At 43.2% G+C, this 143,303-nt stretch overlaps 4 protein-coding genes and 1 non-coding gene across 13 annotated transcripts in view; 1 reads left to right on the top strand and 4 right to left on the bottom strand.

The window, feature by feature from the left end:
- Positions 1–5,533: 5,533 nt before the first annotated feature.
- Positions 5,534–28,397, bottom strand: mdm1 (Mdm1 nuclear protein). 5 transcript variants are annotated; one of them, XM_030720173.1, is made up of 16 exons: positions 28,214–28,397; positions 27,705–27,804; positions 22,774–22,959; positions 22,460–22,554; positions 22,246–22,383; positions 20,437–20,598; positions 19,202–19,332; positions 19,031–19,073; positions 11,506–11,583; positions 8,948–9,174; positions 8,720–8,872; positions 8,111–8,193; positions 7,382–7,443; positions 7,054–7,297; positions 5,858–5,920; positions 5,534–5,776 (listed from the first exon to the last, which is right to left on the bottom strand). In XM_030720173.1, exons 1-16 carry the CDS (start codon positions 28,229–28,231, stop codon positions 5,667–5,669), a joined length of 1,893 nt encoding a protein of 630 aa, XP_030576033.1. In that variant the 5' UTR covers positions 28,232–28,397; the 3' UTR covers positions 5,534–5,666. The 5 variants fall into 5 exon arrangements, with proteins under 5 accessions (XP_030576033.1, XP_030576032.1, XP_030576031.1 ...); XM_030720172.1 differs by having other exon boundaries at positions 19,031–19,118; XM_030720171.1 differs by lacking the exon at positions 11,506–11,583.
- A 5,115-nt stretch (positions 28,398–33,512) lies between these two features.
- Positions 33,513–44,193, bottom strand: LOC115773197 (ras-related protein Rap-1b). Of its 2 annotated transcripts, none has more exons than XM_030719730.1 (8): positions 44,104–44,193; positions 40,018–40,087; positions 38,746–38,814; positions 38,431–38,487; positions 38,210–38,350; positions 36,612–36,755; positions 34,807–34,899; positions 33,513–34,694 (listed from the first exon to the last, which is right to left on the bottom strand). In XM_030719730.1, the coding sequence occupies exons 2-7, from the start codon at positions 40,072–40,074 to the stop codon at positions 34,813–34,815; spliced, it is 555 nt and encodes a 184-aa protein (XP_030575590.1). In that variant the 5' UTR covers positions 40,075–40,087; positions 44,104–44,193; the 3' UTR covers positions 33,513–34,694; positions 34,807–34,812. The 2 variants fall into 2 exon arrangements, with proteins under 2 accessions (XP_030575590.1, XP_030575591.1); XM_030719731.1 differs by having other exon boundaries at positions 40,018–40,090; positions 44,104–44,170.
- A 6,302-nt stretch (positions 44,194–50,495) lies between these two features.
- On the bottom strand, positions 50,496–70,229 carry cand1 (cullin-associated and neddylation-dissociated 1). 2 transcript variants are annotated; one of them, XM_030720048.1, is made up of 26 exons: positions 69,909–70,229; positions 61,608–61,683; positions 61,466–61,533; positions 61,231–61,385; positions 60,953–61,076; positions 60,594–60,681; positions 60,340–60,508; positions 60,154–60,259; positions 59,933–60,078; positions 59,573–59,724; positions 59,302–59,442; positions 58,323–58,464; positions 57,911–58,119; positions 57,654–57,822; positions 57,474–57,563; positions 57,147–57,300; positions 56,832–57,069; positions 56,567–56,755; positions 56,269–56,412; positions 55,467–55,602; positions 55,194–55,370; positions 55,009–55,104; positions 53,315–53,484; positions 53,063–53,227; positions 52,645–52,752; positions 50,496–51,799 (listed from the first exon to the last, which is right to left on the bottom strand). In XM_030720048.1, exons 1-26 carry the CDS (start codon positions 69,974–69,976, stop codon positions 51,575–51,577), a joined length of 3,705 nt encoding a protein of 1,234 aa, XP_030575908.1. In that variant the 5' UTR covers positions 69,977–70,229; the 3' UTR covers positions 50,496–51,574. The 2 variants fall into 2 exon arrangements, with proteins under 2 accessions (XP_030575908.1, XP_030575909.1); XM_030720049.1 differs by lacking the exons at positions 56,567–56,755; positions 56,832–57,069 and having other exon boundaries at positions 56,269–56,376; positions 57,218–57,300.
- A 6,025-nt stretch (positions 70,230–76,254) lies between these two features.
- trnav-uac (transfer RNA valine (anticodon UAC)) lies at positions 76,255–76,327 on the bottom strand. Its single transcript has one exon. It is a non-coding gene; the product is annotated as a tRNA-Val (tRNA).
- A 23,921-nt stretch (positions 76,328–100,248) lies between these two features.
- grip1 (glutamate receptor interacting protein 1) overlaps positions 100,249–143,303 on the top strand; it is a 45,927-nt gene continuing 2,872 nt past the window's right edge. The window contains exons 1-26 of one of the 3 annotated variants that reach the window (XM_030719796.1): positions 100,249–100,532; positions 119,498–119,578; positions 120,815–120,950; positions 122,604–122,749; positions 122,839–122,922; positions 122,994–123,069; positions 123,165–123,310; positions 123,507–123,654; positions 124,158–124,327; positions 124,602–124,739; positions 124,823–124,972; positions 125,775–125,961; positions 126,348–126,493; positions 127,115–127,195; positions 127,685–127,754; positions 128,497–128,642; positions 130,812–130,956; positions 131,831–131,970; positions 133,195–133,386; positions 133,464–133,617; positions 135,108–135,146; positions 135,441–135,552; positions 139,581–139,691; positions 139,784–139,900; positions 139,988–140,134; positions 140,264–143,303. The exon at positions 140,264–143,303 is cut by the window's right edge and continues 2,872 nt beyond it. In XM_030719796.1, coding sequence (XP_030575656.1) covers positions 100,397–100,532; positions 119,498–119,578; positions 120,815–120,950; positions 122,604–122,749; positions 122,839–122,922; positions 122,994–123,069; positions 123,165–123,310; positions 123,507–123,654; positions 124,158–124,327; positions 124,602–124,739; positions 124,823–124,972; positions 125,775–125,961; positions 126,348–126,493; positions 127,115–127,195; positions 127,685–127,754; positions 128,497–128,642; positions 130,812–130,956; positions 131,831–131,970; positions 133,195–133,386; positions 133,464–133,617; positions 135,108–135,146; positions 135,441–135,552; positions 139,581–139,691; positions 139,784–139,900; positions 139,988–140,134; positions 140,264–140,572 — 3,507 coding nt within the window. In that variant the 5' untranslated portion in view covers positions 100,249–100,396 and the 3' untranslated portion in view covers positions 140,573–143,303. Of the gene's footprint in view, positions 100,533–113,637; positions 113,833–119,497; positions 119,579–120,814; positions 120,951–122,603; positions 122,750–122,838; positions 122,923–122,993; positions 123,070–123,164; positions 123,311–123,506; positions 123,655–124,157; positions 124,328–124,601; positions 124,740–124,822; positions 124,973–125,774; positions 125,962–126,347; positions 126,494–127,114; positions 127,196–127,684; positions 127,755–128,496; positions 128,643–130,811; positions 130,957–131,830; positions 131,971–133,194; positions 133,387–133,463; positions 133,618–135,107; positions 135,147–135,440; positions 135,553–139,580; positions 139,692–139,783; positions 139,901–139,987; positions 140,135–140,263 lie in introns of those variants that run through there. The other 2 variants (XM_030719797.1, XM_030719798.1) reach the window with 2 other exon arrangements.

Consider the following 143,303-nt stretch of genomic DNA (forward strand, 5'->3'; position numbering starts at 1 on the left):
GATGAGAAGCTTGTAGCTCAGTACATCAAAGCTCCCCTCCCTCCAAGTTTTGGTCAGTTTGCCTACAAGGCAAATGGATCCACAGAAGATGCCATCAATACAGCTCTCCACACTGCTCTGTACCACCTAGAGAACCATAGAGACCTATGTGAGAGTGTAGTTCATTGATTGTAGTTCAGCATTAAATACCATCAAAATGATTTCTCACAGCGTTACTGGAGGCCAAAGTAATGCCATCCAGAGTAAGTATCTGGTTCGACACCATGTTTCTAAGATTTGTGGAAGCAGGAAGTTAGAGGTCATCCAGGCCTTAATGTCTTTAAGACATTCCTCCAGTTTAATTAATTGATGTGCGTCATCTGGCTTCACTGATAGGTAAAGCTGAGTATCATCTGCATAACAATGAAAATGCATAACAATGAAAATGCTTTCTAATAATACTGCCTAAGGGAAGCATGTATAATGTAAACAGAATTGGTCCTAGCACAGAACCCTGTGGAACTCCATAATTAACCTTAGTGTGTGAAGAAGACTCCCCATTTACATGAACAAATTGGAGTCTATTAGATAAATATGATTCAAACCACTGCAGTGCAGTACCTTTAATACCTATAGCAAGCTCTAATCTCTGTAATAAAATGTTATGGTCAACAGTATCAAAGCTGCACTGAGGTCCAACAGGACAAGAACAGAGATGAGTCCACTGTCAGAGGCTCTAAGAAGATCATTGGTAACCTTCACTAATGCTGTTTCTGTACTGTGATGAATTCTGAAACCTGACTGAAACTCTTCAAATAAACCGTTCCTCTGGAAAGATCAGCCCCCGCAGCGCCTCAACCATCACATTCAGCTCTGGCTCCCCACAGAACCACAGCTGAGCCCCCTCCTCTATGCTCTGTACACAGATGACTGCACCCTCATCCACTCCTCCAATACAATCATCAGATTTGTAGATGACAGTGGTTGGGATGATGTCAGAACTGTCCAAGTGGTGTGAAAAACAATCTGGCCCTGAACCTCAGCCAAGCAAAGGAGACGGTGGTGGACTTCAGGAGAAAGGGCAGATCGTGCCCCACTGCTCATAAATGGAGAAGAAGTGGAGGGTCTCCATCTTTAAGTTCCAAATGCAAACCTACAGTAACAGTAAATTATCTCAGGTGACACAAATGTGCCATACTTTTATAATTATTTGCTAAAATATATATATATATATATATATATATATATATATATATATATATATATATATATATATATATATATATATATATATATATATATATACTCATCAATTTTATGTGCAATAACTTGTGCAATAATTCATGTGCAATAACTCAAGAGTGCAATATTTCACAATTTCATAATTTTATGTAATATATGTTAGTGTTGTATGATGTGAAGTGTTGCTCAGTTTTGTAACCTGCAGTGGATCTATTTTCCTTTTTTTAAATCCCACTGTCCATTACAGCATTTTTAATTTCATTGTATTGTCTGTACAATGACAATAAAGAATTTGAATGCTAATAAAAAAAAAAGATGTTGACTATGTTACTTTAGTATTAGCTCACATTTGTTAGCAACTGTAAAGTAAATTAGCATATTTTAGTTGTAGCAAAAATATTTATTTTGCAGTGGAATTAGAATAAATATAATAGTTTAACCATTTTAATTCTAACAAGAGCTTATTTTTATTATAAGCTGCTATCAAAATTAGCATGTTTTCCAAAATAGCTGTTTACTAAGCAATAAAATATCTAATTAAAATGTAAATTTATTCATCTACTTTTATAACAAAATCAGCATTTTGTAGCTATTGTTTTAACTGAGTAGCATTAGCTATATAGTAATAAGGCTAACATTTTTGTTATGACTGTTAGTATTTATTTGTCCTGCAATAGTATTTAGCCTATTATTATTATTATTATTCTCTTGCAACAGATTAAAAGCATCTGACTGTAAATTGTGGCACCATCTGAAGTAAGCAATAAATTATGTTTAATTTGCAGATTTCTTTTTAAAAGTAGGTCATCTTATGTGCTACATTTGGGTGGAAATTTGACTACTGGCAAGCCTTGTACCACTGTTATGCAACAGCATAACAACAGGCTTTCTCAGGGCATGCTGGAGAATATCAGCTGCACATCCGTGTTTGTAAATGATACCCCCCCCCCAAGGGAAACTGATAAACAAGCAATTAAATCAAGGAGAATAAAAAGGGGCCCAGTGCCAATCCCTGGGGGACTCCATAACACACTAACCATTAACACTGCCTGTGTCTCTATATCAGCGACACACTCTGCTCCATAATCTAGCTCCACATCAGGGCTATAGTAGTCAGGTCTGTTCAAGTGGGCGAATAATGACCTGGGGTAATCTGATTGATGCCAACACCCAGTTCTTGTCAGCTCTGCCTGGTTACGGGATTTTACTTTTTCCGGCACTGGAGTATGGGATCGAGTGGCCTGCTCTTTTATCTGTTTTCTTTTATTTTGTTGGCTGTGGGTGTGAGAATGCCTCCAAGACTGATAATGGGATTAAAGCTCACAGCTAACACAAAGGTGCAGAGTTTATCAGTCTAAGACTTTATGATCATTATTCTGTATTTACCTTAAGCTGTTTCTTCAGCTGAAACAGATCAGCTGCTCTGATTGCTGTAAAATAGAGCAGCCGTGCAACAGATGAGGTGTTGCATCAGCTTTACATCATGGTTATGGTCTATTGCAACATGCTGTGCATTTTGAAGAACCAATCAAATACCATTTTTGATCAATTGCATAATCCATTGCCCTCAAACAGTTTCCACCTGTACCTTTATGTGGGATGTTTCGAATATGACTCAACAGTATTTTTACGACATATTTACACTGAAAATATGAGTTTTATAATAGCAATACAGCCATAAAAATTATGTGTGTGTTATTATCATTTAGTACAAACAAATGGCGACACCTCCCTCCAGAGAGGGCATGCTCATACAGCAGTGATTTGACAATAACAAGGGATCCTGTAGTGTGCTCTTCTGCATCCAGTGTGGTCTTCCGCTGCTGCTTCAAGGTTTGATGTGCCAGCTCAAAACAGTGTGGCCATTCTCCTCTGACCTCTGACCTCAACAAGGCATTTTCTCCCAGAGAGCTGCCGCTCACTCAGACGTCCTCTGTAGACTGTAGAGATGCTGTGTGGGAAAATCCCAGCAGATCAGCAGTTTCTGAGACATTCAGACAGCCTGTTTGGCACCAACAACCACGCCGCCTTCAAAGTCTCTTAAATCACCTTTCTTTCGTTCTTCCTGTGGTGTAACTGAGAAACACGACAGATTCACAGGATCTTGTTTACCATTTAGCGTGAATACATCACAGTCATGAGGACTTTTAACCCTTGTCACGCCCTGCTCTAAACAAACTTCACATTTTTAGCTTTATTAATAAAAACTGAAACAGCTCACTCAGTTCATTTCAATGTTCAGCTTTGTCAGACGCCAGGGTGGCTCAGCGGTTGAGCAGGCGACCACATACATGCCGCGAAGTAAAAGCTGGCAGCACAGGCTCGAGTCCCGGCCATAATCTATACTGTCAATAAAGCTGCTGTGGCCAAAAAATAACGTCTTTGTTCTTCTTCCAGGGTGACAGCATGCATTAGATGCACAAGTTTGCATTTATTTTGGATTTTCTCTAAATCACACTGGATGTTAGCTACTTTAAAACTGGAGAAAATCAGATGTGTAATGAGAGGCTCGGAAAAGAAATTTTATCAGACTTGGAAATTTTTCCTGCTTTTCTTTAATCAACCCTGAACGCAGGTTCAGGAATAGATGGTTTTTATTTATACAGATCAATCTAGTATTATACATCAGTATATATTGTTTTACACTCTTTGCATAGTACTTCATGACAGTGACGACTGGGTTTGTTCATTATTAGGGGGTGGGCTTTTTTATTATTACTATTATTATTACCTTTTTTTTTCCTCATGGGTATTTCTTGTACATTTGTATTTTTGTGAAGTGTTTTTGTAATGTAAATTTTTCTATAAATATATCAAACACTAAAGCACACAGGGTCAAAGTAGGTATACAGATTTAAATATATACATAAACTCACTTAAATATTTGAATAAGTGGTGCTGAAGGTTCTATAATGACTTCAGCTGGTAGTTTCTATCTGCCAGCAAAAACAGGACCAATGAAGTCCAAGGAACTCCTGGAAGCTCTGAGGAGAGCTGTGGATTTACACAAGCTGGGAAGATCTCTTGGAGCATTTCTAAACAACTGCAGATTCCAGGATCATCAGTTTAAACAACTGTACGTATTATATCTTTATAGATTTGAAATATTTCAGTACAGGTTTGGGGAGATGAGCCATTTTAAATAAAACATGCAGATCAATTATGAGCAGAACCGGGCAGGATGAGCTGTTCCGCTACAGAGCCTACGATCCCTCCGGGTGGATCCGGTTCTCGGTCTGCCCACTGAGACTGACTTACACGATTTTCAGTGGAAAATATGTCGAGATTCATATTCTGAATTTCAGACACCGGAAATTTAAAAATGTTGACAGTTAAGTCAATTTTCAGTTTTCAGATCATTTCAGCCTCACATCAACATTCATATCAGCTCATAGATCCAGTTTTCCATCAGTGAGCTTTTCCAACACGACCAATGATCGATCATTGATCATTGATCAGTGTGTTCTGTGTCTAAAGCTTCAGCCAGATCAGTGTGATGTAACAGTGATGCTACAGTGACTACAGTAAATGACTGAGCTCGGGGACGATCTGCGCTCAGGTCAGTTTCTGCTGCAGTTAATAATTCAGTAAGAAATCTTATCTATTCAAGGAATATAGCAACATATTTCTTAAAGTGGAGAATTTCATTATTTCTGCTGTTACTGGATAAAAATAAGTAACGAGATGCAGAGAAAAACTGTTTCAATGTTTCCAGTTTAAGAGTTTCTAATCTGATCTAAGATCAGCTTCACTGATAGGTGACGGCTCTCTGACAGCCACAGCAGAGATGTTTCACTGAGTCGCTGTTAAAGGTCAGAGGTCAGTCACAGTTTCATATTTAGCTGAAGACATGCAAAAACTATGACCCTGAACTCCTCCATGTTGTTTACGCTCCACCTCAGACACAAACAGCCAAAGTGTACAAAGGTACTAAACATCCAGGAATCTGAATATGATGCTGCACATCTTTGAAGAGTAAAGAACACACACGCCAACTTTCACTGCTCGGCTCTTTGTGGTTTTAAACCTCACAGACGGACGGACGGTAGGACAACGAGATCCTCCGGCTTGATCTCACGCAGGAGGATAAAAACTCCAGAGGAGGCAGAGACGGAGGCGTTAGAGGAAAACTGTCACTGTCACGACTTTCAGGAAACATTCATACGTCTGAGCGGCCTGACCTCCTTCCCTCAAAACCCGAGGAAGAGTTCAGAGGTCAAACCAACATGTCCACATTTTTCCAGAGATTTAAAGATCTGGGAACTCAAATCATCTGTCAGCAAACAAACAAAAATCAAAATGAGTCTGCATGTTTTCATTTTCATCTGTATTTCTCTCAAAGATCACATTTACAGGAATCTATAAAAATACACAATTCTCTATTTAAATTAATCTATAAAAACACATCATCCTAACTACACACAAAACACACTGCTGCCACAAAGTCATCTCTTCCCCCAGAAATCCTCCCGCCTCTTCTGAGCGCGCTCCAGGACATCGGACGCCATGGAGCAGGAGGCCGCTGAGCGCCACGACATCACGGAGAGCCGGTCGTCTGGGCAACAAACGCAGAAGAAAAAAGAAGTCAAACAATTGCAGATTTAATTAGAATGAGTTTAAAAAGCGTACGCTTCACCTTCGTCTGAGCCGCAGCCTCCGCCCGAACACGGCAGCTCCCTGAACCTCAAACCCAGCTCGCCTGCGGAGACCAATCAGTTCATTGATCAGTCACTGGCACGCACACACACACACACACACACACACACACACACACACACACACACACACACACGTGCGCGCCGCTCTGCCTCCTGTGATAGGCTATCTTTCCCTCTGCTCAGGTCTCAGTGTGAAATCTGACCTGTTGAGAAAAATGAAATCTGAAAAGAAACTGAGAAGGAAGTGCAGCGCTGAGGGGAAGCCCCGTCTGTGAGTGTCTGCAGTCTGCAGCAGGAGGAGCTGCTCAGCTTTCAATAATCAGCACTGAGCTTTATTTCTACTTCAGGTTCACACGGCTGCAGCCTGCAGTGACCACGTTATCCAGCGGTATCTCTCTGCAGCGCTCGCAGAGTTAAATTCAACGCTGAAGACTGAAGAATATATTTGAACACGTATCATGATTATACTCAAAATGCAATTATCTGACCAATAATACGGCCGCTGTGCAGTTAAGCATACCAACAGAAAAGTCTGAGTCCCTGTACAGTCTGTGGATGCAACTCGCTAAACAAGCTAGCATTAGCTGATAGCTTAGCGCTCCACCCTGTCGTCCACATACGGTCACTTCTGGCTCCGGAGCAGAAGGTGGTGGCCAAAATGCTAAATTTGAATCTACAAAATGGGAAGTTCAGTATCCAATGGATCAAAGCCTGTTGGCTATGACCAACTTTTATTTACAGTCTATAATCTCATATAGATTTTATGAATCAGACACATGAAAGTCTGAGCTCTCATCGACCTTTGAGGAGACAAGAACTGTCTGAAATGTCTGAAGAAGACAATCTTCCACTAACAATCACAACGGGACTTTGGTCCTGATTGGCTGGAGAAATACTGATACATGGACTGACCAATTAAAACTTAGAACTAGTCTTAGGTACCTCCTGGACATCTTAAACCCGGAGCTCTGTACTTTAAATCTGTACTGTGTAAAAGACCTGCTGGAAAATCTGCAGAACTTCTTCCAGATGTTTCCACATCACAAAGCCAACTTCTCCAGTTTTTCAAACACACTTCTTAGTCTGGGTCTTGACGACCAAAACTAACCACACGACTGCACAGACCAATCAATGAGGTGCTCATCTTGTCGTTATTCGCAGTTCTGAAGCTCACCGTTGTGCTGGAAGTCCGGGTGTCTCAGGGTACCCTGGAAACCGTGCTGCGGGGGCGGGACAAGAGGCGGCGGGGCAGCAGGAGGTGGAGACGTTGGCTTTGTTCTGGATGGTTTAGGACTGGTGGATGGTTTGTGGTTGAGGGCGGGGCTAAAGGAGACAGGGATATTGTCTGACCACACCTCCTTACGCTTGACTGGTGTTTCTGGTGACAGTGCTGCCATGGAAACGGCTGACCCAGCTCTCTGAACGCAGGAAAACCCCATCATCATCATCATCGTCATAAACTAATGTAATTTAAATTAAATTCTTTTTTTTGGTATTGTTACCTGCTGTTTGAACGGAGAACATTCATCAGCACGCCTCAATTTTCCAACCAGTATAGCGCCTCCTGGAGGACAAACAAATAAGAGGCATTAATGTGTTCATGTGCTGGCACTAACCTGAAGCCTTTGTTAGAGTAAACTTCAATCGGACCTGTTTTGCAGCACTTTATTTTTATTCTTGGACTCTCCGGAGCAGCTCTGGATGATTCACAGGTCATAATAATCCTTCTTTATCTTTTACCGGCCCTCAGTTCTTCCTCTGTCTGAAAAATGCTGTTTTAGCTCCTCCCCTTTTAAGACAACATTCATGTGATTGGCTGCCCCTCATAAACATCTATGACATCACACAGCCCAAAAAGTAGAAGAAATTGTGATAAACTGAGCTTTTGGCTCACAGTAACCACTCAAACAGACTCTGAGCTCGTTATCTGAAACTTTGGTCATATTTAACACCAGCAGGCCATCTGCCTTCACACACACATGAACACAAGTAACATCCATTAATCATATGGTTTAATATGATGTGGGACCACCCTTTGTAGCTATAACAGCTTCAACTAAACTCTTCTGGGGATACCCGTGTAGTTTGTTATCCAGCTGTAAACCTGTATTTGGATATTTTGTTACCACCTCTATGTCCACCCCACAAACTTTCACAGGCTGCAGACCTTAATCTAACATCATTTCCCTTCATAGATAGATAGATAGATAGATAGATAGATAGATAGATACCCATGGCAGGTGTGGTGAGGTCATGATGAGTCCTCTGAACTGGCCTCATTTTCATCTCAGGAGTTGGCAGCCTTCCTTCCTCTCTGCATGGCACGCACACACATACACACACACACACACACACACACACACACACACACACACACACACACACACACACACACACACAATCGAAGCCCTTCAGCCACATTCATGTGTATCTGCAGTCAGACGTAATGTTATGTGTTTCAAAGAGAAATGACTTCACGTGAGCAAACTGGCTAACGTTAGCAGTGGACGGACTCTGATGTAACAGACGAGTGTGGTGTTGTGCATCGGGAGGATGATGCTTTGGCTGCAGTGCATCCTCCATCCACACACAGGTGACACATTAAAGGGGAGAACCTGACAGGGATCAGGATCTCTGAGGCTTTATTTGAGTTTTTCCATTCGTTTGTCACCTTTCTGAGCTCTCACTCATCACCATCATCATGATTTTCTCTTATTTCTCATATTTTTTCTACTTTTTTGATAACTTGAGAACATCAGTCTGACTTTTATCATTTATCTTCTTCTGTTTTTATGTGATCCATTAAAGTCCTGATATTATGTGTGAATGTGAAAACATACTCATCTGTGGTTTCTTCTTCTTGGTCTCCTTCTTCTGCCCAGGCTGTACGGTGCTCAGCAGGAGGACCTGGAGCTGCGTCTTCTTTTGTCTGCGTGTTCTTATTCACGTGGCGAGTTTCTGAGCCCGCGATCGAGGACCTCTTACTGGAATGACTGAACAGACAGAAATCAGCTCAGAGGAGCTTTCGGCTGTTGTGTCTTTTACCTCCAACTGTTTGGGTCTCTCACCTGGCCAGGTCCAGGGGCTCCACGCAGGAAGTGCTGTGGCTGTCGGGGTCAGGTGAGGGGTCAGCGGTCAGGGTAGGGGAGGCGGGGTCAGTAGCTGAGACCGTGGTGTCCGTCGGCTCCCACAGAGCGTTGTGTTCGGAGACCAGCTGGCTCAGGTGGTCTCTGGAGAAGTTGGCCCCCCAGGCGCGATGGCGGTACAACAAAGCCTTCTGCCTCAGCTCCTTCACCTGGATGGGAACAAACAGTCCATCACTGCCAGGTGTTAAAGGCAGAACCAGCCTGGCTGTAATGCACAGCGCACAGAGGTTAGAGTCTAATTTAATTCCTCTGAGAACTGACTCGGGCAGCTATTATGAACTATTATCTAAATTAACTTTAATTTACATGGTCAAAAGAACATAAAAAACTAATGTACTGAATCATCGGTCAAACCTGATGAAAAGTTTGCTGACTTTGCCACAAAATAAGGCACATAAAGAATGGATCTGAGCTCCGATGGGAGACAGTGGCGCTAAAAGTGGGTATGCACTATATGCAGTGCATAGGGGCGCCGCACAAGAGGGCGGCGCCAAAACGATGCCACGAAATAATTTCTCTAGTCGGCATTTTCTGTATTTAACAGCTGTGCAAATGAAATGATCAGTAACAGAGGAACGGCGCTGATTAGGCACCCCTGTGCTCCGTCACACAGTGTGGGTTGCCAGTTGGGCTTCTTTTGGGCTTGTTTTCATAGAGCTGGTTGCTTGTTTCTGTCGCGAGATCTGGCAACACTGATTTCAATGCTGGACTTTTTGTGAGGAAAGTGAAATCAAGCAGGATAACTCCTTATACATGAACATCCAGACAGCTTCCAGCACGGCTGCTATCTTTAGATATCTTTGACCACTTGGACTGGACACTGACTGCAAACATCCACTCGTGTGTCACGTGAAGGATCATCGCTGGGGATGAGAACTGGAGCTCAGACTGAAACCGTCTGTGTAACCGGGTGCTGAGCTTCCTGCCGGACAGACCTCAGTCATTCAGGAACCGCACACCAAGCAGCTGTGAGGGTGAGAATCCCTCAGGGATGTGTGGTGCGTCCACTGCTGACGTTCACAGATGATACCACAGTCAGTGGGCTGACACCGAGGACACAGCATACAAAAGAGAAGTGGCAGAACTGGAGGCCTGGTGGAAAATAATCTCTCCCTCGATGCGATAAGACCAAATATGCATCTGTGAGGATCTCACCGGGCTTCACCCAGCAGCTCCTGAAGAAACTACAGCAAGGACTTTACTTCACTGAGGAGATCTGTACAGTCGAGAGCGTCATCACTACATCAGTCACAGTGTGGAAGCAACGCTGCTCAGGACAGGAGGTCTCTCCATCTCAGGAGCAGCCTTCACATCACTCCAGGACATTTACACCACCAGGGTCGTCAGGAGGGCCCGCAACATCATTAAGGGCAATACACACACCCACAACACCACCTGTTCACACATCTGCCCTCAGGCAGACACTACAGGAGTCTGAAATCAAGGACTAAAACACTCAAAGACTTAAATGAGGGGAGATTTTTGCCTTTTATGAACCCATTCCCAGAACTTCTGCAGGAACAAGTGAATCAACACAATCTGCTCAGGAGTTTCTCATTATTTTCATTTTCATTTTCTGGACTTTGAGATTAACAATTTCTTTTGAAGAGATTCAACTGTGGGAGAAACTACAGAGAAAAACATGCAAACTCCAACTCAGGACCCTCAGTGAGGCAGCAGGAACTCAACTTCAAACCTCACAATAGAAGTAAAGTTTCTGAGATCCTGATAAAAGCTTCCTTCTAAACATCCTGTCACTTTATTTTTTATCTGAGGTCGAGTAACTACAGCCAATAAAAGCAGGCTCTGTCACGATACACCACACCAGCACGAGCTTTAGAACAAAGACCCACAAGCTTGCAGCTTTGGAGAGAAAACACCTACAGAAGTTTCTGGGCCATCGGAAAGTAAAAACCACCAGCGCAGGGACTTTTTAACTGAACCTCCATCAGGTCACCCTGAGGGCTGGGGTTCAGCTAATATCCAGCCATTTCTATAAAACCTTTGCACGCATATTGAAAAGCTTTTAGCAGAAAACTGTACAACTGTAATGAGTGTATGAAATTTCAGTGTTTAAAAATGAGGCTATTTAACATGCGGCTAAAACAAACCCGATCCTCTGACAGGTTCCTGGTGACCTCGAGGATTTTAAGCGTAAAGGAGAAAAACATAATTAAGACCACGGTGCTGCGGATGGAAAGCAAAGACCTCAACTTCAAATCTTCAGGATAAAACAGTCAAAATAATTTTCAGTGACAATGACTGTGATCAAACTTAAAGCTTTTCTCTGTTTTACCATCATGGGTTCAATATTTTGTCTGACTTTTTATGAACCAACAGATTAAATGATAAACTTGTATTATTGTTTCCATTTTAAGGGTCTTTTTTTACTGTGTCTGAAGTTTACAGAGACGTGGTAAAAAACCCCTCATGGTCACAGAGGGGGATTTTTTTTTTTTCTGGATAACTTCTGTGTTTACCTGAAGTAAGGTTTCCAGGCTCGGGGTTAGGGTTAGGCGTGCTTCTGACACACCACATCTGTCGAATGAGCAGCACACCTTCAGACAGACACACGGACAGATACTCAACCACAAATGCACTTGAAGTCTGAGCAGTAACTGTAACCAGCCACAGCAGCTTTATCCTGCCTTCTAAAAAAGGTAATAAGCAATAAATGCAGCATGTGACATCATCAGTCCTTTCTGTAGCATCTGCAAAATGTTCCCTACACGGGCAAAGCAAAAGGTTTTGAAGGTGGATGCAAAAGATTTTTCTCTATCTTCACTCTAGAGAAAAGCAGCAGCTACAAGAAGACATCTTATTACACCCTTCTTTATGCACTCTTATTAAAACCGGTGGATGATGAATACTTTCAGTCCAACAGTTATCACTGTGTGCAAATTAGCTTTAGTGTCACGGTCCTCTGAGGCCGCGTCTCTCACTCATTTCCCTCACTGTTCCCGGGTGTAGCCTCTACACCCGGGAACAGTGTGTCTGTGGCCCCTTCCGCTCAGTGTGGACACACAGATGCTGCCCCCCATCTTAACCAATCATGTGTGACTTCCACCAAATTTTATTTTTTTTTTAAATAAGGAAAAGAAAAGAAACGTCTCACAGTCAGGAGCCGGCCCCCGTCGTTCACCTCTTAGAGTCGGATCGTTCACGGCCGACCATCACTAGAAACAACACAGATGTTCAGATTCTCTCTGTAATCGTTTGGAGATATCAAACAACTTTAGGCCTTGAAGACGTTTTTCAAAATCAAAATTGCAATTTTAGTATGAAGGGTCTCAAACCACAGAGGGTCTCAGAGTCGAGGGACGCTCAGGGGCACATCCACCTGCTGTGACATGTTTTCAGTGGCTCATAGTGCGTCCACTGAGCCTGAGACCGTCCACATCTAGTAGCGAACTTTGCCTCAAAGGTTCAAAACCTTAAATGATCAAGTCTGCAGTTCAGCTGCATCTTAATTGTTTCATACAGAATCTGTTCTGAGCGGTATGATCAACCAGAATCAGGAAAACTGTCAGTAGTCCGAATATTTCCTGATCTGTATGTTTTGAACCCTGAAACACGACACCTGATCTGACACACTCAACAGCGAACATTGCGCTCCAATCATGTGCAAGCAGCAACACAATAAGATGGTGGAAAGATGAGGACAATTTGTAGAAAGTATGCTGGTTAGTGCCTGTCTGCTAATTTAGTGTAACAAACAGGTAACGGGATGGAAACGCTGACGAGTTTCCTGCAGGTTTATGAGAAATGATTTCACGCTTTGTGCATCCAAATCTGCGTTTGCTCAAAGTCTCTTGTTCTTCTATCAGGTCAAAACAGGTTAAAAATGAAGCCGCTAATAAAGAGGCTGATCAGCTTTCACTGTGTAAATTTGTCACAGTAGATTCTGGTAAATCTAAAAGTCACCCGACCCTGACCCCAGTCCAACCCTGACCCTGTTTCCAAAGCAAACCTCAGTGTGTCTCCAGTCTAAACCTCAACCCTCATCACGAGCAGTAAGCCTGACGCTGCACCTCTCTCCTGATCAATGGCAGGCTTCCTGTGAATTCACAGCTTGTGACGCCAGCTAACTTCCCTGCACACACTCTGAAACGTTTCAGAGGCCACCGCAGGGTTGGAAAGTTTAATCAGACGGTTACAAACCGCTCACAGATTCATTGATCGTACTTTCATTAAGGTGGGTGTTTCTGCAGCGGGTCGCTTTCATCTCCTGCCGACTTCACCAGCTGTGACAAAAACCTAAAAAAACACACTCCGAAATCTCACAGAGGCTTCAGCTTCAGCTTTGAAGTTTCTCCTGTTTGGTATCAGAGAGGCATGAGCGGAGGTCTGATTTCAGGAGGGCAGAAACTCACATTCAAACCACATTAAAAGACTTGTGAACACTGTTTACACACATCTATGCTATAAATACAATATTAAAGAAAAGAAATATGGGCCGAATGCTGTACTATCATCATCGTCGTGTGAGAAGTGAATCATCGTATGTGCATTATTTCCATTCATAAATGGAACTAAACTGCAGCCCACAGCGCTCACACTGCACTGTTCAGCTATACGCTTTATTTCCCAGTATGTCAGTCTAACATTTAAAGAAAAAATTAATGACGATGTGTCTGACCTGCTGTCATCCTCATCAAACTGGAGCAGGTTTTAATATCGGGAGATTTTAACCTTCATATTGATGATGCGTCTGTAACTCGGCTGCTGATCTCATCGCCATCACTGAGATGTTTAACTTTAGGCAACGTGTTTCTGGTCCCACACATATGAAGGGCCACATTAGACCTTGTTTTTCTCCTGGGTTTAAATATAAATGATGTATGCGTGGAGGACGTACATGTGAGCGACCACAGCGCCATATATTTTAATCTGTTATTATATTTGGATCCTTTTCCTCCTAAACTGAAAAGTCAAAGTTGGATTATCAACCAGGAAACTGCTCAAAGGTTCTCAGTGATGTGGACTCGTTTGTTTTGTCCTTTAACAATCAGTGTAATTCTAATTTAGACACAGTGGCACCTCTAAAACAAAGCATGGCCCAATGTTCAAATTGTTGTCCTTGGATGAATGAAAATATTCATAATTTTAGAAGATACAGTCGCAAGTTAGAACGTTTATGGAAGGCTTCCAAGCTTGAGGTTCACAGGTTACATCTTAAAGACTATTTTCTTCCTAAATGACATGTTGAAAAATGCCAGAACAGTATTTTGCAAAGCTTATAGCGTCAAAAAAAGTCTTGTTTGATACAATTAAGAAAATTGTCTCTCCTGATATTCTTCATGCACAAAGTCTGAGTGCAATGAGTTTTTGAATTATTTTGTGAATAAGGTCGCTGCCATCGGGTCAAGTATTTCTCCATCATGTTCTCAGTATTATTCCTGCAATTTGCTCACTTCTGACACCTGGTCCTCTTTAGCTCCTGTTACCTTACAGGACATCAGTGCTTTGTTTGGTCGTATGAAACCGACTTCAAGCCCCCTCGATATCCTTCCCACTTCATTGATTATTAGTGTGTTTGACTCTATTGGCCCCTGCATAGCAGAAATGATTAATACTTCTCTTCATGCTGGTTCAGTCCACAGCTTCTTTAAAAAAAGCTGTTGTTGAGCCAATTTTAAAGAAGCCTCATTTGGACCCATCTCTTCCCAACAGTTACAGGCCAATATCCAAATTTCAAAATTGCCTTTTGTGTCAAAGATTTTAAAAAAAAAAAAACAGTAGCAGAACAACTTAACCATTTTTTTTGAAGAAAACAATATTATGGACACTTTCCAGTCTGGTTTCTGCAAATTGCACCAAAACTGTGTTACTTAAAGTATCTAGTGACATTCTGATGGCAGCAGACTCTGGAGAGTTCACAGTTTTGGTTTTATTAGATCTCACCTCTGCTTTTGAGGGTTAGGGTTTTTATCATTTAAGGAATATTTCAAATCTCAGATTACTGGTGTCAAATGCTGAGCTTGAGAGGATTATTCATGCTTTTATCGCTTCTCGTTTGGATTATCTTAATAGTCTTTTTACTTGTTTCAACAAATCAGCTTTGGATCGTCTTCAAACTGTGCAGAACGCTGCAGCAAGACTTTTAACTGGCACCAACAGAAGATCTCATATCACTCCAGTTTTGGCTCCTCTTCGTCGTTGCCAGTAAATTTTAGATTTCATTTTAAAATGTTAGTTTTAACTTTTAGGGCCTTACAGGACCAAGCTCCTTAGTATCTCTCTGACCTGCTGAAACCATATTCTTCATCCTGAGCTCTTAGATCATCAGGTCAAAGGTTACTGTTGGTCCCTCGCACTCGGTTCAAAACTCGTAGGGATCGGGCTTTTCAGGTTGTGGCACCAAGGTCGTGGATTTCTCTTCCACTGTCTTTACGCTGCACAGACTCCACTGACTCTTAAAAAGCAGCTGAAGACATTTTTATACAGACAAGCTTTTAATTAACTTGTTATGCTGTATTCTATTGTTTTATATTGTTATACTTCGATTTGTCTTTTATTGTGAAGCAGTTTGTGATTTTTATCTGTGATAAGTGCTATTTAAATAAATTTTACTTACTTAAAGTGATGACACATTATGAAAAATCCAATATTGGGTGCCCCACGGGGCTGAGTGAGGTCTCCTCTCCTTTTCACCTTGTACTCTAATGAGTGTGGAGGCAGTGTTAATTTTGTTGATGAAATATTTTCGTCATAGTTTTCATCAACGACCCTTTTTTTCATGGTGAAAACGAAACGATAACTAAATAAAAACTACCTAAAAGGATAAAAACGATGACGAAATTAATTGACACTTTCATCAACGAATGAAAATGAGACAAAAATGATGGGCAGGGACGACATCCAATCACAACTTAATTAATTTTGTGACAGGGCGGGACAAGTTAGGAAAACATCCAATCAAATGCACAGCTGCACAAATTTGCTCTAAACCCGGGAAGACCAAACTAGCCTGTGATTTGTCTTTCCGATAGAACTAAGGCTACGTTCACACTGCAGCCTGAAGTGACCCAAATCTGATTTTTTCGCCCTCATGCGACCTGTATCCGACCTTTTCATGCCAGTCTGAACAACACAGATCCAGAATGCGAATGCGACCCAGGCCAGTTTGATATGTGGTCCTTAATCCGATATGTATCCGATCTTTTCAAATGCGACCTGTGCGTGTACAGTCAGGTCGCATTTATCCGACCTGCACGTCATTGATACTCGACAAACGTCACTATTCTGTGTCCCGTTACGTGGACGCAGGAAGGAAAACACATGTGACATTGAGCACACTCGCTACATGTGACGTTATCGCGTCCTCTACTGCGCATGCGGGACACTTTCAGGTTTGTCTGCTGTTCACACACAGATCACATCCAAGTCGCATATATTTGGAAATGTGAACGACCACGCAAAAAAAAAAAAAAAAAATTGGATTTCACAAAAAAATCGTAATTGGGTCACTTCAGGCTACAGTGTGAACGTAGCCTAAGTTATGTAAACAATGTCAGCAGGGAGAAAGACAAGAGCCGATGTATGGACACATACACATGTTTTCTTTGCAGGCTCAGATTATGGGTACTTTTTATAAAGCCGTGCTGGAAAGTTTGATCCAGTATGGGATGGTAGCCTGGTTCTGCTTAAATACAGTCAAAAAGTCAAAATCAAGGATCAAAACACTGGTAAAAACTGCCATGAAAATCATGGAAAACAGAGAGCACCAGTCTCTCCCATCACAATACGAGACAACTGCTGTGCATCAGGCTCATAAAATAGCTAAGGATACATCCCATATCCTTTTTCCAGAGTACAAATTAGTACCTGCAGGTAGACGTTATAGCTGGCTAGCTATACAAGCCAGCAGGCAGGACTGCTATCCAAGGTTCTTACTGGCTAACAGCCAGCCAATGAGCGCGCACCAAGATGGTGACGGCTCATCTCTAGGCTTCATCACAGGACTCCACTGCATCCATCCTTCAGTCTACACTTATTTTATGCTACTGCTGTCGTGTTTGTGCAGATATTTGTCTGCAGAAAGCCTACAGAGAAGAGTTTTTAACCGATATCCTCCAAAAACCCACCTGCACGTAGCAGGTCGAATACTGATTGGATGAAGAGTGATCTGGAATAGGGAAGGGAACAACGGCAGGGTCCAACGGGAATGGGAGAAGCACCAATAAAACATCAGAGTACAAAAACTGCAGCAGGAGAGGCTCAGACTGTTTTCATTGTGTTCAACACTCGGCTTCACTTCAGAAGCTTCGCTCTCCTCTGCAGCTGAAGGAGCGACCTATGTACCACAGGCACTGCCTCCATCGGGCAGCCGACCCTCTCTGCAGGTACACGGGCCGACGCCGCCAGCCGAGAACCAGAAGTGCTCTCAGTATAAAAGTCGTGTAGTGTAGAAAGAGCAGTAAAATAACAGCAGCAGGAACAGGTTCAGGAAACCTCTGCAGGTTCAGCTGAACCGATGTCAGCTAAAACCTGAGAGTGTAAATAAAGTGTTTCAGGCTGCCCTGATGATTTCCACACAACTCTGTGTGTGTGTGTGTGTGTGTGTGTGTGTGTGTGTGTGTGTGTGTGTGTGTGTGTGTGTGTGTGTGTGTGTGTGACTAAGGCTGACATGTTTCCCTGAAATGAAGCTCTGTGGTTTTACTGCTGACACTCATCACTCTGATTTTCGATCAGCAACACACACAAACAGAGGCACACACTCTGCTCAGAGACTGACACATCAGTGAGAGTGATCAGGGCCACAGACCCCTGGTTAAATATGCTTAAATGTTCTAGTTTACAGCAGAAATATTGAAAAGTTGAATTAGGTTTTTATTTTTTCTGAAGGCTTTTCCAAAACTGTTAAAAATGTCATTTTAAAAAGGTTCTGTCAGACTGCGGTCTGTCACCGGCTGCTGGAAGGCTGGAGTTATGAAGAAGATGTCTAACACTGTTAACGTTGTGCAAATTAAGTGTGGGCTCTGAACCTGAGGCAGGAAGTCTGTTTAACAGATTGTGTGAAAGATAAGCTGACAGAGGTGAATGGGAACAGTTTTGAAGGTGGTGGCCACAAACCATCACAACTGCATCTCCAGACTCTTTGAAGTCTGTCACGTGTGCTCTGATCTGTGAAGAGAACGGGCACCGATGGAGGACCTACCAGGGAGCAGAGGTCCCACTAAAGGACATCAGGCCGTCACAGCACCCTCACGGAGTCCGACTCTGACAGTCTGCTCAGAGACGTGCACACGAGTAGCTGCTGGAGGTCATCTCGTAGGCCTGTGGTAGTGCTCCTCCTGTTCCTCCTCACACAAAGGAGCAGCTGCTGTCCAGCTCTCCTCGTGCCTCCTGGTCTCTCCTCCACATTCTTGAGACTGAGCTCACACACAGCCGACCTTCAGCCATCCCGGAGGAGCCGGTTCAACCGGAACGGGTTGCCGGTCCCGTCTCACGCTGCCAGCGGTCACGAGGACACCGGCAAAAAGCAAAACTGGAGAGAAATCAGTGAGGAGGGAGGAGAGCACGATGGTCTGTGATCACCGCCTGCTGAACCCCTTCAGTCCACCTGTGCAGGTGAAATGCACCTGCACAGGTGGATCCACAGTGTTTCCTTAATCTTTTTGGCCAATGTATTTCCTATTTAAATTCACTGTTTATTTATTTGGTCCTTTTGCATTTCCACCCCAAACCTTTTTATTTGTACATTTTTTCCTGCACTTCTTTCCTGCTGTAATAATCCCGCCGTGATCAGAGAGTGTCACGCTCTGAACCTTTAGGATTAAATAACAAGCAGCACCACAGCTGTATCTGTTAGCCTAAAGAGGCTAAAATAATGCATGAATAAATGGTAAAAATAATCCATACATTAATGGCCACAATATTTTGATGATATTTTTGTGTTTGAGTCTGATCGCGTCTCCATAACTCGATGCTGCAGAAAATGAATAAATGTGCGTGACGGCGGCTGAGAACTGACGCGAACACTGTGGGTCACCGGGTCCTGACCTGATGGGCGACACTGTCCGTGGCTCCGCCCCCCTCCGGGATCCTGTAGAGGGGAGAACGAAAGCTGGACTGATACTCTGTCAGCATCCTGCCAGACACACACAGACGATTTCATAAATGAATTCATGAACGCATAAAACACAGTAACACACACACATACAAGAAACACACCTGTATCCTCTCTGCACCTGAGGAGGACGAGGAGGAGAGGGCGTGGCCTTCGGTGGTGCATCATATCTCTGAGGGGCATCCTGTTGGGGGCGGGGCTTCTTCTGGGACTCCTCCCTCCTCCTCCTGTTGACCTGCAGGTGGAAACGGAGCCGTCAGATTTTCATTCTGAGAATAAAGAACTTCAAATAAAATCCAACTGAAAAGGAAGCGCGGCGTTCCCACTTTTTCCTAACGTGTTTTAAACCAGTGAGTAAAGCCTGGATGCTTTCTGACTCTCAGAACCATAATCTACTAAATTCACTTCACGTTGAGTCAGGATTACCTGAAACTCACACCTGAGCCATTAAAGTCATTCTGTTTCTTTTTTCCTTTAAGCTTATACTGAAATTTATTTACAGCTTTTCTGAATCAGCTGCAGAAATCATCAAACTCTTAAACAAGCTGCTCAGACTGAAGGAATTCAGGTCACCTGGAGTCTCTTGGGTTGTTTTTGTAGTTTGAGCTTTAATTCGTGTAAACCTATATTATCTACTTTGCTGTGACGATCCGGGTGTGTATTACTAGTCTACGTAATCCAGACCGGGGCACGGCTGCCAGCTGTTTGATCTCAGGACTCAACTCAAAAACAAAAAAAAGAAACTAAAAGTTACTCAATGAAGGAGCGATGCCAAACACAGGTCTCCTTTCTCCTGCTGCCGTTATGAAACCACAGCTCCTTTTACAGCTCTGTGGTAATGCTGTCTTATCTGTCCATCTGACACTCTTCTTCACCTCCCCGGCAGCTCTGCCTGCGTCTGTCGTGCTCCCCGCTCCCTCCTCATCTCCTCTCCCACTCATAAAAAGGATGCAATCATCAGCACGTCACCAAAATCTAACCACCCCAGCCCATGAGAGTCATCTCAGCTGTAAAATGGGGCGTCGCACCAAATAAAGGTGGACCAAAGTCTTCATGCTGCAGAGATACACACAAACTCTGTGCAAAGACATGAAGAGGCTCCTCCTCCAGCTGATTGTTAATGGTTTCCAAAAACACTCGAGCAGCTGTGTTTGCACGAGTAAAACAAGGAGAAACTAAGTCAGCATCAGGACCTCAGACAGCATGAAGGATGGATGCAGTCGCCATGACGTCAAGTCTCAAGTCTTTCGTGCCACCTTTGTCCAGGACAGGTCTGAGACATTTGGGTTGGTCTCCAAACCTTTTTAATGTGGGCCCTCACACATGTACACAGCTGTACCTTGTATGTGTGGAAGAGCGGGACTCGCTGATGTTCCAGGTGTTTCCGAAGGCGCGGGCCAGCAGGTGGCGCCAGACCCTGGAAGCTGCGCTGATACTCTGTCTCCATGGGGACGGGTTTTGCCTTGAAGGGTGGGACAGACATGCTGCTGGAGTGCAGCGCCTGGAGAGCAGAATCAATAATCAATCAATAAAAAGATCAACTGGAGCCAAAGCAGCCTGTCTGAGAAGTCGACCTCCCCCGCCCCCAGTGGGCACACAGAGGAACTGCGGCTCCTCTAACCGCGGCCTCCCAATGAAAACATCTGACAACAGGACTGCTAATAATTACTGTTATCAATTGATTCAATAATTAAAGGCCTAATTATAGCTACAGTTTTTTAAATACATTGATTATCTACAAAGAGCCACAAGAACAGAAAATGAAGCTTCAAAGGTTTGAAGGAATCATCTGCACTGCAGTTTCCTCCTGAAACACTTAATCTGATCAACCTTTTTAAGGAGAACCTTTCACCTTCAGCTCCGGGGCCTGCGCTTTAAAGCTCAGTGCTGCCCCCTGCTGCACACAGCAGGATACGGCACACCACGTATTAAAGCCTCAGAGCCAAAAGGTTTCAGTAAACACGGTTTATTTATCAAAGGGTCTAATCTGACAACCACACACAATTACTGCAACATAAAACTACACAAAACCTTTGATTTTCTCAGTATCAGCACTTTGTAAGGCCGACGGCGTGGAAACGAGTCTGACAGGGCGAGGTACGGAGGAGCAAAACTGACAAAATTATAAATAAAAAGGAAAAATAAATACACCAAAATAATATTAATATGGATCACAAATCTATTCATAAAATTTATTGAATTAATTTAATTTCCATTCCTGTTGTAACTAAAAAAAAAAAAAAAAACCCCAATATGGACATGTTTATTTTCCTTTTCATAAATGCCCACATTTATTTTCAAACCCAGTCATTTATTCATCCATCCATTTTTTTATTACAAGAGACTCAATTAAAAAAAATATACCCGTACCATTAAATGCACCACCACTTTTTTTTTTTACCTTTTCTAATATCTTCATTAATTTTCTACTTTATTTAATTTATCTATTATTGTTTTTATTTGTGCATTATTTTCCTTTTTTCCCCTGAAAATTTATTTCTGTATTTCTTTTGTTTACGTACACAGATGATGTGACTGGATCAACTTTTAACCAGATTTAAAATTAAAATACTTTCATAAATTTAAAATGACACAAAAATGCAGCATTTAAAAAACTTATTTACACAATTAATCTCACTGACTCTTATTCATCTCACTGACTCTTATTCATCTCACTGACTCTTATTCATCTCACTGACTCTTATTCATCTCACTGACTCTTATTCATCTCACTGACTCTTATTAATCTCACTGACTCTTATTCTTCTCACTGACTCTTATTCATCTCACTGACTCTTATTCATCTCACTGACTCTTATTCATCTCACTGACTCTTATTCATCTCACTGACTCTTATTCTTCTCACTGACTCTTATTCTTCTCACTGACTCTTATTCATCTCACTGATTCTTATTCATCTCACTGACTCTTATTCATCTCACTGACTCTTATTCATCTCGACCGACTTTGCTGCCAAAAACATGTTTTTATTTTTCAATTGGAGCGTTCTCACACAGCTCCTGCAGGTAGAGTCCAGAACACACCTGAGGAGCAGTGTGTTTGGTTTATCAGCTGTCGGTCCACCTGCTGCGCGGCGGCTCACCTGGATCAGTACGTGGTGCAGCACAGGTGTCAGTCAGTGTCTCACCTGCTCTGCGGTCAGTATGGGCGAAGCAGCAGATGTCGGTTTCTTCCACCCAAACTGTCTGCGATACTCTGACCGCTGCCCTCCTGACCTTTCCCCTCCCGATGTCAGCCTCACCTTCCGCATCGGTGCATGATCGACCTGCAGGACGAGGTGAGGAAATCCTGATATTTTCCATAAAAGCACTGTGGAAGCTGTCGGATTTTACGGCGCACACCTCGGCTCCTGACGTCGCTGGCTGCCCGGCAGATGCCGCTGTCACAGTTTGGCTGGGCTGCGGTTGGCTGTCAGGCTGGGAGGGGCGGGGCTTCACTGAGGAGACAAAGAGTGTGAAAGTGTATTTGACTCTTGGATTCTTCTGCACCATCAGAGAAGAGTCAGATCGGTCCAGACTCATCCAGCAGCAGGAACACAAACATCCAGAACGTTACAGAGCAACAAGAAGGACGAGGAGTCCTGCAGAGCCTGGACCGGGTTTAGTTTCTGTAACATGTAACAACTACTCCACTCTGCACAGCACTCTTTATTCACCAGATTTTCCATTAGCTGCAGGTTCTTCAGCAGGTTTGGGCCTCTCTGGAGCTCCAGTCTCTGCGGCAGGTCGCGGTCCTGTCGGAGGTTCCGGCTCTGCTGGGGACCCGGGATTTGCTCCAGGAGGCGTTGGTGCTTTGGGGTCCAGGAAGGTTTCCCTCCTGTGGGCTGAGCGGCTCCTGGAAGCTGGCAGATTAACAATCATTAGATAAGAACATTTCTTCCTTTCTTGTTGTCACACAGAGACAAACATGATCAAATCAAACATCTTACAGACCACGTCTGACCTTCAAGGGCCTGAAAACATTTCTCCATAACATTAAACTGGACCTGATCTGCTCATTCCCAGCTCCTGCTGTCACAGTGCAAAGTTATCCATTTTAATCTTCTTCAGGAACATTTGAATTTGCACGTCCTGCTTTTCTCTGAAGGAACCGAAAAGCTACAGATTTACAAACATGTCGATTTTCTTAGATTTACTTGGAGTCACGTCAGCACTTTGAAGCCCCTTTCACCTGGATTTTTATACTGTGGTTGTTACTGATAGGACACAAAGGTTTACAGTGCATGTGCTCTGTTGGTGGAGCTTTATTTACACACTAATATTTTCTGTTGCCGTATCTTTGGTATGTTTTTGTGTTTGAAAGCAGGTTTAAAGTTGTGTGAATCTTCTCAGACTGCAGAAATTAGCAGCTAAAATCCTTTACAGGGCATTTTGTCTACATACACGGGAATTCACTTTAAACAGTGACGTAGTTGCTGCAGGACGGTGATATAACTGCAAAAGGACACATGCTCGGAAACCTTGCTTTTAGGGATGTGTGCAACTAGTCGACTAGACAACTAATTGTTGCTATTGCCACTAGTCGGTTAGCCTAATTATTAAAGTGCCATAAATGTTTGTCCTAAATGTTATGCAGCCGTCTGCCACCAGATGGCGCTGCAGTCCTGACATTGTTATAGAAAAATTTGTCCATTTTTGAAGTTTCACCATGTAACCTGAAGTGTACCTCCTGAGAAACACCCTTCCTTCACTGCATTTCCAGCTACTTCCCCCAAGTTTGTACAAAGAAGTGAAAAAACTAGAGGGACAAATGTGTTTGCACCTTAAAAAAATGACCACAGCAAAGAGGAGGACCCAGGAGGGAAAACAGTCCCAGCATTTTATCTTTCTGTCACCCGATATTGTATGTAAAACACCAGGACACGACTGAAAGGTAATTAACACAGGTAACGCACCTGCACAGGTATAAACACCGGCAACGACATCGGACACTTACGTAGGTTACATCGTAGCTCCACAAAGACCCAGAGCTGAAGTCTGAATCAGGTCTGAGGTCTGGGCTCCCCTGCTCAGGATGCCGCACCGGATAAGAGGAAGAAAACGGACGGATGGATGTTTGTATTGTTTTGATGCGTGTCACGAATCGTAGAACAATGAGCATCGTTCAAAATGTGCAGCTGAAATGTTGCAAAATATTCATTTTTCAGAAGTTATTTTCTCAAAATCAGTGATGCATGATCATTTACAGTAATGTGCTTTTATATATTTAATATCAGTTGATTTTCAGTTTTTTATTCTTCGTTGTTTGGAGTGTAACGTGCGCAGTGCTGCACAGTTAAGCAGCATTTAAAGTGCGATTCATCATAGAAGAATGTGGTTATTGGTTTCAAACTCCTTTATTTAGACAGTTTTTGACTTTGTCCCTTAAACAGGCTGAAAATTTAATTTGATATCTGAGTGTTTCTTAGTTTTAGACTAGTTCGTTAGTCTAATTTTTTTCCTTGTTTAGTCGACTAATAAATTAGTCGCCAGGAACATCCCTACTTATTTTATATAGGAATAGTCCCCTGTTGTAAAGAGAAGCATTGCAGACTGACGCTGACTGATTGCGTGACTTATTAAAAACAACTTTTTAGTAAAGCATTAAACGCTCAAACTTTATTTAAATTAACTGCATTTCAGTTTTAAGCTGCATTCAAAGAACTGTGAGGGAGAAATTCTACTTTCCTCCTGCTTTTTAAATGTCCTCAATGTGGAGTCTGTTGGAAAGAGTACTGAAGGTAAACAGTGAAAATATCTACTGACTGAATACAATCACCTCCTGGTCACAGGAGGTTAGCGTCCTGTCTTTCCTCCAGTGTGACAGACAGGATCTGTGGCCTCTTCTAGTTCATGTACAGCTTAAGCATGCAGCACAGGGTTCATACCAGCAGAGGGAGCTGTTCTGTGAGCCACAGAGTGCTGCTGCACATCACCTGGAGGACGGAGTACAGAGGTGCAGGCCTGAGCCGGACCCAGGCGCCTCCTCCGGCGCTGGAGCCCCAGCTCTCAGCAGAGAGCTGGGGCTCCAGCACCGGAGAACTTGAGTGTTTATCAGCAGAGGTGGCAAAAGTACTGACATTCTGTACTTAAGTAGAAGTACAAGTATTTATGTTAAAAAATACTTTAGTAAAAGTCGAAGTACTGGTTCAACTTCTCTACTTAAGTAAAAGTAAAAAAGTACAGGCTCTGAAATGTACTCAAAGTAAGAAAGTAAAAGTAATTCTTTGGAGGATGTTTCTACCTGCTATTTTTGTGTAAAACAGACCGAACCTCATTACCGTATTTTTCGGACTATACATCGCTCCGGAGTATAGGTCGCACCAGCCAAAAAATGCATAATAAAGAAGAAAAAAACATATATAGGTCGCACTGGACTATAAGTCGCACTTTTTTTTGGGGGGGGGGGGGGGGGGGGTGATAGAATCTGAGACCCAGAGCTGAAATTCCATCTTGAACGGCAATTTAAAATAATAATGGATTAAAGAACAGGACGAACAGGGTTACACCTACGTTATGCTAACGTAGCACATTCAGCTACATGACGCACAACGAACACGTGTTCGGTATGTTAACGTAACATTAAGTTATTCAGATAACCATAGCATAAAGAACATACTAACAAGTTAACCAAACCATCAATCCATTGAATTCTTCATCCTCGGTGTCACTTCTAAACAACTCCGTACACTCCGTAGACGAAGCGCCGCTTCCTCTTCTGTGTCGCGTTAGTCAGACTCGTCGTCAGCTGCAGTTCCAATTATTCCAGCCTTTCTGAATCCCAACAGGATGGTTTGTCACTGAAGCCCATGTTTTCTTGATCCATCCAATGACTTCCAGGAAAGTTGGGTGGCGCATTCTCCCAGTTGCCATTAAGCTGTGCTCTCCATCCACTGCGCCCACAGGTTACGCAAGACTGCCTTAAAGCTGCAGTTCACGGAGATGTCAAGTGGCTGGAGTATTTTGGTTCATGTGTTATAAATGTCACATATACGTCGCTCCGGAGTATAGGTCGCACCCCCAGCCAAACTATGAAAAAAAGTGCGACTTATACTCCGGAAAATACGGTATATATTATTGTAATAACATAAAATAATATTACATGAGAATACAAATGTTATTCCAATCTAAATTTTAATCCTAATGAGTGCACTCAGCTTGAATCTGTTATGTAGGACACAAACTGTGAAAGGGAATTTAAACACAGCTCTGTTCTCTGTGTCCTCCATATTAGAGGGTGACTGTGCCTCCACCTAAACACCAACATGAGGATACTCAGGGGTTACAGTGGGATTCAGAAGGTGGAGGAACCCTAAGATCAGCTGTAGTGGCTCTGCATGGGGAGAAGAATCACAACTTTCTATTGTGAGCTGCAGTAAATGATGTTGGTGTGCAGGCTGTGATCAGCTGACCTGCTGCTGCTGCTCTGAGGTTTACTGCTCTGTGTGGATGAACTGAACTCACAAAGATGTAACCCAGTATTTCACAGCTCTCTGAGCTGATCTCCATCCCCTACACTGACAGCATACAGGCTGTAGAAATGTTGGATTCAGTGAATGAATCTCAGCATCAGCAGCTTTGATTCAGACTCATCTCTGCTGCACTGATGTAACCTGTAACTCTGACCATGAACACAAACACTGTGCTCCAGTCCAACACAGAGCTTTACTGTAAATACAGTACAACAAGCTAACCTATTTATTACACACAAAACTGCAGTATTTTCATAGAATCTTTGAATTACACAAAGTCAGCATACTTCCGTTTATTTTCCAGTCCTTACCTTTAATTCTAACCTCTCTTCTTCCTCTCCTGTCCTCTTTCTCCATCTCTGAGTGAACTTCTCTCTCTTTGCTCTCCCTGAAATACAGCAACTCTTCTTTTAGCTCGCAGTCACACTGTGTGACAAACTGCACACACTTTGTGTGTTTGCTGATATTTGTTGAGCATTTAGAAACGTTGCATTTACCTGCCACATGTTACTTCCTTTATGCTCGCTCCTCTTCAGTAGCGCTAATTAAGCTGTTTATGTGCCGCAGCGCAACTTACGGACTCGGTCCGGCCCGATTATAGCACTATAAATGATACATTAATTATATGGGTTTGCGTATTTAATCCCTTTGTACGAGATAAGCCGGTGATGAAGGATACACCAGTACGATTGTCTCTTATGTGTTATTATTCCTCCGTTTAGGCTCAGATCGTTTGATGTTTGACGGCGCACTGACCGGAAATGCAAACTTCTCTCTGACGTGTTAAAAAGTAACGAGTCTGTTTGAAAATGTAAGAAGTAGAAAGTACCGATACTTGTGTAAAAATGTAGGGAGTAAAAGTAAAAAGTAGTCAGAAAAATAAATACTTAAGTAAAGTACAGATACCTGAAAAATCTACTTAAGTACAGTAACGAAGTATTTGTACTTCGTTACTTCCCACCTCTGTTTATCAGTAAATGAGGAACTTCATGTCAGAGCTTGGGTTCAGTTCCCTTTTTTTTTTTTTAATTTATTGGTGCTGTTCCTGTGTTGATGAAACAAAATTAAATAGATAAATGTGAACACTTCCTCTCTGCCATACGTGGAGTAAAACCCCTCAGACTCAGGTTCCTTACCCATCTGGTTCGAGCGAAAGCCGGCCAGCGGCGCGCAGCGCTGAGGAGACGCACTCCTGGAGCGGGAAGCACCGAAGATCCTCCGATATTCAGTCTGATTCTGAAACAAAGACACGGATAGAGGAGGATGGAGGCTCCCAGGATGCAAACAGGGAAAGACACATGATTGGACAAACTGCTGATCAATTAATAATCAAAATAACTTGTAGCTGCGTAAATGGATTTAAGAATATCGCTTCAAAATAAAACTCTGCATCAGAGCATGTTCTGCATGTCTTAATGTGAAAACTTTCAAAATAAAAGCAGTAATGGTGCACTCTCGACGTATTTCCATGGTACCGTCGGGTGGTGCTGTGTTGAATGAGCTGGATTATGTGACTGCATCAGATTAAATCCAGATTAATCCCGACTCTGCTGTCTCGTGCAAACTGAAACGGGACAGGATAACTCCCTGTGTTCCGGTTTGTTAGCATCTGCTGCTAACGCTGACACCTGTTGTTGCTGCTTACCTTGAAGCGGACGGTCATGGCGCGCTCGCTGCTCTGCAAACACCGCGAGAAGTTACCCCTTCTGGCATCACGCGACTTGCCGAGTTCATTAACTAGTCGGTTAATGTCGTTTAACTAGCTAACTAACCTGAACAACATGCTGCTAACGAGCGGCTCGCTTCTCTTCTCGGACTGCCTCACGGAAACAAGCTTCCGCCGTTGCCATGGCAGCTCAGCGTCGCGCGCAGGCGCGTTCAGAGCGACGTGGATAGGACGGTGCGTCAATGCGCCGCCATGTTTCTCCGGAGTAGTTGATGACGGCAGAGGCACCAACACGATTAAAAACCATCATAACTCACTGGATTTACAACCGATTTTAAAGCTTTGCTTTGTTACAAAGGAAACAGCTCTATCTACGATACCGGATGTTTACTTAAATTAAACCAGCAGTAATTTTATAATACTATAATATTATAACTGACCTGTCCTCAAGTTCTGAGAGCTGCAGATCAATCATAAGGCTGAGAAACATCTAAACCAGGGCTCTTCAACTCCAGGCCTCGAGAGCCGTGTCCTGCAGGTTTTAGACGTGTCCCTGATCCAACACACCTAAATCAAATGGCTGAATTACCTCCTCAGTATGTAGTCAAGTTCTCCAGAGTCCTGCTAATGACTTCTATATTTGACTCAGGTGTGTTGAAGCAGAGACACATCTAAAACCTGCAGGACACCGGACCTCGAGGCCTGGAGTTGAAGACCCCTGATCTAAACACTAAACAGCTGCAGTTCAGATATGAAGGTCTAAGAACTGCAGAACATATTCAACTCACAAATATTACTTTCATAAATATTTTAATTATTTTTGCTCTTTCTTACATAAGCCAGCATTAAGTTAGTCAAGCAGATTAAAAGGAGGATTATTTACTGTTAAACACGGTCATAACAGTACAATATCACACAGGAGCCACTCATCTGAGTAAAATAATTTCCTGGTGCTTAGTTTTTTTCTCTCTGGAAAATCAAAATGCCACACAAACATCTGGTATTTTATATAGAAAATCATCAGACCCAACCATAGACCGCCAAATGAAGCTGCAGTTCCTCTGCAGTCCAGCAGAGGCGCCAGCAGCGAGTCTCCCATGTCCACCTTTGTAGCAGAAATAAACATGTTTACAAATACAAGATGAACAATTGTTGCCTCTGTGGATAGACTTACCTTTAACAGCTGTGCAGAAGCTGATGTTTTCCATGATTTATGCTCACTCCGGGTGAATAAACAAACTAACACTGAGGCATCAAAATGCAGGAACAGGTGTCATCGCTGTGGCTACCAATGGCTCACTAATGATCAAGATCAGAATCTATTAAAATATGTAAAGCAGAAGGCAGACTCTGCATGTTCTACTGAGTAAAATAACAAAAAGAGCAAACATGTTGCTGTCAGTGTCACGTTATTATATTGCACCACAATTATGATTATTATTACATTTTAATTTTATTAACTATCACAACTTTTAGGCTGCATTATAATAATGCAACAATGAACCATCAAACAGCGTTTTCCAACATTTCCGATTTTTCATCCCACCTGATGTTCCACACCTTTAGATCTTGATAAAGGGGCATCCTCTTGGCTGTTTGGAGTCAAAGGATCTGGTTGACCGGTCAGAGTCTTCAGTGGGTAACGGTGGTGTGGACTTTTCACAAACCACTTCTTCATAGGACCTGTTTGGTAGTGATGTGGTCATAATATTGGATCTTGAGAATTCAAAGACACCAAGCTTCTTGTTGTTAATTGGCACAGGGATCACGTTCGAGGTAAGAAGGGGGAGCTTGATCTTCAAGGAGATGGGGGACCAGATCTTACTCACCCTCCAGAAGACTGCCGTCACCTCCCCAATATGACATTTGATTTTGCGGCTCCATTGTTGGAGATCACACAACCCCACCCCCCCAACCCTTCGGTCCAGCTGTCACTCCCGTTGTTTGGGCTGTGACATATATGTTCATGATCTTCGACTTATCTGCACTGATCTTGAAGACAATCTTGGTGGTACGTCAGAGCTGGCCTGGACTTTGCAGGTAACGGTGCCTTACTCAGTGAGGATGAGATGAAGCTGATCTTGACTGAAAAGCCACCAAGAATTCTCAGATCTTGAGAATTCAACGTAAGCACCTCTGTTAAAAGATCTCAGTCCGGCGCCTTCCAGGTTTCACTGGCATAGTTAAGTGTAGGGATCACAATCGTTCCGATCCACGAGCCTCAAGCCGTGACATATATCTTCTTGATCTTCCAAGAGATGAAGGACCAGATCTATCTGCTGGCACATCTCCACCTGCTGCCACTGGGGCGGATGTGGCTAAAGTGCTAGCGCTGGTCATCTACCAATTAGAAGGTCGGTCAATCGATCCCCAGCTCTTCCAGTGTCCTTGGGCAGATACTGAACCCCGAGTTGCCCCTGATGAATCTGTCCCAGTGTGTGATTGGTTGGAAGTGCTTTGAATGAACTTGAGTATAATGGTGCTCTCATTTATTTTGGTTTGATCATCACTCGCCTCGTTTGGACCACCACGCCTACTTTCCTGATCTGACTTATTGGTGCTGATCCTGAGGCCAGTCTCGGTGGCTTCTTGGTCATCATTCTTGGCAGCTTTGTCTCATCCTCTACACTCAAAGCAAGATCGTCAACGAAGTCCAGGTCGCCGAGGCCTTCGTTATCAGTCCAGGGGATACCAGCTCTGATGCTCCGCCGCCACTTGTCAAATGACGTAGTCCAGAGCACAAGGAAGGGAAGCAGGGATGGGACAGCCTTGTCTGACTCGGCTGTGGTCTCGAAGAAGTCCGAGTGACCATTTTTAGTTTTGCCGCAGCAGCTGCAAATGTTTGGGGACGGTAACAAGAGCTTCGGTGAGCCACGCTGTTTTTTGTTTTCATGTGTGTCTCGAATTCAGAATGACTCCACATCACAGGTTGCTGTTACAAAATTGCACCACTTTTATTCATTTAAGGCTTTTTAGTTTTTAACTTTACATTTGGCTTCACCGCCCCCTCCCATCCCCTCCCCCTCCCTCCCGCCGCCGCTGTGGGTTTCCATTACTGGGAAGAAACCAGTTCAGACCATTTCAGCACCAGTGCTTAATCTCCCAGCAGCACACTGGGATTTTTTTCTTTTATTTTAGGCCTGATACCTTGCTGGCTGAACTGGTTTCTTTTACATTTCACTGGTCATCATGCCATACAGAGAAAAAGAAGCAGATTTAGATCAGTAACGGGAATACAAAAAAAAAAACCAATTTTTTTTCTTATTGTGAACTGCTCATTCCAGTTTGCATTTGGCTGCAGCTGCAATCGCCACTTCGATGTCAGCTTCAGATTTAGTCATTTAAATGTTTATATCTGCTTACAGCTGCTGTACGGCGTTACCCCTTCCATTAAATGTTTACATGCTGCTCTTCAACGCCAAATATGGGAACCAAAAGTTACATCTCGTTTGCTGTAGCTGTCAAGGCCTCAGTGTGCTTCAACTGAAGTGCTCGAAGACTTTGAAACTATTTCAGTCTGCCGTCTTCAAAGCAACAATCACACCCACTCGTAGATGTGTGAAATTAAGGCCGAGCTCTCTTTCTCAAGGTTTACACAACTGCTTCTGTCACTTCTCACATCATACTCGTGTGTTTGTCTTATTAAAGCACACCAACACCTTTAGAAGTCACACAAAATGGCGAATACTGCTGCAGCCGCTGGGCGGAGGCCAGAAATGTGGGAGTGCGACCCCGGCTGGGCGTCAAAACCCCGATTAAAACCTGGAAATCTTCAATTTTTCTAAGTATATGAACCCTTAAATTCACTTTGAAGCAGTTTTCAAACCGATACAAGGACATTTTTAAGCATTTATCACCTTATTTCTCCTCCTAATGAACTACTAATAACTGTAAACAGCTATAATCACATGAAATTAATACATAATATGAAGCATCTCTATTTATACATTAAGGAATACTTTCCAACAATGAGCATACACGGCAATGTTCAACATATATGTGAATAAACAGTCAAAATAATCATAAAAACACCATTATATGCAACTAAACATGCTTTATACCTATTTTCTGTACCGTATTAGTCATCATTCATTACCTGTTAATAAACCAGATACGGACACTGTGTAGGAGAAGTGATAAAATACCCTTAAAAATGTCCTCCTATCGCTTTAAACTGACATTATAGTAACATATTTTTTGTAAGACTGATAAAATGGTACGTCTTGTTAATCCAAGTTTGTTTTTGCCTGTAAAAGGTGCTCAGTGCTGCCCCTTGTGGCGTAGACAGAAACATCTATTACACCTGCAGCTTTCAAAAATAGCAGCGGGTGTTTTGCGCTTTACGACCACTGGAGGCAATAATGAGCCCCTCCTCTGGGGTTATTACAAGCATAAAGCAGGAATCATCCGGGGATATCATAACACGCAATCGCCCCGCCGAGGCCGCACACGACCCTCCGGCCCAGAAGCTTCTGCTCGGCATGCAAACGGTTGCAGCAGCAGCACCTCCTGGAGGTCAGACTGGGTACTGGCAGAAACATCAACATGCTACATGACTGAACGTACTGGAGGAGACCCCGAATACTGACAGCAGCACCCTGCTGCACCGCGGCACTCCTGATAGTACAACACCGTGCACAGCAGCACTCACAGAGGTCACGGGTCCGGCGAGCGGCTTCTGTAAGCTGACCAAGCCCACTTTCACAAACACATACTCAAAGGCTTTCTGCGGCTTTAACCCCCTCCATGCTACCATTAATCTGAAACACTGAGAAGTTTCTTCTTTAACTGATAAGAAAACAAAGAGTTAGCACGATGTACCAAGAATCCAAGCCACAAACTCACACTTTTCCCCAGCTTAAAGGGGCCCAATTATGCTTCATTTTATTTAATGTTTTTATGAAGCAATGTTAGAGTCACATTCAACTATTATCAAAGTTATTTCCCACCAGGTAGAAATACGGTTCTTCATAATTTTATTCTGAAAATCTTGACTTCATTCTTAAAATTCCAACTTCCTTCTCCAACTTTATTCTGAAAATCCTGCTAATATTTTTGTTCTCCTCCTTAAATTTAAAAGTTTTAAATTACGAGCTGAACACGTGTGAGCACAAAGCTCAGGCTTCAGTTTGTTCATGGGCAGAAAATGGTTTTGGTGTTGCCCCTCTGCAGGCTCCTATATGTGGACCAATTAGAAGACGGTGGGCTTTTAGGGAGGGGGGGCAGCCTTAAAGAGGCTTGCTTTAACCCAGGAGCTGCAAAAGGGAAAGGACAGTAAGGATGTTAATGTTTCTTTTAAATGGATCCCGCAGCAATATCAGAGCTTAACATGAGCATGACCCCCCCCCTTTGATGTCTTATCAGTTAAAGTCAGAAAAGGACAAAAACTCAGCGCTTCCACTCAGACGTGTTGCGTTAATAACATTTTAAAGCAGGAAATTTTACGGCTAACGCCACAGAGACAACATCTGTCGGCTGTTCAGCTCCATAATCATAACTCGACCCCCGCAGGTCAAAAATTAATCATTACAGAAACTGTAACACACACACACATGCACGCACGCACACGCACACACACACGCACGCACGCACACGCGCGCACACACACACAGAGTTAAGGTACTGGACCAGTGTGAGTCTGCTGTCAAAAGGCAACATGTCCGCCCTGAACAGCAGATCAGGAGTCAGCTCACTGTGCTGCTATGGTAACAAGCCACACCCACTGCCACTCCCTGGATTTCATTGGTTAGAGTCCCTTTGTAGCACACCTGCTATATCTGTATCATTTCTGACTTTGCTAGCTTCAAGCTAACTTTAACTAGCGCAATGCTACCAGCACGATAAGCTAACCTCATGACCTGCTGCAACCCCCCCACTCCCCCCCCCCAAAAAAAATCAAAACATAAAATTACTCTGAAATGTTTTCACACAGAATCATAACCACTGTAATAATAACCACAGTATGAATCCACAGGTTTCAGCAGAGCCACACACACAGCGTCAGCCGTGTCGGCGGCGCCATCATCACTGCGGCGGTGCCGACGGCTGCGCTGCGTGTAAATGGCTCAGGGCTGCAAGAAAACAAGGCGAAAGAAAAGGAAGGAAATGTTTAAAATTAAAAAAAAAAAAAAAAAAGCAAGAAGCCACTCCCCACTGCAAAGACAGCCTAACAGAGAGCATGATGGGAACCGTAGTTTATGGCCCCGCATTCCTGCAACAGCAGAATCATCATCATCATCATCGCCGCCACCGTTGCAGTCCTTTGATGTTTTGTTTCAATGTTTCCAAGGCAACAGTCTCCTTTAGATAGTGTGATGAGCCAATGGGAGATGCAGTCGTCATGGTAACAGAGGTCAGAGGTGGCTAATGTTGGTGATGATATGGTTGTGTTAAAGGGGCGTGGCCAGCTGGAAGATGTCATGTGATTGGTTGGTTGGTTGGTTGTCGGGTGAGCAGAAAACTGGAAACAGAGAACCAGTGTGCATAAATAAACATGTGTGTGATGTACCCAGAGTGTGTGTGTGTGTGTGTGTGTGTGTGTGTGTGTGTGTGTGAGAGATCATAAGAGCTACCTGTCATTAGAGAAGCTGACAGGTGGACCTTTTGCGAGTTTTCCCTGGTGCTGGACTCTTCCTGTTGATCTGTCGGACGAGGTCATAAAAGATCTGCACACATACACAAAAAAAATTAAGCCAACGCTGCCAAAACCCAACAAAAACTACACAAAAATACCAAAAACTACTAAAGAAACGCCAAAAACTGCCAGAAACTGCAGTTCATCTAATGTCCACCAGGGGCTCCAGCAGTGAGTCAGTCCCCATGGACTCCCGTGTTAAAATGTCCAAATTTACAGCAGAAATAAACATGTAAAAATAAACATCAGGGAGGTGAATTCTATTTTCACTGATCTCTGGATTTTATTAAGGGTTAAAGTTAAAGATAGGGAGCGTGGCTGCTTTGATAGAGTGAAATTCTAGCACAGCTGCTAACCAAACTTGCGAGCATCCGCCCTCTTTTCCAGGGTTGTGTCAAGAAGGGGGGCATGGGATGGCACCAGCCCCCCGGAAATCTGACTGACCCACCACGTGCTCCCCACCAAAGCCACTGGACTAGAGTACTCAGTCTTACACCATTAGGTATGCTGAATGTAACAGAGTACATTACATTACTCAAGTACTTTACTGAGGCTGTATACATTTTTTTCATGTTATGCTGCTTTCCACTTTTATTCCACTACATTTTGGATGCAAGTATTGTACTTTCTACTCCATACTACTTATTTTGAAGTTTTAGTTACTTATTATTTTGTAGTATTATAAATCAAGCTACCCATCAATATTTAAGCAATTACAATCATAAACATCAATCATTTCAGTCTGCACCAAATCAGACAAAGAATAAAACTAAAGACAACTCCTATATATTGTTATTTCCTGAACTGAATTGAATTGCTGACACAAACAGCTTTCTAACATGAAAAATTCCAAGGACAATGTCAGATTTTTTTCACATGAAAAAATTCTGAGAGCAAAGCCAGAATTGTAATGAGACAGTTAACACCATAAGAGGAAAAATTTGGAGAATAAGTAAAAATTCTGAAAGCAATCTAAGAATTCAGGGGTTAAAATTGGAATTCTGATCTAAAATATTATTTTAGACCTTTTAGTTATTATTATTATTTTTTTTTTGGCCACAGCGGCTTTTGTTAGTAGTGGAGAGAGACAGGAAATGGGGGAAAGATATGGGGGAAGACACGCGGGCAAATTGGCGACAGGCCGGGACGCAAACCCGCACCGCAACGCGGCTTATGTATGTGGTCACCGGCTTCACCACTAAGCCACCCAGGAGCCCTAGTTATTATTATTTATTTCCATTAAGTAAAATGCTTCTTCATACGTAGTGTTTGGTTACTGTAACAGTCTAAACATCATTTCTGCCTCCAAAACACCAACATGGCTGAAACTCTAATGCTGAGGCTTCAACATGTCTGAAACTAATGAGCGACGTCGCTGATTATGTCCATCTTTTATGTACAGTCTATGAAGTTTAAAGAAAATAAGCAGATCCTGATCTGCTTTCAAATGCCTCCAGACTCTGAGAGTTCAGCACTTTATCACAACCCACAGACTGACATAACTGATGTCTGAGCATTTTGAGCCACGATTCTCTCATCTGGCTCACTCTATATTCAACTTTATGTCCGGCCTTCACAGAAGAACAAACGCTAGTATTCCATCATCAAACTCCAGATGTTGTGCACATCATTTTGCATAATCAAAGGTGCTCAAAATTCAGAAGCCCAAAGACAGAGAGTTTAGTCATATGAGGAAACCAGCCGTGTTTAATCGTTCAGGCTTTAGTGGGTCTGTTTAGTCACCTCGTTGACGTTGATCTTGCTCTTGGCCGAGGTCTCCAAGAAGGCACAGGAGTTCCACTGGCGGGCGAGCCCGATTCCCGACTCTTTGGCCACCACACGTTCCACCTCCAAGTCGCATTTATTCCCAACCAGGATCATGGGAACCTGCAGCGGCACGCCAAACACTCAGATTCACACCAAAGCGGTTCACAGCACAGCGACACGTGGACTATTTAACGAGAGCAAACTCACATCGGTGGCATCAGCGTTTCGTTCTGTAATCTGTAAATTTCACATTGAATTACTGAATCTGTAACAAACTGTATCATGAAGGATCCACGTGCTGCGGAGTTCAGGATTACTCGTACGTGTCGCCTCCTTCCTGAATCAAAATGTTCGTAATATTACTCATCTGTTCATCTATTTACTCACTATGCAAATACTCAGTTTGCTTATTAATAAAAAAATTCAAATATTTTATTGATTAAAGTGAATGCATAATCTCAAATTTATGTTTTAAAACTTAAAATCAATTTCTAGCTCCATTTTTTATTGTGTAAAATTTATAATTTCAAAATGTTTTTGGTTTTTAATTAATACTTTATTTTTATCATTTTCGATCAATCATACTTTATTAGTCATTGTACAGAATGAAATTTTATTTATTTACTTAGTTATTTATTTATTAGGCTTTTTGTTTAAAACAATTTTAAATGTATATTTTTTTCTATTTGTTTTTGTTGCGCATTTTAATTCATGAATTTAAATTAATTTGTGTTTTTCTTTTCAAAAGTAATTTCCTTTTTTTTTTAATTATTTCTAAGTCCAGATTTATGCTGTATTTTTTTTATTCTTTACACCTTATAAATTTATTTACTTAAACTGTAATTTAGTGACCTATTGTTTTTTGTTTAGGATCATTTCTTCAACTGTGCATTTAATATTATTAAATAAACCTCTTATTTCACATCTATTTTGCACAGTATTTTTTCCATGTTTCTAATAGTTTGTGTTTATTTTTCTTTCCTCATTAGAATTTATTTTAAATTAAACTTTTTTTGGAGACTAAACTATAACTCACGTCCAGCAGGGGGCAGCAGAGCTAAAGCTCTCCACACAGGCCGCCTGATGGAGGCGTTTTAAAACAAAAACCTGCTTTTTAAGTGACGCTCTGCTTCAGGAGATAACTGACACGCACATCTGTGTACAGCAAGCTAGCTTAGCTTAGCATAAAGCCTGGAAGCAGGATTATCTGAAGGCGACAGATTACACGTCCTCCGAAGCTCAGATTTACCCGTTTTATCTAAAACGACATTTTGCTGTCATGAAGAACTATTTTTGGCCGCCACCAGCAACTTCTCGCCTTCTCCGCTGGTTTCCAGGCAACTGCCTCAGAGCCAAGAAACAAGAGTTATAAATACGAACATCAGTGACTGATTTACTACAGCTGGACAAATTAAGCAGGAACTCAACATCTCTACAAACTCCACCATCTGAGGATGAAAGCCATTAAACCACTAAAAGGAGCTCGAGTGCCTGTTTAATGCTGTGGGGACAAAAAGTCAGCCTCCAGGAGGTAAATCATCAGATGATGGGCTGCTGAGGTTCAGCGTTCTTACATCCTCGGTGTCCTTCACTCTGAGGATCTGCTCTCTGAGGTCCTGAAGGTCGTTGAAGGTGGACTGAGCCGTGATGGAGTACACCAGAGCGAAGCCCTGGCCGTTCTTCATGTACAGGTCTCTCATCGCCGTGAACTGCTCCTACAGACAGACAGACAGACAGATGGTCAGGGAGACAGACGGGCACATCACATGACCAAAAAGTATGTGTCGGCTCTTACTGTCCCCGCCGTGTCCAGGATCTCCAGCATACACTGCTGTCCATCGACCTCGACTTGCTGGAGAAACAAACAGAGAATCACAACTGTGTCGACTTCTTATTTTTCTCTACAATCTCATCAATCAGCGCTCTGGATCACAACGCCTCCTCTCAGTATCTGAGCTCACCTCAAAACTTTGTGTTACTGCTAAAACATCTGGACTAAAGCTAAAAGTAACGAAACTAAACAGTGCACACATAAACAGCAGGTGTTAAAGGTCTGACGGAGCAGGGCTGGTGGGAATAAGTCACATGTCCAAGGATGAGGATGTCCTACCTTCCTGTAGGAGTCCTCTATCGTGGGGTCGTATTTCTCCACAAAGATTCCCTGAACAAACTGGACAGTCTGGAGGCAGACGGACAGAGACAGGCAGCGGGACACAGAGAAGTAGGGCAGCGGTGTTAATGGAGCTCTGTTCAGCTCCCATTGGGAGTCATTAGAATGGAATTAATGTGTCGCTCTGACACGTCTCCATTATATCATGTGGACTGAAGCGCTTCATTGTAGCGCGACTGACACGGCTGTGTTTGTGTGTCAGTGCTGACGGGGCGCACAGAGGAAGCACAGTGACATCAGCGTGCAGCCATTTAGATTCAAACACAGGTTTTTAAACTAAATGACGTCTTCAATCCACAACACTGTAAATAGATTTAATTTATTCTTTGCATTTAATTGTTTAAACTTGTTAATTAAAATATTTTTTTCCATCTGTGTATACTTTATTCAGTTGAATGTATTTTAATATTTTTATTTCATTATTATTATTATTCCCTGTTTTTGCATTACTATTTTAATATTTTACTTTTTTCCATTTTTATAACTTTTAATTTCATTTTTATCTGATAAAATATAAATAAATACATTTTGTTTTTCTATGTAGGATATTTTATTAAACTGTTAAAACATTTAATTAAAAATTGTCACACATGTGCTGCTTTTGTATTGATTCTTTGACTGGATGAGCAGAAGAAAATGGATGAATGGAAAAATCTATTTTTCTAATTTTTTAATGTTTATTTAAAAATAAAAATAATATATCTGCAGTTTTTCTTCTCTATTCTTGTTTCACTAATATTTTAATGAATTATTATTCTACATTTTCTGTCTTTATTCCTCATTTTATTTAATGTCTTTTTATTGTAGCATTTCTTATAGATTTTCTTAGTTATTTTTTATCAATTTTTTATTATTTGAAATGTTTACCTAATTACAAATATTGTTTTTATTTATTTTTCTTAATTTTATATAAATATTTTTCATTATTGTAATGTTCTATTATCATTATTAGAATGATATATTTTCTGTTTTTCTATTTCTTTATTATTTTTAGGTGGGACTATATTCAGCAGCAGATTGATCCACATTAGTGGAAGTTGAAATGAAGTGCAGGGTGTTGTGCTGTGGCTCTGAGCTGGTTAGTAGGATACATTCAGAATTTGTTTTTTTAATGGGACTCACTGACATTAGATACCAAATAGAACCACGTCACACTCGTACTTTAATGCAAACAGCTGACTAACGACAGTAGAGTGGATCTTTTTTACTTACCAGAGCTGACTTGCCGACGCCTCCTGATCCTAAAACAACCAGTTTGTATTCACGCATCCTGACTGTCTGTCTGCTGGGCGAGACACAAACACAGAGGAGCCTGTTAGCAGGTCGTTATTGGACATCGAGCCACAGCAACCAATGACAGAGCAGCATTACAGTAAGCCCCGCCTTCTGCTATGATGCACCTGGAGATGTTACACCACCAATTACAAACACACAGATGAAGACTTCCTGCCTCTCACTGGGAGATAATGATTACCCAGCATGCATGCGGTAGGCTACTGAAAACTGTGGGGTCACATGATCGCACAGCTGGTGGTGATGTCACAGCTGTGGAATCCTTCCTGGTTACTGTTGCTATGCACCCATGTCTCCGCATGTGGATGCATACCACTCATGCCTCGCTGTGTGTGTGCAGTGCTCCACTGTCACGGAAACAAGAAGCAACACGACACACACACACACACACACACACACACACACACACACTGTTTGTGAGGACCACCGCTGACACGATGCGTTCACAGACTTTAAAACCAGTTCGTACTTTAAAATCTGGCTTTAAGCAAGACAAACAGAACCAGCAAAGACTCTAAAACTCTAAGACTTTAAATGAGGAACACCAGGAGTGATTTCAGATTTAAAGAGCACCTTTATTTCCTGTCACATGGCTCCTGCTCCAATGGTGGATGTTCACATTAAACATGGCCAAAGTTTCTAATAAGGACAGGGTATGCACCAGTAACCCCTGCGAGCCAAAAGCTTGGGCTCCAAACACTCAGATTCAAAGAGTTTTTACTATTCTCGGATCTTTGTGATGTCATACAGTGTGGATATCCCTAATATGGTCATCTCAGACTCCAAAGCCCCACCCACCAGCTGTTCAAGCCATAAACTGTACAGATGACGAACGTAGCTTCCAGATCTGATAAGTGAAGCTTGAAACCGGCCGATTCGCCACCAGGGGGCGATTCCTCCGGCTGCAAAAAAAACTTCCAGTTTCTTGAAAAACCAAGATGGCAGCTGAGAAAATGCTCAGCTCGAGGCTTCATAACAGGACTTGACTGTCCAGCTGGTGATGTAACCCATCTACACCCATCTTTCATGCTGTGTGCAGTTCAAACATTCTGCTTACGAGGGGCAGCCAATCAGAAGAAAGCTGGCTTGGCTCGGTCAGAAACCCGTTACTTGAATTTCGGTGGCTGCAGGGACGTGGAAGACTGGGTTACAGGGTTCCCGTAAATCTGTGGTGTACAGGTCACAGGAACAAAAACAAGATCTTAGTACTTTATATTGCTAATCCTCCCTAAGAACATAAAAATATTAAATTTCCCCCTCTTAAGTTTATTTTTAGGGCAACAAACAAACAATGAATGGCTCCTGGTGGCTTTCCTTGTTCAGGGCTTTGGTTCAAATCTTAAATAAAAACTTGTGCGGCTCACAGGAAAACAAGAAAAATCTCGATCTTTTTGACTCTTAAAATGTACATACTGTGTAAAAGTCCTCCTAAATTTCTCCACCTCTAACCACAACAGTTGTGTAACTGTGCTAAACGCACAAGAGGTGATTGGGTGGAAACCGGGAGGAGTTCACATCTCGAGTTTTATCTGCCCCATTGTGAGCGAAGGCATCGGCAGAGATGGATTTCATCGCCTGAGGGTCTGAAGAGGGCTCGCCTCACAACCTCGCTCTGCAGCAAGTCCAGGCGAGTTCAGCGCTTCGCAGGAAGTCACCGGCTCAGCAGCAGCAGAGGTGAGGCCAGGAGGGGAAAGCTGGACGAGCCGAGACTCCTCAAACACCTCGACGGTGCCTGAAACATGGTCTCTGGACGTAAACCTGCCCCTGCACGAGTGTTACTGCATCGGGACTTTCCCCTGCACATCTGACGATGGCGTGTGATGACGAAGCATGAGCCACACGCACAATAAGACATAACAGAAACATGCACAGACGCAGAACCACAGCAAGCAGTACAAGATCAACATGTGTTACAGAAATATAGTGATTAATATTCATCTCCCAATAAAGCACAAATAATTAAGCTTCAAAAAGTATTATAAATGAGGAAGTTGCCATAATCCATACATCCATTTTCTTCCACTTATCCACTTCAGGGCTGTAGAGTAGGCGTGACGTGGGGCGCTACCCTGGACGGGTCACCAGCGCATCACAGAGCGACCCGTCCAGCCGGGGTACCCGGAGAAAACCCACGCAGGGTCAAGAAGAACATGCAAACGCCACACAGCAAGGCCCCGACTGACCGGTGGGGTCAAACTCAGGGTCTTCTCGGTGGGAGGCGACACCACAGATTCTGAGTAATCCTGCTAACCAATCAGCAAAGAGACAAGCCAAACCAATGAGGACGCTGCCTCCGAGTGCAAATCTAAATAAAGAAACTGCTCTGATTTGCTCTTTTTAAAGCAAACCTCCTCCTACCCAATCACTGCCACTCATCAAATATGTGTCAAGACTGCTCAGGTTACCACACCTGTGCTGCAGGCTACAAACGAATAGGAAGTCCCAAACAGGAACCTCCAGGCCTGAAAAATGAACCTAAAATAAAAGCTGAAGCTCCTCTAATGTCCACGTGAGGCTGCAGCATCGAGGCTCCCGTGTTAAAATGTCCAACCTCACAGCCTGATACCAACAGCTGTTTTGGTCTCGATAACCGGATGGCGACACAGGTGGCTTCAGCTAATTGGAGTCCCTGAACTGGACCTCTGGACTGTGTTTGTGCTGTTGGAGCCTTTTTTAATGCAATTATCCGTCCAATAATACGGTTAACTGCACTACCAGGTCACTTCTGCCTCCAACAAGGCAACAAAATGCTAACAGTGGGTGTCTACATCCATCTTTTATATACAGTCTGAGTAAAAACCAACAGGAGGTCACGTCTCATTTCACAGCCTCAACAATACACAGAAGCAGTTATATGCCCACTGTGCAACAGTTCAAAAGGAAACACTGCACACATACTCCTTTATAAACAACCCCATTTAAAGACTTCAGCTGCAGTTCACACTTAATACCTGAGCGATAACAATCAAACTACACAGCATATTAATACAGAACTGTAAAACAAAGAGTCACCGAGGACATAAATACTGACTGAAAGCAACGTCATACTGTGTCAGCGGTTCCTGCTTGTTTTGTTTACATATGAACAAAAAGAGGATCTGCTGCTATCACTGCAAACTCATAATTTATACACTATAAATAATGTTTAATTAGCCAGTGCTTCACTGCACAGCTCCACAGTAACACCCACCCAGAAACCTGCATTTTAACTCGTATTTTTTTCAGTGTTTTGTGCACTCAGAGTGCACTTCTGCTTTTTCCAGCAGTCACTGAAGAATGTTAATCTAGTGAAGTTGTCAGAGGAGAAAGATGGACTCACAACACACGCACAGATCCCTGAGTCAAGCAGAACTAGGTGGGGCCTGTCAATACTCAGTGTGTGTGTGTGTGTGTGTGTGTGTGTTGCTGACAGGCAGTACAACAGGAGAGGAATAAAACCATGCCGTGTCTGTGCACTTCAGCCAGGCAGGTTCCCCCAAACTCCTAAACTCTGCAGCCTCTCATCAGTTACTTCCTCCCTTCTTTCATTTTTTTCCTCCAGGGGAGCAGCGGGGGTCCCGCTTCTCTATGGCCACCTCAGAACGTTCCCTACCCGGGGAGCTTTGCTAGGAGGCCCCGCTGCCTCGGAAGAGCAGAGACAAACTGCGAGCAGGAGCGGATTTTGGGCTCTACGGACCGGAAGCAGACACACAGACGGACAGACAGCCGCCATGCCGCCGCGAGGCCGTCAGTGTGTCTGATTTGAGCGGTTTTCTCATTAGCAGAGCCGCTGTCCGTCCGTCTGTCTGCCTCTGCGTCCGTCCGTCTGTCTATCCGCCGGTCGCTTGCTTCCGCAAACCCAGCCCAGCACGGCTCGCCACCGGCCTGTCTCCCCTGCTTGCGAGCCGAGACCTGTCCCGGTTCGTCCCGGGTTAGCCTACATCTACATAAACGAGGGAGGAGAGGAGAGAAATGCAAGGAAAAAGAGGGAAAAGCGAGAAACGAGAGAAAGTACGCGGTACTCACAGTCATCCACCCGTCCGCTCCGCTGCGCGCTCCGCCGCTCGCTCTCTCTCCCGTTCGCAGTGAACGTCGCTCGACCCGAGCCGCTCCCTCCTGCTGCCGACGCGCTGACGTCAAGCTCGACGCAGCGAACAAAAGCGCCTCCTTTCCGGCTTTTCAAAATAAAACTCTCGCTGGGCTTCAAACCTGAAAAACATCCTTGTTTTGTTCAATTTGAGGTATTTTACGTTATTGTGTCATAAAGTCATAAATTATATATTACATATTATACATTCTTTATTGTGTTTATTTGTTTATTTGGATTTCAGATAGTTCCGTTTTAACTTTAATAAGATATATGTGAAGTCATTTGGTATTTTAGACAAGATAACATGACATACATTATTTATAAAATAAAAATCCTTTATAAAAAAATAATCTTAAATAACTAGAAATAGATAGCCTCTCACTGATGAGGGGTCACCCTAGCAGCTCTGGTTGATTTGGGAGATTTTTACCATGATGCCCGTCCTGATGCAACCCCAAAGGGATTTGTGTAAAACACAAAACACTCCTCCAGTTCATCTGGGGGATCTCTCCAGCGTGTCCTGGGTCTGCCCCAGGACCCAGGAGGCATCCTAGTCAGATGCCCGAACCACCTCAACTGGATCCTTTTGATGTGGAGGAGCAGCAGCTCTATTCTGAGACTGCGCTCCTCTGACTGAAAGCTACAATGGAAAAAATAAAGAAAACAAAAAGTGAGCCTCGAGTTAAAATGAACTTAAAATATCATTTAAACATAATTAAAATGACAAGTATTATGACTAGTAAACAAAAACCGTTATTCTATGTCAGTATTTTCAAAATAACACTTTCTCCTTAAGTAGCTTTTATTACAAAATTCTGGGGGAAAGGTCAGATAATTTTACTGGTGTTAGAAAACTGACCAAAAACAGAACGAGAAAAAGCAGCAAATTTCAATAATCTCAAAATAAAGGCAAAAATAAAGTATACAAAAAAGGAATAAATAAATAGTTAAAAATATAAAACTGGTGGTCCACTGTGAAGAAACCAGTCAGAAAGTATTGATTTCTAATAAGGTAACAAATGAAAAGAAATGAATGGTTATAAATGCACTGAGAAAATAAAGACTGTGTTAAATAAAAAACAAAATGTAAGAAACAGGTACACCAATTATCTAACTGTGACTACAAGTTTGAACATTTGATGAGATTTAATTTATTTACTAGAAAACAGTCCACGCCCCTGGACGTCAAACCTCGTTACTTTCTCGACTGTTGTCAGTAGAGATATGCCTCTATTTTGAAGGCAGTCGATATTTACTTCCGGTTTCTTTGGGTTCGTCTCAGCTTCGTTTTTCTTGTGACGTTTCTGCCTCGCTTTCAGCTGCTTCCTGTTTCCTGTGCAGCAGAACCTCGGCCGCTCTGTGGTTTCTGCTTCTATGTGAATAATGTCGCACCCAAGAAAAGCGAGTGTGTCATCATCACTCCAATCAGAATTTTAAAAAATAATAATAATATAAAATAAATATATGAAAACATGTTAGCATGAATACATCCACTTCTTACCTTTTAATATGTAAAATGTCAGAAAATGTTTACAGTCACCGTGAACTATAATAGACAAATTTCTACTTTTATCTGATTGCCTTTGATTGCCTGTAATGTTAACGATTATATGACAAACCAACATTTTGACAGATGACACAGAAAACAAAGAAATCAACCAAATACTCATGAGCTGGAAATGGAGAGCCACAGGGCTCTGTTCTTGGTCCTTTACTATTCAACTATACACAAATACACCAAATCTGGCAACTATGGAACACTAACACCTACCAATAACAACAAGCTTACATGAGTTATATAAAAAAAAATTATCAGCATGCATATGTTAATAATTTACTGCATGTTTAATCTATAGATTGTACAAGAATGGTGAAAAGGGGACATTTTTATGCCTCGATGTCCAAATGAAGACATTTATATCCCTTTTCTAACCACTGGGTAAGATTTTGCGTTTATGGACGCCTGGTATCAGGAATGTTTGGGCCGTGGAGTGCCGCAGGGCTCCACTCTTGGTCCTGTATTATTCAAACTATACATAAATACCACCAAACCTGGAAACTACAGAACTTGAAGCTGTAATAACCAAAGATTACAGTTATTTTTCTGATGAATACATCTGTATAGAATAAAGTGCTGATCGCTGATATTTGATATTATCTGTTTTCTGACTTTAACCTGACAGCGGAAATTTTAAAAAACTGAAAAATAAACATATTAATTTGAAACTGAAGAAATTCATTTGGACTTCCCCTTGTTTTGATCCAACAGCCAACCAGGTGACCGACCCTGGTGAGATTAGGCTGGGCTGTCTGTGGCCTGTCAGCTAAACTGGGTGTAACACTCGCGCTGTATCATCAGTGATGACTGAGGCGGACTGAGGTGTGTTTTTCAGATGAACCCTGCATATTGCACCAGAGCTTTCAGGCTACTAAACACACACACACACACACACACACACACACACAGAGGAAGTATGTGTCAGTGAAAGGGAAGCTGGTTGGGTGGAGGGCAACTCTATTCTTGGTGACTCCTTCCTGTTTGGGTGTGGTTTCACAATACTTGTATCTGTGATTGTAGTAAACACTGTGCGTGTGTGTGTGTGTTACTCATGTTGCATGGCCAGAGAGTTCATCTGATTACATAGTCATGAAACGTCCTGATAAGGTGAATCATTCAGGTAAAGACTTGGTGTCCTGGAATGAAATGATGGAAGCATGAGTGTGTGTGTGTGTGTGTGTGTGTGCGCGTTGAGGCATAGTTCTGACATGCTTGTACACGCTTTGCTGTTCTTGGCAGGAACACACACCCTAACCCACTGCCTGCTCTGTCATTTGTTTCTGTTTTTTTTTATTACTGGTGACCTTTGACCTCTGGTGTGAAGCAAACAGCTATTCAAATTAAATTACTTTATCAATTTTGAGCTTCAAAAATATTGTAATTGTTATTTTTATTGTTATTATTAGCAGTAGCAGTAGTAGTATTGATATTAGCATTATTGTTATGGGTTAAAAGAGAAAAGTATGGGGGATCAAAGATGCCAAAATCTGAACTAAATAAATAAATATCTCAGTATAAAATTTATTTGACTGTTAAATGGACTCAAGATTCTATTGAAAATGTATTTGGCGAGTCTGACATAACACTTTCATTAAGTCCTTCTTTTATTTGTGTATTTATTTTGTTTATTGGTCTCTGGACTTCTTTAAGTTTCACCTCTCACCCGAAAGGTTTCGATTCTCAAACCAAAGGGTGGAGAGACCCACTGGTCCCCTGGAGGTGGTTGTGACCCACTACTGATCATGTGCATAATCACATGCGCCAAGATGTGAAAGAAGGCGTAGGTCATTACAACTTCCCCAAGTGCTGTCCTGAGTTCCCTCTCCCTGCCCGGCCCCCTCCTCTGGCTCTTCTGGAAGGACATGGATGCGTCACCAGCCCGGAGACGGTCTCTCAGCATGTCTTTTGTCCTGTCTCTCTCCCCCCTCAGCAGGTTTCTGCCCCTCCCTGAGCCCGGTTCTGCTGGAGGTTTCTTCCTGTTAAAAGGGCGTTTTTCTGAGGTCACACCGCTGTCTCTGAGGTTAAAGTCGGAGGTGAGAATCATGCCATTTCTTTGTATGCAGATGATACAATCTTGTTCTTTACCACCCTAGAATCATCTGTGCCTGCCTCCACAGGACTCTTATCTACATATAATGCGATACATAAAAAAGTGGCCATGCCCCCCAACTCCCGGGCAGAAAAGAGCTCCCAATTCAAAGAGTATTTGTGTTTGAAGAGTCCTCAAACTTAGAGGTTTGCTGTCTGCACGAGTGGACTGGATTAAGATGAGTGTCCTACCAAATGTTTTTAATTTCAAACTCTTCCTGTAAATATACATAAAATGAAGCTGGAGGAGGGTGTTCCCTTTACAGTACCCCCCCAGTATTTATCCAGTCATTCTGAAGCAGGGCACCCATGATCCACCTATTAAACACACATCTATAATCTGGTTTGCCATCCATACACATCTTAATAGTGTTATTGCACTACACAGTAACACTACATTCCACACCAGCCCTGCATCACCAAGAGTACTTGGAGATGTTATAACCAAGATGGCACAATCAGGGGATGAAGACATTTGTTGATCTTTATGACAATAACACGCGCAGCTGTGAAACGTCTTCCACCTCCCAACTACTCACTTCTTTAAGTATTTACAGGTAATACTGAAGCCGTAAATATTTAACTTCATAAATAGATTTCAGTGAGGGAACTCTAATCCACTAAAGCATCTCCCAACATAATAAAAAGGTAAGACGGAAAAATAGGAGAAAGGCCTCAGTGGTACTCATATGTGAGAGCTCTAACCTTCTCTAATAACATTATTCACAGAACATACTTCATACCAGAGACTCCACAAAATAAATGAATCAATCTCACATTAAACCATTACTGGGGATCGATACGCGAGACCCTTAAGAACCCTAATTTAATATAATTTGATGTTATTAGTGGTACTTAACTCATCTGCAGAGCTCCACGTCTGTGCATTTCACCTGCACTGTTTATGGATATATCTTTGCTGACCAGACGAGCTACTGTTGTACAAACATGTTCACAAACCCAACACGCTGGAGGCCGAACTGCTCACGGAGTCCAAAAACAAAGGGTGACGTAGCTGCATCCACCTTTTATTCCACATGTTCACTCACTCCACAAAGCAGGTGGTTGTAGTTATGGAGGTGGAGGTCGGTGGTTCACTTCTTACCACGGATCACCACCTGGTCAAGATAACAGGTGTCAAAGTCACTGCTTGCTGACCAATCAGATTTCTGGAAAACAGGTTTCTGAGAGGCTCAGTAACAGGAAATGATGAGGACCAATAATAATTCACCTGCCTCGTTTGTTCAGTCTTAAAACAGATGAATGTGCTTTTATTACTTTAATTATTAGAGGTTTCTGATGAGATTAAGAGGTTTTTGTGTCCAAATAAATTAACTTAAAGAAAAGTTAGTTTATTAAATAAATTGCTTATTTTGTCTTTTTGATTTGTGAATCTGTTGTGTTGTTTTATCCACTTCCTGAGCTTCCATCCATTGTTCACATGCTCAAAGATTTCTTTTGGGAGTTTTTTTTTCTGACTTGGAGCCGTGTTGCTTCACGGCTCTTCGGTGCTCCTGCTGTCACAGCAGAATAAATTACTGCACTTCAAAGGCTAAAAATCATCAGCATGTCAATGATCAGCCAGGGTAACACACACACACACACACACACAAACAGAAACTCATCAATTCAGCTGCTGCTAGGAGACCAGCTGACCGAGCGTCACTCCCTTCGTTTGCTCACTAATGAGTTTCTGCCTCATTTAAGTAGCCAATCAGAGCTGAATGCAGCCCTCTGAGAAGGAAGCTGTCTCCTCTGATTCTCACCTTTGGATCTGTGGATGGCATCAACACACCAGGTCGACGGGTGAGAAACTGGAACCCTGCCGGTGAAACACCGAGTGCATGATATCAGCCGGATTCCTGTTTGGGACGCTTCATGTGCATCCGGGGATTATTCCCTTTTTCTGGTCTGAGGTTTTTTTAAAAGCCTGTGAGGCTGAAATCAGGGCACGTGGTGCACAGACAAACTGAACTCTGGCTCCCTCTGCTGCTACTAATCACACTTGGTAAACTGAAAAGACTTGCGGTGGTGCACTCGATAATTTAGGTTATATGGAGGTCTGTGGGTGACGACTGACCACAGGTACCAAACCCAGGCTGCTGGCCGGCTTTGCTGAGGATGAAAACATCATTTTGGGATTCAAGCTGTTACAAAACAGACAGTCAACTACCAGTAGTTTAAAAAATATGAACTGGACCTTGAAAGGGAGGAAATGCATCTATTACATACTAATTTTAATGTTAATTTGACAGTAAAGCAGCTCCAAGTACTGATTTTGGATTTACGCAGCGCTCCGGAGGACAGACGAAGGTTTTGGTGACAGCTGCAGAAAGACTCACGGCTCCAACCGGACCTCCGGAAACACTTTGCTGCTGTCTGCAGCGGATTAAACGTGCAGACTGCTTTTGGTTGCGTTTTCAGACCAGCTGAAAGGTGGAATAAACCGTTTATTTCTATTTTAAAGGACTGTCTAAGGTTTCATCCTCTCTAATGGTTTTCCTGGGCTGTTTGTGGCCCGTAAACTAGAACATCTTTATTCTTCTTTGAATGTTTAATAAGGATTGAAATAATTTTAATAGAAAATATTGATTTTGCCGTTCACGAGTCGTGGAACCATCAGAAAAATCAGCAGCTCTGAAGTTCATCCACATGTAAGACAGAAAAAACCCAGTCGGAGAATGAAGGCAGGCAGAAATGAACCTTTTTATTTTTCCTCGGGCGATTAACAACAGTGGATTGTCCTGACCAGACCGGAATGAACTGGACTGGACCCAGTTTGACTGGATTAAACCAACTAAACGAGACGGTAAAAATCAAACCAGCGCTGACCAGACTAAACCAGCTGGGACCGGTTTGAGGCAGCCAGAGGCTCAACAATGCACAGCTGTTTTTAATACACTTCATTATCACGGCAACAGTCCCTATGGTCCAATCAGGTCTGGTCAGATGAGCCCTGATCCAATAATCCCTCCTCTTTCCTTGCTCGGAGGGGTCAATGGTGGATCTACTGAATCAGGAGGAAACAAAGATGCTGATTGGTCCACAAACAGTAAAATCCCACCCACTGCTCATCTCTCCAAAGCCTCCTATTGGTTGCCTACGTCATTCAAAACAATAAAAAACAAAAAACAAAACAACCAAAAGAAAAAAAAACAAAAAAACAGAGCGAGCCCTTCTCCCATTGGTCACCACAGCCTCAGGCGGGAAAGGCTGTTTTTGTTCCCCCCATCCTCCCATTGGTCAGTTTTGATAGCATGCCAACTGTCAAGTCACTCAGCAGCGGCGAATCAGGTTGCAGTACAGTACCTGTCAAACTTTCTGGAATTACAAAAAAGAAAAGAAAACAAAAACGAGAAGTATGATGATGAACAAGGAGATCAACCAATCAGATGACCTCGCTAGAGAAACAAACAGGAAGTGGGAGGAGCTTCCTAGCCTCATATGGAACTTATTTTTTGTTTTTGTCCTATTTGTCCATGTGTGAGCCATCCGTCCATCCGCTTCCTTTCTCTTCCAACAGCTGATTCAGTGCAATGCATCATGGAACGATCAATTGCTAGGAGAGGGTGTGTCACTACAAGTGTGTGTGTGTGTGTGTGTGTGTGTGTGTGTGTGTATGTGTGTGTGTGTGTGTGTATGTGTGAGAGAATGTGTGTGTCTGCGTCCTGTTGTCATGGAAACATGCTGCAGGGTTAGCGCTCCAGCAGCGGGTGGTGCCGTGTTGCTTCGTGGGAACTTGTTTCAGTCTGTGGGGTTTTTTAGCTGGTGTCCATGGACTCCATGTTGGCGGAGCTGGAGTCTCTCTGGATGGAGTCAAAGATGGCTGCCAACTCCTGATTGGACGAGATCTGAGACTGGAACTCAGACATCAGTGGCGACTTCTCTGCCTCGGGGATGGTGAGCAGCGCGACGACAGCTCGCATCGCAGACCGCTTCAGCTCGTCCTGCTTCTCAAACTCCTGCTTCACTGAGTTCGCCTTCACCTAAAGAGACGACGGAGATGTTGTCACAAAGGGGGCAACTGCAACTCCAGTGATCCCAACACAAGAAAACATCTCAAGATCTGACACAAAGCAAAGGTTCATAACGCTAAGAGGACTTTGAAGCTTTTCCTCAAGTGATTCAGATAAACAAGGATCTTCATTACACGCGCGTGAGTCACGGTGTTCCTCAGGGTACTGAGCTGGGGCCGATACTTTTTACATTATACAGCTGTGGCACGAACCCAGCTTTAAAGTGCAGTCCACAAAAAAGAGGCAGAAAAAGGCTAGCCCTTCTGCCTTCTGTACAGCATGTTTCAACAATCTAGCTGTTGGTTTCAGGTGAAGTTGAAGAATTTGAAGGTAGTCCTTCATTATTCTGTCCACCTTGTGCCTTGCACCAGTACCACTGGCAGCGAAACAGCCCCAGACCACGATGCTACCACCACGACAGTTGGTACAGTGTTTGGCCACAATGATATACCTCTTGCCACTTTGGCCAAACAGCTCAATTTTTGTCTCGTCTGACCATCAAACTTGCACTGGGCACAGCCATTTTGGCGAACTTCACTGGGGTCCTTGGACCCTCCCACTGTTCTGAGTATTGGTCAATCCTGTTTATGCTGCTAAGAGTACCAGCTAACAGTTCAAAGAAATCATTAATCATTCATGCCCATGATGGAAACTTCTGACCACAATTGTATGTGCTGCACTTAACCAGATGAAATTATCTTGGCCCCCAGGAACACCGTGAGGAATCCTGGGACTCATTCTTAGCCAGGATGTGCCCTTCAATGTGCCCATTAAATGAATATGAAGGACACAGTGGATTCAAGGCTTAAAAATACCTTGGTGGTGCAGGTGGCTCTCAGCGGCTCCACCAGTCTGTCCAGTCTTTGAAGAACAGCACTGGGACACAGAGACGACAGTCTAGCCAGCATCAGGAACGTCAGCATCTGCAAACACAGCAGCAGCGATCAGAGCTCGATGGACCTGATGCAGAGCAGCATCTTCACTCCGTATGATTCACACAGGTGGTCTCACCTTATGGTGTTTAATAGCATCACAATCTCAGACATTACCATGGCTCTCAAACTGAAAATGCCCTCCTGATTATTCAGAGGACCATAAATGAAGCCAACTGCTGATACTTTTGAGTTTTAATGGAAGAATTAAATCTGAATTTCATGCAAATCCTAAAGCTTAAAAATACAGTTATCTGCTGTATCTGCCCCCCAGGAACCAGGTCCTGGAGCTCAGCCACACCTTGATGTCGTAGTGGTCCTTCAGACCGTCCTCCACGTGGTTGAGGAAGGTGAAGATGTCAAGTCGGTCCAGGCAGCTGTCCAGCAGAGTGTACATGCACTCGAACGCAGCCTTCCTCAGGTCCAGCCCGTCATCCACCGTGTGTTTGAACGGTCCCATCTCCACCTGCAGAGAGGCGGCACAGCAATCAGACACCCAACCCCATCCACCTGACCTCGCCCACCACCTTCACCCTGCTGCAGGCGTCCTCACCTCTCGGATCAGCTCCTTCCGGACTTTGGTCTCGTTGTAAAGCTGTGGTAGAACCGAGTCCAGCAGCTCGCGGATCAGACTGGGTTTATTGTGGGCGGCGGAGTTAAATGTTACCAAGGCAACGCGACGCACGTTCAAGTCCGGATCCTCCAGCGTCTTCAGGAAATCACCTGAGAACAAAAACAGCCAATCAGAACAGAGACTAAGAGGGGCAAACATTCATTTCTTACCCGTGTTTAATCGATAACCAGAAATACTCACCGATACGACTTCTCAAAGGTCAATTCTCCAAACTAAGACTTTTATGATAAAAACAAACCTGTTTAAGATATTTTATAGTGTTTAACCCTCTGAACTTGTTCGTTTTTACTACCCTTTCAGCTTGTTCGTGGACAAAAATGGCCACTAACAAACAGAGGGCATAATTTTTTACTTTTTTCTTGTTTTTTGATTTTTTTTTTGCACAACGTTCTTAACTAACATCAGTTCTTCACGTAAATATAAAATGTTCATTCCTTTTTTATTTATTAACCCTTCAAATGCCAGCTTGTTTGAACAATGCACTTGTTGGCAAATTACCTCAAAACTGAATACTTTATATATTCTCAGTACTATGGGATTCTCTTGTATTATCAAAAGTACAGCCTGAGATATGTAACTGATTAATAAGAACACTGATTATTATGCATTAATATTTTTTTGCAGGGAAGGCAAAATTGAAAAAACTCCCTTTCAGCTTGTTCGTGGACAAAAATGGCCACCTCATGTTTATATTCAAAAAATGTTCTAAAATTAACATTTTTTAACCAATTTTCACACTTTCACAACTTGATTTTTTAAATTAGCATCAGTCCTTGTCATTAGAACCAAAATTTGATTCAAACTCTAAATTTTAACCTTTTATATCCCAGTTATATCATGTAGTCCTAATAATTTATAAAATGAGAAAATTCGGGTGTGTTGGCCCTGTGACAGGCTGGCGACCTGTTCAGGGTGTACCCTGCCCCTCGCCCTATGACAGCTGGGATAGGCTCCAGCCCCCCCCGCGACCCTGACCAGGATAAGCAGAAGTGAATGGATGGATGGATGGGTGTATGTTTAGATTTTTACAGGTAATCATAATGAGGCTGCAGTCTCAGGGTTGGCTATTTGGACAATATCCTAATAATTCAACCAAGTTCCTATTGGTCAGATAATCCACAGCATTCCTTTCATAAGGAGAAAAATCCTGTAAAATCACCCGACTGTTGGGTTTCAATTTACCAGCCCACCTACGGTCCAACCCTCAGCTGACATGAGCTTCCTTCCTGTGGTCTCTGCCTTAAGGGGCAACAGGAAGCACCAATTTGACAACAAGAAACCAGAAACAGTCCACGACATTTACCAAGCGACAACCTGATGAAATAACCGTGTAAAGCGTGTGGGTCCCGAGTTAAAGCTGGCTGAATTTTGAAGAGACCAATGAGAGCTGAGCTGTTAGACTCAGGAAAACAAATAAGCACATTTTTCAAAATAAAACAGCTCCTGATGGCCCACAGTTGAAAGTCAAGTGTGAAGCTGACAGAACAGCAGAAAAAATTATTTGGAATGATCCTTAACACCTTTTCTGGTTCCACAGGCTGGATGTGTGTGTGTGTGTGTGTGTGTGTGTGTGTGTGTGTGTGTGTGTGTGTGTGTGTGTGTGTGTGTGTTACCTATGCAGTTCTTCAGCAGTGGGTCGATGGGCTGCGGCTGGTCAGAGATGGTGAACTTCACAGCCGTTACCACAGAGCTCCTGGCGTACGACGAACCTACAAACACGCAGAAATCAATAAATCAGTGCTGAAATCGATCTCACGTCCAGCAGCGGCCCGCGTGATCGGCTGAGCGTGTTGGTCACCTGACAGCAGGTATCCTTTGAGGCGGGGCAGCAGCGTCTCGGGGTCGATCAGCGTCAGTTTGCCCAAACACTCGGCCACCACGTTCCTGGTTCCCTCCTCCTGACACTCGCAGTGTTTGAGCAGCAGGGACCACACCGACTCCACGTAGGGCTTCAGCCCGGACACGGACGCCGAGCCTCAACACAAACACACGCGTTAAAACCAAACACACACACACACACACACACAATCATTTATTCACGTAAGAAATGTCTGCGGTATGTTTTCCTCACTGATGATCTCTTTGAGTGAGTGCAGCAGCAGGTACTGCCTCTTAGAGGAGGAGATCTCCTGCAGGACGAAGGGCAGGTACTCCGGGAGGTTCCCCACTGCAATGCTGCCCAACGCATACGAGGCCGCCGACTTCACCTGAGACACCGAGAGGAGGCGGTTTAATCAACAGGAACAGGTAAACAGCTGCAGAAAAGCAGCATCATTTCTTCAGACCACGTCTTTTTTTTTGTGCACCCTCACTTCCAGACTAAAGACCACCACAGGGACCACAGGGACCGATAACACTGAGACTTGAGTCATGCAGTCCTATAATGAACCTCCACCTTTTATACACAGTCTGTGATCTGAACTATGACCTCTACCTCTACTCTCTCTTCTTCCACGTCACGTTTAAGAGTTCATCCTTTGGGTCTTCCCTCAGACTGAACCCCATTCGGACTAACTTCTATCAAACCCGACCCTTTTATTAAAATAATAATGGTGTCTTCAGTCTTTTATATACAGACACGACGGCTCTATGTACACAGCAGAAAGTGAGTGTGGAGTTTCTCTAGACGCTGTGCTAACATACATGCTAACGCTTCCTTGGTCTGTCATGAGAATTAATACGATGTTCAACATTTGTTCCACATGACTCACAGGTCGCTCGTGCCCCACCTGTCATGACCATGCGCCCCACAGTTTGAGAAACACTGATTTAACATAAACAGCCTTTCGAACAGTGTAAGATTGATTTCATTTGCCTCATGAAAATCCTTTTTAAAGTCACGTCTGGCTTCAGATGTCGACAGGTGTACTTACCTCTTCGCTGGAGGAGGAGAAAGCATCCAGAATGACGGTCTTGAGCTCTGGTTGGCCGCTGAGGTCCACGTGGTGTCCGACCTCACCCAATGAGAGCAGAGCGAGGAGCCTGATGGAGTCTGTGGAGCGGCTGTTCTTCACATCCTGTGAGGAACAAAAGATCTCCAAGTCTGGGTTTTTAAACTCTTTTTGCTGCTCGATGTTTATGAAAAGGTCAGGAATTACAAAATGAGCTCAGAGGCTCACTGGCTTTAGCAGAATGAGCTCAGGTACCTGCAGAGAAGGGAATGGGACTCACCTGGATGAACTGTCCCACCACAGCGGGCCCCTCGGTGGGACAGGCTCTGGTCAGAGCGGCGACACACTTGGCGATGGAGCAGTACGCCTGTTTGTGAGGTAGGGCGGCGCTCTGCGAGTAAACGGGGCCGGTCAGCATCCTCAGCAGGTCCATGTAGCCCAGACCGGGAGTGTCTGTGGCCACGAGCGCCTGAACAGGAAGTCACATGGTTAATATGAGCGCTCGTGTCCATTGGACACTCTGAAGGCAAATGGAGCCGCAATACCTGGTAGAAGTCCAGCATGGCAGAAAGCGCACCTCCCTGCAGCAGCGGGGATCGAACCAGCGCAATGAGCTGCTGGAGGATGTTTCCTCCGCTCAGCTGACCCAGTGAGGATGGGTGAGTCACCGCCAGCGTGGACAGGAAGCTCAGCGCCATCTGAGACACGTGCATGTCACTTTCGGAGATCAGAGGCGGCAGCTCAGCCAGGACGGCGTCCACCATCACCGGAGTCACGGCGGAGCTAAAGCACACGAGGAGAGGGTAAGCGTGGAGCGAACCAAGGTGGGCGGGGCTAACACATGCGTGTGTGAGTGCTACCTGTAGTTTCTGAGCAGGATGTCCAGAGCAGCCAGTGTACAGAGCTTCAGGGCTCGCTGGTTCTTGCGGAGGAAGGAGGCAAGGATGGGAACGGCATCGGGAAGAACTGGCCTCAGATCGATTTTCAGCGGCGAACCGGCGATCAGCGTCAGAGCTGCAAGCACACACACAAAAACAGACGTTAAACACTCCCACCTGAGCATTAAACACTTTAATATCTCCAGCATGGTGAACTTTACCCAACAGTTTGTCCTTCAGTTCAATACAGAAGCAGAAAAGGGACAAACTTCCTTTGGGATTTACACCTGATGTGTGGGCGGGGTTTACCTTTCACTGTTGTCAGTCTCGTGATCTCATTCTTGAGGCGTTCCAAGAAGATCAGCAGCGTTCCTGGAAGCTCAGCGGGCAGACGGTCACCTGCACAGGGAAACAGGAAGATACTAGAGCAAGGGACGCTGCGTGACATCACGCCATGCAACTAGCAGGTGGGTGGGCGAGAGGTGTTACCTAGATTACAGATGATCTGCCCCATACAGGAAATGGCTCGTTCTTTCACCTCCTGGTCGATGTCGGCAGCCTTCAGGCGCCTGATGGTGCAGGTGAACAGGTCGTTAATGTAAGGGGAGGGGTCAAAGCTGTCCCCGGACTCCGACTGGCTGTCCAGCGGTCGGATCACCTGGTGGTGACGCAGCACAGGAGGATAAAAATCACCTGTGATAACAAATGTGTTGAAGAAAGTTGGAGGTTGTGAGTTTGACTCCCACCTTGACGAGCTGCTGGGTGACCAGCAGAGCCTCGGAGGTGATCTTGTAAAAGGGGTCTCCCACGCACGCCACCACGGGCGGGACGAGGGCGGGGACGTGGGCGTGGAAGGCATGAGCTGGGTGTGTGACCATGATGACGTGGAGGCAGGCCAAGGCGTCGATTTTCAGGTTGGAGCTGCTCGACTTATCGTTCAGAGAGAAGATGATACCTGCAACACACACACACACACACACGATTACTATACTGCCACTAATAAGACCCAGATAGCTCCACAACATTAACTCTACACCATTTTCCTGCTTCAAATCTGGCCTTTGGGGGGGTGATTCTGCATGACTGGTCTCCTTAGTTATGTAAAGAACTACTTTATTTTGTCACATCCAGGACAAATTCAGCCCATGGTGGCCTTACCTGGTATTAGGACTGGGATGTGCTGAGTCAGGGCTCCTGGGAGGACGTTCACCAGCTCAGTCAGCATGTTGAAGCAACACTGACGGGTTTTGACACTTTTCTCCTTCAGCTGTTTGTGCAGAGCTTTCACGATCATGGGGACCTGGGGGGGGGGGGGGGGGACGTGTTAGAGAAACCGAGGGGACTGCCACAGGTACTTCCTGCTGCCTGCGGTCGGCCACGCAGGATGCTGACGGTTTCCTGTCACCGTGAGAACCAAAGAAATGTTCCTACAAGCTGTGCAGCAGTGACCCCTGCTGGATAGAAACTGCACTGCAGCCACTAAGACATGTTTTGTAATTTCTGAAGGTTGCATGTTGCGAAAAAGTATGTGAAAAGGAAATTTTCTCAGATGTTCTCGTAAAGTAAAATAAAGTTAATATTGTATCTAAGATATATGTTATCATTTGATATACCAATTTTCCTTTCAAATTTATACTATTTTTAATGATGTGATGATCAAGTCTTGCACTTACTTGTTCTCTTTTATGGAAACACCACAGTTGTGTGCAGTTGTTCTCATTATAGATACGATGAGCAGGGAAACAGTAAAATGTTACACGAGAGCAGCGAGTTCATCTCTGAACATCTACTTTTCAGAAGGGTTTCTGTTGTGGATTTTTTAATGAATATAGAAACATGAAGAGTTCAGATGCAAAAACCTAAATCTGCCTGGACACTCTTCTTTTGAAAGAGCTTTTTTTTATTTATCTGGATCTTATGGTAAATTTTAATAATTTTATTTCACAGGCGATGGTGAGGCGCCTTTTTTCAAAAATGTAAAATACAGTAATTTACCTACTTTTTAATAAATATTTTGAACCATCCTTTAAACAGTCAAACAAACAAACAAAAACTTTTCTTCTGTGTGGAGTGCACAAAGAGAAAAGGGCAGCTTATCTCCATCAGCTGTAAGCTCCACCCACAGCAATCACTGTACCTGGCTCTGCAGCATCGTTAGCGGGGTGTCTCCCTGCTCCATGGCGTCTGGATCAGCCAACCAGCTCTGAGCTGGTCTGGTCTGTTTGAGCAGCGACAGGTAGGCGTGGAAAACATCCGCCTTCACATTCTCCTCCCTCTCCTGAACACACACACACACACACACACACACACACACACACACACACACACACACACACAGAGGCAGGTAGGTCAAACATCGAAGTCATCGTTCCCTATCTCAAAGACAAAGGCCGACTGAATGAAAATACCTTGAAGCGGCAGACGAGCGCAGGAGACACGGAGCGGTAAAACTCCGGCAGCATCTCGTGACGGGTTGAGACTACGGCGTCCAAACATTTGGCCGCCGCCCTCCGAACCTTCCAGCTCATGTCGTCGTCGTCACTGTACTCATCATCACTGCCTGGAAGAGAAATAAAGAGATGACATCACCGATTGGTTTCTTACTTACTTGCAAAGTTTCTGCCTTTTCACAGATTAATTTCTGTGTGGTTTAATTTTTGTTTGGGGATTTCAGTTGATTTGAAGTGGGCGGTGTCACATGACTCCAAAGCAGCAAAGTATTTCATTCACCAGTCACAGCCAGGATTTGAAGCTGATAAATTCAGTACCTTGGTAGTCTTCGTCGTTCTGCTCTGCGTCCATGGCGTTGTCATCCTCGTCTTCGTCATCAAAGTTGTAGTTGGGGTCATAGGTCAGGTAGCGCAGGCAGATGGAGATGACAGTGGGTACGTGCGGGTAAACCTCTTTGGGACACCTGAGAAGAAATAAAAACAGTGAGAACACGACACGCCGTCACACCTGCAGATCCTGCAGTTTATGTCTGTACTACCTCCTGACGAAGGACTCGAAGGCCTGGATGCAGTACTCTCTGAGCTCGTCATCGTCCACGTTACAAAACTTCACGACCAGAGGGATGATCTTCTCCAGGTACTCTCCTGTAACAGACAGACAGGAGGTCAGAGGTCCGGGAGGTTTGTCTAAAAAGCAGACACAGTGATGAGGCTGGGCGTCTCACCGATCCTGTGCCCGGCCTGTCTGCTGATGGCCGCCGTGCACTGGATGTATGTCCTGGTGGTCGACATGTTGTCGTTCCTCCCCAGCTCGGTCAGGAGGTGCTCGATCAGATCGATGAAGACCAGATTCCCGCAGGACATCACCAGGTGGCCCAGAGCCATGATGGTCCTCTGAAAAACCCAAATAACGATGAGTAAAAACTAAAACAGCTTCAAGAAAGTCAGAAACTTAAAAGGTTAAAAGGGCGGGATGCACCTTTCTGACAGCCAATCGAGGAGAGGTGAGCTGAGGGAGCAGACAGCTGAGGATGGAGGGATGGAAATTCACCAGCAGACCTCCCTGTCTGCAAAGAGAGAAACAGAGAAGCTCAAAACTTAAGTTCCTGCTGTTTTTCACGGGAAGTCTGTCCCAGTCATTGCCAGCCATCGGCGACAATTTACTATTTTGCACTGTATTTTAGTAATCATTTTTATCACTCATATTTTTATTATTTTATTATTTATTGTCTGAGGCACCTAAAAGGAATGCATTTTAAATTTCGTTGTGCAACTTCTGTGTACAATGACAATAAAGATTCTGATTCTGATTCTGATTCTACCCAAACAACTCCGTACCTGCAGAGCATGTCGGCCATGATGTCGAGCGCCTCCAGCTGCACTGACACGTCTTCCTGTTTGGCGATGGCGCTCGTCAGACGACCTGTTATCTTCTTACAAACGCTGGCAGCTAAAGCAGAGCCTGAGATGGAGACGGGAGGCGAACGGGAAGGTGAAAAAAGGATAAATGAATTGTTTCAGCCATTTTCCCAAAACTCTCAAAGAAAACAGACTGTTTTAATATTCCTGCTTTGGTATATTTGTGGTTCTAATTGCAGTAATAGTAGTATTTTTACCACTGGAGGCCGGAGGTAGCTCTCCGATGACGGTTTTGAGTCCGATGGAGGAAATGTCTCTGAGCTGCTCTTTGTCTGACAGCATGTTGGTGCACAGAGTGTCCACGATCGTCTCCACCTGGTACTCCTTCACCTTACTGACCAGAGGGCCCAGGCTGACGAAACAAACGCGCCCACAGTTAGACCAACAGAAAGAGGATCAAACAGGAAGTAAGAAGTTAAAAGAAGAAATTACCATTTGACGGCCAAGTTCTGAACTTCTCCATTCTTGTCTTCTAACAGTTTAAGAATCATCCTCACCACCTGTTAATCAAATTATCAGCAAATTATAATCAATTCTCAGACTGAAGCATCAGTGCGAGGTCGTGTTTACGGACCTTCCTCTCGCTGTCATCGTCCAGTTTGATCGAGTCTTTCTGTAGCTCCGTCATCAGGTCGTTAGTTGCCATAAATCTGGAAACAGCAAACAAATGAATTAACAGGTCGGAGTGTGTGATGATTAAACACACCAGTGGATCAGTCATTTTACAGCTGGGCAGTCTGTGCGATCAATTTGAAAAAGTCTTGACTGAAATCTCAGAAAATTTAATCAGTTTTTTGAGTTTTTATAGTTTGGGGTAAAGCGAGGCATTCAGGAAAGGATGGACACGGCAAGACGGCAACAAAGATTTATTTTTCCTCTGTTCTGCTAGATGTGAACAGTGCACGTGCATATTTAAGACTCAAAGCGGACACTCATCAGTCCACATTCTTCTTAAAGTGGTTTCATGTCAGACAATCTCCATGAAACAACTCATTTTTAGATCAAACCCCCGTAAGGCTGAGCCGCGCCTGTTTGCTAGACGATATAAAAGATCTCAATGAGCCCAGTTTAACACAAAGTCAGATGTCAGTCTGTCCAGTTAGGAAGCAGAAACCACTGTGGATCCATTTCACCTGCACAGGTGCAAATCAAAGTGACAAGAGGTGCCCGAAGAGGTCACAAGACAAACCCCAACAAGGTAAAGGTTTAGCAGGTGGTGGCCACAGACCCTTCCTCTCTCCATATCCCTCTGCACTGTCGGCAGCATGAGATGGTACCTGCAGCCCACTCAGGTAGTCCAGCTCCTCCAGGATGGCTGACGGTTGGCCATGTCTCCCGGCACAGTCTCAGGAGTGTGCAGGAGATACCAGGAGACAAGAAGGGAAAGCTGGACAGGGCCATCAGCAGCAGCACCAGTATCTGCTGCTTTGTGTGAGGAGGAAAAGGAAGAGCACTGCCAGAGCTGCAAAATGACCTCCAGCAGCTACTCGTGCACGTTTCTGACCAAACTGTGAGCCAGACTTCATGCAGGTGGCACGAAAGCCACGAGGGTGTTGGACCTGGACTCACAGCTCAGCACTGTGCAGCATGCCTTGCAGGTCCTCCACTGAACCCCATCTCTTCACAGATGACAGCAGGTTTAAGCTGAGCACATGTGACAGGTGTGAAAGAGCCTGGAGACGCTGTAGTGAGTGCTTTGGCAGTAGGTCAGTGATGGTCTGAGGATGCATATCCTTGGAGGGTCACAGACCTGCACATGCTAGCCAGCTGAACCCTGGCTGCTGTTGGGTACCAGGATGAAGTCCTCAGACCTGCTGTCAGACCTCATGCTGGTGCAGACAATGATGCCCTCCTTTCATTTCCACATCTGCCTGCACATCATAGTAATGAAAATTACATATTTAATCAGATACTGAGCTCATCGTTCAGAGATGCATCTCCTATATTCAAGTTTTAGCCTTTAAGCTCCTCAAATGTGCATCAACCAAAGTCCTGAGTGTGTTATTCAAACATGCTGACCTCTGTCTAAAGTGCTTTTATATAAACGGGAAGAAGGAAAGTGGAAAATAAATAAAATGATGTAAGACGGTCTCTTCTGTCTGAGCTCCATCCTTCTAAAGAGAGCACGGTAAAAATAATCTCGAGGATGACAAACGAGCCGTTTCAGGACACTTTTATTAACTTCTTTAAATGGATCAGTTTTTGCTGCAGATCCAAATCCTTTAATGCCAAATGAAATGTGCTGTCAGAGTCCGCCCCAATACGCCGACTTCCTCCGAGACTCAGCCGGCGTACATTAAACCGACACATTTAATTCCGATATACATTCATACAGCCCAAATACAGAGGACCAAAGCTGCCAACATCAGAGATAAACACACGTATAGGTTTTATTTTTTATTGTATTAATGAACTAATTAATTAATAACACAGGATGATTAAAGACACAGGTGGGTGAGACATTATACAGCTGGGGAGACTGTGTGATCAATTTTTAAAGTAAGACTTCTGCTTCAGACCTGACTGGAGTTACAGTCTTGGCTGAAAATGTAACCAGTTTGAGTTTTTACAGTTTGGGGTAAAACGTCAGCAAAGAAAGGACGAGTCGAACCACATTCTTAAAGTGGCTCCACGTCAGTTTGTTCTCCAACAGTCTACACCAAACAGCTCACATGAAGCTTGAATGGACCCTTTATGCAACATGCCTCATTCACACATGCATTCATACAAGCATTGTTTTGCTACACTCGTACAACTAAGTGCTTTCAATCCACCATTCAAACACAATCAAACTCCAACAAACACACCAGCTGTAGATGTTCATGAGAAACTGCTCAAAAATAAACCACTGGCATATTGAAATAATAATGCTCCTCAAATAAATTAATCTTTTTATCCTCTGTAACAAAACACTCACAGCTGTGCTATTAAAATGTAAAGAGAAAAGATACAGAGCAAAAACAGCAAACGGCTGAGTTATTCTTTAAATAGCCAGTCTGCAGTGAAGTAGACTTCACCAAAGTACTTCCTCCTGTGTGTACTCCTGTACATCTAGTACTCTGTGCACATAACAAAACATGTAAACAGACTGAATAAACTTCCATCCTTCAGTCAGCAGGATTTTAGCCAGCTCAGTAAATCCATGGACATATGCACTGACGTATCACAGCAACGGGACCACCAGCTCAAAGCGGCGTCTGCGTATCTGCCGGCTGCATCACGAACACACCAAAAAGACCCACTTCTGCTATTGAGGTCACATGACTTACAGTACAAACCAACTTCTGCTATGGAGTGGCTGTATGGAGCGTCCTCTTGCCTGCAGCCAGGGACTCTTTGGGGTTTGGGCGATGCCAAAGCGTACGAACGGACGCAGTACGAAGGCTTTATGTACACAAAACATCGCGACAGCGGAGGATTTCAGGTTAACAAAACTCTCCGAAAGTTGCAGACGTCACTGGAAAAAGTCGCTACATTTGTCACTAGTCACTTTTTGGGGGAAAAAAGTCACTAGTGGGGTCTGAAAAGCTGCTAAATCTAGCAACAAAGCTGCTAAGTTGGCAACACTGCAATCCTGTCACTTCCTGCATGATTTACAGGTGAAGCGGTGAGGGAGAGAGGCGGGGCAGTGAGAAGGTGTGCAGACACAAACTGGGAGAAGAGAAAGGAGAACCGGTGGCTCTACAAGTATGATTGTAACGCGACACTATATCGATATAAACGATATCGTCTCATCTTTTATCGCGTATGAAAATATATCAATATTTCTTAAAAACTCGATATACTGCCCAGTTCTACTCCTGAGCCACAGCCATCTTTTCTATTTTAGCCATTAATGTATTTAGCCAAATACGCAGAATACTAAATTCAAACAGAAAACTGAACATTATGCTGAAAAACAAACAAATGTTAATAATGAAGCAAAAAATCCACCCAAGATTATGGAATATACTAAATGTGGGCAGTCATCAATTTATAAAACAAATAAAGTAAATAAATACAAAAGCAAATAAACGGAGCAATTACAACAGGACCTTTGCACGTTTCGTGCTTGGGCCTTAATTAAACGTGATATTTAACTACATTCATTTTTAAATTCATTAACACCTATTCTTCCCCCATGTAACCTTAATGGTACATGTAATATAATATTCAAGTATTCTTTTAGTCAGTCAGTCAATTTTATATGATTTTTTGGCAGTTTCGGCCCTCCGTATGGAGCAGCTTTGTGTTCTTAAACATGCTGTGAACATACCACCAGCAAACATTTGTAAAATAAATAAAAAGTGCTTCCTGCCCTGCAGACTGTAAAAATGCTCAGATCGGGACAGAAACTGCTCCTCCAGCTCGGTTTGTTCGGGGTCAGCAGCAATTTTTACACCAATTGGAGGCGAAAATGACAACTTCCACGATATCGAGGATTTCTTGTTCCGAGAGGGCGGCCGTCAGAGGCGATAAAACCGATGATCTGTGCTGCCAGCTTGCGATCGTCCCCGAGCAGCTGACACAAAGAGGACCAGGCTGCTCTGAATTTCAAGTTAAACATGAGCTCCTTTTATTGGTTAAACAGTCTGAGCCGAACTGCTCTGTGCCACTTTCTCCAAAGCTTCTCACACACAGATTAACACGGCTGAAATAATGAGCACCACGGGTCATTTTCCACTACAAAAATCCAACACTATCAGGCCTTAAAATTTCCAGCCCAAAGATGTTAAATTGAAGGGAAATAAAGACCACAGATAAACCTAAAGCATCATTTTATGTTTAAAATGCTTTTATTGTGATTTTCTGTAACATCTTTCTTGCCCCAGTGGTAGATTTTTACATTAAGAGGCTTCAGACTGCTCTAAACTCTCTTTTAGCCAGCTTTTACCTACTCTTGGATCAGCATGATGTCACAGAGAGCGCATAAAGGACAGAAGCCCCGCCCACTTGCTGGCTGTAAATGCTGTTTAAAGTTTTAAAGGGGGAGGAGCTAAAACAGCTTGTTTCAGTCAGCGAATGAACTGAGGAGCTGGACCGAGGCCCAGGATAAAACAGACTAGGATTATTTTGAATTCTGAGTCATGCAAAGCTGCTCTAGTGCAGTCCAGGTATAAAAATATGGAGGTTGGCTTAACTTTGAAAGAAGAAAACTCTGAGCTGCTGAACTGAGATCAGCAACTCTGAGTTTCCTGCTCCTGAACAACTGATCAGTTATCTCAATCAGAGAAAGAAAACCATCAATGGAGCGCTGATACCATGGCAACGGGTACATAACGAGCAGAGCCTCCATTTTAATCCAGAGGACCGAAGACGCGTCAGTGCTGACTGTGATATTTATCTTTAACTCAGGAGGGAAGAAAAGTATCATTTTAATCAGCTGTATCCACTCTGTCATCAATCAACATATATCATTTTTTTGGTCCCACTTTAATTTTCATTAGATGAAGCTGGAATACTAATTTTATGAGATTTTTTAAAATCTAATTATTCAGCTGTAACCTGACAGAAACTGAAGATAAAAATGTGGAGAAACGATCAGAGATCAGTGAGGGACCTGTGAGATTAGACAGCAGACCCCGGGGGCAGACCTGCCCTCAGGTCAGCTTTTATTCACAGTTTATGACCATTTTGTTTTTTCAGTAATTACTCAGTAAAAATCTAATCTCCTGATGGGATGTAACAACCTCACTTTATCTTTGAATAGATGATTACATTATTTCTGCCATTACTGGATAAAATGCTGAATGAGACTGACAGAAAAAGTCTGCTTTAATGTTCCCAGTGTGAGCATTTATAATCTGATCTCATGTCAGCCGGCCCTCTGACCATTATGTAACTTTTAGCATTAACAGCTGTCACTGTTTTACATGGTGCGCTGATCTGTTACGGAGCCTGTGATCCTCTGGGTGGATTCTGGGTCGACCCACTGAGACCGATTTAGGTGATTTTCAGTGGAATATGTCGAGGTTCAGACTCAACTTCAGACACTGAATCTGTGAACACATTTCACCGTGAAATGTAATCAGATTACAATCAGACTGCCTGCAGCTGATTTTAAAAAGTCACTTACAAATACTGTGGGAGTGGCGCAGTGGGTAGGCGCTCGCCTTGCAGCCGGAAGGTTGCAGGTTCGAGCCCCTGTCCCTGCGTTGTGTCCTTGGGCAAGACACTTAAACCACATTGCCTAACGGCAGCGCCGGTCTCTGGTTGCATGACCACAGATGCTCATCTCTGGACGAGTGATCTGGAACCATCATTTCATTGTGTGCCTTGTGCGCACAATGACAACGAGTTGAATCTAACATTTAGTTCAGTTTTAGAGTCTTAAAGTTATTTCAGCCTCATCTCCAAAATCTAACTGTGACAGACATTTCTCCATCAGTGTGACCAATTACACCGCAACAGACGACTGATCACAGATCAGTGTGTTCTGTGTCTAACGCTTTATACAGATGAGTTTGATTCCTTTAGAAACGGTAAGTGTTTCAGAGGAAGTGTCTGACAGTCAGACAGCATTACTGTCCATACAGTCACAGAGTTAGGAAGACAGAGACTAAGTTGATTTTATTCTGAGCTGATTATAAATCAGTGATGTGATTGCCGTCTCCATCCTTACGCTGATGAGTGAATGACTGTAAAATGTTAAGTACAAAAACTACCTACTGTCTAACTGGGATTTTAGTGTTTGCAAAGCATAAACCTATGCAGATTAATTCGCTCCGCTCTGACAGCAACCTTATGAATGAGGAAATGAATCGGCGTGTCAGCTGGTGTAGGTGCAGCAGGAGGGGCGGAGTCAGAGAGAAACTCAGTTTCTGCCAACGAGCAGGTTAGGTTCACAGGGTCTGTTACCATGGTAACTGACTCGGAGTTGAAGTTAAACAGGAAACCCGAGTTTCCCTCAGCTCAGGATTAACAAACTCACAGTTTTAGCTGAAACTGATCCTGGAACAGGGCCCTGATGATGTTCTTCTTTCTGTCTGAATTGTTATCTGTCGCATCAATTTATAAACTCCGTTTTTCAAAAACTCCCAAATAAATGAACTCATTACACATTCTTCCTCGTCTGGCACTAACGGACCTCCTATCAGATATTTCATCTACCATCACTGTTTGGTAGACGCCATGAGCTGCAGATAATCAATACAAACTGTGTGACTTCAGTCTGCCTGTTAATAAACTCATTTATCTGGAGCTCCAGTTCAGGCTGTGCCTGCACAATTTCAATTTCATCTGCTGATTATTCTGAAGATGAATCGATTAAACATTATGAAAAAAAAACGCAACAGAAAACAGTGAAATAGAGCAATTACAACACAGAGTCTTTTTACTGAGCTCCCCTTTGTTTTTCTTATACTGTCATTTACATCTGTAGGCTTGAATCCTGAGAATGACCCATGCTGGGGAAAAATGCAGAAAGCACTGAGTTTAAAAAGCAGAAACTGTTTCTAATGTGACCCTGAAATGATGAAGAGGAGGTTCACCAAGAGGTTCCTTGGTTGGTTTCACTCTTACCTTCTACAAATAGCCTACTCAGTCTCCATCATCTAAGCTCACACCTGTGGTGTACCACAGGGCTCAATTATAGATCCCGTTTTATTTCCTATATACATGTCTCCTCAAAGATGTTTTAAAAACACACTAATGCTCATATTAAACATCTTCATAGCTTCAAATAATAAGGTGTGATCTGCTATGACACGTGTCAAAATTTAAGGCCCAATCAGAGCTGACTTCTTTAACTCCACCCACCTGTCTTTCCCCTTCATAACAGCTGTACAGGGAGTACTTTTTTACCTTTGACTCACTTGCTTAAAATTATATTATAGCTTAAAGAGTGCATTATTAGAGGGGGTGACCTCTGCTAGCTGTCAGCTGTCTGAACTGGACTTCTGAACTGCGTTTGTGCTGTTGGAGCCTTTTTAATGATCTGAACAATGAGAATGTCCAAGAAGTCTGAACTCCAGTTTGGTGAGTGAAACTCGAGGACTTAGTTTGGACATTAATTAGCAGGTATGATAACCTGTACAGCGCATGGATACAGCGTCCTTGTTTCCAAATGTGGTTGCTCCTGGCTACACAAAAACAAACACGGTAACCAAAGGGTGCCACTACTCTGGCCACAGCCATCTTTTAAATACAGGTCCCAAGTGCTGGTTGGCCCCTCAGTAGGCTTCCAGAAGCTAACCACTCAGAGGAAAGCAATGGGTCATTCTCTACTCATCCCAGAAGCCCTGCAGACCTGCTTTTCAAACTTTCTACATGAAACAAGCCGTTTTCTGTTTCACTGTCTGAAACAAGCTGTTTTAGATGAGCTAAAGCAGCTTGTTTCAGCCAGGATGACCTGCGGGGCTGGAGCGAGGCCCAGTATGAGCCAAATCAGGCTTATTTTGAACTGTGGATCATGCAGAGCTGCTCTGCCACAGTCCTAAAACACAAACACAGAGCTGGGATCATAATAAGCCGCCTTTAACGCTGATGTGCGCGCAGGACTGTCGGTCCGACCTGCTCCGTCTGTTTACCGGCGCCACCACACCCCCGTTAGCCGCAGCGACACTTCGCGTTAAACCAGCCGGGTTCCCGCCAGAACTCCCCGCTAGCTTAGGTGCTCCAGTCATATGCTGATCCACAGCAAACAGTGCCGTTACTCATGCTCAGCTAGCCTGCGGATTGACATAAGTTACTGCTAACCCGTTAGCATGCAGGCTAGCCGCTAATGCTAACAGCTAACCGCGGATGTGACGATGATCAGACAGGTGGCAGGCTAGCCGTTAGCCTAAGAGCGACAGGCCCGGCGCAGCAAACCGCTGCTTTCAGCGCGAAATAAAAACCCCTCGCTGCGATAAACGGCAGCGTACGGCCGGTGCCCTCCACCCGGGCTGTGTTTTACCTGAAATCCTTGTCGCTCGAGGTCATTTTCTCCAGCAGGTTGGAGATGTGGTACGAGGCGCTCGCCATGTTGGTACTATTAGCCTCCTGCTAGCAGAGTGCGCTGGGTGAGGGTGTTCGGGCTGCGGGCTCTGGCTGTCTCTGGGTGGCTGTGTGACCGCCCTGCTCGGATGATTTCGGGGGTAAAGAGTGTATTTCTACTCTTCTTCCTCTTCTTCCACCTTCCTCTTCAGCTACAGCGACTGTCGCATCCCGGTGCGACCAGTTTGGTGTGTTTGAATGGAGCTCCCGTTCTCTCCGCAGAGGGGCGGGGTTAGCAGCGCTGGACGATGCGGGGTCGAAGGTCACAGTTTCACCAATTTTTCCGTCCGTTTCTCAGAATACTCATAAAAAGCAGTTTCCACCCAAATAATAGAAAAATCAGCAAAAATAAAACATAACAAATTCACCTGAGTCAAAAGTCTGAAATAAAACGACTCATTGCAAAGTCTCAAAGTCATAGTATTGAAGTTTTTCTTCTCATTTTCACAAAGATCAAATGGAAATTAGTTTAAGAAGTTTTATTGCGACGTGCACAGTAAAACTAGCAATTTTCAGGGATAAAAGGTGCAAAACAAAAAAGAGTTAAATAGACCTCAGTTTTTAAAAAAATGAAAATGGAAGGAGCAGAGGTAGTAGAGATACCTGGGGTAACAGACAGTGCACAAGAGGGGTGAAGAAGAGAGTGCAGGGAGGGTAGATTGGGTGGAGGTGACTGTCATGTGATTAGTGACAGAAGGATAGTAGCAAGAGTGAAAGGGAACATTAGTGAGATGGTAGTGAGGCCTGCTATGATGGATGGTTTGTGGCACTGACACAAAGACAGGCGGCTGAGCTGAAGATCTTCATTGAGTGACCAGGATTAGAAATGAGTCCATCAGAGGGACAGCTCAAGCTGAGATGCTCTGGACATGTGCAGAGGAGGGATCCTGCAGCATCTATCTGAGGGTAGGGGTGTGAGCAGGTGGTGCTGTGGCCCTACCGATGACCCTGGTGGTGTAAATGTCCTGTAGTGATGTGAAAGCTGCTCCTGTGATGTCCTCTGTAGTTTTTATCTCACACTGGAGAGACTTCCTGCCCGAACAGTGCAGCTTCCATACCACACTGTAACTGATGTAGTGATGATGCTCTCAACTGCACATCTGTGCAAGCTGTTGAGGATTTTGGTCCAGTTGGCAAATTTGCTCAGCCATCTTAGGAAGTACAGTCTCTGCAGTCATTATTATTATTATTGTTATTTTTTAGAGAGTGGTGGGTGTGGGTGTGCAAGCACAGTTCCAAGAAAGTTGGGATGCTGTGTGTGTAAAAAAACAACAACAACAAGAAAAAACACAAAAAAAACACAATGTAATGATTTGTAAATCTCACAAACCCATATTTTATTCACAATAGAACACAGAAAAGATATCAAACATTTAACCGAGAAACTACCATTCATTTGGAGTCTGATGTCAGCAACACATCTCAAGAAAGTTGTTACAGGGTCATGTTTCCCACTGTGCACCATCCCCTCTTCTTTAACTCCAGTCCATAAACATCTGGGAACTGAGGAGAGCAGCTGCTGGACTTTTGGGAGAGGAACGATATCCCATTCTTGTCTGATAGAGGATTCTAACTGCTCTACAGTCCTGGAGCTTTTTAGTTGTATTTTCATTTCATCCATCCTTTTTCTTCTGTGGGAGCAGCAGCCTAAGCAGAGAAACCCAGACCTCCCTCTCCCCATCCGTCCTCCTCCAGCTTATCCGAGGGAACACCGAGGCACTCCCGGGCCAGCGGAGAGATATAATCTCTCCAGTGTGTCCTGGGTCTGCTTGACATAAAAATTTGTATATTTAAGACGTAACTCCTCACATGCTTCCATTAAATCATCGCACGGCCTCTCAGGTTTATCTGGTGACACTGTGGGGGCACGTGAACCTCAGCTTGGGAACCACTGGATTTAACTGTATTATTGAATGCAGCTGTTTGACGTGCGGCGGATCATATTCAGGTTCCTAATGTGAGTGCGAGTGCTGTGAATCGTGGCCTGAATCACCTGCAGCAGGTGTCTCTATTCAGCGCCTCAGTGAGAGCTCCTCCTTTTAACCAGCTCTGTAAACTGACAGAGGCACATGAAGCTGCAGACGTGTGTGTGTGTGTGTGTGTGTGTGTGTGTGTGTGTGTGTGTGTGTGTGTGTGTGCGTGTGTGTGTGTGTGTGTGTGTGTCAGTGGTGATTCATTTCTGAGCAGAGGATAATATGCTCAATATAGCTCTAAACACACACACACACACAGAAACATGCACATTAAAACACAGTAATTTTATACACATTCAGGATATTCAGGATGCTGTTTTTGCTGCTTGAATGCATTCAGTGTGCAATTCAAAGTGTGTGTTTGTAATGCTGATGTTGTAGGGACATGAATCTGTTTACGGAGGTGTAGCATGAGATCCTTTGGGGACTAAAAAAGCGAGTCTCGCAGGGCGAGTTTGAGTGTTAAAGTGAAATCTGGTTTTCGATTTATGCTAAAGGTCGTCTGTAAAATTCAGGAAAAATAAAACAGCGCTGTTATTAAATGGGGACCATATTTTATTGTGGGACTCTGCTAGAGCAGCTTTGCATGATTTACAGTTTAAAATAATGCTTCTTTATTTTATATTAGACACCGGTGCAGCACCTCAGTTCATCCTCTCTCTGAAACGAGCTGTTTTAGCGTTGCCTGAGATGAATAGGAAGAGCTGCTCTCTGTGACATCATAAAGGTCCAAGAAGGCAAAAAAAAAAAACTCCCTGAGTGAACTGAGTGTTAGGTGAGGTTAGAAAACTTTTAATATGAGCACCTACCGCTGGAACAGGAAAAAAAGGCCGGAAAATAAGGACCAAGCAGAATGGATGTGACCTCATTCCTGAGCTCACAGTGCTGCAGGAGAGGAAAACGTCACACCTTTGGATTCTTGCTGAAAATCTGTCGCAGGAACTTCCTGTAGAGATGAGTCCACACCAGCTACTAAAAAAAGTGCATGTGAAAAAACATGGCTACACAAACCAACAATCTTGTCATCGTGGTGTGTGTGTGTGTGTGTGTGTGTGTGTGTGTGTGTGTGTGTGTGTGTGTGTGTGTGTGTGTGTGTGTGTGTGTGTGTGTGCGTGTGTGTGTGTGTTTGCATGTTTGCATGAGTGACTAAGAAAGTGTGAATGTCTGTGTCTCTGTCACAAAATGTACTTAATAATGAGGGCGGAAAGCCACAGTAACGCCCCCCAGAGGCCAGAGGCAGATAGAGACAGGAGACCCGGGCCACCCACAGCCCCCCAAGAGCGATGAAGGACCCACGGCCACACATTCCAATGACCACTGCATGCCCACCCCAGCAGAAGGGAGAGGGAGGCCCCAGACAGAGCCCCCTCAGCTGAGGGACAAGAGCCCCTGAGAACCAGAGGTAACTGGGAGAGAACTGGGAGAGTCCCAAACTGGGCCAGAGTTAATGACTGCCTCCAGTGCTGTTGGCTAACAGGGTGGTGGTGGACACTGTGACTAACAAGAGAAAGAGGAGAGGAGGCAGGTGTGTTAGGAGGCAGTGAGAGAGAAGGAAAGGAAGGAGAGAGCAGGGATGTAGGGAGTATGACTGAGGAGAATTGAATTGAATTTGAACTGAATAAACTTTATTGTCCTACATGGGAAATTTGTCCCAGATAAACAGTGTTACACAGCTGTATTCACATAATAAAAACAACAGAGAGACAAAGGTAATAAGTAATAATAAAAATCCATCTCTAGTGACAATCAAATGCATGTCGGAATGGCTCCAGACCTTTTAAACTGTGCCAAGTCTTTATTTAATAGTACAATAGATGCTGGGAGAAATGAGAGCTTGTAGCGATTTGTTTTACAGCCACTTGCTCTGTAACGTCTCCCTGAAGGTAACAGCTCGTACTCTAACATGGGAGGAATCCTTAACAACCCTGTAAGCCTGCTGTACAACAGTTGTTTCGTACTTTGATTGGAGAGACTGCTGCTCTGTGTTTCCTATGATTCTCATGGCAATTTGGCAAAGAGGAATGAAAGTCAGTAGAAGCCAGACAGAACATACATGTGTGTGAATGAGAGGGAGGCAGGCGTAACAGTGAAGAAAGATGGAGCAGAAGTAATAAAGGTGGATGAGTTTGAGCAGTGAGGCTGAGGTGGTTTGGACCTGTGCAGAGGAGGGACAGTGGAAATATTGGACAGAGGATGTTGAAGATGAAGCTGCCAGGCAGGAGAGAAAGAGAAAGATCTCAGAGAAGGTTCCTGGATGTAGTGAAGGAGGACATGCAGAGGGTTGGTGTGACAGAGGAGGATGCTGGGATATGTGAGATGGAGGCAGATGATCCATCCTCCTAAAGGGAGCAGCTGAAGAAAGAATAAGGAGACTTCTCACTTTGTAAGAGACGGTCTGATTGGACCTCTGTTCAGAGTGAAAACAGCGCGAGCATCCCTCCTCCTACGCTTCTGTTTCTGCGACCAGTCTGGACTTCAGGGTTTCAACCATGATTTTTGTACTTTCCACTTTTAAGAGACAACAAAAATGTGACTTTTGCAGGTCGGAGAGGCGGCGAAGCAAATCAAGCAAAATAACATGCAGAAAGACCACAAACACTAAGTCTCCTGGGGATTACTGTAAGTCAGTGTAATATCCTCAGACATGATGGAAACATGAGGCTGGGGGTGGGTCTACCTCCACCTTTGGAGGAACCAGGCTCAGTTTTAGCCGGTCCTCATGTCAGGGACAGCTGGAGCTTCTTCAGGCTCGAGTTTCAGGTTCAGGTTGGAGTCCGAGTAAAGGAAGAGGAGATGCTTCGTGTCAATGAAGAGTCCTCACAAAGGCAGAAGCAGAGATGTGTGTGTGTGTGTGTGTGTGTGTGTGTGTGTGTGTGTGTGTGTGTGTGTGTGTGTGTGTGTGTGTGTGATGAGTCACAGATCAGTTGAGTGGGATGTTTACAAACCCCCAGGCGCTCTCTCTTTCTGTTGACACATAATGCAGCCTCTGACATATGCACGCTGTGATTCCAGTGTGTGTGTGTGTGTGTGTGTGTGTGTGTGTGTGTGTGTGTGTGTGTGTGTGTGTGTGTGTGTGTGCGGGTGTGTGTGTGGGTGTGTGTTTGCATATGAGTGTGTTAAAGCATTGACAGCGTTTGACAGTAATCTATGAAATGAGGCTGCAGCTGCATCTCAAACGCTCACAGTCTCCTTCCGAAATCTCTCAGGAAATAATGATGGTGCAGATTTTGTTTTTTTTAACTCGACGAAGAAGTGATGAAGAGGATCATTAATCTATTCACGTTGTCAGACTTATCAGCATATCATCAGTGTTGGCTTGATGGAGATGAAAAATCTGCGCCGGCTCACCTGAGTTAATCACTGTGTTCATGTGTTGCATGTTAATGAAGCTCCGACCTCAGGGTCCACGAGATGAAGTCCAGAGGGGCTGGTTTGGGACTGAGGGGCCCAAAGCTGCTGGTTTGGTTCCCCAAAACCTGTAAATAAAAGATGAACATAGCCACCATGATGTCACCCACACAGCCTCCACATATTGGTTATCTGTCCAAAATAATCCTCATACTGCCCCTCAGTTCATCCTATCCTGTCTCTTTAAGGCCCCCCCCCTCCCTAAAAGCCCACTTTATTCTGATTGGTCAGCTTCTGCAAGCCACCAGAAGGGCAGCACCCAGGCCTTGTGAGTAAGCATTATGAGACATGGACATTTGGTGTGTGAGTGGTGGTTTAACTTAGCTGAGTCAAACAGCTGTGATTACTTCCCAAACAAGGACTTACCTGCACCTCACTGCTCAACCACTCACCTGTCCTCTGGACTTCCACCTGCCTGTCCACACCCACTCTGGAACTCCTGTTCAGGAATACGACAAGTAAGGCCTCTGATCCAACATCTCTCCAGTCTCACCTCTCCCGCAGACACTCCGCCTGTATCGATCTGTATCGATCTCTCAGTGAAGCTTTTTAATAATCATCTTCTTTCCATTTTAAATAAGGCCCGTCCAGTTGAAGTTCAGGTCCTCTTCCCTACGGTGTGCCACAAGGTTCTGTTACGGGGCCTTCATTGTTCCTCTTCAGCACAGTTTGAGCAGCTTTACGAACATTTCTTACACCGCTATGCATCTCTTTTAAGCCCCAACATGTTTCTAAGCTACTGATCTAATCATTTACTGTGGTTTGATCATTCATTCCACCTTAAAGGATCAAAGCAAATTATGTTCATACATACAAAACGTTTTTTAAGCATTAATCATAATTTCATGAGCCATCAGTGATTGAAGAGGAACTGAGACAGATTTATGGTTCTACTGGGGATTGAACCCAGGACCTTCTGCGTGTAAAGCAGACGTGATGACCACTACACTACAGAACCACACACACAGGTGTCTACTGGCCAGTCTCAGCTTACATGGACCACCTCGAGTCAGTAACGTTGGCTAATTCAAATCCAGACCCCCTCACAGCTGATATGGTAACTTTAACTCACTATTTTTGAATTATTTTATCAGCTAACTTTACAAAGCATCAACCTCCACACCTGAAAACAGAATTAAAGGTGGAAATCCAAAAAAACTGTGTGTCCATTTGAGACTAGTTCCAAAAGCGTGTCCCCACAGGCTCCCATGTTAAAATGTACCATAAATAAAGGAAGGAGTGATGTCATTTTCCCATCACAGTCAGACAGAGGAGTCGCCCCCTGCTGGACATCAGAAGCAATACAAGTTCTTTGTCAAACTGAATACAAAATATAAAAAATGAAAAATAAGCATGCTCGCCTGCAGTTTTGAGAGCCGGGTTGAGTTTCAGAACAACAGAGTGATGACATTTTGTAGATATTTAGATGTTTTTGGCAGGCTCTCATGTTTTTTAAATCCTTCGCAGCTCTGTTTGAGGGTTAAAGTTAGAATCAGGTCAGGCATGGTTAAACCTTTGAATGAGAAGTGTGAGAATGCGTGAGTGGCGGTGAAACGAACGCCTCCACATGGAGCGGAGCGGGCAGCTGTCGCTTTAATGGAGAGCAACATTTAGCCAGAATATGAAAACCGCTTGACCAGATGACCTCAGATTTGGCGCCGAGCCCCCTGAAGCCCTCAGGAACATGAGCAAGGCTGAAGCAGATTAGACGAACGGTCGTTGAGGCCGGTGAAGAATAATCATACAAAGATTCCCGTAGGCTGTCACTGGAAGAGCACTTACCAATAAAGTTAGTACATTTTGAAAACTATATTTTCTTTTCAATGCTAAGAAACATCCTGTGATTTGATGAAAAGCTAAACGAACCCTGTGGGAGATCAGAACCACCTCATACATGTAGTGCATGCATGAACTAACAGAAGTTCATGTGAAGGAACACATCTGCTGCTGCTGAAGATCATGTGAGATGGTCAGAAGCTCCAGGGCAGAGACTGAGTGGACCTGGTGGTGAGATCTGTCAGCAGCTGTTTTCGAGGTCAGCGGTCCTGTGAGTCCTTACTGGCTGAAAATGAACAGCTTTAACACGCTTAAAGACACCGTGACTGAGCAAAGATGACTCTGTGAGTGGATTAAAAGGTTCAGTGGTGTCCACCACAAATGATGATGATAGTAAATGAGTGTAGGTTTGGTCTGAGGCCCGTAAAGCTGCAGGATCCTCTCTGATGGGATCACATGAATCCCCCTTTCTCTCTCTCTCTCTCTCCATATTGAGGTCAGTCTCTGCTTTTTGTCTTGTAGCCTGCAGAGACCCATTCTTCCGCTTCAGCGCTCCTTTTCCTCCTCTCCCTCCTCCATCCCTCTCTCCGCGGCTCCACGGGGATGAAAGATGGCCGCTCGTCACGGTGAAGGCTGTCAGTTAATTCGCCGCCGTTGTCAGACAGGCTGGTGTTGTTTTGACACACGGGGGAGTTTTTTTTTTTACTCCGTCCTGTCACAGCGTCAGATCGAGTCCGCCACCTGTTCTCTCAGTGTTTAAACAGATATTTTTGACATGAGCAGCACAACATTTGCAGATAAATACTTCACCTCCTCTAACCACAGCTGCAGGTAGCAGCTTTACTGGAAGATACTGGTAAGATATTGATCCACTGAGCTGCTTGTGAAGTGTAAGTAATCCACAAACACAAAAAAGTTGCATGTTTTTAAGTCGAGGAACCACATCGCTTCACTTTTTAAGGTTAAGCTGGATATAAATTCACATATTTGAATTTGTGGGAGCAACAGCTCACACGAAGCACCAACACCGCCTCTTTCCAGCCTTGGTAATGAACTCGCAGCTTTAATAATGTGATGGGAATGTTTTCTCCAGTCAATCAGAACCAGATCAGAAACCATCCAGGATACCAGAGCTCGTCTCCTCCGACGTTAAACTGCTGCACTTCATTCAAACTACCACACGACCCCTGAGGCTCAGAGTCGGTTATTGGAAAAGAAACGAGACTCCGGCTTCAGATTGCGACCCTTGGAGTGGGTGTGAAGTTGATTTGGTTTCTAACAGAGCTAAAAGGTGTTTGTCATGTGGATCATCATCGTGTGGATATCTGAGATACGTCTGAAAGTAAGAGGGGAAAAAATGAACACATGTTTTAACCCACTCCTCTGACAGCCTGTGTGATGTTCACTGTGTGAAGGTCAAATTCTGCATAGCTTCAATAATAAACCAATCAGCTGATTCTGGTGGTGTCATCACTCACCTCTGTGCAGCTACACTAATCATTCAGTCGTCACCTGTAATCTCCTGACTCGTGTTTCTGGACTGATTTCTGTTTCCTCGAACACAATTTCTCTTCTGTTCAGTCTCATATGTACTGATTCAAGTACATACTCACAAAATTATTATTCTCCATGTTTAAAACTCCACATCTGGAGGATGGAAGAGGTGGTGGAGTGAATAATGTTGGTGCTCACAGCAGAGATTATTACACTTCACTTGTATTATTTTTACTAACTTTTGAATTTAAATGTGTTATTGATTATCATTACAAACGACTTCATTAGGTTTAGAAAAACATTTTGCTTTGGATTAAAACAGTTTCCTCTTCTTTTAAAGCTCCGGCTTCTCTCCTGCTGAAATACACTGACCGTTTGTGTCCATGAACATGAGCACTGGGTGCTGCCCCTCTGCAGGCTTCCACAAGTTGGCCAATCAGAAGAAAGTGGGCTTAAAAGGAGGAGGAGCTTAAAGAGTCAGGAGACGACTGATTACTTTCAGGGCTCCAAATGCTGAAATGGCATAAAATATTGTGCACATACATTTTCTGCAAAATGTGATATTTGTGCACACTGGTGAAGCAATAACACAACAATGACACAGTGTAACAGCTGTTTTTTCGATCCTGCGGTTAACTGCAGTTTGTCTGATGTGCAAGTAAAAGGTGTTTGTCGTGATGAATGAATCCTGCTCTGCTCTGTGGTTGTTTCTGTGGTTGTTGTGTTTCTCTTCTTATTACACAAAGCAAAGCTCGACCAACAGCTGCTGGTTGTGTTGGGAATGCACTCAAAGTCTGAAGCTAACCAGTCCCAGGTAAATCCCTCTGCTTCTGGATCCCGGCCGCCTCTCTCTCGCTTCATTAACATGACGTCACCTGCACCGCTTTGTTCTCTCCTCTAAAATTTTACTGGAATACCCCTTTAATCCTCAGCTGGGAGAAGATGGGGCTGAATTCCTCAGAGGCGAGTCAGGACAGGAACCAGGCTTCAAATATCTGCGTGCAGCTATTATCTGTGTGTGGCTTCCTGTTAATACATCTGCAGGTACACTGCTGTACACATGAGGCTCACTCTGTGTGCTTTACATTAGAGCTGGAGATGGAAATCAAACACAGAGCTGTGGGAAATACTCATATTTATTTTACACCGTATGTAATGAAATGACTGCAGGTGGTTGGAAACTCTTTAAAATGATCCAACTGCAGCCCGGGGGGGGGGGGGGGGGGGGGGGGGGGGTGATCACAGACGTGTCCTGATGTCAGGATGAGAACTCACTCTCAGTGTGCATTTATTATAAGATGTTCTGGAGTCAAAGGTGAGATTCTATGGAAGCCCGAGAAGGTGAAGAAAAAACAATCTGGACATTTATTTCCTAAGTCTGCGTTAAATGATTTACTTTTCTGTTCATGATTTTTGAATAACTTGATAACAAGTGACAGAAAAGAAAAGTTTTTTATAATAATTCCGAGTTCCTATTTTCTTTAAAACTTTAATAAGAAATTTGACATTTTTTCATTTTTAAATAAAAATCTGAACTCACAAACACAGGAATAAAAATTACTTTCTTTATTAAATATTAACTTTTTTATGTGCTATAAAATAAAATAAAATGACTAGATCAGTAGATTTTTCCCTCCCTTGACTGTCAGTGCTTCCATATGTTTCTGATGATAAAAATTTACCCTAAGTTACACCAAATTTCAGATTACTATGTGCAGTGATCAGTTCTCTAATAAAAAACCCCACCTCAACTAATGAACATCAATTTTATGTTTCTGTAGTGTAAAAGTTGCTCATTATTCTCAGATTTATGTGAAACAGTCCTGTAAACATTTCCTGGCAACAAGAAGTCGAGTCTGAATGAGCAGAGAGAACCTGAACAGCTCTTTCACACTGATTTACTTCATTCGTGCCCTCGAATGACCTGCTGTCATATATGTATTTAAAAAATTACAGGCGTGTCCAATGTGATAATATCTACATGAAAATAAACTAATCAGTAAAGGGAGCAGTTCCAGTTTGTTCTAAGCAGAACCGTACTCAGATGTTGAATTTGTTTGTGTGTCCTGTGTTTCAGTAAATATCTGAACATAAAAATATGTGAGAAAACATTTTTTTACAGTGAGATAGGAGACAGAAACACACAGAGCACTGCTTTCTCCACACTTTCAATACCAGCTTAACACAAACACAGAGACACATGCAGACCCCTGATTGTTTTATCTGTGTGGTTGTTTTTTTGTCTTTCACTTGTCATGTTGTCAAGGTTTGTTGTTGTTCTGTGTGCTTTTACATATTTTGTTGTATTTCTGAATATGGCAGTTGCTGTTTTGAGTATCTCTTCAGTTGTTTTGTGCCTCTGGGGTTTTTGGGGGGTATTTTGTGTCTCTTGAATAGTTTGATTTGTGGTTGTTTTTCATCTGTTTGTTGTTGTTTTGTTTCTCTTTGCTGTTGTTTTGTGTGGTTTTATGCTCCATTGTTTCCAGCAGTGGTGCTTTGTCAGTATTTTTGTGTCCCACTGTGTGTGTATTGGTGGCCAGATTGCATATTTCAGGTGTTGTTCTTTGTTTCTTTGTGGATATTTTGTCATTTTTCATAGATATGTTGTGGTTTTGCTTCTCCTTGTGATTGTTTTTTTTCTTTCCCTCTGTAATAGTTGTCTGTTTCTCACTTTAACCCTCTTTATTATAATTCTGCATCAGTGTTGAATTGTATTGACATACTTTTACAACTACAAGTAAACTATAAGTAAAAGATTTTGGTAATGAAAATGTTAAATATCCACATCAATAAGATTGTTAGAATGATTCTGTTGCATCTGCCCCGATCGTAGCAGCAGACTGAGGAGGGCACTGATTTTGGAGCACGTGCACTGATGTGTCAGACCTGGGAAGTCAGGTACTCCTCATATCCATCTCTTTGGAACTAAAGGTCATCATCAGCCCGTGAGGCTGTCTCTAACGCATGATCTCACTTGAAACTTAGAAAATAAATTTGCTTTGAGCGTCCTGTGTGTTTATGGTTGTTATGCATAGCAGTTCATGATGTGGTTTCAGATGCGTTGTTCATCTTTACTTGTTTTCTGTTTCTTTAATGAAATAGCAAATTGAGCTAAGCCTAACGCTGTTCTGCATCTTGTCATCATTTTGCCTGTTGTTGCTGTTTTCCACCTGATTGAGTCCATTTTTCATCACTCTGTAGTTGCCTGGTTAACTTCAGAATCTGGGCTGTGGTTCTGGTTCAGCAGTCCCTCCATGCCTTTGCCTCTGTGGAGCTCCATCCCTGTACAGGTTGGCTGCTGCCGGAGGAGGATGTTTGGCTGACAGTCTTATTGATTTCTTGTGTGTCTTTACAGACTCTGAATGAATGAACGCGGGAGGCGCGCGCACCACTAGTAGCACCTCTGAATGAATTAAAAGGAAAATCAGATACATTTGTAACAGTGTTTAGAACGCTCCGTGGAACCGGGATACATTTGTAACAGTGTTTAGAACGCTCCGTGGAACCGGGATACATTTGTAACAGTGTTTAGAACGCTCCGTGGAACCGGGATACATTTGTAACAGTGTTTAGAACCCCCTTCAACATGCGGACGCTGGAAGATTAAAGCGTCAGTGCCTCCTTCACGGTCATCACGTCACCCTCTCTCTCTCTCTCTTTTTGACCACCACTGTGAACGTCGCTCTCCCGCTCCTGTGAGACCACAGCGAGGCTCGCGGGGTAGAGTTACAGAAGGGGGAGGGGGTAGAGAGACATAGACAAAGAGGAGGAGTGGGGAGAGAGAGAGGGAGGCTCGCGTGCCTGTGTGAGGTTGAAAAAGAGAGGGAGAGGTAGAGAGAGGTAGGCTTGTGCAGGGGGAGGTGGGTCCCTGTGTAGTGGAGCAGCTTAAGCTAAAGCTAACTAGCCATGTTGCTGTCGCCGCCGCTGCTGTTGCTCCTTCCGTTGCTGGTGGTGTGTGTCTGCTAGCGCGCCGCCCTGGACTCCCTATCCGCCCTGAGGTGCATCATGCCCGGCTGGAAGAAAAACATCCCGGCCTGTCTCCAACCGGACCAGGAGGGAGGTAAGCCCAAACCGGCGGCTGTGTGTCTGTGTGTGTGTGTATGTGTGTATACACTAATTATCGCCCGTGCAATCTCGTGCAGCGTGGTTTGGCGCCGCTGGTGGAGCTCGCGCAGACGGTTGGTGTCTTTAAATTAGTGAAACTTGGTAACTGATACCCTGTGAGTGAGCGCGGCGCACGCGCGTGAATGCATGCATACGTGTGAGTGTATGTGTGTGTGTGTGTGTGTGTGTGTGTTGTCTCTTGTTAATCTGACGCAGCGGCTGAGGTTACAGTGACGTTACGGTGATTTTACGTTGATCACCCGGTGACCGGTTACCTAGCAGCGAGCCGAAGTTAGCGGGGCTGACTAAGCAGCGGTTAAACTAACTGGGGATAAACGGTTGGTCAAGCGAGGGTCTGCCCTTGTGCACGCGCGCGCGCGCGGGGGCGGTGATACAGTAAAATGTGTGACCCCTCAGTTTTGGTGTCTGAATGTGGAAATGGAGGGCTGGACTAAATGCTGACAGGTGAGCCGGTTACTGCCTCACAGACCTGTCCCCGGTAAAATTGGTGACTAAGGCTTTCTGACAGCAGCCTTTACTGCCTTCATAACGTCACACATGGCTGTATGCTGTGCTGTGTTAAATCCACAGTGAGTCCGTGTATTTGGCTGTTTTTGTGGTATTATTTGTTCTTTTCTTAAATACAAATTTAAGATAAAGTCGGTCTAAAGGGGGACCAGTTATACCCTTTTGCAGAATTCACTCTTCAGAATAAGCCTTAATCATCTGAAACCAGCTGTTTTAGATCCAGTCTGCTGTCTCTTTAAGGCCCCCCCTCCCTTTCTTCTGAGTGGCCAACTTCTGGGAGCCTGCTGAGGGGCACCTTTAAGCATTTGTGAGCTGCACTGACAGCTTGAAAAAGAAATTTATTAGCCAGTTATAACTCTGAAATGCATGCATATCATTCAGAAGTGATATGTGCTTGCTTGTAGAGGTGCCACCCCAAACCCGAGATTTATACTTTAACACAACCTAGTAGCTGTTGTTAACTAAACCCCAACAAAAACTAAGACAGGGTCATCTTCACTGCTCTTTATCGGCACAGGTGCTCCTAAATATGGTATAAAAGACTCCACTGATTGCAAAAAGACTATCATTTGTGTAGAAGTCTGTGGGAAAATGAGCCTACTGCTAACTGAATTTATGACTTCACTAAAACACTTTCCTGATGAGTTTATGGGCTCAATTACTAGTTTCAGGTCATATTAATTAAAACAGAAGGTCATTTTGTGGGACGAGTTGCCAAGTGGAAGAATTTGAAGTATGTTGGGGTCTTTCTCACGAGTGAGGGGAAAGTGGAGATTGACAAACGGACTCGGGCGGTGTCTGCAGTGATTGCTGCACCTGTTCGTTGTGGTGAAGCTGAACGTAAAAGTAAAGTTCATTCTATGTTCCTACCCTTGCTTATGGTCACGAGCCCTGGGTATTGACCAAAAGAACGATAGCAGCAGAAATGAGTTTTTTCCAAAAGGTGGCTAGGCTCTGCCTCAGAGATGGGATGAGGGTTCACTCCCTTGGGAGGTGCTCAGAGTAGAGCCGCTACTCTTCCTCACTGAAAAGAGCCAGTTGAGGTGTTCCAGGCGTGTCCTACCAGGAGGACGCCCCGGGGTAGTCCCAGGACACATTATATCTCTTGGCTGGCCCGGGAATGCTTTGGTGTTCCCCCTAGATAAGCTGGAGGAGTAGGCTTCTGCCCCCGTGACCCAACCTCGGATAAGAGGCTGAAAATGGATGGATTGAAGTTAATTTAGTAAATTATAGTCATTCTTAGAAAGATCAGAAAGGAGGATAATCCAGGGTATGTTTCCTGTCAATCACAAGTTGTTGGCCAGTCTTTTATACTGTCCAGGATCTGCACCCGTCCATTTTCATCTCCAAATGCAAGTTACACTTCCTCGACACTAAGAGCAAACAACTTCTGTTGAGCCCTGTTCATGTGTTCTGTATACAGAAGCATCTAGTCATGACTATAAGCTGCAGTTAGATCAACCTGATTTGTGAAGGCATTGATCGACCACATGCTTCAGTTAGAAAGAAACAAACATGTCAACACTGACCTAAAGTGTACTCGGGGTAGTTTTTCTCCTTTTACACCCGGTGTCCGATTCAGCGAACCATTTTTAGCTCACGTTTAAAACTGTTCATGATAGCTGCCACACGTTCTCCACTCCGCTTAGAGGTGTCTTTTTATTTTGTCTTGCTCACATTATTTCTGAAGAACAGATAGCTAAGGGTTTAACATTGTCCAGATTTGTAAGAGTTAACCTTTAACTGCTCCTAACAGGATTCCAGCACTGTGGGGAACCTTTATGGATGTTTAGTACTAGGAAGACTTGCATGAGCACCAGTGGATCACTTTGAAATTGTACTTTAGAACTGGTGCGGCAAACTGAAGATGCAATGATTCCTCAGTTGCTAAATATGCAGTTTTGTCCGTTTATTATAAATTTGGCAGACCAGCACCCAAATTCAGAATAGGTATTTAAGGTCTGATTTCCAGCAAAGGATGAATAAAGTTTATTGAACTTGGCAAAATTCTGAAAATAGCGAAACCCTTGATTTGAGAGAGAAAGTGTCATTTTCTTATTTTGATGTCGATTAATCGCCTTTACAACTGAAAATAAGAAATGTGAAATGATGATAATTGTCGGGAATAATGTCTTCAAATATCTCATTTTATCCACCCACAGCTTAATGATCAATGTTATAAAATATCTGCATTTTATCACCCTCCTAAAATAATGGCCTAAGTCATTTTTTAACTAAAGTTTTATTTTTTGCCTAAATCATCATATTTCCAGTGTTTGGTTCAATTTTTTGTCTTTTCTGAAAAAAAAAAAAAAACCTTACGCCATTATTTTAGGAGGGTGACGATTTTTTTTCATTACCTCGCCCAACGATGGGTGGAGGGAGGTTATGTTTTTTGTAGTGTTGGTCTGTCTGTGTGTTTGCAAGATGACTCGGAAAATTATGATTAATTATGATTATGATTTTGATGAAAGTTTCTGGAGTTGTTGGGCATGGTACACAGAACAATTGATGAAATTTTGCTAGCATAGTATCAGCACATAGAAAATTAAGGGTGGGCGAGGTATGTGCTCTACTGAGTGCTCTTCTAGTTATTAGTTTATAATTAATTGGTTTTAGCGACTGATGATAATCCCAGGAATATCTTTTCCTTTAGTTTTCTGTGAAAGTCCAATTTTACTTCCATCAGAGTGTGTCAGATTTAACTCAGTTCATGTTTATTCATTTATAAACCACAGCCAGCCTCTTTCCAATTAGAAAAAAATGCATGGTATAAAATTCTTGTGATCCTGTCTGTATTCTTTTTCTTTTGTGTTTAGTTTTATTTATTTATTTTTGGTAAAGCACTTTGCGATTACTGTCTGTGAAAAGCACTATATGACTATTGCTTGCTTACTGACCCACACCAGAGGCTTATTTATGATCATCCTTTAATCTCTTTCTAGATGGTACAGAGACCAAAAAATAAAGGTTTAATTTGCTTTAAAAAATCCCCCAAATTTGCTGATTCCACACCCTCAAATATGAGAATGTGGCACTTTTTCTTTTTTATGTCATTGCAAATTAAATATTGTTGGTTGTCATCAGCGTATAAGTGGTGTCTAATGTAAAAACTTTCAATAATGTGTCCCTAATGTATCAGATATAAACTGACAGTGGCCTCAGAATCACGCCCTGTGGGACACCACCAAGATTTGATCTGGTATAGTGCTTCAAGATTTAGAAAGTATTAGGGCCCTTAAGTCCTCTGGCATGAATTCAGCTGGCTATATAAATAAATTTGATCGATTGATATATTTGAATAATTTCTATTGAAGTCCATGTTTCAGGCTGTCTTGGTCAAAGATGTTTTTTTTTTTTTCACTGTTGCTTGTACAAAAATATATATTTAACCAATGTTTTTACAGTGCTGGTACATTTTAAACACAAAACAATTAATAAAAAAATCATGAAACAAACTAATTTATAATGAAACCAGTCATTTATCCGCAACCTTGGTTGAGTGTAAGTGACTGAAAAAGCCTCTGTAATCTGAGCCGTTTGAGCCTCAGAGCCATTTACCAAAGACATTACGGTGCTGCTTTGGCGCTGTGTTGTAAACCTGTGTGTAGGCTCCTGGAGAGATAATAATATAATCATGTGTGTGTGTACAGCTTCCAGCTAAACTGGTCATAGTCTTTCACAGCGGGGATGCGAGAAAAAAGAACAAAACACCAAAATGTTAAACACGGAGACCCAAAAACAGCAGGGCAAAAAAACCCATCACACAGCTGAAAGCAGCAGAGTAAAAATAGACAACAGGTAAATAATACATGGACCGACCATGAGAGAGGCACAGTGTACTACTGTACTTACATGTTTATTTCTACAGCCTCATGTCAGCGCTCATCTCAGAGGAACTTGGCTCTCAAAGAAAATGAGAAATTAAATCTGAACACACAAGTCAGATGTAAAGGAGCCTCGAGAGATGAAATGGTGAAAAACTGAGCAGAAATTTGGGTTAATTAGTTAAATTTTCCCACGGGTTTTTCTCTTAACTGAGGAGGGAAACCCAGAGTTAAATAAAAATAAAGCTTATGTTCTTGTGTTCAGCATAATCAGCGGTGATTAAATGTGACAACAGCTGATTTGTAGGTGGAAAGGGAAATTTAAAACAGGAAAAACAAGAACATAAGTAAGCAAATTAAAAGCTTAAATCTCTGTTTAATTTCAAATAGCCAACTCCAAAAAACCTAAGAGGATATTAATCCTATGAGATTTAAGTCCCCATTGATGATGAGGAGTAACTCTAACCCCAGATGTAGTTTAAAAATACATAAAGATTCTGACACATATTAAAAAAATACAGTCAGTTTCACAGGTGTTTGGGCAGCCAATCAGGATGTGACTGAAGTGTAGACTTTAAGCCTTGAACTGTTTAGGAATTACAAACCAAAACTGAACAAACTAATATTTTAAATGTAAGAATTGTTTTTGATACTTGGATAAAAATTCTTTACAGTCAAAGACTTCCTAAAGTCCACGGACGTCACCAAACACTGTTTCCTCCCTTGAGATGCTCCGAAACTGCTCGTCAGTCAAATATTTCAATTGAAACTGATTTTTCAATTTCAGTCATTTAATTTTCTAATATTACACTTCGATTGTCTTTGTTAAATCGCCCATTCTGCCACCAGTAGACCTGTCCATGCTTCCGATTGGTCCGATTTTGGCAGTGTCGTCTCTGAAGCCAGATTGGGAAACTGTCCCACCTTCCCGTGACCGCTTTCAGATGAGGCCTGAGCAGGAACTCATATCCTGGGTATGCTGAACTTGTATTGTAGGACAGGACCCTGGAGAAGAGTAGAAAATGGATGGATTGATAAATTATTATTTCATCTTTTAGACCTCTAATTACTCAGCAGGTAAATGTGAAGTGAGGATGAATTTAAGACAGGTTTAGACATAAGGGGGACGTCTTTTTAAACCATATTTAAGATCCAGCGTTTGGGATGAAGTAGATTTGATCATATCAGAATAATTTTGAATAAGCGTTCCATCAGTCCATTTATATCACAGCGTTTCGGCCCCTCCTACAGATTTGTAGTTTAATTTATAATAAGGTGTAATTATCTGTACATTCTGTTTAATCTTAATGTGTAATATGTATGAAGTTAAATATTTTCCTCTGGGATTTGGTGTTAAGTGGCTTCAAAAGTACCTGTAATTAATCATAAATACGTTACAAATACTGCGTAATGAGTTTGGTGTGAATATCATGAGCGGTTCCCATTTTAGCCCACCTTTCAAGTTGGGGTTTCCTGTTTTATTAAGATGGTGCCGTTTAAAGTGGCTGAATTAGCTTTTTGCACTTCCCGATTAAAATGTGGTGGATGTAAAGGAAACTATCCCTGGATTAATGTTATAAAAATGTGATGATTTTCAGGGAAGTTTTGCAGAATCTTTCCCTGTGATTTCTAAGCGGCTTTCTGCTCGTCTCTTCCTGTAATCTCGCAAAGTTTCAAATCCCTGCCAGAGACCTCGGGGAATATTTAACCCCAGCTTCCCTCTGTAAGGTTAATCCCGTCCGAATGGGTCTGTAGTTTGTGTGCCTGCGCTCTGTTAACTTTAACGAGGTGAAAAGGCATTTCAGACTGTTTTTATGTGTCCTCTCTCACGTTTACTGCGGTGGACTCAGTAAATTATTTTCTGGCTATGATGGAGGATGAGGCCAGCCTGTGGAGGAGAACATGGATGCTGCAGGCAGGTTTTTACAGCACACTGGCGGTGACGGCGTCAGGTGCGTGACCCCGATTTCTTACCTGGCAGGTCCAGAAGGGTCCAGCACCTGTGCGCCTGCAGGCCGCTCTGAAAGGCTGATCTGTGGCCAGATTTGATCTGCTGCTCGACAGGAGTGTCGCCCTCACAGATGTCTTCATAAACGCTGATTCCAGACTGCAGCCGCCGGCATACAGACAGTGATATATGGAAGGCTGATGCTGCCAAAATGAATATGAATAAATAAATGGCTCAGGTAATTAATATGCCATGAAATATAGAAAAAAAACCCCATTGTGGGACTGGATCTATTTATATTAGATGTAACGTAATTTGATAACTTCTTAATTAATTTGCTCCTGGATTTATTTTCTTTTTATTTATATATTTATCTGCTTTTCTACTGAATTTTAGAACTTTTTTCAACAAGTTTCCCATTATATTTATTTATCAGTACTTTTTAAAGTTTACATTCTTTAATGTTGTATTATTTGATTTCTACCTTTATTTTCTTTAATTTCCTTTTATTCATTTATTTTATTCAAATTTTAGATTTTATTTTTACTTTTATTAAATCATTAATATAAGTTTTCTTAATTTTTTTAATTGTTGACTTGAAATTGTAATTATTTCCCCTTAAATCTCCAAATATATTTACTTATTTAGTTAGTGATAAATTGTTCAATTTGTTCTATTTTGAAGTCAGACTTAAAATTTTCCCATGATGCACTTTGAGTGACAGCACCTAATTTTTTATTTTTATATATATATATATATATATATATATATATATATATATATATATATATATTAAATTAAATGTGACAAATGAATAGAGAAATTGCATGAATTATGAATTTGACTGTATATTACTCTTTATTAATTTCTTTTTTAAATTATTTTGGCAGTTATGGCCCTCTGTAGCCTTTAAAAACAGCTTGATTAGTCAAACGAGTCTCAAGTAAATTAGATAATTAATCCAATTATTCCAAAAACTGTCTGGAAAACGCAGTTTGTGCAGTTGTTTATTTATTGGGATATTTTGATGGAAAATGACTCTAACAGGAAGCCGTTGTCTCAGTTTGAATAAGAGACAGACTGAAGATTCAATTCTATTTTTGTTTGATAACATCATCAGTGACTCTGAAGAGGTGATTATATCAGAAATTTGTCAGAGCGTGGAAACATGCATCAGATTTTGCATCTATTTCAGTTCAGACCTTGTCATCGATTTTTTTTTTTTGCGTCCTGATGGCGAGCAAATTCTTCTTGGCGCCAAAGGTCATGTGACTGAGAGCTCAGAGCAGCGGCTGAACCGGCCTTTAGGTTGAGGTTGTTTCTTTAAAAATATTAAACGGGTTTTAAAGTGTGTCGTTCCTTAAAAAGATGAGAAAAATCTTTGAGCAGTCACACACAGGAGGGTGTTATGACTAGGCTGTGTGTGTGTGTGTGATAATGAGTGTGTGTCACAGCATGACATCATCCCAACGTTTTAAGCTTTTCAGCTAAGAAGCAGAGAAAATGGCTTTAGCGCAAACACACACACACTGACATACACTAATGTCGCAAATCGTTTTCTATACTGCGACAGACACACACACTGAATCTCACGCACACACACACACACACACACACACACACACACACACACACACACACACACACACACACACACACACAGAGAGAGAGAGAGATTCGGGTCTGCTTCAGTAATCCTGAGGACAAAGATGAGCAGAGTTCTGACATCAGCACCTCTGAAAGGACACTGTGTGTGTGTGTGTGTGTGTGTGTGTCTGTGTTTGGCTTCCTGTAGTTGTGAAGACCAATCCCTGACAGAACACCAATGTTATGAGGACATTTTGCTTCATCCTCCCAGAGAAAATGTGTGTGTGTGTTTACATCCATTTTTCTCAGCTTAATATATTATCCCTATCAACTCTGACACATTTTACCAAGACACACACACGACTCTGTTGAACAAACTGCTGACTGTGGTGTGTGTGTGTGTGTGTGTGTGTGTGTGTGTGTGTGTGTGTGTGTGTGTGTGTGTGTGTGTGTGTGTGTGTGTGTGTGTGTTTAAAGTGTGTGCAAATATTGTATAACGTGGTAGAGCTTGCCTACATGATCAAAAGTAAGTGGACACCTGATCCTTCAGCGATTTTAAAGCCAAACGTTGATGGATCCAGAGGATTTATGTGAATTAAAGACCTGAATCCATCTATCCATCCATGCATTTTCTTCCAGTTCTCCAAAGTTGGTTGTGGTGGTGCAATCTAACTTGTCCTTCTGCCCAGTAATGACTTTCAATACTTCCTGGGGGGTCCTGAGATGCTCGGGGCCAGATGAGATATACCATCTCCAGACTGAATTCTGGGCCCCTCACCCAGGACCAGTTGACCTTGGGAGATCCTACCAGGGCAAGTTGCTCGTGATACCGTAGCTCCTATGATCACATGGACCTGCAAACTCCTCTGAGGCAGCAGTTCATGGAGTGACAGAATCTGTATTACTGGTCGGTCTGCGTCCCTGCCCTCCCCTATAGCCTTGAGCTGTGGGTACTATCTGTAAGAACAAAATCAAAGACATGTTGGAAATAAAGTTCCTACAAAGGATGTCTGGGCTCAGCCTCAGGCCTGAATTATGCTTTTGTGTCGGTTCTACGTACGTAACCTATGATGTAATCTGATGTGCGTCTCTCAAGAAATGTAAGTACACGTTGGGTCAATGCAGCCTGCGAGGACTGTGATTACCTCACAGGGTTCAGAGGGGACTTCCAGGTACGTACATAAACCCCTGACACAGAAGCATGATTCAGGCCTTAGAGCTGGGGTTCAGGAAGACCTCGGAGTAGAGTTGTTGGTGGAGGAGTCAGACCAGAATAAGCAGTAGATGTTTGACTCTAGATTTAGATGTCTGTCAGACCTCTAATCAACAGAATATTGTGTAGCTGACAAATGAGAATTCATGGTTGAAATCGGTTTGAATTAAGTCTTCATTCTAATGTAATTTAGACATAAGGAAGATTTTTTTAAAGGCTAAAGTCTCAGTTCTCAGTGTGCGTTGACTCATATTAACACTTGCTGACAGTTCACTTCTGTAACGTCCAGACCTGTGTGGCCTATTTTTTATTTTTTTTTTGGTATTTCATCATAAATGAAGTAGGCCAACGCTCTAGATTTGCATTTGAAAGCAGTTGCTGTGAACCCAAAACACATATTCAAAGAATCTCTGTCAGAAATGCCCTCCGAAAGTCCAGAAAGTGCAGAACACTGTCCAGGAGGCAGACGTATCAGAAAATACGTCCACGCTGGCTCGATGGGTTCAGGCACTGTGAAGAGAAGACTTTACAGCAGTCAGTAGCTTCAGCACAAGGAGATGGGACGTCCACAGAAAGCAGTCATAGGGGATGATCTCTGGATCCTTTCCACGGTAAAGAAGACACCCTGTCAGACCTCTCCAAGTTATTAGCCAAGCCTGAACTTAGCAGCTTCACCACAAGGTAATTGGATGTCCACAGAAGACAACTGTGAGAGATGATTTAACAGATGAAACTACCCACAACCTGTTTCTGTATCTAAATAATAGGAGGAAACGTGTATGGAGAAGGAGGCAGTGTCTGCATGCATAGCTTTCCAATCTGCTGTTTATTGATGCTGGAAAATTCAGAGATGTCTGACTCAGTCACCTGACCTCAACCCATCGAGCTGCATTTCACAGCTGAACACAAAACCAGAGAATTGGCAGCCACACAGCTTTAAAAATGCTTTATTCGTAGACTGCAGAAGGAAAGAGACTCATGATGAGAATCTGCTTTACTGCCCTTCATCTGCTACACCCTGACACACACACACACACACACTGACTCGCACATACACAGAGCCTTGGGCAGCATCCAGGTGGATGGCCGAGCTGCTGGCATCACACACGCTCACTCATTTTCTGCTTGAATAAGCCCAGCATGGACACGCTAACACAAACACTTATTAATACGCACACACACATACGTGTTATGTCTCAGTGTGTCTCTGATGGTCCAGCAGTCAGACTGACACTGAAACCTGCAGAGACGGGGAGAGAGGAGAGTATTTCCACTGTTTCCTCTGATCTGTTTTATCCATTATTGTCCGTGTGTGTGTGTCTGCCAGCTGCAGCCGCCTGATAACTGTTTTTGTCCTTCTTTCCCTCTGAGTTTTAGCTCTAGAAAATAAAACATTAGCACTACTGTGCAGGCTGTCCTCAGTCCACCTTAAACCTGCACATATGGAGTCTTCGTCCAGATTAACTGCTGTACAGAAACCAGCCAGAGCTCCACAGTCGGCGTAGCTTCAGATTACTGTGAAATGCAGTCAGTTACCGAGGCCAGGTAACACGGGAGTGCTCATTCACCTTATTCTACCTGCAGGAAGTGGTCATTTCTGAGGCTTTTATTCAAGACATTTTTCTATTCTGATAAGGATGGCTTTAAAGACCATATCCAAGGCTTAAACTTACTCTATATTCACCCATTTTTAACGGAGTTCAGTGTGTCTTTCAGCCAGCTGCAGCTTGTGCTCGCTGGTGAGTAAAAGTCTAGCTGAGCTGAGCCTAGAGAAGCACCTCCACTAGTTTCTGTGAGCGAGTGGAGAGGAAGCAGAATAACATCACAGTCCTGTCTGTTGAAGGTTTCATTGGTGACAAGCATGCAGAATTTCCCTGTTAAACTAAAACAACAGCCTGAATGTGTGTGGTTAATGCTGGGCTAAAGCTATCAGAGGGCCTGTGGGGTGAAAATAGCTCTCTCTTAAAGGTGCGTAAAAATATATAAATTCAGCTCATATATGCAGGGAGGTACACGTTCCACACCAGGTGGTAAAACCAGCGCAAAATAAGGAAAAGGGTAGCTCACCATAAAAATCTTTAATTTAAAACTTACAGGAATGCTTTTGGTAACAAACACAAAAGTTAATACAGGCGTCCAAAAAGCCTTTTTAAACTGAAAATGGTGCAACCAGTAAGTCGGGTGGTGGAGCTGCAACAAATGTCACTTAACTGAACGATGTTATTCAAAAGTCTACGATTTCCTGTTAGAGTTCCTTTAAACAGACATGATGCACTCAGACAAAACAATATAACATCCATCCATCCATCATAAATAAAGTGGATTAACTAAAAGAAATGCAGTATGAAAAACTAAAGTGGCTGGATGAGGTAAAAATATAATTAAGTAAAATAAAGGAGCAGTAAAGGAGCAGTAAAATGGTTTGTAAAATATATGCATTAGGCATATAAAGTGTACTGTATAAAACAGATAAAAGCAAAAATGTAAGGGAACATAATAAAACAGTGGTATTTAAGTTTGACAGATTTCCTGCTGTAACATGTTTTTAATGAATGAAATCAGGAGGACTGACACAAACTTTAGTTTTGTGCTAAATTTTGACAACAGCATTTTAAATTATTTTTTTATTGCACATATTTATCTGGTCCAAATATCAATATGGGCCCTGTAAAGGTTCTATCAGTCGATGCCTAATACTAAGCAATAATAAAGCTTTGTTTAGCTGGTCGAACCCTGCAGAAATTGATTATCAGCACTTCTGGAGTTCCTGCTGACTGAAGCCTTGCTGTTGCTCTGAGATGAGTCTGTGTTGCTCAGTGCAGCTGTTGTACAGCTGTTTTTTTTGTTTTTTTTCTCTGGGTTTGTGTTCAGGTTAGGCTGAGCCTTCGGGGAAAGAGTGGAAGTCAATGCAGTGTGTGTCTGTGTCCATTAGGAATCAGGGTCAGTCACTCAGCAGTCCATTAAGGCTCTCTTTTGTTCTGCTTGTTTCTGGGTCTCTGTGTCTATCCCGCCCTCCCTCAGGCTTTATCAATCACTGTCTGCTGATCTGCTGCACTGAATCGTGGGTATTTTATTCTAGAGCAGGTTGACGGTTTTCGTTTTCTCCTCAGTTTTGACTTTAAAAAGCTGCAGTTCCCCTGAGTGAACACCAGGGGGAGGTAGAGTATAAAGTCTTTCTTGAAGAGGAGTGTGGAGAACTGGATTTTACACACACACACACACACACACACACACACACACACACACACACACACACACACACACACACACACAGCCAATCAGGTTGCAGAGCAGCAGAGGCCTGAGAGCGATATGCAAATGAAGCCACACTTGTCATTTTTAGCAGCAGCGCTCTCCCTTTCCATCCCTCTCGCTCTCTTTTTTCCACCTGTGTCAGTAAATGTGACTCGACCATCTGCCCGGCTGGCACCTCGAGGGCCGTCAGAGCCCTCGAGCACATCTGAGCGGTGTGGGGGGCGGAGCCAATCTAACTTTAGGACTCACTGATGTTTTTCCCTGTCATTTGATGGCAGCTCTTCTGCCGTGTGAGAGCTGCTCATGCAAGAGAATTTAACAGTGCTGCCTGCCAGAATGACCATAGTGTAATCCTGTGATGCAGGCAGAAATGCAGCTGTATTTTCACCATTAACTGACTAATCAAACATCAGAAAAAAGGTGAAAAACAACCATCACGACATCCTCTTTAACTGAATTTTGCTCTGATGGTTCTTCAGTAATTGGATTGTGTGTGTGGCACTTACTGAGGCGGCCTGCCTTCTGGTAAAATGATGCATTAAGTTTATTCGTTCAGAAAATTGTCAGAGAAAAACAGAAAATTCAGAGACTAGAAAAAAAAGGAGAATAGCCTCATAATAATGTCTCAACTGACCAGCAAGTTTAAATAAAATAAACACAAATTAAATCCCCAGAGTAAAAGCACAGTTTTATGTTTATATATGGATAATAAGATATGCAGGATCCCTCCATTTTCTGCTGCTTCTCCGGGCTTGGGCAGCAGTCTAACCTCTCCCTGGAGGCCCCTCCCAGGAGGACACGATGTGGAGGAGCAGAACCAGTTTTATTTTCTCCAGTTTGTCTTGGAAGGAGATCCAAACATATATGGCGCTTCGCTCAGTGTTGCTCACACACAATCTCAGACTAGCCGATTCTGATGTTAGCAGAGCTAGCATCACTCCAGTTGACTGTTATGTCATTTCGCCCTGACACAGATCCAGATGTAATTCTGGATGGAGCTGCTCGCTTCTGAAGGTTTAAATTATGTGCATTAGATTTGGTAATGAACATACATGCACACAACGTCACTTTGTGGTGATGTTTGCAGCTCAAATGAACACTCCTTCCAGCTTAAACTTCCCTTTTTAGGGCAGAAGAACCCACAAACCTCCACATGACATCATTTTCACCTCGATGACAGCAGAGCGCCGTTTTTATCCGGCGTCTGCCTCAAAATAGGTTTAATAGCAGAGAAAAAGGTGTTAGCACAGCTAACGCGTCATGCTCTCTGCTGATCCAGTAATCAGTGCATTTACTATGAGGGAGGGTGTGTGTGTGTGTGTGTGTGTGTGTGTGTGTGTGTGTGTGTTCGCTGTCATTTTTTTCGTCAGTATTTTTGCATCAGTCAGGCTTCAGTGCAGCGTGGGAAACACGAGCTGTCAGGACATGACAGGGGTCAAAGGTCAGCACTCACAGCAGACAGACGTGGCTTCCCGACTGTCACTGTACACCCTGGCGGCCAGCTGTCAGTCAGTGTGTGTCAGAGGTCAGAGGTCAGTGCGGAGAGGGCATGAGTGTGTCGGCCACTCGGAGAGTAAAGGTTTACCTGTCCTGATGTGGACGTTTGTCACCACACCTCCTGTTTCTGATCTCATCTCTGGTGAGATTCCAGATTCTCTCCATCGTTTTCCCGCTGACGCCCGACTGAAATCTGCAGGAATCTCACGCCGCCGCCGCCGCCGCCGCCGCCATCACACTCTTGGCTTAAAAATAGTCCCAGAGCCTGACTGCTAAATGCTGGCGTGAAGTCTGTTCCCGCTCTGATCATTTTCGGGACACTCAAACACACAGTAACCTGGTTAATCTCCTCCTTATGTGCATGATTAAAATATCCTCTGATCACAATCTGCTGCCCCCCCTCCAGTTTGTCATTTCCTGAGCCAACAGGGCCGACTGGGACCCAGTTGGACGAGTGACGAGCTTCTCTCCGATCCACAGTTTGGCAAACGGATTAAAAAAATGAATTTAAAGTGTACAAATGTATTATTATAATTTCACAGCAGTCTGTGTGCTGTGTTTCACAGATTTTCTACAACTGAAGCACACTTACCCAAATACGGAGGCCCAGCACTCGATTTTAGCTTTTAAAAACCAAAAATAGCAACATTCGTAAAGCTTTTGTTAAAACTAGGCTGACAAATATTGATTCTTTTCATTATTGATAAATCTCATGATGATTTCCACAGGAAAAATGAATTTAGTTTGGTCTGTACAGCCCAGTTTATGTTTTTATTTGGGTTTTTTTTCTTGTCCTGATTGTTTTTTGAGTTTTTATTTTCTTTACTTGTTTAAATTATTTTTTATTTTTGTTTATTTAATTCATTTTTCCTGTTCCATTATGAAATTTTACATCATTTATTTTTTATTGTTATTTTTGTTGGTTTGTACTTTTCAACAGCAGAATGAAAAACAAAGTAACAAGAACAGCTGAGGAGGACGTGCCGGTTTTCCTCAGACGCATCGAGCGAACGTCCGTCCGCGTAAATCGGTTCAGATATCGATCGTATCGATCGTCGCTCTCGTTAGAACAGCAGACGTGTTCACAGTAACGTACTTAAGAAACATCTTGTAAAAACTGAGTTTTTGTGTGTCCTGGGAACGTCATGGAGTCCGGTCGGATTTGTTTGTCCAGCGCCACCTGGAGATCACATGTTGTATATTACAGTTTTTTTTTTTGAAATATTTGTTCTGGTTGTGTTTGGGAGAAGAGACGCCGGGGCGAGAGCTGAGATTTTCTGCAGTTTGCTCATTCCTGATATTCCTGGAGTTTGGAGCTGGAACAAAGGCGGGAATCTAACTGCCAGAATTTATTTTGTGTTAAGTGCCAGCCTTGAATTTGGAAAGGCGACTCGGTGATTAAAAAAACTTTTCAAACCTTTTTTTAATTTTTACTTCATCCTATAATTATTTTTGTTTCCTTAAATCATTTATTTGTCTTATTTACTGTGTTTTGTGTAATGTAGCTCATTTATTTATATTATCTGTATTTTTTAATATATTTTAATCAATGCCAAATATTATTTTCCTAATTTTATTCACTTTAGTACTCCTTGCATCAAGTTTCTGTTTTCAATAAATTATATTTTCATATGTTCTTTCTGTTTATATTTAATGTTATTTTATTTTTTCCTTTTACCCGTCGCTCTTTTTAAATATAATTTTATTAATGAAATAAGGCAGTATAATATGACTGTATCGGCTGATCAAACATAAAGTCTATAATTCCATTTATTTATGGTTTATTTTGTGGTGTTGGAGTTTCCACGGAGGACAAATCGAGGCGCGCGTCCTAAACACTTTATAATATTCATCTGCTACATCGTACTGTATTAAAATTCTGTCCCTTGTAATAATGAAGGTGGATATATTTGGGGTTACCTTTTATTCTCTAATACTTCCCTCAGATGCGTCAGCAGGCAGACTCGATCGTTTGTGAAGGCGCTGTAAGGAGCTTTAGTGCTGCGTTATTCTGGAGCCTCATTTGAGCTACACTCAGGTACCAGAGGATGCTCTCATCATCCAGTGGGCTTATCTCAGCAGATCACATCCACTGACTCAGACCGGAGGGCGTTTTCAGCATTGTTTAGGCCTTGCTCTAGCACAAGTGTCTCCATTTATTATCCTGAACAGGCCCCACGATGAAAGAAGTGGGAGGTCAGGATTTCAGGGCTCTGTGGAGGTATCGTGGCCTGTGGGTCGACCCAGAACACCTGCAGGGATTAGACGGCGGTCAGCCGTGACGCTCAGACCACTGAAGGTGAATAACATTGATCACCTCATTACAGTGGGGCTTTTCAGGGGGTGAAGTATACGAGGCAGCGAGGGAACGATCAGCTCTAGATGAGGCAATAAAAATGTGACAGTAAGGATCTGTGTGAGTTCGACACAAACCTGTGATGGCAGGAAGGCCGCTCTCTGTCCACAGTGGTCCAAGAATTACCTAACACAGTTATTCATGACCCTGATAACCTAAAAGTAATCTGTTTACAGGTTATTTCTAAACACAGTTCAAATGGAAACAAATAGATTTCAATAGAAGGTGGAGGAACTTTTGGCCCAATAGTCACAAACTGATGGGACAGATGTTGCTCAAATGTCACTAAACATGCAGGTTGTACTGGTATCTGTCTCTGAGTCTATGACAGATGTGGCCCAAAAAAAGGTGTGGCAAACTCTGTCGGGGCCAGATGTGGCGTAAAAGTTATGAGCCATTATTGTTGTGGGATACAGCAAAGGCTGTTCGGGCCAGATGGACCCCAAAGTCACGAGCCGGGTTTTACATCAGCTGAAGGTTCTCCGGGCCAGATGTGGCCCAAAGGGTCAGTAAACATATAAGGTGGACGTGTGGCCAGATGTGGCCCAAAGAGAGCTGCAGATGTGGGCACTGTATCTGGGATAGATGGAACCTGAGAGCTTGTCACTGATGTTGGATCTGAGCTGAACCAGACCCAGAGCAGGACCTGGATACTGGTAAAACCCACAGGAGGATTATCCTGGTTATGAGTTTGGGAAATCCGATTTTATCCCGGTTTTCTGCCGCCTACCTGCACAGGTTTCCCCCCCTCCCCTCCTCTCTCCTCCGCTCAGTGTACAATTACAGAAGACTCTGAAGAATTCACACACCGACTCCCCTCCCCCCTCGCTGGAATGAAGTGTGTATGAATGAGGAGGAGGAGGTGAGGGAGGAAAATATGGGGAGAGAGAAGAGGGAGGGAGGAAGGAAGCAGGAGAAGATAATGAAGGAAAGAAGGAGCTAATGAAGGAGAGGAAGTATAGGATGGAGGGCTGAGATGGAGGAGTGGTGTGTTAGAGGGCGAGAGCAGCAAACGAGCAAAGTGTGTGTCTGTGTGTGTGTGTGTGTGTGTGTGTGTGAGAGCTACGAGCTCTGTGATTGGCTGAGCCCGGCTAGATGCACCAACAGCCGAAAGAAGACGGAAAGAGAAGAGAGGGAGGCTGCAGATAGAGGAGAGAATACAAAGAGCGAGTGAGAGAGTGTGTGAGGGAGTGTGTGTGTTACATGTGCGCTAATGTGTGTGTGTGCATGTGTGATATCCAGAGGTGTGTGTGTGTGTGTGTGCGCAGCAGCAAGCAGAAAGAGGAGACGAGGAGGAGGAAACCTGATCCCACTCTCTCTGTTTCTCTCTGTGGAATAAACGCTTAGCCCTCAGCGTTATTGGCCTTGCTGCTAGCTTGCAGCTTAGCCCGGCCCAGTTTGGACCCGGTGTGATAGTGGTGGAGGTGGAGGTGGTGGTGGGGATGGAGCGGTTCCTGGCCCTGCTGCGCCTGCTGAGCAGGAGGAGGCGAGGGAGGAGGTACCGGGCGGACGATGATTACCAGGAAGGCTACGAAGACGTTTACTACTACACCAGCAAGTACAACACAAACCTACTGAGTGAGTGAGTCCCATAGAGAAACAAAGGAGAGAGAGAGAGGAGGCTTTGTTTTATTGTCCTACTGAAGAGCGAGCGAGGTAGAGCGATGATGCAGAGGGTGAGAGAGAGGCTTATCAACAGATTATGACACTTAAAGTAGCCCCGAGTGTGTTGCTGTGTGCTGTTTTAAATGTGTTGTGGGGACCTGTATGTGTTTATCGCTCTGTGGGGACTCCATCCAGGGGACATAAAGTCCTGTAACTTCAGGGGTGAAGACATTAAGGTTAGTTCGAATCCTCAAAAGTGAAATAAATCCATCCCAGTGTGTTTGAGGTCTTTTATTTGTGGGTTTTGGCGACATGTGTATTTATTTTTCTGTGATGTGGGGTCTCGACTTTGTTTTAAGGATAAAGTGAGTCCTCTGAAGTGGTGGAAATGCAACTGCGTGGGTGCGATTTTAATTAATTTCCTGGGACACTGGTTTATTCACTTTCATGAACTGTAGGGACGACATCAAGGTTTGAAGTGAGTCCTCGCACGGTGAAGGAGAAAATTCCAGGGTTAGCTCGAGACCTTTGAAGTGGTGAAGATATTTAGTGTGTGAGGTCTCGTATTTGTGTGTTGTGTGGACGTATGTGCGTTTATTGTCTTGCGCTGTGGGGACTTCCTTCTGAAGACAAAGCGTGAGTTCTCATAAGGGTCTCTGTATTTTCAGGGTAAATGTTTCGAGGTTAGTTTAAAATGATTGTAACCAGGTCCCCGTAAGGTGAAGGAACAAATTTCAGGGTTAGCTGGGTGTGTGTGTGTGTGAGTGTGTTTTTGTGTGTTTTGGGGTCATGTATGTTCTTGTTCACTGTGAGAACTCCCGTTTGTTCGGGTTCAAAGTTGAGTCCTCTTAAGGTGAAGGAGCAAATTTCAAGGTGAAGACTTTGAGGTTAGAGGAAGTCCTGTGAAGTGATGGAAATACAACTTGCTCTGTGTGTGTGTGTGTGTGTGTGTGTGTGTGTGTGTGTGTGTGTGTGTGTGTGTGTGTGTGTGTGTGTGTGTGTGTGTGTTTAAGGCCTTGTATTATAGATGAAGGTCGTTAGTGAAGCTGCTCAGTTACAGTACACAGACGCTCACTCAGGTATTCAGGTGACATGAACCAGGTGGTTTGTGGGTAGGGTTAGGGAGGATGTTTACTGCAGAAAGGAATGTGAACAATGTGGGCAAACACACACTAATTCCAGCTTTAGCGTCCTGTGTTGTTCTAGTCTGCACGCTTCAGTCCTGCTTTACTGTCCTGTGGCAGTTTCTGCTTCTGCTGTTGTTCCACGTTCTCGTCTGAAACTGCAGAACTTCGGTTCCAAATATGGGCGACGAAGCAGGATTTCCTCCCCCAACAGAAGCAGATCGTGGCACGCTGAATCGTAAATAATGGCTTTAGCTCGAGGCGCTCACACTTCCACTTTAATTAACTGATCTTTAATTCAGTTCAGATATGATTTGTCTTATTGTGACCCATATCTGGGGGTTCCTTTTACACTTATTTTACGCTCTGCCACTTTAATGGGGCATCAGCAGCAACAAGAAAAGATAATATTGGCTCTACTATGAGACTGACTAGTTAACCACACTCCAGACCTTTAATCTGTCTGTGTGGATAAATGAAGCCTGTTTCTGACATTGATAATAGCCTTCTGGATGTCCCTTTTAAAATTTCACCCCCAGGGCACTAATTAAGCAGCTTTAGCCTTCCTACAGCTGGTGTGCATCTGCAAGCTGCTTTGCAACCCATTTCATGGCTAACTTAATGTCTGTTGTGATAGTTTGATTTGTTCGTCTCTGGGTTCTTTTCACAGGAATATTTTCCCATGATGATGCATCGCACTGTAGCACATCTGATCATGCAGTAATGCATCCACTGTACGTTAGGCATGCTGGTCTGGTGGTGGAGATGCAGAGCCTGAGGTTGTTTATTTTAGTCTCACAACCTGGATGATATAACTGGGTTTCTTCACCTTACCAAGCAGCTGGTTTCTCACGAGATCACAGGGAGGCTGTCTGTCTGTGGCCTTTATCTTAGGCCTGGGTGATCTCCATAGTCTGATTGTCTTGACTGTCTGATCACCCCCCCCCCCCCCCCCCCCCCCCCCCCCTGTGTGTCACCAGTAATGGGGAGACGGGGTTAAGATTGTGCTATCTTCCCTCCCTGAGAAAGTAATGTAAGTTATACCAGCAGGAGAGCCTCATTCACATATCAATGAATGATTTAGCCTGCAGTAATTAGTGAACTTAAGTGGACGGGTATCAGTTGAGCAGATAAAATGGTATTAAGTCATAACATCAGCCTGCCTCTTGTCTTCTTTATAGCTCGACTAACAGCCTGTTTTGTAAATGTGTGAAATGTCTCACCTGTCTCCCCGCTTTCCACACAAACAGCTGAGTCTGCCACCGACAAACGCACACACAGAGCTGAGCAGAGGAGATTAACGAGCGTCTCTGCAAACGAACAGTGTTCACATTAAGCTGTAGTTTCAAATCAGACCCACAGACAGAAATATCTCTGTGGTGGTGTTTGTCATGTAGGCAGATTAACTTCAATATGAGTCTCTCAGTGATGATGACTTTAATACATCAGTGAAGGCGCATAGTTCATGGGCCACATATAGCATAATTTGATCTGAAGGGGGTGGGACCTGTAATAATATGTAACCGTGTAATAAGTAACGTCTGAATGGTGCTTCTGTGCGGGTGCATCGATGGCAGCGTGTGGTTGGGAGGTGCACGTCAGATTACGCCGTACGGTTTCAGAAGGGTTTGTGGGTACGACGCACCTACGGCGTAGATTTAACACAGGAGGCGCAATCCTCTGGAAGTGTTACAGGTAACTTGATTTCAGCTTTTTTGGGCCAATGATAATCATAAAAATTACATAATTTTGGATACATATAAATGTTTTCTATGATGAGAGTGGTTTAAAAATGTAAGACAAGCTTATAGAAATGAGCATTGCTACATTTTTACACAAAATGCTCAAAATATTGTCACAAGCATCCAAAGGAATATTAGGAATGACCCACGTCACGGCTTTAAACAGAAAATATTCACTCCTGATAAAACATTTAATGAGGTTAATCTTTGCACTGCTAAAGTGACTTTACATCTTAGTTTCTGCGTTAACTGCAGATCAGAGCTGAAAGGCATAAAATCTTCACTTTTTTTGTTTGTTTGTTTGTTTTGTAGTATTTTTACGTCCAACAGCTGATCGACATCTAGAAACTTTTAACATTCCCTCTCCTGGAATCACAACAGATTCTTTTACTGAAACACTGGAGTAGTTTTTGACTTTGCTGCAGTTTTCCCACACGCAGCCACCCAGTATGGAAAGGATGGATGTAGCTTCCAGGACTGAAGAGTGACGCCAATCCTGAGGCGTCTTAAACCTGAAATGTTTCTGCCGTCCAGCAGGGGGCGACTCCTCGGGTTCATACAGAAGTCTGAAGCCTTTGAGAAATTAACCCGTCTTCTAATTTTCCTGATGGGTTTATGGTCTCAGCCGCTAGTTTAAGGTCTTACTGATCAAACCATGATGTCCATCTTATAGCTTATTGTCCCCATTACAGTAAGAAAAGATGACTGAGCCGGAGGAATTTAAGCAGCAGGAGTGTGCTCAGATCCCTGTCAGGTAATAATCTGCTTTGTGTCGACGTGATGAAGATGAAGATCTGAAACTTCTGTAAAGCCCAAAGCTGGTGGTTTCAGTTTATTCTGGTCTTGTTTCTATTCTGGTCTCTGACTGTGATTCTGTTTGTTCTGCTGCACTTTGATGTGTTTTTAAAGCATATTTTGAAGTTTTTCTTCATTATTTTTAACACTGATGAGACAGCGGGGAGCTGAGCGGGGAGTTAACAAAGGAACCAGTCAGGTTGTGATAAATCGAAGCTTACTGCGCACTGGTTTGTTTTTTTCACCTTCACAGTCCTCCTGCTGGCGTTTGTGGGTTTTTCAAAAATCAGGATAATGTTTCCTGAAATGTTTTCAAGTGAAATCCGCCCTCAGCTTCTTCTTTGTGTCCACATGCTTCTAGGAAAGTGTGTTTTTGACACATTCCTCTCGGAAAAATGTCAGCCATATTTTTGTATTTTTTTGGGTGAACTCTGGTTCACGCCTCGCCCGCCTCCATCTGTCTCCTGCGGAGAAATCTCCAGCAGGACTTGAACTCGCCGTCTTCTAAACTGTTTACACTTATTAAAAAGCATTTGCGAGCGGCGAGCAGACGACGTGAGCTGCACTTCGGTGTCTCAGATGTTTCTGAATGAACTGAGGAGGAGAACTTGGACTGATTATCCGCACAGATTAAAAAAAAAAACATCCTTCGGCAGCCTTTGTGGAAGCTTATGGGCGTAAAATTAATAATTTAATCATTAAGACAACATATTTGTGTGTTTGGATGCTAATGGCTGACACTGAACTTATTATTCCTGTGTGAAAATAAACCATTTTTGTCTGCAGTGCAGAGCTGCCAGGAGGCATTTCTCAAAGCTACCGGCTAGCTAGCTCAGAGAGTGTGTGTGTGTGTGTGTGTGTTTATCACAGCGTGTGATTGTATATGAAAGCACTTTAAGGCTGGTTGACTGGCTAACCCTCACACACACACACACACACACACACACACACACTCTTTCCTCCTCTCCTCAGACCTTGTTTAGGGTGATTTTCATCCCGTATTTCCTCTTTGAGTCAATCAGGTTCGACCTTGTTAACCTGGTTTATTGGACCGAGCATCTTAAGGAGTTCATGAATTAAACATTGACACAGAGTGAGCATCAGTTGTTTCTGGTCCTGGTCTGTAATGTTCATTTCAGCGTCTGTGTTTGGCCTCAGGAGGTGGAGCAGGTTGTGCACTGAAGCCTCCGCACAGTCGAGTCCGTTCACCTGAACGTGGAACAGATTTACATCAGAAAATCAGCAAATACGAAGCAAATGTTGTTGCCTCCACCGAGGCAGTGATGTGATTGGTTGGGTTTACCTGTTTGTTAGCGAGATCGCTCATGGTTTCTGTTGCAACTGTTTTTACTTTCTTTTATTTGTAAATTTAATGCAGTCTCACATCAGTGCAATCTATTGATTTTTACCTGAACAAAAATGCTTATCACACTGGTCTCATATCTACTGATTCAGGTCCATGAACACAAAATAAAAAATTTCCACTTTTAAAAGGTTAAATTATCCACGTTCAGGTTTCAGACTAGAAGCTGGAACTTAATGTTACTGATATTAAGTGTAGTCATTAGAAACTGTGCAGGTAGGTTCTGAAAAAGATGAAGTTTGGCTTAAAATACAACTTAACAGCATCAACGACTGTGACAGAAATAACAGGTCTGTCCTCTCATCGTGAAGTTTTTTTGTGATGCTTTCAGGGTCCTGTGTGTACATCACAAACCAGCACCTGAACCGAGCTGTGTTAAAAGGAACAACCTGAAATGGACTTGGTGTGATTTCCCTCTGCAGACTTTAAAGCTTTCACCACCAGGGGCAGCATTTTACCAGTTGCTGTGTTTACACTATTAATTTAACCCTTTTGCAGCCCTGTTCCTGGTTCCTGTTGTAAATAATGACTTGCCTGGTTGGCTCACAGCACTATCTTGTGGTACAAGTTGGTATTACAGGAAAGTGTGTCCCAGCCCTACTTCAGCTGCTGGTGCTACCCCTTCAACACAATACACACATGCTTTGGAAATAAAGTCACAGAAGTATCTGCAGTGTGTTGGTAACTTTAACCACGCTGAGTTACAGTCAGTACCATCAGAGGAGCGTGTTGGATGCCAAATGTTTTTGGTAGCATTTTTGTGCGCGCGCATGTCATTCTGTTTGTAAACACAAAAGCTTGAAAATGAATTCTGATAAAACTTTGCAGGGGTGCAGGTGGGGGTCATATTACTCATCCATTCAAATTTACTTTCCATCCACCGACGTCTTCGAGGTCAACGTAATGATTTATTGGTCCAAAATTAACTAAATCCTTAAAACTTAGAAACTATGATTCTTCCAAGTGTGGTGTGCATTCTCAACATATGGAAAATACTGTATAAAGATTTAAAATGTCACACTTGACCTCTGACCTCATGTTTACATTTCACATCTGCCTTTCTTTTGAGTTGATTCCAAAATGCGTTTTATGTTTAAAGGAAGTGACAGAAGAGAGAACGAGCTGCCAGGTTAGTTATAAATATACTGAAGTATAATATATAATAAACTCAAGTTATTCATGTGCAGTTATTTACAGATCAGTACCTGTGACCCTTGACCTGCTCCTACATGTTGGTGTAAATGTCTGATCTCAGTTTTACTGCACGACAAACTTCTTAAAGTACATTTAAACAGAAGAAAGAAAACAACACGAATATATAAAAAATCCAAATACTGTGCAGAGGCGGAGCTGCCTGGGTGGAGGTTTGTGCTCTCAGTGCTTCTTGTTTAAATACATTTTCATGATTTTCCTGAAGCTCGTGTATGTTGGATGTAGTTCGGTCCATGCAGGGTGTCGAGAATTTTTCACTTTAATTGAGCATCATTAGTGTTTTATGTTCTTGTATTCTTTAAAGAAAGAAAGGATAAACCATCACGCTGGGACACAAGAACTTCAAAATTTACCTTATTTTATTCTGTAGAACCAAATGTGCCAAAAATGCAGATTTCTGAGAACAGGACTCATTTCAGTGTCCTGCAGCTTTCTGTGGAGACTCAGCAGACATGAAATGGGAAATAAATTGAAGCATCTTTTTATATAAATCCCATGAGTGACATGTGGCTGCACAACCCTAATAAAGATCTCCTTTATGCCTACCAGACTCAGCTTCCAGCTGTGATTCCTTCTGAGTCAGATTAACTATCTAACGCGGTCATTTTGTAAAACTAAAGTCGCTGTAGAAAAACTGAGCGGATCCTGAGGTGGTCAGGTGGGAGGAATGACCTGAAACTGTCCTTTAAGCTCGCTGCACTGGTTTTATCCCTCCACTGTTTGTTTTATCACTTCCTGTTCTGGAAAAACAACCCACAGCTGCTCTTGTTCTTCACTGCACTGGAAATATTAATAAATAAATACGAGAAATCAGGGTATTTTTAACCCCGTGTTGCCTCTTTTGACTGCAGGTTAAACGTGTTGGGCTGCAGCCACAGGCCACACCTCCACCTCACCTTTCCCTCCTGGGCCCGCCCGCCTGCCGTCTCCTCCATGCGCTCGCTGATCTCATTACATGCTGAAACATTACGATGCATAAATTTGCACCTTAATGAAGTGACTGTTACACGCCGAGGAGTTCACAGCAGCCGTGTGCTGTGTGAGGCTTGTTGACACCGAAAAATTTGCTAATTAAAGCTTTAAATAAGGCCCTCATTAGCATAACTGGACCTGTGTTCAACACGATGGAGATTAAAGAGGAAAACGGACGGCAGGAGGGAGGGCTGGCTCTCGTTTAGCGATGTTTTCTTTTCTTTTCTTTTTTTTTTATATTGACTCCTGCTTCTGACTTTTGTGAAGAAGCGGCGAAACCGTCCTCCTGTGTTCCCGGCTGCCGTTAGGTCTGTCATCACGCCCACCCGCTCTCATGTGTGACTGTGTTAGATCCTCTCGACTCCGCCGGCTTTCAGGCCCACGTTTCCCTTTTTTCCATTCGCTCGGATTGTATCCGTGCTGGTCTGGAGGCGGCGTGCTTTTCGCCGCGGGATTATCTTCTCAGCCTATGAGCACGCTCGACCGGAGAGGCGGAAAGTAGAGCAGAAATCCACCTTAATTAATCTGCAGGCCTTTCGGGACTCGCAGCAATTTCCCCACATTATTTGGATTTGATGTTTAATTAGTTCTTTTAAATTAAAGAACTACGGCTTCCTTTTTTCTTTACTCCTCAGAGTCCTCATAGAGTTTCCACTGTGTTAGGTACACATAGCTCAAACTAATGCAATAAATCCTGCTGTCCTTAAACTTCAATGCTCAATTTTAGAGGAACATCTGTGGTTCGAGCTGCTGCTGACGTTTATTTTTCTAATATTTGAGCTTTCACTTGTTTTGTTAGAAAGCCTTAGGTGCTATTTCATACAGTTTTTATATATTAAAAGGCATTCAAGCTGTAATTATTAATGAATTCAAAGGATCTATTCAGATCATTTCCAGTTAGCAGATTTGCATGATTCACAGTTCAAAATAATCATCATCTCTCTGAAGGTCTTAGTACAAGCTGTTTTAGCCCCTCCCCATTTAAGACCCTGTTTACACGAGAACGTTTTCAGATGAGAACGGTTTCGCCCTCCCATTTATGGCGTGAAAATGATACTTTTTGAAAACGGCCTTCAGAGTGGAGCTTTTTGGAAATGCTCCTCTTGTCTGTTATTGGGTAAATGGGCGAAAACGCTACTTTTTGAAAACGACGTATTGGCACATACGCACTATGGTTGTGACTCCTATATCCACACCGCCAACTGATGGCCTGGCAGTGGGAGCTACAGCATTTTCAACGTCTTGCATTTCCGTGTAAACAGAGATCATTTTTGAAGTGTTTCCATCTGAACGCGCTACTTTTCGAAGACAGTAAAACGACACAGTTTCCAATGAAATCGTTACCGTCTAAACGGGGCCTATGGCAACTTTCTTATGATTGGCTGCCCTTCATAATCAGCAGAAAGGCGGGGCTTCTCTGTTGTATATGGCCATATTAGGGATGTCCCCTCTTTGTGACATCATAAAGATCCATAAGTTAAAAAAAAAAGCTTAAACAGAGTTTTTAGACCTTTTGGCTCACAGATTATTTGAAATAAGGAGAGTAGTGTTTCCACTTGTGCTTTTAAGAATCAGCTCAATGTGTTGTTCATCTATCAGTGAACTGATTAAACCTGCAGAAGTTAAAAAGGACTTTTAATATAAATAATTAAGTGCGTTGCTGTTTCTATATTTAATATTTTTCTTTTAGATCTATTTACTTATTTTTACATTAATTATTTAATTTACCTTTATTCTGTGTGTGTGTGTGTGTGTGTGTGTCATCATTCTGTTATAATTAGCAGGTATTTGGTTGATTAGTGATTTTAAAATAAAATCTTTTCTTTTTGTTATTGTACATATTTCTTTTTAATAAATAAACAGTTGATGAATTTGTGGTGCTCATGAAGTAGAAGATTATATTTTCAAAGAAACAGTTTTGGTGAAGAATGTCTCTGAAGCTGATTCTCCACGAACAGAAAAGTTGTAACATAAACCAACTGTAATTAAAAAGTAACTAAATTAATTTAGCTCAATTTATTAATTTACTTTAGCAGTATAAAATTATAAGTCACAATTAACATATGTTGATATTTTTATGTGTATATCTGTTAGGGTTTTCATGAGAGTGGGATTTCAAATCCAACACTGATACTCTAGAAAATCCTTGCTAGGATGGAGGCAAAAAAAATTAAGAGACAATATAATTCTTTTAAATTAAAGATTTGAATACAAACAAAAATGTCCAGGACAAGACTATTTTAAGGAGTATGTTTGACTAATATTTTCCTGCTGTGCTTATGTTCTCATTGGGTTGGTAAGGTCGGCTGCCTTTTTAGACACAAATAACTTTGTTATCCTGTCAAATTAACACCGTCTATTATAATGTTACAGACAGGCGGGACTGATAACCTGCCTGCTTGCTAATTGTGGTGATAGTGATCAGTTCCCATAGTGAACCAATGAAAATCCAGCGGGATGATACCTCACCACAGCACAGCACTAGGTGATCAACCGCTGGTTAGAACCCTGACTGGCTGTGTGTGTGTGTGTGTGTGTGTGTGTGTGTGTGTGTCAATTAGTAACAGAATGTCAGTTTTTGTATGTGCAGTGACTTTAAGTCAAATTTTCCTTTACAAATTTCTGCTTTTAAGACTCACTCCTGAGTTTGCTGCTGTTGAGGGAAGATGACCTCATCCCAGAAAAGTGTCTCCTCACTGCTAACTGCTAGTATGTACATCCCCTTTATTCAGCCTGATGTTCACCGTTTCCTGCTCCAAACCCTCCTTCAGCTCCCAAATCAAACAAACTCTCTCAGCTCCAGTAAAAATGATCAGTGTGGCTGCTCTCCAGCTGTTACAGTCCGTCATCACTTAACATCTCCAAGATGAAATGGGTTAATTTCAAACGATAGCGGGGGCAGGAAGTGGGAACAAGTTGGGTTCAGCTTTCAGTCTTCTTGTCCAGACATGTTGTTTGAATAACCTTTATTAAGTGGAAATTCAGGATTGATGTTTGCTTGAAAGGTCTGACGGCGAGTGCGGCGGCGAGGACGGTTCGTCCCATCTGTTCCTCACACACGTGAACCCGTCAGCCTGCCTGCGACCGTTAGCGCTAATTAAAGGTTTGCACATTCGTCCTCTCCTCCTCCCCCCACCCACCTCTGTAACAGCGTTATCAGTGTGTGCTTGTGTGTCATTGTTTCACACACTCACACTCTCTCTACATGTCAGCGTTTATTCTCTGATTTGGTTGTTTTGAAACGCTGCCGGCTGTGATGATAACCTGCAGAGTGTCTGTGTGAGTGTGTGTGTGTGTGAGAGTGTGTGAGTGTGTGTGTGTGTGCTGCTGTGAACACTTCTTTCATCTCTCAGAAATCAGTCTTTGTGCAGCTCGGGGTCGCTCGCTCTCTCCCCTCAATTATTCATCAGCTTGTTTCCATGGTAACAGCTGCAGCCGTTCCTATGAGTGTGTGTGTGTGTGCGCGTGTGTGTTTGTGTGTGTGTGTTGACATGAGGAGGACGGGCTTCATCACTTCATTACTCTGTTCTCAGTGATGTGAGGCTGTAAACAGGAAGTTCTGCTCGTAAAGTTTGTTTTGAATGTTTTTATGTGTTAAGCCAAAGATTAAAGGCTGAATCTTTTTTATCCTAGACTCGGTGTGTGTGTGTGTGTGTGTGTGTGTGCATGTGCATGCGTGTGCGTGTGTGTGTGTGTTCGTTCAGTGTGATTCTGACACAGAAAACGACACAAATGAAACCAGAACCTCAGATGATCCACGATGGCTTCGTCCACGTGCATCGATGAGACTCTTTCAGACACCATGGCATCAGGTTACCGCTGAAACCCATTAACAGCACGTTGTTACTCTAACGACCGTAACGATAAAAACTTAGAAACACGTGTTACAGACGTAATGAGAGACACGGCGACAGGAAAACTGGCGTGACTGCAGCTTCCTGTCAGCTCAAAAACTTTTACAGAGAAAAGATGCTGTAGCAAAAAAACCTCCAGACTGAGGACCATTTCTCCTTCCTTCCTTTCCTGTATGTTGTCTTGTTTGTTTTTTGCTGCATACTGAACAACATCACAGCACTTCTCCACCCGCCCTGTGGTGTTTTTATTTCTCTTTACTGCTTTCTTGGTGTGTTTTTCATGGTAATAAAAAGCTGAAACGAAGCTGAGTAAATGCATGTTGCTGTGCTGTTGTAGTGTCTCCAGCAGGGGGCGGCAGGGATCAGCAGCACTCCTCAGCTGAAAAACCCTGAAGAAAAGCTCCCTGATATAATAACTGTGTGTCTGACACACACACATGAGACAGGCTGACCTGCATTCACTGCAGTTATGGTAACATCACTGTTAATACCTTTAATACTCGCACACTGACACTAATCCAGAATAATCTGCAGCTGAAACACTGACCTACATGCCTGACCACTACCTGCTGCCGGACACGCCCCCAGGAGCCGGCCAATCATATCACATAAAACACACCCGCTGTTGGCTCGATGCTGCGCTCGCTGAGAGGAAAGAAAATACCTTTTCTGCTCCCTGCTGAGAGATTTTAAAGGTTTAGCGTCGTCACCTCGATGCTCCTGAGGACAAATCTCATCGTTTGGCTCCTGAAAGCTGCGGCGATGGAGGGCAGAGGGGCGCAAACCTCACATTTATCTGATGAAATCCAGTTTTACAGGTTTAAAAATCAGGTTTAAACTGTGGAGCTGTGAAACAAAGAGGGGGGACTGTCCACAGGAACACATTAGGGCCCAGTTTCCTTCCTCCGCCTTTTACTTCCTCACTTTCCTGCTTCCTTCCTTCATTTCGCCTTTCACTTCCATCATTTCTTTCCTTTTATTTATTTAGATCTCTGCTTCATCATTTCCTTCCTTCCATCCCTCCTTTCTTGTTTGTTAAGAACAGAAGGACAGAAGAAGAGGTAGCTCTTCTTCTGTCCTTCCGTTCTTCGTTCTGGCCTTCCTTCCTTACACCCCTTATTCTTCCTTTCCTTTTCCTTCTTTTTCCTTTTCTTTCTATATCCCTCTATCCTTCCTCCACTCCTTTCCTTTATTTTATTCCTTTCCTTCTCTCCTTTCTGTCCCTTCAATTAATCCCATTTATTTTACTTCTTTTTTCCTAATTTCTTCCATTCTTTCCTTTATGTTCTCCACCTTCTTCTATCGCCATCCCTTCATTTTTAGTTTTTCATCCCCTTATAAATATTTTATTTATAAAATATTCTCTTTTTCCTTTTTAATGTCCTTCATCCTTCCTTCCTTTCTTGTTCCACTGTTTGTCTTTTACTGAATTTTTTGGGTTTTTCATCTTTTCTTCTTTTCTTTTTGTTTCCTTGCTATTCTTCCTTCATTTCAATCCTTCTGTCCTTTCCTTATTGTAATTTTTTCTGCTCTCCTTGTACTTCTCTCCTTCCTTCCTTCATTTCCTCCCTCCATCCTTCCACTTTTTCTTTAATCTCCTTCCCTACATCTTCCCTTTCTTCCCTCCTTTTACTTTCTCCCAGTAATATTTTCTTTCTCCCAGTAATACTTTTTCTTCTCATTTCTTTGCTCCTTTCATCCTGTTCATATATATATATAAATATAATTTTACTCATTTTCATTTTTTTAACTTCCATTCATCTCCTTTTATCTATCCTTCTTTCCTTCCTTACAGCTGCACAAACACACATTATAAACCAGCACAGACATACAGCAGCCTCCTTCCTCCTCCTCCCGCTCCTCTTCATCCTCCCATCTGCGCAGACTCTACCTCCACCCTCCCCCTCCCTGATTTTATGGAGGCGCTTCACATCTGCAGCACTCTCCCTCCCTCCCTCCTCCTCCCTCCCTCCCTCTCTCTCGAGCCTCAGGAAGCGCCTCGATGATGGTTTCTGTTTGAGGAGGAGGTCGTCGGTCATTCGGTCGCTCGCAGACGAGACAGCGAGGAAGAGGATTGGGAGGTGTAGGGTTTTTTTGGCGGCTGCACATCTTCTGCATGGCGCTGGGGGGGAGGCGGCACTCGGCTCGGCTTCACCATGATCGCCGTGTCGTTTAAATGTCGCTGCCAGATCCTGCGCAGGGTGAACAAAGGTAGAGAGACACAGAGGAACACTGGGAGGAGGAGAGAGAGAGAGAGAGAGAGTGTGATGAAGGCATGATTTCATGTGCAACATACGTGCAGAAGTGGTCGAGCAACATTTGCTGTAAACTGCTGACATTGAAAAGAGAGAGAGCGAGAGAGCGGGTTGTTTATGACCAATGCCGGCTGTGTGTGTGTGTGTCTGTGTGTGTGTGTCTGTGTGTATGGGGTGGGGGGGTGATGTAAATGATCTCCTGATGGATTCATTCAGTCGATTGCTGCAGGTTGCTTTGGGCGAGAGACCTTCAGAGTGAGTGAGCGAGCGAGCGTCGGGTCCCATTTTCATGAATGTAATATTCATGGTTTGTATTAACACAGCAGAGCCGGAGAGCGACCGGGATCAGTAAAATCCCACAGTCTCGTTCAGTTTGAAGCTTCAGGTGTTTGTTGGCTCTCATTTATCTGAACACAGCAACATAACTTTATTTGTACATCAATCTTTTCCACACGTGGTCGATTTAATGACTCATTTTAGCCTTTTTTATTTTTATTTGTCCTCCATGGACAGTCCCATCAGTTGTATTTTGAAAGTTGAGCTGCTGCCTTTCCATCTTGTCTTTCCGTATCAGCTGGCTGTTCCATCCTCGATGTTCGGAAAGTCTTTCCTCCCTCAGTCGCGTGGATTCTGTGTCTGCCGTCTCAGACCGCAGCTCGTGACGGTCCCTCTAACCAGAACCTGCAGCAGGTGGAGAACCGGTGCAGCAGCTGCGGTCTAAGACGGCTGACTTCGAGTTCATCCACGGGATGAAGGGCTGACGACAGAAACGACTGAACGTGTTTCATCCCTGGACCACCTCTTATTTTGAAAGTTCAGTTGGTGCCTCCTGTCTGGCTGGCTGCACGTTGATATTGTGGCGGTCCTCGATGTCCAGAACCTTTGGGCAGATTCTGCCTCCGTTGTCTTGCACTGTAGGTAGTGATGGTAGTTTTACACGGCCACTGCAACCAGAACCTGCAGCAGTTGGAGAACCAGTTCATCCTGCGGTCCAGCGGACTCCAGCTGCAGCATCAACAGTGGTTCCGTTTTCTACTCTGGAGATCTGCTCCAACCTACATTATGCTCAAACCAGGAAATGCAGCAGGGGGGGAATCTGGGTACCATCGTGGTTTGTAGTTTAAGATGATGGAGATTAAGTCTGACCGCAGAGGTTGCTGAATATTGCTCCATTTTTTTAATCTTTGGACCATTGTTGCTAACCAGTTAGCTGTTGTCTTTCCCACCAGCTGTACGGGTCACTGTCGCTGCGGCGCTCCATCGTTGAACTTCCTCTCCAGAGTGTTTCTCATCGTACGGTTTGACTGCAACTCTGCCTTCTTGGACTGTAGCCGGCAACTTTCCACTTTGGAAAGTCGGTCTAAGCAGAACCCGGAGCAGGTTAGAGAACTGGTTCATGTGCTGCTATGCGCCTGCCTTCACTACCAACACAAATACACTGTAATTCTGTGGGAAATGCTGGATATCAAGCAGCTGTAGGTGAGAGTGACCAAGAGGTGAAATATATCCAGTATATTTTCTGATGAAGGGACCTTGAGCTCCATCACTTCGTAAACAGACGAATTAAACTTTAAGGTTCTCATATTTGTAGCTTATAAGTTGGTAATTAAGGACAAAAACCTGTTTTTAAATGCAGCGTCTGCAGTATTTACAAAAATGTAAATAAGTGAGTTTAAAAAGATTCAGCAGCTGCTGTTTGGGCTCCACTTTAAAGGCAGGAAAGTTTGACTCTTATTGAATTGCAGGAGTCGTTTGTTCAGTTTCTTGGCAGCATAACAAATGAAGGAAACCTGGCTGGTCTCAGTTATCTTCAAACAGTTCAGTTTGGCTCTGGAGTCCACCCAGCCTCTTTGATTCTTCTTAATTTGGAAATAACAGGGAACACTTGAATGTGCCGAGCCCCGGCCTCCACTGGAAGCCAGTTAAGCTGGAAGAGCTGAAATCCTCCTTTTCCAGTACATTGCATAAAGCTTCGATGACACCTCCTGGGCTGAGATAATCTTACAGGCAAAGACATTTTACCCCTACTGTGTTCAAAGTCTGCACAGCTCCAATTCCCCTTTGATATTTCTGCTGTTTTATTTGTTTCTTTGGGAGATTTTAGTGTTTGGAAATGTCTTTGAACTTGTTGTGAGGAGTGTTATAAATATAACGATTAAAAATTGAGCTCTGGCTCTCAGTGGATATTAATTATAGAAGTGAAAACACAGTTCAGCTTGTGACCGTAAAACCTCAGATGTTAGCTTTGGGAGGTTTTGTAAATGAATGTAAGTGGAAGAGCTTTATCTTAAAAATCCATGAGCTTGGCTCAGCATCCGTGTTTTCAGGTTTTAAAATCAGAGTAGAGAGCGAACACGAATTATCTGTATGAATAAATAGTTTTAATTCAATAATGAATTGTTTTAAATAATTAGTAAAAATACCATCAAAACATTTTTGTCAGCTAACAATGCCAGTTTATCTGCACATTAAAAGATGTTTAATGTGATGTATAATATGAGTTAAATATGAAAGACTCGATACAGAACCTCAATACAAAATCGATACAAAATCTCATACAAAATAAACACTTAAAAATAATAAATCTGGACAAATTCACTTATTTAAAAATAATTTCATAATTAATCATTTAAATAAAAGTTTTCTGTTAATTTGCAGATTCAGCTTTAGAGATGTGTTGTTAAATTTTGCTTTACTTTATTTAAAAAAAATAGCAGCAATTGAAATAAAGCAAATATTCAGACTGAATGTGACGGAGTTCGTTTTTATTACTGCTGATATATTTCTGGCCTGTAGGTGGCGTTTATTTTTTGTTGAGGGAACATTTACATTTTTACTGCTCTTACTTTTCCTGCCTGTGGTGTTTATGATTAACATTTTTATTGTTATTGCTTATTTAGTGTTATTGCTGTGAGGAGTTTTTGCATACAGATTTTCACTGGTTGCATTTGGCTCATTATTATTATTATTATTACTGCGGCTTTGTTTGCTTCGCTCATACATTAAAACACAGACACGTGTGTTCGTTCATCATGTTGTTGTTTTTGTCTTCATTGTGTCCCTGTGTATGGTTAGATGGTACAAACAGCTGTTCATAAACAACAAATGAACAATAAATATGTATATTTATTCTTTGTCTTTGCAAGCTACATATTTATTGTATAAGACAAAGTAATCAGTTACAGGCACTGTTAGCATTAATGAGCAGTTATTCACAGATATGCACGACAGCACAGTCGAGTGCTGCTGCATGAAAAAATGTTTATTTGCAAACAACAACATACACGTAACGTAGACGTAATGTCGCCTTCATTTTGAGATTAGCTGCTACATGTGATTTATATCATTTTCAAAGAGTGTTATTAAGGCTTTATAGACGTTCATCCAGATCTAGGAGGACTTAGGAAAAAAGCATAAATGCATACACTATAATCATTATAGTAAGAAGTAAACTATTATTATTATTATGATGGGGCCCCATTACATGTGCAGTTTTATGGCTGCTGTTGGTTTTCTTGCACAGTCGGTCTGAAATTCTGGTTTTCGATGCTCAGCATTTAAAGATAACGTGACCTCGTTTAAAGAATTACGGCTCAGTCACAGGCGCTGAGATTGTGTACGCATGTGTTATATGAGATACTGCAGTGTGTAGAATGTAGTATTATACAGTATATGAGAGTATATGTAGATCGTACTGTAGATGGAGGCAGAAAAAACGAGAAGCTGCTGCTGCTGTCCTACATCTGGAGGAGGAGGAGGAGGAGGCTCAGCTTTCATCTTCAGTTAGTTATGGTGTGTGTGTGTGTGTGTGTGTGTGTGTGTGTGTGTGTGTGTGTGTGTGTGTGTGTGCGCCCATATATTGCTCATGTTGTGGGGACGTAAATCTGTTTACAGGCTCATTTTGTGGGGACTCGACTTCCTTTTTGGGAATAAAAGGAAGTCCCTGAGTGAAATTTTGCCTTGAAGACTTGCTCTAAGGTTGGGATACGGTGGGTTACAGTTAAGGTTTCTTTCGGGAGATTAATGTGAGGTAACGTAACGTCCTTGCTGTGTTTCTGAGCTCAGCTGCTGGAACCAAACAGAACAGATCCGGAGCAGATTAGAATAAATTAGAAAGGCATAAAGTAGAGCCAAACAGAAGATGAAAATAGAATACCGTATAAAGGCGAATAAAAAAAGGAGACAAAACTGAATGTTTTTTATTAACACCTGTGCATAATCTAATGCACAGGTGATATGAATGTCTTCCAGAGTTTTAGTGCATAATTCCTCTATTCAGGAGGAGGTTCAGATTCAATAAGGTATTAGGTAATTAAATGCTGTCTAAGCCTTCACCTGCTGTCAGGTGCTTACCTGTTGTAAACTGGGAATAAACAGTCAAGCCCATCCAGATTTATCCACATGACATCATGCTTTTAGTGTGATGACATCACCGGCGGGATCTCCCGGTGGGCTGCTGAGATTGGTGCAGACTTAGCTAGACCACCTCTGCTCTCCACAGGGATTGGTCGCTGTGCTGATGAGGTAACCTCTCTCCGGCTGCAGTTTCTTTATTCATGAGCTGAACAACTGCTCAGCAGCTGCTTCAGGCTGCAAACCAGACACACCAGTGGTCAGGAGAAATCATCTTCAGAGCTTTGCTGGATGATGGTGATAAGTAAAACCTGAAGGTTTAGATTAACACTGACATGTTTTTCTGTGGTGGAAGTTCTGCACTGTCTGATGATGATGGTGAGTACAGATGCATTATGGGAGCTTGTTGTGGGAATTCTGTCTGAGGGAATCTGTGTCTGAACTCAGCTGGTTTAACCAGTTAAAGGAGGCCTCTTGAACTGCTTAAGCTTCAGAACCAGTTGGATGAACTGGTGGTGCTTCTGAAAGGCTAGATGAAGCTATATTGGTGGTATATTTATACCATTTAAAGAAACTTATTGGAGGAGCTTTTTAAATCTCTAAGTCAGTTGAAGCGTCTCCACGACCAGTTGGATGAACTGGTGGAGCTTCTGAATCTGCTAAAGGAAGTGGTCAAGGTTTCAAATACCAGTTTGGTCTGGAACCATGTAGAGGAAGTGGTAGAGCCTCTAGCTCTGGCAGAGCTCAGCGCCAGTCTGTCAACACTTTGGAACCAGGTATCGCAACTTCTTGAGTTTCAGAAACAATGTGAAGAATGGTGCCAAAACCAGTTAAAGGAACTGGTCACTTATTGGACGTATGGGCACTGAAAGCATTCAGAACTGTGATAAGAACCGGTAGAACCTCAGAACCAGTTTGTGGAACCCAGCTGATAAGCTGCTGGACCTTTTACATTTACTACTGGAACTGGCTAAAGTTTGGAACCAGAGCTTTGAAACCATGTATGAAGTATAGAGCTATTCGTAGAGTATCAAAACAAGTCAGCAGAACCAGGAAGGTTAGCTGGTCTGAAACTCGTTAGGGTGCACTGTAAAAGTCTGGAACCATTTAGAGGAAGAAATGGATATTTGGAGCCAGTAGAAAGCATTGGTGGAGGTTTATATGCCATCCAAAAGAACCCGGCTGATGAGGCTTTACTTCTAGTTGCTGGAACCGGTTTAAGTCTGGATCCAGTTTGTAATTTGCTTGCATGTCTCCTTGTGTTTCAGATGAAGGGCCGTACACCAAACACTCCGCCGGGTCGCGACCTCCAGATGGAGCGCTGGCCATCAGGAGACAGAGTATACCAGGTAACAAACACCTTATAATCTGTGTGTCTTTGAGTCCACCAGCAGAGCTCATGAACACAGCTGAAAATAGAGCATGCTCACAAAAAGCTGATGTTTCCCATCTTGTGACCTGCACGGGAAGATGCTTGCAGTCGCAGTTTATCTCCTCCCACCTGGAGCTGGTGGCCTACTTTTGATTTCAGGCTGAGTGCTGCAGTCGGAAATTTTGTTGCAATAAAAATGACACCAGTGACCTGTGAGAGCCGTCAGTGATGTCAGAGAGCCGAGAGATGATGTCATAGTTTGTAGAACTTCAGTTTTAAGGTCTTTCGTGCGTTCCCTTGATTAGAGGGACTTTGAGGGACGTAGGTGTACCGTGATTGGTCAAACCTATGAGTACAGCATTGGTAACCGCCCTTTTAGCTTATAACTTAGCATCCTCTGTCTAAATGTGATCACTTTTATCTCCAAACCAACTCTAATGCTGAGGGTTGAAAATGCTTATTTCAGAAACCAGCGGGTTAAAGCCATCCTTCATATACAGTCTGGATTTCCAAGCTCAGAGTCGGTTGTGTTCAACTATGAACTATGCAACTATGCAGCTTTAACAAAGCTCTGTTCCTCTGAGGGAAACTTGGTGCTAACTGGAGCTTTGTGAAGTTAAACTCTAAGAAGTTGCCGCTGCAGGAAACTTGTTCATCTAAGTTTTTTATCAGAGATTTGAGGGTTTTCTGTTTCCGAGTGTGAGTCAGCGATGGCGTGTTAGAAAAGTTGAAAAGGACGCTGCTGCTTTTTTTTGTAAAGCCTCTTTGGAGGAGGAAGATGAGTGAGGAGGAGATGATGATGGCCACTGCCAAAGACTAAGCCTGAGAGAGGGCGAAGCCCTGCCAGATTAAAATTAAAATGCATTTAAATGAAATCCTGCTTCCTGTATTATCACCTGGTAGCTGATCACATCTCATTGTAGCAGGTCTGACCTGAACTATCTGCCTGCCTCTCTCTCTCTATCCATCTCTCCCCCTGTTAAATATTTCAGCTGTTTGATGAAATATAGATGGATGACAGAACAGAAGATGACTTCATTTCTCCTTTTGTCCAGATTATTATTTTATTTCTCCATGCTTAAAGAAAGAGAGGAGGAACTGTGCAGTCACGAAGCAGAGGGAAAAAAAGAAGAATAAATTAAACTAGAAGAAGAAAAGGAAAAATTGCTTCATGGTGGGAGTGTGTTCGACTCAACCTCTGTGCTTTTTGCAGATGAGTTTCGGGGCTGCACCGTGGTGGAGTTGATGAAGAAGGAGGGCACGACGCTCGGGCTGACGGTTTCTGGTGGGATCGACAAAGATGGGAAGCCTCGGGTTTCAAACCTGCGACAGGGAGGCATCGCAGCCAGGTAACACCTGTCTGTCTGAATCTGTTTGGTCAGGCTTTTCCTGTTTTGGCAGATCTGGTCTTCAGCTAAAAAAAATACCCGCTGAGACTCATTTTGAAATCATAACAGATGTTTTAGCTGTTTTAAAGTCATGAGCGTGCAGTATAAGATATTATAAAGATAAAAGGTGATCTGTGTCGCTGTTTTTTGCACTTAGTGAAATCCTTTAAATCAGACGAATCAGCTACAGTGGGTTACGCCCTTTGCAGGCCATCAGAACAGCAGTTTCTGGTTGGTTGGCAGTATTTGGTTCCTCCCTCCTTGGACTGCTGTTGCTGGGTTCTCACTAACTGGCAGCACAAGGTTTCAGAGATGTTCTGGAAATACACTTTGATCCATTTATACCAGATTAGACCTGCTGATACCGCTGCTCTCCCAGCGATACTGGAACTATGAAAAGTGTGCCACAAATGAGAAACAGAAACTGCTCGCCTTCAAAGTAAAAGCTTTGCCCTTTGAAATGCATTGGCTGCAGCGCTGGGGCACAGCTTTTGCTTTGAAGGCGAGCAGTTTCTGTTTCTGGTGTTTATTACACTTTTCAGTTTCATTAATGCTCGGTGGTTAGTTAGTGATTGTTTCCAGACAAATCTGTGTCTGCCATGCAAATTGCAGGAGGCCACAGCAATCTGCTAGTAATTAAAGCAATCACAAGTTTGATGTTTGGTGCAGGTAACCAATCAGGAAATACCCATTATTTCCTAGCAACCAGAGGTTGCCAGGGGTTCCCTGACCGGTCTCCTGGCCTGGGTGACTGAGACCTTCGAGGCTTACCAACAGGAGCCTGGAAGGTCCACGAGTGACCAAACCATCAGCTACAAAGCAATGCACAATGAGCAACAATTGCTTGATATGTAAATGAAGCATTAGGCTTGAAGGTGGGGGCTTGGCCTATTTGACTGACAGGTGGATGGTGACACAGGCAGCTGTAGCTGCTAGCTGTCCCTGACCTGGACCTGTGGACCATGTTTGTGGCTGCTGTGGCTTCATTGGACTAACAGACCGTCAAAGAAGTCCGAACTCCAGTTTTGCTGAGAGAAATTCTTGTTATTGATTCAGATGTTACTGAGCACTAATTAGCAGGTGTTCTTGTCTGTATATTGTACCTGTACAGACTGTCATCCAAATATGGTCATTTCTGGTTCCAATAAACAACATATGCCAAAGCTCCAAAACTGATAAAACGAAATGTAAATTTATACACCAGTGGGTGATGTTTTTATGGCTGCCATCTTTTATCTGTGCTCGAAATTGGACAAATCACACAGAACACATTGGGTGACTGATTGATGGATATTGATGCAGCCGACCATGATTCGCTCCAATGAACACCAGCTGGCAGCTTGTCTCATCTGTATTTGCCCTGAAAAAAAGGAGGGAAGAAGGTACGGTATTTTAAAGACTGGTCTTTATAAAGACCAACCTAAGACGATGCTTATTAAAGAGCATTTGGGGGAACCACCCCCTGAAGACTGAAAATCAGTCTTACACGAAGGCAAAATTGGAACAGGTGGCAGTCGGCATTAATATTTAACAGCGTCCTTTCTGGAACACCCTCTTCATAAACTAGCTCATTAAGGTGTGATTAAGTAACATTAAAGTTGATGTTTTGTTCAGGAGTGACCAGCTGAACGTGGGCGACTACATCCGCTCCGTGAACGGCATCAACCTGGCCAAGTTCAGACACGATGAGATCATCAGTCTGCTGAAGAACGTGGGTGAGCGGGTCGTTCTGGAGGTCGAGTACGAGCTGCCGCCTGTCTGTAAGTCCTGCCAGCAGAAGACGTGCACGCTCAGCTGCGGTCGGCCGGCTGCGATGGTGACGTGTTGTTGATGTTCTTGTGTGTTGCAGCAGTGCAGGGGTCAGGGGTCATGTTTAAGAACGTGGAAGTCACGCTTCACAAAGAAGGGAACAGCTTCGGCTTCGTCATCAGAGGTGAGGATGGCTCTGTTTGTGTGTTTAAAAAAAATATATAAAAATGAAGTGACGTGACCGCCTGTTTGCAGGTGGAGCTCACGAAGACAGGAACAAGTCTCGTCCCATCGTCATTACAACCATCCGGCCGGGCGGGCCAGCAGACCGGTACGTGACCTCTGACCTTTCTGTCTGTCTGAAAGGTTTTTGTCCCTCGGGAGCCGCTGTACACACTAGAAACTGTTCTGTCTTTCTCGCTGCAGGGAAGGAACCATCAAGCCAGGGGATCGGTTGTTAAGTATTGATGGGATTCGTCTCCATGGCAGCACACTCTCTGAGGCCATGAGCATCTTGAAGCAGTGCGGGCAGGAAGCCACGCTGCTGATCGAGTACGACGTCTCCGTGATGGGTCAGTCAGCCCTCAGTGTCGCTGTCCAACAAAAGTTTTGATTGTACTTGTCCACTGTTTTTACATTTATTACATCAGAAACGACATGACACGGAAACCTGGGGCGGAGATGGGTTGCAAAGAGGCCTGCAGATGAGAAGCAACTCCAAACAGGCTAAAAGCAGCTGAACTGTACCAACTGTTTTCCCTTCTTCAGACTCTGTTGCCACGGCATCGGGGCCACTCCTGGTTGAAGTCGCCAAGGCAGCAGGATCCAGTCTGGGCGTGGCCTTGTCCACCTCCATGTTCTGCAACAAGCAGGTCATCATCATCGACAAGGTCAAACCAGCCAGTATAGCAGACAGGTACCTGACCTCTGACACCATTTCACTCTTTAATCGATTATTAAATTTGTTTATTGTTTGCATTTATTGATTTCAATTGTTTCTCCTCCCACTGTTTCTACTTTCCATACCTAATTTTTCTGCTGAAATACTGACATATCTGAATTTTATTAGAATTAACTTCATTTTTATTCCACTGCTTTCATCGCCTCTAAATTGGCATTTCAGCTTATTTATCAGCTGTTTTCACCTCTAAATCTGTGTTAGCTGATATTATCACTGCATTCATTTCTTATTCTTTGATTCATTTGAAATTTGCCTATTTTAACCACCTTGCTGTCCTTCACTTTGACTCATAGTCACAGTTTAACTTCCGTATCTGCAGAAAATGAAATATTTTGTCACTCTTTCCACCTTAACTGCAGAAATGTAATCTATGGGCTTTGTTTCAGTTTCAGGCTTAAATTTTCTGTTTGCGTGTTTTTTGTGTGTTTATGTGTTTGTTTGGTGTGTTTTTTGTGTAGGTGCGGCGCTCTTCACGCGGGAGATCACATCCTGTCTGTTGACGGGAAGTCGATGGAGTTTTGCTCCCTGGCTGAAGCCACTCAGCTGCTTTCTGCTTCCTGTCAGACCGTCCGCTTGGAGATCCTGCCGCAGCACCAGACCCGACCGGCCCTGAACGCACCACAGCACGGTATAAACCTGCACACACATTCAACAAGGCCCTGAACACATCACAGACTGGTATAGACACACACTTGAGGCCCTATAAAAGATTACATGAAGGGAGACGTAATCTTTTATGAAGCTGTGATAGACACACATGTGTACGCATAAAGGGACCTCATCTGGCTTTCCAGTGCGGTACCGTCATGTGTATATCCATGCTGTGAGCCAAGCACCTACCTGACCTTTGACCTTTCCTCCTGTCTTAACCTGAACACCATCCTCTGTGTGTGTCTGTGCAGTCAAGGTGCAACGTAGTCCCCGCCCCCTCCCCTGGGAGACCGGAGGCTCCGCCCCCATCCTCCCCCCCTACCACTACAACACGTACCACCCTGACCAATCAGGCGCCAGATCGCACAACCGCCATACAAACAACCCTCGTACGTGCACGTCTCTCTCTCGCTGATGTTTTATATTGAGAGAGAGAGAGACCTCTGCTCATCACCTCTCTCTCTCTCTGCAGCGCTCAGCCACTCCTTCTCTCCCGGCTCCATGTCGGCCTACAGCCTCTCCTCCCTCAACATGAGCACCCTGCCCAGGAACATGTATCCCACAAGTCCACGGGGCACGCTGATGAGGAGGAAGGGCAAGAAGAAGGACTTCAAGAGTTCCTGTGAGTCTGTCTCCGACTCCAAATCCAACAAATTATTTTATTTTATCACCTCAAATAATTATACATGACAGCAACTCTGGCTGTTTTCAAACATCCATAACATGACCAGTAAAAAATATACTGCAGACCATTTGTAGGTGTGTTTATAATCCAAATATGAGGACTGTGGAGAAGATATTTATGGCAATATTTACCCTTTTCTGAGTGTTTGGCTACTTTAGACTATAAATAATAATTACTTTTCTTATATTTTATGCAGCCCCTCAGTTCATCCTGTGTGATAGCTCCAGTCTCTTTAAGTCCTTCCTCCTTAAAGCCCACCTTAAGGAGGAAGGTGGAAGTAATTAAAACAAGTGAGAACCAGCAGGGAATAGGGACAGGAAGTGAGACCAACAAGATATGAACAAAAACAAACCTACAAAGTAAAACAGGAAGTAACAAAAGACAAAAATTAAACACAGAGAGGAGGTGACGGGGAACAAGCACTAACCGGGAAATACTGAGGGAACTAAAAGTAAAGCTAATCAAACCAAAACACAGGATCACAAGGCTGAAACTCAAAAGTAGAAAAACTGTAAAGTAACAACAGGAACTCACCATCCATTAGAATCCACTGGAATTAAAAAAAACACAACTGGTCTCAAAAAGTTCAACTCAAAACCTCGAACATCAAATAAAAACCAAGCTGAAAAACCCCCTCCCACTGTGACAGTTTAATTTAAGCGTCCACCCAGATGAGATGGCCTAACAGGAAGTGAAGAATATCAGGCAAAAAAATTAGAATAATCTTTGTTTCTGTCAGTGTCTCTTGCGTCCAGCACCGTGGGTCTCGCTGGTCAGGTGGTCCACACGGAAACCACCGAGGTGACGCTGCTAGGCGACGGCATCATGGGTTTCGGCCTGCAGCTGCAGGGAGGAGTGTTCGCCACGGAAACGCTGTCATCGCCGCCGCTCATCGCCTACATCGACCCCGACAGCCCGGCTGAGAGGTAAACACACCGACGCCGCTGTAGACCTCAGACGTCCTGATCGAATAATCATTTATTTCTAAACAAAAATCAAAATGCAAACAAAAAGATGCAGAATGTCTAAAACATTTAAGTTAATATCCAGAGAAACTTTTTCTTTTTTCTTGTTTCTAAGATTTGAACTTTTTTCCACTTTTTTATTCTTTTTTTTTTTTTTTTTTTACCTTAAACTGGATATGGTTAAGATTTTGCCTTAATTGATAGTCATATGGTAACATATACCTCTATATTTTATTTTATGTGTTGCAGCTGTAGTTGTCTCAAGGCCCTTTTTCATTATGAGATAAAGACCATACAGTATGAGATGGAGAGCCCCAGTGATCTGATATTTGTGTGTCTGTCTGTAGGTGTGGTATCCTGCAGATCGGTGACAGGATCTTGTCCATAAACGGCGTCCCGACCGAAGATTCGACCCTTGAAGAAACCAATCAGCTGCTCAGAGACTCGTCCATCACCGCTCAGCTCACGCTGGAGATCGAGTTTGATGTGGCCGGTAAAAAAACATAGACACATTTTATGGTAGTTGTGTTTTCATGTTTATGCTCAGCATTGACAAATGTGGTTGTTGATGAACGTCTGTCTGCCGGGCAGAGACGTCTGTTTTCTGTGTCGTCGTGTTTTGGCTGACTGACTGCCAGTCTGTGTTTGGTTCTGCTTCTCTGCAATTTGTCAGACTCTTTGTGGATGTAACGTACTCCAGCTGGTGTAAATAACCACCTACGCCTGAGTTTAATAGAACAACACAACAAGCTGTCACTGGTGATTCACAGGCATATTGTATGAGTTGTAGCTGCAGGATGGTTAACTGTATGAGATGCCATTTACAGGACAGTCACTGTTTAACCAAAAAATATACACAGTGAGTAATTTTTCCTGGAGAAATATAATGCTGGGAAGAATACTGTTACAGTGTACAGAAGTCAGTCCAAGAGGACTTTCTGTAGAAGGTTCATGAGATGCTTCCACCAAATCCTCAAGATCCATTAAATTGACCATATTACAAACGATATATTGTAGAATGATAATAGAAGAAAGTCTTTGATTCTCTTTCGTCGTGTTTCCCAGTACATTGAAACGTTCTGCTGCTGAACCGTCTCCGTCTTTCTGTCTTTAGAGTCGGTCATCCCAAGTTCAGGGACGTTCCATGTGAAGCTCCCAAAGAAACCAGGAGTGGAGCTGGGAATCACCATCAGCTGTGAGTAAAGGCACATAAAACACAAACACTGGGGTGAAAGTACATCGACACTAATGTGACAAATATAATTCAAAACACTACGTTGGATGGCTTAGACAGAATTTTATTAAGAACAGAGCTCTGTGTGTAAATTATTGATGAACTAGGACATAAGAAAGAGTGTGAATGCCAAAACAAGCAACTAGAATATTATAAAAGTCTGTTTATTGACAGTGACAGTAGGTTTATTTTTTATTAAATGATTTAATTTGGTGTTTCATCATGTTCACGTATCTGGGAAATGAAATTTTCATTCTGAATAAAGGATTTCATCATAACGGATTCAGCCTGGACCTCCTCCTGGCTATCACTTCAATATTACATTTCCTGCTTTGATTTTATTTTTCCCTTTTAACATTTAATCGTTACCTCTGGTTGTAGTGGTGTAAACAGGTTTAATTATTTACAGTTTCTGTTTCATCTCCAACTCGTCTCTTTGTGTGTCTGCAGCTCCGTCCAACAGGAAACCAGGTGATCCTTTGATCATCTCGGACATCAAGAAAGGCAGCGTCGCACACAGGTGACAAACTAAGGCTAAACCACCTTTAACCTAAGCTGAACTCTGCACACAGCGTGTGCTGCTAAAATAAAACAGTGCAGGCTGTGCTGAAGGTCAGACTGCCGCCCGTATGTGTTTGGTTAATTAGGTTAACGGTCTCGTTCATGTCGTGGTTTGTAGGTCGTGTTTTGGAGTGTGAAGCAGAATATGGGAGCTAATTGGCTTCTGTTGGCTAATCAGCAGATTACTGTGTATGACTTTTAACACGAATGTCACATGGAGACGAAAACGAGTTACAAACTTTCATAAATAGAACAGGAAGTGTCAGCAGTTTTGCAAGATTTCATGCTTATTGCAGAGGATGTCATCATCGTTGATCAGACACTTCAGAACGTGCCTGAGAATCTCCAGGATCAAACTTTTCACTAATATCTAATAGAACATATCAAAATGTTCTGATATTAGGTATATTAATGTTCCCAAAATGTAAACAAATAAATACCTGGTGGTGTAAACCCAAAGTAGCATGATAGCTCCTGTTTCTTGTAAAAGTTTACATATTTTTATACAAGATTTGTAATGTTAAATTGAATATTTTGAAGACTTGATATTTATGCTAGATTCCATCATATCCATACAGTAGATGCACCGCAGACATGATTACAATGTAAGGTCACCAAATATTAAATTTTCTAATTATCTCGATGGACTTTTTAAAATAAAACTTAACCTGTTCCTCATATTTACCTGAATGCATTTTTAGAACGGGGACGTTGGAGTTGGGAGACAAGCTGCTGGCCATCGATAACATCCGAGTGGAGAACTGCTCCATGGAGGAAGCTGTTCAGATCCTCCAGCAGTGTGAGGAGCTCGTCAAACTGAAGATTCGCAAAGATGAAGACAACTCAGGTACCGCTTTTTAATCCGTTTGCCAAAAGTAAGAAGTCAACTGATAAAGTAGCTTCCAGTGATGCCTAGAACATCATTAGTCATCCTTAAAATTTCTACAGGCTCAACTAAACCCTGGAGTCCTTCAGTGGCGCCCTACTTACCAAGGTTCTTCATTTTTCTTATTAAAAGATCTTTAGCAACACCAACAATCACACATAAACCCTCCCTGAAAGACCTTTTCAGTGATACTCAAAAGAATGTAGGAACCAGTGATCATGAATTGTTCACTAATTCAATTCAATTTTATTTATATAGCACCAAATTGCAACAAACAGTCGCCTCAAGGTGCTTTATATTGTGGGTAAAGACCCTACAATAATACAGAGAAAACCCAACAGTATAAACGACCCCTATGAGCAGCACTTGGTGACAGTGGGAAGGAAAAACTCCCTTTAACAGGAAGAAACCTGCAGCAGAACCAGGCTCACGGAGGGGGGGGTCATCTGCTGAGGGGGGGAGAGACAGAGATTAATAATAACTAATGATTAAATACAGAGTGAAGTATAAACAGAATAAAAAGAGGTGAATGAAAAGAAACACTCAGTGCATTATGGGAACCCCCCAGCAGCCTAGGCCTATAGCAGCATAACTAAGGGAGGGTTCAGGGTCACCTGATCCAGCCCTAACTATAAGCTTGATCATAAAGGAAAGTTTTAAGCCTAATCTTAAAAATAGAGAGGGTGTCTATCTCCTGAATCCAAGCTGGGAGCTGGTTCCACAGAAGAGGCGCCTGAAAGCTGAAGGCTCTGCCTCCCATTCTACTCTTAAGTATCCTAGGAACCACAAGTAAGCCAGCAGTCTGAGAGCGAAGTGCTCTGTTGGGGTGATACGGTACCATGAGGTCTTTGAGATAAGATGGGACCTGATTGTTCAAGACCTTGTAGGTGAGGAGAAGAACTAATCTTCTGACAAGCTTGACGTCTTTCTTGACAACCTCTATATTTTTATTTTACTCTAGGACCCCATCAGGGTCTTCTAAATAATACCAATTCCCCTTAATGCCGCCTAGAAACTTACTGAACTCTCTACAAGACAAACAAGAACCGCCTTGAAATTTTTTGTCTAGAATCATTTTACGACAAACTTTTCAGTGACCTCTAAAACATGAGGTATAACAAGAACTTGATCAAAACCTGATGGTCAGGAGTCTTCAAGGACAACTAGAAAGTAATTCATTATTCCTGAATTTTTTTTTCACAATCTCAATAAGCGTTCTTAGGGTCTTACTATTAATCTCCAGGATCATCAAATTCCTCCTCACCTTATCAGGGACTCTCAGGGACACCCACAATCTTAACAGGGTTCACTAAAGTCTTTTCAGGACCAATTATAAATCCTTTAGAACCCCATCTGTATTTTCCAAATAATCAATCATCCATCCAGGATGGACAGAAACTTACTAAAGATAGCGAATTTCTCTATAAGACAAACATGAGCCTTCAAGAAACTTTTATCTACATTGTATGTTTTTCTTTCTTTTTTTTTGACAAACCTTCTCAGTGGCCCTCAGGACCTTCTCTACTAGAACCAGATACAGAACCTGTTTGTCAACAGTCCCGAAGGACAACTGGAAACCAGTTTGCTTGAAACCTTCATTAAAAAACCTTCTTCAACAATTCTTTGAATGTTCTAAAGAACCTCGAGGACTTTATAGAAGTTCTGAGGACAGCATCAGCTTCCTCAAAACCTTGTTAAGGACTATCAAGTACAACTAGAGTCTTACTAGGGTTCCTTTTCGTTTCAAAACCAACTAGAATATTCCTGAAGACTTTAACCTTGAATGAGGGATTTAATTCATTAATGTTCACTAATCGTATGGCGAACCCTGGAGCTTGATAACCTTTAGAAATTTTTAATTGGGCTCCAGAATCCAGTCAAGGTCTTCTAAATGTCTTCTGTCAGTCTTAAGGATACATGGGGCCCTCAAGTTCCTCAAAACCTTGAGGTGGTGTTCTCAGAACATCCCAGAACACCTGACCGACCTCTTGCCACTTTCAGGGCAAACATTGCACTTCTGACCTGGTTTTAGCCTGTTTTAGTCTGTCACCACATCATCCCTTCATGCCGTGTCCTTCTGATTGTCCACAGTTGACCTTGTGTGGAATCAATCTTTATTGAATGTTTCAGATGAACAGGAGGTGTCTGGCAGCATCATTTACACAGTGGAGCTGCAGAGGTACGGCGGTCCGCTGGGAATCACCATCTCAGGCACCGAGGAGCCCTTTGACCCCATCATCATCTCCTCCCTGAGCAAGGGGGGGCTGGCAGAGAGGTGCACACATTAACTCTTATTACATTATGTAAAAAATGTAATTAAAGGTCAGACATGAAGAAAATACTGACAGTTTATTGAATATTTAATCAGTTAGTCTGTGCCTCTTTGGAGACCAGGTCACATTTATACAAAGCACAACTGGCCAAAAAATGACATAAATGAATGTTTATTATATATTAGTGCAGGCGTTATTGTCTTTACTAGTTTCCTGCTAGTGTCACGTAACTCTGGATAAGTATTAAATACATTCTGTGATTAATACGACATTTTATTTACAGAAGTTTCAGACACTAAGAAGCTTAGAACCAGGGTTATTTGTGTAACCGCCACCTCTAAGTCAAAGGGGATAAAGAGAGGAAATAGTGAAGCTGGCTGTCTGATTCTGAGGGATTATGTTTAATGATGTATAAAATAGGAAATACAGCATCAACACTGGCCATCAACAAGGCCTGTCACTATAAGAAATGAAGGAAATATTAAATAAGAAACTATTTCTGCCAGGAAAATATTTTTTTCTTCTAAAAATAACATCAGTGGCTGGAGGAATGAAATAGGAAGTGAAACCGTGACAGACGTGATAAGATTAGTGTGGTAGATGAAGTGGAGAGTGTCGCCCTCTGCTGTTTAAAAATAAATATCACAATTTTATTCTGTTTTTACAATATTTTTTTTGCCTTTTTAGTAATGGGATTCTCACTCATTTAATATATTTAATTTTTATTAGAATGCATATAAATAAATTTGTATTTTTCTGTAGGTTACTGTTAACTCAGTTTCAGTGTCTTCTCTATAGTCTTATCGGGTTATAATTCTGTCAGGAGTTCCTGAACCCTGAGTGTGTATTTGTGTGCATTTTTGGTGTTGTTTGCAGGACGGGTGCGATCCACGTGGGCGACCGTATTCTTGCAATCAACAGCAGCAGCCTGAAGGGGAAACCTCTGAGCGAAGCCATCAGTCTGCTGCAGCAGGCGGGAGAGACGGTCACGCTGAAGATCAAGAAGCAGGGAGAGCGTACGTAGATGCTTTTTAGACCACGTAAACACCTTTAATCACGAGCTTCAACAGCCAACGGCACCCGCAGGCAGAAGAGGCTCTTCCAGGGTGGACGATTCAGGGAAATGAGATTCACATCAAGGGCCAAATTCAGCCATTTATCAATTATTCTAACAAATACGTCCTGATGTAAAAGCAAAACAATGACTGTAAAGCAGCCCACAGACCGTTTCACAGGCCCGATCTTACAACTGTTGTGTGGGAGGTTTCAGTTTAAGCAGAAAGAAAAGAAAAAGGTTTTTGATCGTGTAGTTTACCATACAGCCGTGAAACTGGCTGCACATGAAAAGGAAACTTCCTTTTACGGCTCCAGTGCTTTAAGATTGGGCTCAAAGACGCACTGTGCTGCGGCTGAATGCATCCATCCACCCATCAGTGATTTTTCTGAAGCTTCTGTTCCCCTCTGTGATTCCAAAGCTTCGCTGGTGTTTGCATTCAAAGATGAAAATATCAGTGAAAGTTATGATCTCTGAAAACAGAAATTGGCATCCCAGTCTCCCTGCTGAGCATCAACTTTCCTTTATGCTGCTTCCTGTTTGATCCAGCTTGTTATCTTGAAGCTGCGGAGGAGGTGTGCCAGCCTGAAAGAATTCACCAAGACAGATTTTTGTGATTTTGGCTCTGTGCGCCACCACAGTGGATTTCAAATGAAACAATCAGAATGTGACTGAAGTGCAGGCGTTCAGCTTCAATTCAGAGACGTTGCAGCTGTTTTTAAACAGGATCCTCCACAGATGCTTTGATTGCAAAGACCCCAGAGTAAAATACAGACCGGGCTGAAGTTTGCCTCCTTCATTCATGAATTACCATTTGTGCTCAGACCGAGGCGACGGCTCCAGCCATCCCTCAGATCAGGTCTGATTGAGGTCAGGAGGTCACACAGGCGTTTGTGGTGCAAAGTGCTTTACAAAGAAAAACTCCAGAGTAAATTTGAAGGCACAAATTTGGTTTTGATTTTCCTTTAAAGCCTCATTTCATTGGGAACTTCTCTTTACACATCTGCCTAATAAGTGAAAGATCACCTGTTCAATCCTGTCAGGAGGTCATAATAAAGCAGAGTTACCTGCAGTGGCGACCCCGTATGAATAAGTACAGGTCATTGAAGCGACTGGACTGCGGGTCACTTCCTGCGCAGGGTTAACTGGTTATGAATTATTTCAGACTGAAACTCTCTTTCTGCAGTGTCAAGCCCAAAGTCCTGCGTGATTGGGCCGGGGGTGGGGCTTAATCAGGAGAACCAGGATGGGGAGGAGGAGCCTGTTGTCATGGTCGCACCTCCAACGAGCCAGAGGGCGTTCAGCACGCTGCCGTCTGTGGACAGCGCCGTGGAGTCCTGGGACGGATCCAACATGGACAGCAGCTTCACCACTCCAGGTAGGACACTGACCTCTGACCTCTGCTGACCTCTTAGGCCGGAGTAATAAACACTTCTCCTTTCTGTGTGTGTGTAGCTCCAACCTTTCAGTCGTCACCGTACAGTTTCCACGAGTGGCGCAACGCCAAGACAAGCAACAGCCAGTCATCTTCCTCCACTCGTCAGCGAGCCAATCCGCTGTCGGATCTGGGTCTGAGTGACGACGACTGGGACCGCCCACCTCTTGGAGGGTGAGAGACGGAGAGAACAACACAGAAGAAAGAAATAAAATCAGATAAACTGGAAAAGAAAACAGTAATGACCTAAAAGCTGATCATATTCAGACAGAACTAATATTTTTCTAATGATTGTGGTTTCAGTGAAAACACTGTTTTCAGGGCCTAAAGCTGTTCGATCAATATGATTTATCCAGACTGTTACAGAGAACGTGTGAACACCAATGTTGTTTCTCCATTTTACAGCCATCCGCTCCATTCACCAGTGTTAAAACATAAACACTGTCAGAATTTTATTCTGAAGGAATCAGAGCTAGAAGATGAGACTGGGATCAAAATGTAGGTTTAAAATGAGACCTTTCATATGCTATAACCTAGTTTGAACGGCCACATGGTGAGATGAGCCTTCAGAGTTTACCTAAAAAATGTTTGTTTCTGCTCCTCTACATCAGACATTAAACTGCTGCAGTTTAATCAAACTGTGATGCTGATGCTCAAACTACAGGACAACATTTTGTCTTTAGATTGTGACACAAAAATAATTATATAGCACTCAGCACTGCTTCCTGACCAGTGGTGGCCAAAGTACAAGTACATGTGTTAAAAACTACTCTGGTAAAAGTTGAAGTACTGGTTCAACTTCTGTACTCAAGTAAAAGTAAAAAAGTACAGGCTCTGAAATCTACTCAAAGTAAGAAAGTAAAAGTAGCTCCTTGGAGGACGTTTCTACCTCTTTCTTACAACTTTCTCCATCTGAGTGAAGTTATCTCATTCTTTGCTGTCCCTGAAACACAGCAGCTGTTCTTTTAGCTAGCAGACACACTGTGTGACAAACTGCACACACTTTTTTTGTCCTTTACCTTTTCTGTCATTTATTTTCCTCACCGTTCTGGCGTTCAGCCTCTGTGTAAAGCGCAACTTCCTCTGGCTCTTTCCGGTCTCCGAGCGAGCGTTGCAGGAGCCTCTCCCTCCACCGTGTGGTGTGTCTCGTTCCTCCCTCCCAACTCGTTGTTGTGACTTCCAAGAAAAAAACGCTCACAATCAAAAGCCGGCTCCGCACTGACCGGAAATGCAAACGTTTCTCAGACGCATTAAACCTAAAGTAACGAGCTTGTTTTGAAAATGTAAGAAGTAGAAAGTACAGATACTTGGGTAAAAATGTAGTGAGTAAAAGTAAAAAGTTGTCAGAAAAATAAATACTCAAGTAAAGTACAGATACCTGAAAAATCTACTTACAGTAAAGTATTTGTACTTCGTTACTGTCCACCACTGTTCCTGACAAACCGGATATGTTTAATTTATTATCAGTTATTATCACAAACTGAACTTGCCTAGTATGAACACACCTGTAAACCCAGCAGAATATCTGTGGAGATGCCTGAAGGTCGACGTGCACTGATGCATTTTGCAGCGCTGACTTTGCAGCTGTTAGCATTCCTCATTCAGATCAGTGGGTGTGTGTAGCGCTGAGCTAACAGCAGTAACGGTAGTGTGTCTCTCTGCAGAGGCTGTAATCTGCCCAGCGGTCTAATCTCTGATAGCAGGTACCACAATGACCTTTGACCTTTAACCCCCCCCCCCCCTCCCCTGGCCACACACACAACCCTCTCTGTCACTCCTCTAACCTCCAGCAGAAACCCTCACTTGGTCACCTTTAACCCCTGCCACACTGACACGTGCACCTGGTGGATGTGTATGTCGTCACCACACACGCCCCCTCCTGTTGAAGAAAAACCACTCTCCAGCATGATCACCAGCTTCCTGTGTGTTTGTGTGTGTGTGTGTCCATTACACTGTTCTTCTGTCTGATTGGACAACCTTTGACCTTTCTCCCTCAGGTTTACTGTGGGGCATGATGGGACAGAACCGGACCAGGAGGAGAACTTCTGGTCTCAGGCTCTGGAGGACTTGGAGACATGCGGACAGAGCGGCATCCTGAGAGAGCTGGAGGTGAGGAGCGCTGCTAAGATTCCTGCTGTGAGAAGTGTTGGCAGTAGAAGAAGAAACAGTTACAGTATGAGTAGAGCATGAACAGGAGCAGGGCTGAATGTAGTTACAGCACCAAAGAGGTGGGAATATAAATATTTCTGATATCTTTATTCAGCAAATGAAGAGTTCTGAGATGTTAAGCCCTCTCTGCAGCGCCCTCTGGTGTGTGGATGACAGCACCTACACTGTGAAGTTTGATAGGCTGATTCTTCTAGTTTTTTCTATTTTTTGTATTTTAAGAGTGCAGAACTTAAGGAAAAGAAGTCACATTACCTAAATGTAATATACAGAAGTGATCGCTCCCATTAACTCAACCTAAATGCACCTTTTACAGTATTTTAAATAAACTCTGAAAATTCACGTGCCCCATGCACCGCACTGTCACAGGAACTCTGGTTTATTATTAACATTTGGAGCACAAACATGGACATGAGCACTGATTGGGAGTCATCGCTCTCTGCAGGAGTCTCAGTCATAGTGAAGCTTTTATCAGTAAACCTTTACACTGTGCACATTTTACACATTATACCTGCATAACAATCAAAATCTACACACAGCATAACGAACAGAATGATCACAGATTGACTAAAAATGAAGTTAAACATTAAACGTTACACAAGTCTGTTACAGACTGTTACAGGATCTTAGTAACAGACAGGAAGTCGTTAATCTGGCGGTCTGTTAACAGCTGAACCGCAGCACTGCTCTCAGTCACAGAAACACTTAAAAACCACATCGCACGTCCACAAGAATGAAGGCAAACCCAATATAACTGAAATAATAATCACTTGAAGTGTTAACCCTCTGTGCCCCAACAGAACCCCATTAGAACCCCAACAGAACCCCATTAGAACATTTCAGATTCCTGAGAAACCTGATGAGCACCGCAACCAAATATAGCTAAAAAGTGTTGATTACAATTTAAAGATCACAAGAAGCTCTTTTAATTATATATGACCATTTGTACATATTATCTATTTCTCATGATCTCCTTCTCCTCCATCACTGCTCTCTCCTCCCTCATCTCCACCTCATCCTCTTCCTCCTCACCTCATCTCCTGAACTGAAGTTCTAACACACAAAAATGTGCATAAAGATGGTTATTTATTCACAAAATTGTTACAGTTGTTGATTTTCAGCAGATCAGACATGCAACCCTGCGGACAGCTGGTTATAAGCTAACATTATGGGAGCTCAAGTGTCCTAAAAATCACACTTTCGCTGCGATAAACAGTTTGATTACATGCTCACATGATATGAGAGTTTATTCGCTCAGTGTCCACTTCGAAGAAACGCCGGCTAACAGCTGCAAAAACAGAACCACTGACCTACGGAAAAGTTCTGGAAATCCTCAACAGCTCACCTCAGTACCGGACAGAGGTGAGGTCCTCTCACTCATCGACCCGTTTTGGACTCCTTTTGAAAAGTTTTAAGCCTCCTGCAGAGTAAATGGCTGTGGACGCTCCACACCCAGCATTATGAGGTAAACGGTGACCCGACAGCCTGCATTCATGAACGCTGGTGAGGTGACTCCAGGGTAAAAATGTAAAATACTGCAAAATATTTAATTGTCACATATCCAATTTTATTCCTGATTTATTGCTAAGTGTTGATATTATTAAAATATGTAAAATTTAGTGCGTACAAAAACGTTTTTCAAACAGTAGTAGAAACCCTGGCCGGTCACTGTGGGGTACAGAGGGTTAAACTGGACTGTTAGTACCAGATGATCATGTCATGGTTTGAACACTGATGAGAGAATTATTAATGAGCCCTGAGGCCTGATTGTCATAGTTTAGCCATATTTGTCATATTCCTGCTGAAAGAACTACATGTTTCTACCTTCTTGACATGCAGAAGTAAAAAAGAGACTCCTTCTCTTCCAGGAGTCTGGAAAGGAGACGCACCTCCTCACTCGGGTATCCTCCTTCCTCCCTCCCCTCTACTAACTCTCCTCCTGTCCTCCTCTTCCTCTCTCTCCTCTAACTGGACCTCCAGCGTTGTTAAACATCTGACATGTTAGCTGGTTTTGAATGTGACTCTAACCGCATTCTAACAGCAAACCATGGTGACGTCATTGTGACATCTTAGTGACATCACCCAGCTTTCCGAACACAATCACGTGGCAGAGTCATGATGTTGCACCGGGCATGGCAGTTTGAGCAAGGCATGCTGGGAGAGCTTGCGCAAGGCCTCATGGGTAGTTTTGTTTTGCCGGTCATGAAGCAGATCTGTCAGTCATGCATGCGTTTGATGAGTCCTTGATTCTGATTGGCTGAAGTGGGCATCTGTTGAGAAGCTTGGCCAAAAAGAAAAGTGTCATGTATAAAATCAAACATGAAGGACAGTCAGAGAGTAGAACTCCTCTGGGTGAGCTCAACAGTAGAACCTTTCAGCAGAGGTCTGTACTACGAAGCGGGATTTACGGTTAGCCAGCTAACTTCAAGTTTAACCCGGAGTTTTCAGGATTCTCTTCTCACTGGGCTACTCTGGTGCATCAGAGCAGGTTATGTTTGAGATAACAGACCAACACACAACCACGGCCTGCTGACCAATCAGTACAGTGGACGATCCCTCAGACCACGATGACTAGTCTTTGTCTTTCTCTGAAAATGATCAGCAAGAAATAAGGAGGACTTTATTCCCTGTTAGCTGCTATTTTATTATGCTATAAGCCTTAAATATAGTGATATACACTTACCAGCCATTTTATTAGGTACACCTGTTCAACTACTCGTTAATGCAAATATCTAAGTAGCCAATCACGTGGCAGCTATTCATTGCATTTTAGGCATGTAAACACGGTCGAGATGACCTGCTGAAGTTCCAGCTTGGGCTTCAGAAAGCTAATTTAAGTGACTTTTAACATGGCATGGTGGTTGGTGCCTTGAAGCAGATGGGCTACATACAGCCCTACAGCAGCAGACGACCACACCGGGTGCGACTCCTGTCAGCCAGTTTGGTATAAACCCATGGAAGCATGGATCCATCTTTCCTTGTATCAACAGTTCATGCTGTTGTTGGTGGTGTAATGGTGCGGGGCACATGTTCTTGGCACACTTTGGGCCCCAACTGAGCATTGTTTACACGCCACAGCCTATCTGAGTATTGTTGCTGAGTATGTCCATCCCTTTACAACCACAGTGTATGGATCTTTATGGATAATTTGCCATGTCACAAAGCTCAAATCATCTCAAAGTGGTTTCTTGAACATGACAATGTGGAGGTTTGTACTCAAATGGCCTCCACAGTCACCAGATGTCAGTGCAGTACAGAACCTTTGGGATTCATGTCATGGGTGGAGCCGACAAAGCTGTGTGATGCTGCCATGCCAATATTGACCAAAATCTCTGAGGAATGTTTCCAGCACCTCGTTGAATCTGTGCCATGAAGAATTAAGGCTGAAGGCTCCAATCTGGTACTGGTACAATGTACCTAATGAAGTGGCTGGTGAGCGTTTATTATAGTGAGATCATCAGATCTTAATAGCTGATGTAAAAGTTACCACAAGGCAAATGAAATCCGCTGGGTTGAGCAAAATATAAATCCAAAAGTTTGTAAATACATGAAGAAGCACTGGGAGTATAAAGAGCCAAAACAGACTGTCGTATACACCTGAAAGGTAAATTTGGTGTTATCGATAACCAGGTTTGTGTAGCTGCTTGCCAATGTCGAGGTAAGTGAAGCCATATTTTCTTGGTATGTTGAACCTGCTTCGTACTACAGACTTTAAACTGTACCAAACAAGAGATCCTGTCAGTAAAAATGAGTCAGTCATAGCAAAAGTTCAGCTTCCTCGAAAACTGCAGCAGGTTGTAGAAATGGAAATTAGGAACCTCAGCAGAGGCACAGCTAATAACAAGCAGTAGAAACTGATCCTGTCCTGTCAGCTGGGGTCAAAGGCCGCAGTTATTAATTACCATGTTTTTTAAATTTATCTGGTTTTGATTGGATGTTTGTTCTTGCTGTTCTCTGATTGGTTCTCACAGGCTACAATCATGTCAGGCTCCACCCTCAGTCTAAACCATGACCCCACCCCTCTGCGCAGTACATTGGGACGCCAGGCGAGTTTCCAGGAGCGCAGCAACTCCAGACCACAAGTATGAACTGCTGACCTTTGACCCTTCTCTTTGCTATACATTATATGTGTTTTTATTTTTTCTGAAAAAAAGTTTCTTGTGAATTTTCCCAGGTGACTCCTCGATCCAACACCTTGCCCTCTGACCCTCAGCGCCGAGCCTTTGCCATGAGGAAGATGAGGCAGGAAGTGAATGACATCCTAAACCAGAACCCTGTGGAACTCCACAAGGTGATCTGGCTCACTTGGCGTTGCTCTCCTCAGTCAGGGTCACGAATCCTGTGATTTTAACGGACATGTGTGTTTCTGTGCTCGTAGCTCACTCTGGAGAAGGCCACAGACCTGGAGGATTTTGGTTTCAGCGTTTCTGACGGATTGCTGGACCGTGGCGTCTACGTCAATAACATCCGACCAGGAGGCCCGGCAGAGCGGGGCGGCCTCAGAGCCTACGACCGAATACTACAGGTAAAAAAATACACTGATTTCAGAAATCTTTCCACCTGCTTTGACCCTTCATTTCTCCTCTGTTTTAATTTGAGTCCGCATTTTAAAGATTTTAGAATTTTTCATTTTGAGAGGTCTTCTTCCTTTCAGATTAACCATGTGCGGACCAGGGACTTTGACTGCTGCCTTGTCGTTCCGCTGATCGCAGAGTCTCCAAACCGCTTGGAGCTCGTCATCAGCCGAAACCCTTCATCCTCCTCCTGCTCTTCCTTGCTGGCCAATCACACTGATGGCACAGCCAACAGCAGCCATTCCCCTCAGCCAACCGGCAGCGAGCTGGGACCCTCGGAGCTCTCTGTTGGCCAAGGAGAGGATAGTGGTCCAATCAAGTGGAGCCAACCCGGAGATGGTTTGGGGGCGGGGCTTGGGAAGGGGCAGGTTACAAATAATTCCTTATAGCAGACAAAAACTGTATCAAACTGGATTCAAGCAGATGGGACTGGAGAAGGCAGTGAGGAAAACTGTACAACAAAGTTGAACCAAACAGACTTAAAACTGGTTGAAACTGGTTCAGAGTGGACCGCCCATGGTGCTACACACACCCTCTGGATGACCTTTGACCACTAAAATTTGACCCTAGTACTGCTAAAGCAGCCTGAAAGCACAGTGATGAACTGGAGCAACTCCACACCTTTTAACCTGAACCAGTTCTGTAAACTGGTACTACTGGTGTCACTGGAACCAGAATTATAACTACTGATCCTACTGGAGCAGCAACTGGGGCTACTGGCCTACTTGGTCTAAGATTAATAGTTACTGGTCCTTCTAGCTTAGAGCCATGGCTACTGGTTCTACTGAAGCCACAAATACAGCCAATAGTCTTACTGGTCTACAAGCCTAGAACTATATCCCTATGAAGTCAGTGCCACAGCCAATGGTCTTACTCTTTTAAGATTGATGGTACTGGTTCTAGAAGTCTAGAATTACATGTTGAAGACACATGGGTTCTGGGCTTAATGGTCATGGAATCATGGTCCCAGGTTCCACCAAAGTCAGAGCCAAAGTAAAGACCTAAGTAAAAACTATGATCCTGGTTCATAGTCTTTCGGAGTTACAGAACCATAAGTACTGGTCCTGCTAAAGCCAGAACCCGAGCCAATAGTCTTACTGTACCAAGACACATAGGTACTGGTCTTAGTGGGTGCAGGACAATGGTTACTGTTTCTACTGAAGCCAGAGGCAAATCTAGTGGTCTTGCTGGTCAAAGCATGGTTCTATTTTGTGGTCTCAGTGGCCAAGGAATTATGGGTACTATGCCAGAGCCATGGCCAATGCTTGGGGGAGTCCAGAGCCATGGGTCCTGGCCCTACTAGAACCAGAACAGTGGCTTTTGGCCAAGATCCACAGCAGCACAAAGACTGATAGGACTTGAGTCCAGATACTGAAACCTGCTGATGGGCATAACAGTTGCCAAGGAGACTAGGGATGCTCTGATCAGTGTCTAAAGCTGATGTTATTACAACACTGATAACTGACTTCTTATTTTTGTGCATAAGAAAGCCTTATGACAAAGTCTTCTCTTTGATATTCTGCCAGCTGGAATCACTGGTTCTCAGTACACTAGAAACTAGATCAAGCAAAAGAAAGTCTGAAGTTACTGAAGGTGTAACTGTTCCAAATAGTTGTACTTGATGTTGGGAAGTTTATGGAAAGCCCATTTTAGCTGCAGGCCCACATAGAAATCCCACAAGAAACCTGAGATACCTTAATTGGCCCAGAAGATTGGATTAAGAGATGAGACTAAAGATGGTCATGGTTAAGTGCAAGTCTTCAGTGGGTAGGATGTGAGTGGAAATGGTGATGGAAAGAGAGCTCGAGCTCAGAAATGGTTGGGATTGGGTGAGGTTTGGCAAACACAGGCAATGATCAGATGGAGCTGCTTCAAATAAATGCCCAACATGTCGCATAATCTGAAGAGACATCCAAAATATAATATTTAAAAAAGTCCATGGATAAAGAACTCCATGGCTAGTTCATCTGGCAATTCAAGGGTTGAGTACTTCGGGCATTTGCAGGTGTCGTTTTTTCACGATAAGCAGACAAATTTCAGACACAGTTTTGTTTCAGTATTCTCTGGAGGTTGAGTTGACTGAAAGCTTTGAGGGGTTTTAAAGCTTTTGCATGCTTATTTGACACAAAATTCTACTGGAATAATAATAACTAGCACTCAGTCGAGTTTTATTATGCACTTTATTGGACTAACACTGTAAAAATGAGCAAGCTTTGCCTGAGCTTTGGCTCCACTCTAATGGCTGCTATAATTTATGCAACCTGCTTTTTATCACTGTTTACTGAATTCCCCGAAAATGACGACTGACTTCTAATATTTTATGATGCCTTTCATAAGATTTATGTCATACGACCCTTCACTGCTACACTGACAAATAATATAAAACAGGTTAGCATTGTTCTCTGAGAGCTGGACTCGTGATCCTGGTTTTCAGTTAGCAGGAAAACCTGCAGCTGCAGATATATTTATTAAGTTTAAGTTTAGTGTGTGTTGATTAATTCAGCACATGATTGGAGAACTGGTAGCCACCATTGAAGCCTCTTGAATAAATTGGGGTAGGGTTAGAAAGAAGTGTCAAAGGTTTAAAAATCACATCAAAAAACATTTCAACAGGTAAAATACTGCCACCCAGTGGTGAAGGTCTTGGTTAAGATTTGCAGAGACTAATTTTAAAAAAGCACCTTTAAAAAAGCCAGTGTAACATCAGCTGAGTAAACAGAAGCTCTTAGGAATAAAAAAAATGGAACAAAGCACAGATTAACTTTATGTGGCCTCTATGTGGAGGTTTTTATATGCATACCAACTGACAGCCAGCTTTTGCATCACCTCTTCATGCCTATAGGCAATGCAAATACAGCTATGTGAAAACCACTGGTTAGTTTGTGATTGAAGAATCACGGCCCAGAAAGGGATTATTAATCCAAAGAGTTTCACTTCCTGCTTAAATAAAGGTTTAAAAAAACAGAAGAAAGTCCTTAAAGGTATTTAATTCTTGGAAAACTATGCACCTTTGACCCTATTTGGTCCAAAGGGCCTGTGGTCCACATCATCTTAGGAATCTGAGAACACAACGCCCATCTTTAAAAATTCTCCATGGTTTATGGTGTTTTGTTCAAAAAT

The sequence above is a fragment of the Archocentrus centrarchus genome, chromosome 23, assembly GCF_007364275.1.
Source record: "Archocentrus centrarchus isolate MPI-CPG fArcCen1 chromosome 23, fArcCen1, whole genome shotgun sequence".
Taxonomy (NCBI): Eukaryota; Metazoa; Chordata; class Actinopteri; order Cichliformes; family Cichlidae; genus Archocentrus; species Archocentrus centrarchus.

What these genes read in the sequence shown, in the direction of transcription:
- mdm1 (XM_030720172.1), bottom strand. An exon ending in CAGCGACGTCAGGAGCCGAG is followed by an intron (nt 22,384 to 22,459) that starts GTGTGCGCCGTA and finishes CTCGTCCTGCAG; the next exon opens with GTCGATCATGCACCGATGCG. An exon ending in AGGCTGCGGCTCAGACGAAG is followed by an intron (nt 5,777 to 5,857) that starts GTGAAGCGTACG and finishes TTTGTTGCCCAG; the next exon opens with ACGACCGGCTCTCCGTGATG.
- LOC115773197 (XM_030719730.1), bottom strand. Translation starts at nt 40,074, where the DNA reads ATGCGTGAATACAAACTGGTTGTTTTAGGATCAGGAGGCGTCGGCAAG. An exon ending in GCGTCGGCAAGTCAGCTCTG is followed by an intron (nt 38,815 to 40,017) that starts GTAAGTAAAAAA and finishes GTCTGCCTCCAG; the next exon opens with ACTGTCCAGTTTGTTCAGGG. An exon ending in TCCTGGACACGGCGGGGACA is followed by an intron (nt 38,351 to 38,430) that starts GTAAGAGCCGAC and finishes GTCTGTCTGTAG; the next exon opens with GAGCAGTTCACGGCGATGAG.
- cand1 (XM_030720048.1), bottom strand. Translation starts at nt 69,976, where the DNA reads ATGGCGAGCGCCTCGTACCACATCTCCAACCTGCTGGAGAAAATGACC. An exon ending in TCTCCTCCTCCAGCGAAGAG is followed by an intron (nt 55,603 to 56,268) that starts GTAAGTACACCT and finishes TCGGTGTCTCAG; the next exon opens with GTGAAGTCGGCGGCCTCGTA. An exon ending in CAAAGGATACCTGCTGTCAG is followed by an intron (nt 55,105 to 55,193) that starts GTGACCAACACG and finishes GCGTGTTTGTAG; the next exon opens with GTTCGTCGTACGCCAGGAGC.